This window comes from Panicum virgatum, chromosome 7N (genome assembly GCF_016808335.1).
Source record: "Panicum virgatum strain AP13 chromosome 7N, P.virgatum_v5, whole genome shotgun sequence".
In the NCBI taxonomy this organism is placed as follows: Eukaryota; Viridiplantae; Streptophyta; class Magnoliopsida; order Poales; family Poaceae; genus Panicum; species Panicum virgatum.
The window spans coordinates 35,187,195-35,306,143 of record NC_053151.1 but is presented as its reverse complement, the minus strand read 5'-3'; the positions used below and the strand labels follow the sequence as shown (position 1 = coordinate 35,306,143).

General features: G+C 48.2%; 11 protein-coding genes and 2 long non-coding RNA genes across 19 annotated transcripts; 7 read left to right on the top strand and 6 right to left on the bottom strand.

The window, feature by feature from the left end:
• The first annotated feature begins 5,696 nt into the window (after positions 1-5,696).
• Positions 5,697-6,846, top strand: LOC120683387 (endochitinase A-like). The gene is made up of 2 exons (XM_039965466.1): positions 5,697-6,089; positions 6,215-6,846. Exons 1-2 carry the CDS (start codon positions 5,795-5,797, stop codon positions 6,616-6,618), a joined length of 699 nt encoding a protein of 232 aa, XP_039821400.1. The 5' UTR covers positions 5,697-5,794; the 3' UTR covers positions 6,619-6,846.
• A 13,547-nt stretch (positions 6,847-20,393) lies between these two features.
• LOC120683390 (endochitinase B-like) lies at positions 20,394-21,573 on the top strand. Its single transcript, XM_039965468.1, has 2 exons — positions 20,394-20,755; positions 20,860-21,573. Exons 1-2 carry the CDS (start codon positions 20,449-20,451, stop codon positions 21,261-21,263), a joined length of 711 nt encoding a protein of 236 aa, XP_039821402.1. The 5' UTR covers positions 20,394-20,448; the 3' UTR covers positions 21,264-21,573.
• A 2,402-nt stretch (positions 21,574-23,975) lies between these two features.
• On the top strand, positions 23,976-25,075 carry LOC120683391 (endochitinase B-like). Its single transcript, XM_039965469.1, has 2 exons — positions 23,976-24,417; positions 24,533-25,075. Exons 1-2 carry the CDS (start codon positions 23,976-23,978, stop codon positions 24,937-24,939), a joined length of 849 nt encoding a protein of 282 aa, XP_039821403.1. The 3' UTR covers positions 24,940-25,075.
• A 6,816-nt stretch (positions 25,076-31,891) lies between these two features.
• Positions 31,892-35,350, top strand: LOC120682357. Of its 2 annotated transcripts, none has more exons than XM_039964210.1 (4): positions 31,892-32,057; positions 32,892-33,170; positions 33,770-34,012; positions 34,709-35,350. In XM_039964210.1, exons 2-4 carry the CDS (start codon positions 32,934-32,936, stop codon positions 34,988-34,990), a joined length of 762 nt encoding a protein of 253 aa, XP_039820144.1. In that variant the 5' UTR covers positions 31,892-32,057; positions 32,892-32,933; the 3' UTR covers positions 34,991-35,350. The 2 variants fall into 2 exon arrangements, with proteins under 2 accessions (XP_039820144.1, XP_039820145.1); XM_039964211.1 differs by having other exon boundaries at positions 31,905-32,057; positions 32,850-33,170; positions 34,709-35,165.
• A 9,672-nt stretch (positions 35,351-45,022) lies between these two features.
• Positions 45,023-50,857, top strand: LOC120683007 (transcription factor bHLH153-like). Its single transcript, XM_039965020.1, has 6 exons — positions 45,023-45,440; positions 49,452-49,663; positions 49,748-49,813; positions 49,903-49,968; positions 50,060-50,113; positions 50,269-50,857. The coding sequence occupies exons 2-6, from the start codon at positions 49,502-49,504 to the stop codon at positions 50,392-50,394; spliced, it is 474 nt and encodes a 157-aa protein (XP_039820954.1). The 5' UTR covers positions 45,023-45,440; positions 49,452-49,501; the 3' UTR covers positions 50,395-50,857.
• A 1,161-nt stretch (positions 50,858-52,018) lies between these two features.
• Positions 52,019-54,455, bottom strand: LOC120683947. Of its 2 annotated transcripts, XR_005679000.1 has the most exons (6): positions 54,316-54,453; positions 53,818-54,045; positions 53,262-53,703; positions 52,939-53,167; positions 52,317-52,791; positions 52,019-52,219 (listed from the first exon to the last, which is right to left on the bottom strand). It is a non-coding gene; the product is annotated as an uncharacterized LOC120683947 (long non-coding RNA). The 2 variants fall into 2 exon arrangements; XR_005678999.1 differs by lacking the exons at positions 52,019-52,219; positions 52,317-52,791 and having other exon boundaries at positions 53,150-53,703; positions 54,316-54,455.
• Positions 54,456-61,408: 6,953 nt separating this feature from the next.
• Positions 61,409-62,332, top strand: LOC120683174. Its single transcript, XM_039965202.1, has 2 exons — positions 61,409-61,889; positions 61,987-62,332. Exons 1-2 carry the CDS (start codon positions 61,461-61,463, stop codon positions 62,017-62,019), a joined length of 462 nt encoding a protein of 153 aa, XP_039821136.1. The 5' UTR covers positions 61,409-61,460; the 3' UTR covers positions 62,020-62,332.
• Positions 62,333-64,937: 2,605 nt separating this feature from the next.
• Positions 64,938-66,316, top strand: LOC120681811 (B-box zinc finger protein 24-like). The gene is made up of 2 exons (XM_039963428.1): positions 64,938-65,675; positions 65,839-66,316. The coding sequence occupies exons 1-2, from the start codon at positions 65,142-65,144 to the stop codon at positions 66,070-66,072; spliced, it is 768 nt and encodes a 255-aa protein (XP_039819362.1). The 5' UTR covers positions 64,938-65,141; the 3' UTR covers positions 66,073-66,316.
• A 186-nt stretch (positions 66,317-66,502) lies between these two features.
• Positions 66,503-69,912, bottom strand: LOC120681810 (uncharacterized CRM domain-containing protein At3g25440, chloroplastic-like). 2 transcript variants are annotated; one of them, XM_039963426.1, is made up of 4 exons: positions 69,510-69,912; positions 68,797-69,106; positions 67,992-68,399; positions 66,503-67,611 (listed from the first exon to the last, which is right to left on the bottom strand). In XM_039963426.1, exons 1-4 carry the CDS (start codon positions 69,662-69,664, stop codon positions 67,033-67,035), a joined length of 1,452 nt encoding a protein of 483 aa, XP_039819360.1. In that variant the 5' UTR covers positions 69,665-69,912; the 3' UTR covers positions 66,503-67,032. The 2 variants fall into 2 exon arrangements, with proteins under 2 accessions (XP_039819360.1, XP_039819361.1); XM_039963427.1 differs by having other exon boundaries at positions 68,797-69,090; positions 69,510-69,627.
• A 3,127-nt stretch (positions 69,913-73,039) lies between these two features.
• LOC120683830 (probable calcium-binding protein CML22) lies at positions 73,040-74,122 on the bottom strand. Its single transcript, XM_039965925.1, has one exon. It carries the CDS (start codon positions 74,085-74,087, stop codon positions 73,323-73,325), a length of 765 nt encoding a protein of 254 aa, XP_039821859.1. The 5' UTR covers positions 74,088-74,122; the 3' UTR covers positions 73,040-73,322.
• A 4,256-nt stretch (positions 74,123-78,378) lies between these two features.
• On the bottom strand, positions 78,379-80,510 carry LOC120683409. The gene is made up of 2 exons (XR_005678789.1): positions 80,099-80,510; positions 78,379-78,722 (listed from the first exon to the last, which is right to left on the bottom strand). It is a non-coding gene; the product is annotated as an uncharacterized LOC120683409 (long non-coding RNA).
• Positions 80,511-82,857: 2,347 nt separating this feature from the next.
• On the bottom strand, positions 82,858-87,391 carry LOC120682318 (GATA transcription factor 26-like). The gene is made up of 6 exons (XM_039964156.1): positions 86,938-87,391; positions 85,596-85,943; positions 84,513-84,939; positions 84,297-84,369; positions 83,983-84,100; positions 82,858-83,505 (listed from the first exon to the last, which is right to left on the bottom strand). The coding sequence occupies exons 1-6, from the start codon at positions 86,975-86,977 to the stop codon at positions 83,498-83,500; spliced, it is 1,014 nt and encodes a 337-aa protein (XP_039820090.1). The 5' UTR covers positions 86,978-87,391; the 3' UTR covers positions 82,858-83,497.
• A 5,245-nt stretch (positions 87,392-92,636) lies between these two features.
• LOC120680756 (eIF-2-alpha kinase GCN2-like) lies at positions 92,637-112,350 on the bottom strand. 4 transcript variants are annotated; one of them, XM_039962282.1, is made up of 30 exons: positions 111,992-112,350; positions 111,222-111,293; positions 111,082-111,136; positions 110,874-110,979; positions 110,043-110,147; positions 108,847-109,305; positions 107,810-107,941; positions 107,645-107,731; positions 107,472-107,558; positions 107,265-107,361; positions 106,931-107,048; positions 101,086-101,140; positions 100,825-100,991; positions 99,828-100,015; positions 99,055-99,203; positions 98,539-98,788; positions 97,796-98,054; positions 97,566-97,662; positions 96,548-96,628; positions 96,357-96,413; positions 96,109-96,240; positions 95,948-96,034; positions 95,442-95,550; positions 95,215-95,351; positions 94,790-94,894; positions 94,420-94,520; positions 94,202-94,304; positions 93,982-94,104; positions 93,315-93,458; positions 92,637-93,163 (listed from the first exon to the last, which is right to left on the bottom strand). In XM_039962282.1, the coding sequence occupies exons 3-29, from the start codon at positions 111,099-111,101 to the stop codon at positions 93,330-93,332; spliced, it is 3,540 nt and encodes a 1,179-aa protein (XP_039818216.1). In that variant the 5' UTR covers positions 111,102-111,136; positions 111,222-111,293; positions 111,992-112,350; the 3' UTR covers positions 92,637-93,163; positions 93,315-93,329. The 4 variants fall into 4 exon arrangements, with proteins under 4 accessions (XP_039818216.1, XP_039818215.1, XP_039818214.1 ...); XM_039962281.1 differs by having other exon boundaries at positions 99,882-100,015; positions 111,077-111,136; positions 111,992-112,292; XM_039962280.1 differs by having other exon boundaries at positions 111,077-111,136; positions 111,992-112,291.
• Positions 112,351-118,949: the final 6,599 nt, after the last annotated feature.

Sequence of the window (118,949 nt, the reverse complement as noted above, 5' to 3'; positions counted from 1 at the left end):
GGACAGAACAAGAATGATTGAAATTGTTCTCGATGCCTCCATTACTAGAACTTCTAATCACCATGCTTCCTTGCACTAAGATATTGCGATGTTTCCCTTACCTCAAACATTCAAGTACATATTAAAAAAAAAAGGAAAGGTCTAATACTAATGATTGATTTCCTACCCAGTACCTTCAGTTTGAATTTGGGTAGTATATCAAAGGTCCCAATACTAGCTGTAGATTGTCTAGAAAAACACACTTGTTTCAAACTCAACTACGCAATAAAACCTAGAACCGAAGGAGATGAAATTAATAGATGAAGGGAAAGGATTACAGCTTAAAAAACTAGAAGTTACGTAACTAGCATCTGCTAGGCTGCTAGCTCACATGCAGTCTCATATTTCCTGAAAATAGACAACAAGAACTAAGGATGGCAACGGGTCGGGTTCGGATCGGGTGGAGTCTCTGTGCACCCAAAACCGAAACCCGAAATTGAAACCCGAACCCGAACCTGAAACCGATTCGGGTGGAAATCCATCACCAAAACCAAACCCGCGGATGCCCAAAACCCGAATGGATACCCAAAACCCGCAGATAAATATACACATATTCACATGTATAAACAAGAGGCAACAAATAATAAATATTTTCATGAGTCAACTTTCAATAAATTTAATAGTCTAAGTAAACAAGTTATCATTAACATATTATAAAACATGAATTTTAATTCCAAATGATTTATTTCGGATATCCATTGGATATCCACGGGTGGAAACCAAAACCCGAAACCGAACCCGAAACCAAACCCAAACCTGAAAACCGTGGGCGAAAAACCAACACCAAACCTGAAACCCGAAAAACCGAAACCCGCGGATACCCACACTGAACCCGATCCGCTACCATCTCTAACAAGAACACCAAAGTGGCAGGCCACCGGATGGACTAGAGATGACGGGAATAAAAAAATGTTAACAGTCTTGTATTCTATTGTATTGTATTGGGCTGAAACTGACATTCCAGGTCCAGAAAATCGAAACAGCACACAAAGCCTGCAGTATAGTTGGCCATTCGGGACGCCCGGCCCGGCCCGGCCCGACTCGGCCCGACTACAGTATTGGGCCGGGCCGGGCCGTACCATGGGCCGAGCTCACAACCCAGGCACAACACGAGGGCCTGTTAACCGTGCCGGGCCGGCCCGATATCACATCCGGGCTTTGTGGGCCGTGCCAGCCCGAGGCCCGGCTAGCCATCCACCACTCCATCTCCTCAGAATTATGTCAAGATTTCAAATTTAACATTCATATTACAATTCCAAACATTCAATTACAATTCCACATATCACATATGCAATCACATTCATATTCACATACAATGATACACACACACAAAAACACATTCATGATAACAAATTTATTAACTTGAGCTGTTTTGTGTGCTGCCTCATTAAAAACCTTTGTAAGTAAAATCCCACATCTCGTGAGGACAAAACCCTACAAAGAAAAAGAGTACAACCAGCTCTAAATGTTCAAATACATTAGTTGATCACAAATTCAAGTCTTGGACCACATGTTCATAGTCCATACTACACAGTTATACAGATTCAGCATCTAGATATAAGTTTTCAAAAGATTCTTCAAGTTCTTCATCCTCTATGAGGTGTTGAAGTCTTGCATCGCCTTGCTCCTAATCTTTGATCAGAGCCAACATCTCCACCACCTCAGGGCCCAGACGCCGTCGTCGCTCCTCGATGATCCTGCCAGTCATACTAAATGCAAATTCTGATAATATTATAGAAACAGGCACAGTCATTACATCTCTAGCTAGAATTGAAATAACAGGATATGATAGCCTATGCTCATGCCACCAGTGCAAGATGTTGAAATCATCATCAAATTGGTTAACAGTATCACTGTTCAGGTAGGCAGACAGTTCAGAAATAGCTGCTAGAGAAGCACCAAAAGTTGCAGCATGCAACAAAGCACTAGCGGATGTTCTCCTATCCAAGGAGGAAGTAGAACCAGAACCAAGACTAGTAACAAAACCTAGTACCAGAACCAAAAGGCTGACCACCAAATATTTTACCCCAAGCAATCTTTTTCTTACTTGTAGGGACTAGTTGGGCAGCCCTTTGCAACCTTACACCACCAAAATTCTCATCATATTTAGCAAAAATAATAGACAAATCAGCCCTTACCTCAGTCAAGTAGCATGAGTAATCATTACCATTAAGCTGAGATATAAGTCTAAGAACATTGGTGAAACCTTTAAGGTTAGCCCTAGGATCCAATATAAATGTAAAGGAGTAGAGAATGGGTATGTCACACCAGTATTGTAAAAACTTACCTTTCATAGGAACCACAACCGATCTTAATTCTCTATCATTTTCATAATTATTTAGATGTCCAGCTATCTCAAGAATATGATGCAATATTAATGGAGATGTGGGGTAATAAACACCAGACAGAGCAACAATGGAATCATAGAACTGTTGAAGGAATTCAAATATTTTTTCAGCAACATACCAATATTGTTCTGTCAGGAGTAGCTGACCATGCTGAGTAGTGATGAAAACAGAGAATGTGGCCTTACGGGGCAGGAAATGTTTTAACATAAGATAAGTAGAATTCCATCTCACATCCATATCCAAGCCAAACTTGCGAGGTCTTTCACCAACAACAATGCAATATGACTTATATGCAGCAATGCGCTGGTTAAATGAGTTTAAAATGATAGCAGTTCTAAATGCACAAAGCATTGGCTTAAACACTTCAAGGCCAACCTTAACAATAAGATTGATGATATGACAAGAACATCTTTGATGCAGGAACAAGCTACCAACATAACCAAACAAAATATGATTAAGTTGATTAATAGCCCTAGTGTTAGCAGCAGCCGGCATTGTCCAGTGTAACAGAAAATATTTTATCAATTAAACCATAATTAGCAACAATAGAAGCAATACACTCAGAAATATTCTTAGCATTGTGAGACACATCAATCAGCCTGAGACCTAAGATCATTTTCTCTAGTTGCCAATCAGCATTCACAAAATGAGCAACCACACTAAGGTAATCCTCCTTAGCATTGCCAGACCAGATATCAGAAGTAAGAGCAACAGAGGATACAGACTTCAAACACTCAACAAGCTGAGCACGACATTCATTAAAGTACTTAGCAAAATCTCTAATGGTTGTTTGCCTAGACACCTTAGCAAATCTAGGATTATGAGCAGAAGTAATGTACTCTTCAAAAGCATTAGTTTCACCAAAGTACATAGGCAGGTCAAGACACACAATTAATCTACACAACTAAGTATGAGCAACTTCTGGTTTATACTCCCAAAGGTGCACAGAGCCATCAGGATTAAACTTAAGCTAAGATTGAGCCATGGCATTACGACTTTTCAAAACAGGGCATATAAGAATGTGCCTATTCAAGTGACCAGTACTATGGGTAGATTTACCAATGAGTTCTTTCTTGCAATGCTTGCATCTAGCACCAGTTCGACGTTCGTTACCATAAATTACCTCAAAGATCTCATCAAAGTCTTTCCAGACCTTGGAGGTGGACGACCTCCTCTTCCTAGACGCGCCATCAGCACTGGTAGTGGCGGTCCTCGCGCTCGCAGTGCCAGATCCTGGACTCCCAAGAGGAAGCCCTTGGTCTTCTGGATCCAGGTCGATGGCAGCATTGCTACCGAGCAGCTCCTCGCCGTCCGCAGCCAGGTCTTCCTCATCATCTCCGCGAAAGCCCATCGACCGCAACTCATTGTTGTAGGACCAAGGGTCCTCGTCGGCGGCCATCGTCGCCCTTCGGCCCCTCAACGGCCTGTGCAAGAAGGAGGATTCATGAGGAGGAAGGAGAAAAAGGGCGAGAAAAAGGGACACAGTGAACAGAGACCTACCTTTGGCCAGAGCACCGAAGTTGCCGTCGACCACCTCGCCGGAGTTGCAGCCCACACAGACTCGCAGAGAGGGAGAGGAGGATTCGTGAGGAGGAAGGAGAAAAAGGGTGAGAATGCAACAACCAAAAGAGGTACAGAACAAGCAAAAGAAGGGAGGGAGTCAGGGCGAGCAGGAGGCAACCAAACCTAGCACCAGCACCACTGCCTCACATCGTCGCCCCTCACCCTTCTCCTCCTTCCCCCTCAACAATCCTTGTCGCCGGTCATGACAGGTCGTCGGGGTCGGATCTGGGCACACCAGCAGAGACACAGAGAAGTGGGACACATAGGGAGTGGGACACCCGATCGGCGGATCTGGCCGAGGAGAGGCGGATGAGGTGAGGGGAGCGGCGGATCTGGCTGAGGAGAGGCGGAGGAGGTACACTGGAGTGGCGGCTCTAAGACGGCGAGGGTAGGGGCACCGGATCGACGGATCTGGATGAGGAGAGGCGGAGGAAGTGAGGGGAGCGGCGGATCTATGCCTACGAGGTCGGGTGGAGGCGGCCTGAGGAGCGGATCTCGGGAGGAGCGGGGGAGGCGGAGGACGGAAGGAGGCGGCCAAGCGGGCGGGGAATGGAGGCTAGGGTAGGGCGCCGGCCGCGCCTCACCCCCTCCCCTTATATACGTGGGGGCGGCTCGGGCTAGCAGGCCTAGCAGGCCGCTGTGCTCGCGGGCCAGCCCACGTGCCGAGTCGGGCCGGAGGCTAATCGTGCCGGGTCGGGTTGGCCCACGTGCCGAGGGCATGGCCCAAGCATGGCACGACGCCCGTGCCGAGCTGGCTAGGCCCGTTTAAATTCGTGCCGGTCGGGCCTTGTACCGGGCCAAAAAATCGGGCCTCAGGCCCAAATGAAAAACTATAGCCTGGAGAGAGAGAGAGAGAGAGAGAGAGAGAGAGAGAGAGAGAGAGAGAGAGAGAGAGAGCAGTTTTTTCATACTACCATCAGCCTGGACTGGACTGCTACGAGCCCGGGCATTTGTTTCATACTACCAGAAACAAGATTCAGGGGGTTAATTAACACCTGGTTTAGCCATTGTTGATACATGACTTACGAATGTTCTTACAATTGAGGGATAAAAGCGGACTTTAGCGATAAACTTTGCGGAAAGTTGGAGGAAGTAAAAAAACGTTTTCCTATTTGAGAGACGTTTTGCCACTGAAGCTGAATCCCACAATGTTCACTGGAATTGGCCCTCTCTCAATTGAACATCCTCCAAAACTCCAAATGAAGAGGTAGTCCAGAAAAAAAAACGCAGTCCAAATTAGACAGCCGCGCCATCACCGGCAGTCCGGCCGGCTTCGACGTTGGAAGTCTTGTCTTCTGCCTGGACCATTTCTGTTCGACGAATTGGTAGGGCCTTCACATGCACGGTATAGTACTGCGTTGGAATTGTATAACTAAGCAACAAAAATATACGGCTGTACGCGGTTGACGGATGACGGCCATTGTCTCTGTAGGCGCGAGAATTCACGGGGGAAAGGAAGGACCTCGTAGCCCGTAGCACGCGCGGATTTCCCACATTATTCAAGTACACGGCGGCGATGGGCGATCCAGAACTCCAGTTCTGACGATATCTTCGGTCACCTCTACACTGCAGCTTCTGAAAATATGCATGGTAGTAGCATGTTGAGAGATGTGCCACAAGTTCTTGATGCGTAACAGTAAGTACTAACTAGTGCCAGTACTAAATTGTGCAGCCCACCAAGTTTGAACGGTGCGTGCATGCCGGCCCTGATGATCTCCTATACAAACCCAGCCAACATACCACCACAACTCACCTCATCACATCGATCAAGCAGGTCCACTACTGCAGCAGCAAGGGAACCTAGCGGCCAGGCAGGAACTGATCCAGTCAAGCTGCGATCCGGCATGGCGAGCTCAGCGGCGACGACGACGTCGAGGGTCCTGCTGGCCCTCGGGCTGGCGCTCCTCTGCGCCGCCGGCCCGGCCGCCGCGCAGAACGTGGCCAGCGTCGTCACCGACGCCTTCTTCAACGGCATCAAGAACCAGGCCCCGGGCTCGTGCGAGGGCAAGAGCTTCTACACGCGGAGCGCGTTCCTGAGCGCCGTCAACTCGTACCCGGGCTTCGCGCACGGCGGCTCCGAGACCCAGGGCAAGCGCGAGATCGCCGCCTTCTTCGCGCACGTCACGCACGAGACCGGACGTGAGTCATCAACAGATCATCAGCTCGCATTGTTTGTTACTCCTTGTCAAATTGTTACTCCCAGTTTGCATGGCTTCTTGATGCACGGTTTATTTCTTTTGCCTGACGACGTGAAACACATGCAGACCTCTGCTACATCAGCGAGATCAACAAGAGCAACAGCTACTGCGACCCCAACAACAGGCAGTGGCCGTGCGCGGCGGGGAAGAAGTACTACGGGCGCGGCCCGCTGCAGATCTCGTGGAACTACAACTACGGGCCGGCGGGGAGGAGCATCGGCTTCGACGGGCTCGGGAACCCGGACAGGGTTGCTCAGGACCCCGTGATCGCGTTCAAGACGGCGCTCTGGTTCTGGATGAACAACGTGCACGGGGTGATGCCGCAGGGGTTCGGCGCCACCACCAGGGCCATCAATGGCGCCCTCGAGTGCAACGGGAGGAACCCCGACCAGATGAACGCGCGCGTGCGATACTACAGGCAGTACTGCCAGCAGCTCGGCGTCGACCCCGGGAGCAACCTAACCTGCTAGAGGTGTTGCTTGGGTTCATGGATGCCTGCTTGGCTCCTGAAGAATAAAGGGATGATGCTCGGCGTCGCATACTTGTAATGGCGCCGGGAGTGAAACCCAGAGCTTATGTACTAGTACTTTAGTAGTAGCAACAATAAAAATGCAGGGCTGGGACTGTGTAATTCGACCTAAGCTAATAATAATAATAAAAAGCACTGTGCGGCGAGCTGAGCACTTGGCAAGTTTCTACGTTTCCAGCGTGCATTGCTAGTGTTTGTATGTAAGCGTTTGGGAGCAGAAACAATTACTGAAAATATCTTATTATTAAGTAACAAAATGTGCCATGAGAAGACTCACTCCATCAACTGATTCAGATTATATGAACCCTTGCACCCCTCAGTGCTAGAAAATAGGCCCATGAAGAGGTTCATTTTAGAAATCCTAAAGCAAGAGTGTATGGCATCCTTTAGTCTCATATTATTAGGGTCTGTTTGGGAGAGCTCCACTCCATATTTTTTAGCTCTACTCCTCAATTTTTTGTCCAAACATGTCCACCAACTCCACTCCACTCCCAAAAAATCAGCTCCACTCCACCTTTTTCCTAGAGCTCCTCGAGAGGTGCTCCACCAACTCCACCAAAACATGGAGTTGATGAAAATTACCCACCACGCCACTGATTAGTGGAAAATAATGGTTCGCTGCTTCTTTTCAATCCCACACGCCTTTTCAGTCCCACATGCCTCCTTCCTTCTGTTGCTCGTTCATCCCCGCCGCCGCAGTGCGCAGGCCACGGAAACCCCGCCATGGAGGTCCGCCGTGGCCATGGAGGCCGAGCACACCGTCCCCACGCCTGCGGAGAGCCAGCGAGGACGCCGAGGCGAGCTGCTTGGTGCCTGACGCGCGCCGCAGCAACGGCCATGAAGGCCCAGCACCGCCGCCGTGGAGCTCCCACGCCGTCGCCGCCGTGAAGCCCCTGCATCGCCGTCGTGAGGCCCCTGCATCGCCGCCGCCATCATGGAGCCCCCTGACGCCGCCGCCGTGGAGCCCCCGCGCCAACGCTGTGCAGCCCCCGCCGTGGAGTGCCCCCGCCCCGCCGTCTTGGAGCGCCGCCGCCTTGCCACTATGGAGAGCCCCCGCGCCACCGTCGTTGTGGAGGGCCCGCGCCGCCGACGCTGATCCCCATGCCGACGCCGCCCTGGAGCCCGCCGCTGCCTTGGAGCCCCCGCGCCAGCGCCGCCATGGAGCCCCTGCGCCGGCGCCGCCGTGGAGTCTCCCTGCTTGCAGGGGGAAGGGAGGGGAAAATCCATCTGACAGTGGGCCCCATATGGAAGTTTGGAGTGGAGCTCTCCCAAACAGGGTTGGTGGAGTGGAGCACTTAGGTGGAGCTGCTCCATGGTGGATTTGGTGGAGTGGAGTTAGGTGGAGTGCTCCCAAACATGCCCTTAGTTCAAGTTGGTGCCAGCCAACTTAAATAGAAGAGCTCTCTCTTGTGTTTTAACACACAACAAAGGGGAAGAGTGGGGCTGGTTTACACAACACGCGCGCGTGTTTTCGCGTGAGGAACCGCGTGACTTGTGACGCAGCCAAGCCAAGTTGGTGTAAATCTTTTTCCATTTGCGTATTAATCTGTTGACAACAGTCATTAGACGTGATTAGTGTGCAATCAGTGCTATAATCTTGAGTTAAATGTGCAGTATTAATCCGAGTTAATTGGGTGATAACTACTGCCATTAAGTGGTGTTTTTATAGCGAAAACGGTCAGCTGTGAGCTGCCCTCTCGTCTATAAGAATTTCTGGAGACGTCCGGTGTATCTCCGAGCCGTTGCCGTCGTGAAGCTTGCACGAGGGACGACAATAAGGTTTCTGGGAAGCGCAATTGCGCGACCGCTCGAGGCCGATCGACTACGTTCTGCACTGCTATGATCTGCACTGCATCATCTCTTCACGAGGACGAAGCACTGGTCAGTAAGAGTAATTAAATTTAACATAAATATGTTTCATCTTGTTTTACTCTATCATTTTTAATTCAGTTTGAGATAGCAGTAGCGTGTTATTTTTATTTTGCCTCAAATTAAAATCCGATCTCTTTAAACACATATTTCCAAAACTCCGATCTCCTCCTGGCACAATCGCTACCACAGATCCGAGAGGATCTCACCACCATGCAACCTAGCTATGGTGGACCTCATTGTTGTAAATCAAATATGTATGTGGACAAATTGCGTCAAAAATATATATATGTGGACAAGACCGCTGCCATGATTCTTGATCGTGGATCTAGGGAACCAAATATATATGTGGAGAAGGCCGCCATCACGAACACTTTTCTGATTCCAATATATTTATATTTATTAAGGATCTAGAGAACCAAATAAACAAAACGGTTTTCAATCACAACTGCTATAGTTAATTAGGGATAATATGATTATTTTCCACGACTAATATTGTCTGAAATTTTCTAAACGAACATTTGTTTTGGGATGGAGTATCAACTGGTAGGACAAAGACAGCAGGAAGAATGGTATACTATGTGAGAGCTGTAGCACGCACTAATAATGCAAGCCTGTATGACAACTGTAATTAGACTCCAAAAGTTTAGATTAGCAGATTGTGATCTCTCACCTGGTTCAGAGGTAACCATCTTTCCGCGGAAATACTGTACTTGACTCTCTTGATTTCTCCCGCACGATCAGAATTTTTGTAACACCTGTCATTTTGAAACAAAGTTATGAAGCAAACAAACAGCTTACAGAAACATATACTGAAGAATGGCAAGCAAGCATATACTCTTCTCTGACTTACTATGTACCAATCTTGATATATACATTCCGGTCAGCACATGGCCGTAGATCAGACACTACTACAAAAACGTTGATTTATCCCGGTTGGGAAACCGCTGTTGTCCCGGTTTCCCAACCGGGAACGCCAGTCCGGGACAAAAGGGGGTGCCCTTTTGTCCCGGGTCTGGCAACCGGGACAAAAGGTGCAACCAGCGCCCACGTGACTGGCGCACCCTTTTGTCCCAGTTGGTGTTACCAACCGGGACAAAAGGTCTCTTTTTTTCATGTTTTTCTTTTCTCAATTCTTTTTCTATTTCAATTATACTTTTGCATTTCAATTAAACTTATGTATTGGAATTCAGTGTGTATGATCTCTACTAATATATACATATATATATATATAGTTACTTATATAATATTTGTCCTAGATAGTTTTCATATATAAATTAATTCACTTATATATATATGTATACACATATCTATACATGTGAATTCCTTTACATATGAAAATGTCTAGGACCAATATTATATAAATATATATATACACATATATATTATTGGAGTGCTTATATATATAATACATACATACTCCATCATATTTGCATAGATATATTCGTTCTTAATTACATAGTAGAATTCGCCTTTTGGAAATTTAATACATATATACATACTCATAAATAGAAATTTAATACATAGACACACATATATATTTACATAGTTATATTCGTTCTTAATTACATATATACGCGTATATTGTCATATTTGCTGTGATTGTCAATATTAGATATTCCATCATAGTAATTCGCCTTTTGGATCGAGGACTTGCTCAATAATAAATCCGGAGAATTGTTCTTGAATCGCCATAATCTTTTCCTCCGGTATGAGTTTATCGCGCATCTCCCCGACCTTTGGAAAAAGGGGATAATTAATTTCGACTAATTAAAATACGAGTTCAAATATTAACAAGTTTTTTACTTACTTCCTCCTCTCAATCTGTCCAGCCCTTTGGAGGACCTACCAGACCATGGATGTTCTCGCATACATAGTATGCGCACAATACAGTGCCTGGTTTCTGCCTCATACACTTTAAGAGAGAAGAAATTATCAGGTATTTACATGACTATACTCAATAGATCTAGTCACAAGGATTCCAAAAAGTCCTTATTTACCCCGATTGAAAAGGAGACTATGTTTGGATCGGACTTCGTTTAGCTGGACGTTTCTTTGGATCGTCGTACGTTTAGATAGACGAGTATTGGATGGGACGACAACGTTTACATGGACGAGGATTGGATCGGCCTACATTTAGATGGACGAGGATCAAATCGGCGTACGTTTAGCTGGACGAGGATTGGATCGGCGTACGTACACACATACACACATATACATACACATTCATATATTTACAAATCAAATATAATTTCACTATACATTAACTCATTAAACAAATTACCATCTAATTTACATCAAATTAAATACTATAATTTACAATTTAAGAAATTGACACAAAAAAATTAACACATTAAACAAATTAAATTTACTAAAATTCATTATCAACTAATTTCATACTACATCAAATTAAATACCCTAATTTACCATTTACAAATTAACACATTAAACAAATTTCATATCCTCAAATTTGTAAATTAACACATTAAACAAATTAACACCTAATTTACATCAAATTATGGTTTTAATTTGCACAAAATTCACTAAAATTTGGTCATAAATCACTAAAATTTGAGCCTAATTCATAAAAAATGTTGGGTTTGCGGGCGGGGTGGCGGCGGCCCACAGCCAGCGTGCTCACGTACAGCGGCGAGGTCGTGGCGGCGCACAGGCTCGGCGATGGCTGGGCTTGGCGGCGGCGCACGGTCGCGGGGCGGCGGCGCGGAGCTCTCGGGGCGGCGGTGCAGAGCTCTCGGTCCGGGCGGGGCGGAGCTCGGGACGACGGCGGCGAGGAGGATCGACGGCGCAGAAGGCTAAGTGTTGGAAAAGGGGGGCGAGGGGAAGAAATATATGGGGGGGCCTTTTGTCCCGGGTGGAGCCACGACCCGGGACAAAAGGCCCTTTGGTCCCGGGTGGTGGCTTCACCCGGGACAAAAGGGGTTTTTGGGCGGGCCGGGAAAATTCTCAGCCCGCGGCCCACCTTTAGTCCCGGGTGGATCTACCACCCGGGACAAAAGGGGCCCGTTTTCCCTTGTTCCCGCCTAATGTTATGTTTGTTTTTGTTTCTTTTTACTTCTCTTTTAAAATTGGCTTTCATTTGTTAATTCAGTTAATAAAATTATGATTCCAAAAATTATGGAACAAAATTTCTTATCTCTATATAAACTTGATACACGCAACAAAAATAATTAATTTTCATTCAAGTGATTGGGTCAATGAAATATCTAACTTTTTTGAAATCATATTTGTTATTTTGACCATGCAAAAATATATTAGGTGAAATTTTTTTTTCAAACTGTTGCTTTTCGACAGAAAGTGGATTCTATCACGATATTAACATTTAAAAAGTGAATTTTAGATAAAATTAAGCAATTTCATGATATTAATGAGTAGTGTGTGAGTTTGCGAGATAGTGTGTGTTAGTGAGATTGTGTGTGTTAGTGAGAGAGTTTAGTGTGTTAATGTGAATGTAATTTCATGAAATAAATAAAATTAGTTGAGTAATCCATTATTGAATGAAAATTATAATTGAGTCTAGTAATTAAGTGAAAAATATATAAAATAATATATATAACACATAAAGTATAATTGTACAGTACATATATAATAAAAGTATTCGAATTGCGATTATGTTTTTATACAATAATATAAAATGATTCAAGTACATGAAGGATTAGCGGTAACAGACTTTCTCTTCACAAATGTCCCTTGATTATGATCACGGTGCAAGTATGGAGCATCATCATTGGCTAGCAGGATGCATGGATCAGCATTTACTTCGAAAGGTGGAATGGTAACAAAATTATTATATTCTTCTAAAAAGTCTGTCTTGTCCTCCACTCCAACGATGTTTCTCTTTTCTGATAGAACTATGTGTCGCTTAGGCTCATCCTTTTGCTTGTTTATCCCCTTCTTTGGCTTGCTGGACATGTCCTTAATGTAGAAAACCTAAGCGACATCCTGGGCTAGGACAAATGGCTCGTCTCTATACCCAAGATTGTTGAGATCAACTATTGTCATCCCATACTCATCTTTTGTTACCCCTCCTCCAGATAGCTTAACCCATTGGCAACGAAATAGAGGCACCTTGAAATTGGGACCGTAATCCAGCTCCCATATCTCTTCAATGTAGTCGTAATATGTGTCTTTTTTTCCATTATTGTCCGTGGCATCCATATTGAAAGGCCCTTGTTTGGTTTTGGTAATTGAGTGACAACTTAGGTGGACTAATAAGTATTTATGTTGAGATACACAGGAGATTAGTCCACACAAAGACAATAGTATGAGCGACATATGCCATGGAGGAGAAATGGCTAAGGGTTGATGCTATGCTCATATAGTGTGATGGAGGAACTCATTGCATATGAGACATGACATGGAGTTATGTGACCAAAGTGGAGAAGATCAAGACAAGGCTTGGCTTGATGGACCGGTTGCAATGGAGAAGGGCAAGTCAAGGCTTCGAAGCGAGGGACCGCGAGGCGGTGAAGCTTGGGCAAGATTTGGCGCCGATGGACCAATGCAACGGTGAAGAGCGAGCAAGGTCAAGATCGATGGACCAAAGAGGTCATGTGATGATATGGAATGGATCATATCATTCAAGGAAGATCAAGCCAAGTGTTGACTCATGAAGATGATCAAAAGGCTTGATGGAGTTTGGTGCTTGTGTGGCATCAATATTTGGGAAGATGAAATGGAATGCGCAAGACAAAGGTATGACTTGTAGGGCATTTCATTTCACCGGTCAAAGGTTGTGTAGAGAAGTGCATGACCGGATTTAGGATAGATGGCCGTACTATCAAGAGGGGCAAACTTGTTTGCATATCGGTCATCTAGTGCCACTTGAGCGATCTAACATTGCGTTGTTGCTAGGATCGAGTGGCGTGGTGAGATCAAGTGAAAATCCTTTGAAAATGATTGTGAAATGCTAACACACATGCATATGGTGATGTTCACGTGGTGGTGTTGGCACATTTGCAAAGGAAAAAGAGTTGGAGTTGATGTTGATCAACTTTGGGAAGCAAGAAAGGTTTTTCGGTTTTCTCCGGAAATTAGGTGGTCTCTTGGAGTGGAATACTGCTTTGATCCATTGTGTTTTGGATCAAGTATTTAGTTGGGTTGTGTAGCCCTCTGAATTAGCTTTCCATAGAGTCCAAAATCACCTAATTTGGACATCGGAGCTAAGAGTTATGGCCGTTTTACCGAGGTACATTTCTGCTGGAAATAGACCTGCGGACGGTCCGCCCTTGGGGGGCGGACGGTCCGCCGTTATCTCGGATAAGCTCGAACAGAGCCGTTTTTGGCTCTGTGGGTGGTCCAAAATGACCTGCGGACCGTCCGGTCCATGGGGGCGGACGGTCCGCCTTTAAAAGCTGAAACGGGCGCAGGAACTTGGTTGTTTTGTCTTGGGTGTCCAAAATGAACTGCGGACCGTCCGGTCCTTAGGGGCGGACAGTCCGCCTCCTACTGAAAATTCTGGGACAGAAACACTGCAGTTTCTGTGTGTGCTCACGTTTTGAACTGCGGACAGTCCACCGGTCACTTCCAGATTTAGTCAGAGACGTTTGCAAATCGGTTGGTTCTAAGTTTTGAACCGCGGACAGTCCACCCCAGGGGCGCGGACAGTCCGCCCGGGGCTCTAACGGTCGACTCTGACACATAATCATTGCAGTTCTAGCCGTTGGTTTTAAATGGCGGACGGTCCGGTTTTTGTGAGGCGGACAGTCCGCGAAAACTCAGCTTTCACAGGATTTGAGTGTAACGGCTAGTTTGGGGCCTCCCTCTATAAATAGAGGGTGTGGCCGGCCATTTGAGAGGTGTAGAGCACCTTGGCGACTTGGTGTCCATGTGTGAGAGTGCTTGAGAGCCCTTTACTCACTCTAACTTGATAATAATCATCCGATCGAGTGAGAGAGCGATTCTAGTGCGATTGCTTTGAGAGATTGCATCGAGTGGCACTAGGTGATCGTGTTGCAAGCCGGTGTGCTTGTTACTCTTGGAGGTTGCCACCTCCTAGACGGCTTGGTGGCAAGAGACTCCGTTTAAGCCCGCAAGAAGTTTGTGCGGTGCTCCGGAGAAGAGTTTGTGAGGGGTATTGTGCTCACCCCGCGGGAGCTGCGAAGAGCAACTCTAGTTGAGCGAGACGTGAAGAGCAACAAGTGGTCCGGCCGGATCATGTGCTAGAGCTCGGTGTGAGCACTCCACGTGGGAGAGTGTGACTTGAGAGTCACCACTAGCAATAGGATCGGTGGCAACCTTGGAGCTTGTCTCAACGGGGATTAGCTTGGTGGCAACCAAGTGAACCTCGGGATAAAAATCACCGTGTCAACTTTGTCTACTCTTCTCGGTGGTTTGCATTCTCCAAATCACAAGCATTGTATTTACATTCTTCTATATCTTGTGCTTGTGTAGTTGCTCTCTAGTGATTAGTTAGATTGTGTAGCTTGCTAATCAACTTCTTGCTTGTGTAGTTAGAAGTAGAGATCCTAGTGTAACTAGTTAGCTTGTGTAGCTTAATTAGTTGCTCTTGCTTAGATTGTGTAGCTAAGCAAGTTGAGCACTTGGATTTGGATTGTGTTTCCTTGTCCTTGAGCATTTAGTGAGCTTAGGTTTGGCTTTGTGCTTTTGCTCATTAGAATTGTTTAGGAGCTCCCCCGGTTTGTGAAGTACTAGTGCTTAGGCTTGTGTGACTTGGCATTAGAATTATTAGGAGAGCTCTTACTAGCTTGGCACTCCATTTGCTTTGTGTAGGATCCTTTTTGGAGGTGCCTTAGAGTCATAGTTAGAGGGGTGAAGTCTTGGCTAAGCGAATAGTTTCAATTCCGCATAAGTTTCGGTTAGCCGGCGTAATTAGTTTTAGAAAGGACTATTCACCCCCCTCTAGTCCGCCATCTCGACCCTACACATATGAACACCGCTGTTTTGGTTGGTACTCTTTTTATCTTGGGCTATCGTATAAAATGTGTTTCCATTTATCTCGTACCCTTGGTATGTTAAGATATTCCAAGATGGTCCCCTAGCCAATAAGAACAGTTGTTCACTTATATCCATGTTATGCATTAGATGCTTCCGCAACCAGCTGCAGAAAGTGTTCATGTGCTCACGTGTAATCCATGCCTCAGACTTTTCCGGGAAATTGGAGAGCAGAATTTTCTTGTGTTCCTCGATATATGGGTCAACCAAGGATGATTGTTGAAGAACCGTATAATGCGCTTTCTTGAATGAGAAATCATCTGTGCAGACATAAGATTTCTTTCCTAATGTACCCTTTCCAGTTAGTCTCCCCTCATATCGTGATTCAGGGACTCCAATCGGTTTAAGGTCATCAATAAAGTCAACACAAAAGTCAATGACCTCCTCAGTTCCGTAGGCACTGGCGATGCTTCCTTCTGGACGAGCTCTATTACGAACACATTTCTTGAGTACCCCCATGAACCTTTCGAATGGGAACATGTTGTGTAGAAATACTGGTCCGAGAATATCAACCTCTTTGACAAGGTGCACTAGAAGATGTGTCATGATGTTGAAGAAAGATGGTGAAAATATCAGCTCAAAGCCAACAAGACATTGCACCACATCGTTTTGCAGCTTTATCAAATTCTCCGGGTCAATTATCTTCTGAGAAACTACGTTGAGGAAGGCACATATCTTCACGATGGTTAACCGGACGTTATCAGGCAGAATCCCCCGCAGCACAACCGGAAGAAGTTCGGTCATAAGCACATGGCTGTCATGGGACTTGAGATTTGTAAATTTCTTCTCTGCCAAATTTAAGATTCCTTTTATATTGGGTGAGTATCCATATGGAACCTTTATACTGCTCAAGCAGTCAAACATGGTTTCTTTCTCTTTCTTGCTAAGAGTATAGCTGGCAGGACTTAAGTATTGTCGTCCATTATCTCGTTGTTGTGGATGTAAGGCATCTCGTTCTTCCATACGTTGCAATTCTTGACGTGCTTTTACTGTATCTTTTGTCTTTCCGTACACTCCCAAGAATGCTATCAGGTTGACGCAAAAATTCTTCGTGAGGTGCATCACATCAATTGCATGACGAACATCTAAGACTTCCCAATATGGTAGCTCCCAAAATATAGATTTCTTCTTCCACATGGGCGTCATTCCGTTTTCGTTCGGAACAGGGCGGCTACCAGATCCCTTTCCAAAAATAACTTGTAGATCTTTTACCATATTGAAGACGTCTTTACCACTACGGTGCATCGGTTTTGTTCGGTGGTCCGCTTGGCCTTTGAAATGCTTGCCCTTCTTTCGTACCGCATGCCTGATGGGAAGAAACCGACGATGACCCATGTATACAACCTTCTTACAGTGAGTCAACCATATATTATCGGTATCATCTAAACAGTGTGTGCATGCTTTGTATCTCTTGTTCGAATGTCCTGACAAGTTACTAAAAGCAGGCCAGTCATTGATCGTTACGAACAGCAATGCTCGTAGGTTGAAGTTTTCCTGTTTGTATTCATCCCACATCCGTACACCTTCATCGCCCCAGAGCAATAAGAGTTCTTCGACCAATGGTCTTAGGTACACATCAATGTCATTTCCGGGCTGCTTTGGACCCGGGATAAGCACTGGCATCATGATGAACTTTCGTTTCATGCAGAGCCATGGTGGAAGATTGTACAGACAAAGAGTCACAGGCCAAGTGCTATGACCACTGCTCATCTCACCAAAAGGATTCATGCCATCCGTACTCAAACCGAACCTTATGTTTCTCGCATCCAAATCAAATTTAGGGTACGTTCTATCTATTTTTCTCCACTGGGACCCATCAGCGGGGTGTCTCAACATCGAGTCTTTCTTGCGTTCCTCTTTGTGCCATCGCATCAACTTAGCATTATCTTTATTTCTAAACATACGCTTCAAACGTGGTATTATAGACGAATACCACATGACCTTCGCAGGAACTCTCTTCCGGGGAGGCTCCACCTCGACATCTCCAGGATCATCTTTTCTAATCTTGTAACGCAATGCACTGCATACGGGACATGCATCCAAATTCTCGTACTCGCCTCGGTAGAGGATGCAGTCGTTGGGGCATGCATGTATCTTTTGCACTTCCAGTCCCAAAGGGCAAACAAGTTATTTGGCTTCATACGTTGTGGCAGGCAATTCATTGTCCTTAGGAAGCATTTTTTTAACAAGTTTGAGTAATTCACCAAATCCCTTGTCGGATACACCATTTGTCGCCTTCCATTGCAGCAACTCCAAGGTGGTGCCAAGTTTCTTAAATCCATTTTGACCATCTGGGTACAACAACTTATGGTGGTCCTCTAACAACTTCTGGAACTTCAACCTCTCCGTTTCACTCTCACAGTCTGCCTGCACATTGTGCAATGCCTGCCCCAGATCGTCACTGGGATCATTTTCTGCTACATCTACTTCGGGCTCTTCCATGGGAATATCGTCATCGAATGCACCGATTCCAGCATTCCCGGGAAAGTGGTCGTCAAAATCTTCTTCTTCATTGTCTTCCATGGTAACCCCCTGTTCTCCGTGCTTCGTCCAACAAACATACTTCTTCATGAAACCATTTGCGAAAATATGGCTGTGTAGGATTCTTGAAGATGAGTAATCCTTGTTATTGTTGCAATGAACACACGGGCAGCACATAAAACCATTCTGCTTGTTTGCCTCAGCCACAGACAAAAAATAATACAGGCCATAAATGAATTCTTTCGAACGTCGGTCAGCATTGTACATCTATTGCCGGTCCATCTGCATTTTAAATAAATCGATTTGAATTCTTTACACGTATCGAATAAATAAAATATATCAAACCTAAATTAAACTAAATGTAACATAACATGAATAATTAAAAGATATGCAATAGCGCATCGTGTATCCCTGAAAGGTAGTGCCATCACCGTTGGATGGAGATTAACGACGTATACTTGTTTCGAAATAAAGATTTTTTTAGCTTCTAGATGGTTTCAATGTGAGCCTGATTAAATACATCACTAGAGTGTCAAAATAATCCATTCATAATACAAAAAATTCTATAATATACTCATTTCATTAATTCATTCATGAATAAAAAAATCAACTATCCACAATATGGTCATATATACAAGTACATCACATGAAGTGTCTACACTCATTCAAAAAATTTCTACTATCCACATACTCATCTAAATCTAAAAGAAAATCACACCTAAATATGCAATCTAGCTAGCTAAATGTCCAAGAAATGAGCTAGTTACATATTTTCTCTATTTCTAAAGCATGAAATGAGCTATACAAGCCAAGGAAGAAGAGAAAAACAAACCCCAAACCTTTAGCGCAGATGGATGGACGGGGAATCAAAGATCTTCACAAATGTGGTGAAGAAATGAGAAAGAACTCCTCTATCCCGAGCCAAGAACAGCAAGAAAACAAGTGAGCTGAATGGCTCGGGCGGAGGGAGAGGGAAGGGGATAAGGGGCCCAAGGCCTTTTGTCCCGGTTGGAGACACCAACCGGGACAAAATGGGGGTCTTTTGTCCCGGTTGGTGGTTCCAACCGGGACAAAAGGCTATGCGGGCCTTTTGTCCCGGTTGGAATCACCAACCAGGACAAAAGGCCCTCATTTTGTCCCGGTTGGTGTCTCCAACCGGGATAAAAGGCACATGTCCCCCCTGCTGGCCCGGCTAGCCGTTGGACCCGGGACAAAAGCCACCTATTATCCCGGACCCAAAGGCTGCCGGGACAAATGGCCTGGAACAAAAGTCTGTTCTGTAGTAGTGAGAACATGCGTATAAGCAGAGACATAGCATTAGCACAACGTTCCTTTTGAGATGTTTCAGCGGAACTTATTTTTCAAGTGTTACCCTGGCATTCCCGTATCGGCCCATGCGACCAGCCCAAGCTGGATTCTGTTCAAGCCCATGAAAACAACTTGATTTTCAGGAGATTCTTGAACCAGCTTAGTTGATCCACCTTCTCTGCAAGTCATGGCTTGTAATGAAGCAGTTTCTTTGGCGCTTGATATGGATGTGCATAAATGTGTCATAGCTTCAGACTGCTTGGAAGTAATTGTCAACATTCATAAGCAGAATTTGTGTGCATACTCTGCGATCCTAAAGGAGATTAAGGCTAGGAGTGGGCTACTTCAGGAAGTAATTTTCAAGCATGAAGGTAGAAGCTCTAATTGTGAGGCTCATGTTCTTGCTAAAAATGTTTGTAATATGGCACCTGGGAGATATGTTTGGCTCCTAGAGTGTCCAGAAATGATACATGTACCTCAAAACATTATTGAGTAAGAGCCTACATTCCTCTCAAAAAAAAAGGAGATTCTTGAACCATAATTTATTTTTTTAAAAGAAAACTTGTTCGGATTAGATATGTAGCCGAGAAATGTACAAAGCAGAGACTCGCTGGTGAACCATACCCATATTACAATGACATGTGGGGTCAATATGAGTCATTGACACATGGGGTCAGGATGTCAAATCCAGAAAAAACTTACAAATTGAAACCTAATATCTGAAATTTCTCGAAGGACGGGTGTTGGAAGTCTTCATTTCCGGATTGACCATACCTTTTCTGTTAGATGGTGGAAAACGCACGCATGTTAGTCACCGATATACGGCTGTGAAGCGGCGGCCACCGTATGGCGACGGCGATTGTCTTTGCAGACGCGAAAATTGTGGCCAGATAGTCACACGTACGCGGCGGCGATCCAGATACGACACCTCAACTTCAGTTGCAGCTAGTCGCAGGTCAAGTGCATGCAGCAGTGTGGTCTTTTCCCCTTCAGATTCAGTACAAGTAATGCTAGATCGATCGAGCCAGTCCACCCTCCACGTCGCCCGTCACGCATCCAGAAGATGCACGCCGCCCTCTTTATAAACGCCATGGATCAGCATGCCATAGAGCAGCCGAGCTGAGGCCCCTCATCCAGTAGAATGGCGAGTTTACCACGGCAGACGACGACCCTGACGGGCTTGGCTCTCGGGCTAGTGGCGTTCCTCTGCGCCGCCGGCCCGTGCTCGGGGAGCGGCGGCGCGTCCGTGCCCAGCGTCGTCACCGAGGCGTTCTTCAACGGAATCAAGTCTCAGGCCGGGGACGAGTGCGAGGGCAAGAACTTCTACACGCGGGGCGCGTTCCTGAGCGCCGCCGGCTCGTTCCCGGGCTTCGCGCGCGGCGGCTCGGAGGGCGACGGCAAGCGCGAGGTCGCCGCCTTCTTCGCGCACGCCACGTACGAGACCGGACGTAAGCTCACCGATCAAACCGTATCCTGCTTCATTTTCATGATATGATGCCCTGACGGTTAGTTTCTTCGATTTCCATGCACACATGTCCTTAACTGGCAACAGACTTCTGCTACATCAGCGAGATCAACCGGGCGAACGTGTTCTGCGACGCGAGCAGCAGGCAGTGGCCGTGCGCCCCGGGGAAGAAGTACTACGGGCGCGGCCCGCTGCAGCTGTCGTGGAACTTCAACTACGGGCCGGCGGGGGAGAGCATCGGCGTCGACCTGCTGCGGGACCCGGACCGGGTGGCGAAGGACCCCGTGGTCTCCTTCAAGGCGGCGCTCTGGTCCTTGATGAGCAGCGCGCACCAGGCCGTGCCGCGGGGGTTCGGCGCCACCGTCGGGGCCATCGACGGCGGCCTCGCGTGCGGCGGGAGGAACCCCGCCCAGGTGAACGCGCTGGTGGGCTACTACAGGCGGTACTGCCAGCAGCTCGGCGTCGGCCCCGGCAATAACCTCACCTGCTAGGCGTGCCGCGTCCATGGATGGATGGATTGATGGATGCTTGGCTCGTGACCTCGTGTGAAGAATAAATCGCCTGACGGCTGAAGTAGGGAAGGTGAAGAAACCGGGAGGTTCCCGAGTGCGTACTAGTAATACTAGTAGAAATCAAAATAATGCACAGTTGGGACGATGTTATTCTACCTGAATAACGTAGCATTTGCAATGCGCAGCAGAGGGGCATGAACGCTTGGCATCAGGCCATCACAATAATAACGACCAAACGTGTCGAGAAGGCTAAGAGTCTCTAGCTGGCTTCATCGCCTGATTCAGGCAGCGTTTAGTTTCCAATTTTTTTTTGCATAGTACTTGTCACATTGAGTTTTCGAACACATGCATGGAGCATTAAATGTAGTTAAAAAATAACTAATTACACAGTCTAACTGATTCATACGAGATGAATCTAGTGACGTTAATTAATCCATCGTTGGACATTAATTGTCAAGTAACAACAAAATGTGCTACAGTACCCAAACACAAACTTTTTAGGATTGTTTTTCTCGTATTGGGCTTAGTGATTCAGAGCTTTTTTCGCGTGGAGAACTCGGTGATTCATATCGATAACAGTATTTAGACCACCGGACTAGGCTAAGGCCCAACAAGAAGAAACAACAAGCAACCAGCCTACATGTTTTTTCATGGACATGCTCCTCAACTAAGGCTTCCACTAGCCTTAAGGCCCGCGGGCAGAAATGGTCTGGTCCACCGTGGGAGTCCCCACCGCCAACCCTATATATGATGGCAATCACTCCTCCCCCTCCACCAATGGCGCCGCGACTCGCACATGCACCAACTAGAGGAGTGAGAGCTAGGGAGGGGAAGGGTTAGCTGCACCGGTGAGGTCATCAGCAGCCGGAGTAGTGGTCGAGGTTGGGTTTCTAGTTTCAGGGCTCCAATGGCCACCGGAGAAGGTCGGCGGCGGCAACAGGCCCGGCAGAGGTGGTGGTTCAGCCGGCGGCAGAGGCGAGGTGGTGCGGGAGCACCGGCGGCTGAGCGGGGGGGGGGGGGGGCGAACATCTAGAGGACAGTGGCGAGGGTAAGAAGAAGAGCTGGGTCGAAGGCTGCGGGGGGGGTGGTGGGTAGGCGGGCGGTGCGGCGCGGCGGCCAGGTAGCTTCCGTTCGAGGTGGAGAACGAGGGGGCGGAGAACCGGTCGGCTGATGGTGGACCGGATTGGACCTCAAAGCCATCACATTTGATAGGTGCTCCCGTTCCCCATGCACCGCAAAGGCCGACCCCTTTGGAAGCGCGCCACAATCATCTGCGGCTTGCGCTACAAATTTATGACCCATCACCCGCGCACGCGGCCCATTTCATTCTCCCTCTTGCGACCCATGATAGCCCAAGCGCGCACCATCTTCTTCCTCCACCTTCGCCTCTGCTCATCCCACCATGGATAGGGTTATAGGGGTTCAGGGTTCGGGTGGAGTCTCTAGCGAGATCATGACCTCCTAGCTATAGAGGAAGGTCTTGGGTGGAGGATAGCTAGTGGTGGTGACGGGTTATGGGCAGGGCGCCGAGGCGATGGGGCGCCGCGGACCGTGGGTAGTGGAAAATATCCGGTAGGCGGTGGAGGAGGTGGGGGCATGACAACACCGAGCTAAATTAGGTGGCGGAGGATAGTGATGGCGAGCCTCCGGCAGTGGATAGTGGTGGTGAGTCTCTAAAGGTGGGAGAAGCTGGAGACAAATGAGGAAGGATGGTGCAAGGAAGAGACAGAGTTGGGTTGGGCGGGTTGGCAGCAGCGGATCCGACGGCAGTTGGAGGGTGGCACGAGAGTAGGAGCGGATCCAGCGGTGGGTCTGGAGGAGCCCCTCCCACAGCCGCTGGATCTATGGAGCCTCTCCTAAGTTCTCCATATAACTTTTTGACATGAATATATTGCGAAAAGAGGTTAAAATTATTTAGAGGTAGAAGAAAACTCCTAATAATTATTCTGAATCCGTCACTGGTTCCTTGTGCCGTCGTACTCGTGGGCTGTATAACCGGTGGCCCGTCGAGCTCTTCAGACAATTGAGTCCGGATTTTGTCACCTGCAGTGACACGTAACTCCACTCCCGTTGGACGCGTCCCCGAGTGGCCGAGGATTCCAACACGCACCGCACGAGCGCGCAAGGACACCAGCAGCTCCCTCGGCGCATCCGCCGCCCAGCCACCGAGAAGATCGCCGGCCCTGGAGCCAAGCGGATCAGAGCCCACTCCAACAAAACCTCCTCGAACCCCGAACCTCATGCGTGAGGTCATGATACCTGGCATGCGACGTGCACGCATGCAGTGACTATATATATACGTATATACAATATTCCTTTCTTTGGATAATCGACCACCAAATATGATACCTGGGCGACGTGCGTAAGCGTGCACGCAGATAAAACACCAGCGCAAATTACCCAGCAGGTAATTCGTACACGGCGGCGATGCAATAATGGCCAGCAAATCCTCCTCTGCATGTTCAAAACTAGCACAAAAAAAAATACGACTTGTAATGGATTGGCCGAGCTGGCCCATCCTTCACGTGCACGTCGCATGCCATGCGCACTGGCCAAGGATGAAGATGCGCACCGTACCTGGTCGATCTCTATATAACCGCCACCACCAGATTGATGGTTGCCATTGCCATGTCGACAAGCTCATAGCATCATATAACCAACAAAGCGACCGGAGCTAGCTTCTTGTTCAGCATGGCGAGCTCACCGTCGCCTGCGGCGGTCCTGGCGGTGCTGGCCATCTGGCTGGCGCTCCTCTGCGCCGCCGGCATCGTCCCAGCGGCCGCGCAGAGCTGCGGCTGCCAGCCGGGCCTGTGCTGCAGCAAGTACGGCTACTGCGGCACCACCAGCGCCTACTGTGGCGAAGGGTGCCAGTCGGGCCCGTGCACGGGGGGCGGCGGCGGCGGCGGCCCCGGCCCCGGCCCCGGCGCGTCCGTGGCGAGCGTCGTCACCGCCGCGTTCTTCAGCGGCATCAAGTCCCAGGCCGGGCCCGGGTGCGAGGGCGCAGCCTTCTACACGCGGGCCGCGTTCCTGAGCGCCGCGAGCTCGTACCCCAACTTCGCGCGCGGCGGCTCCGCGGCCGACGGCAGGCGCGAGATCGCCGCCTTCTTCGCGCACGTCGCGCACGAGACCGGGCGTAAGTTGGCCGACCCGCGACACACTACGCATAGAATGCGTGGGCTTCAATATATTCATGACGAGGTCTCCTAATCTGCGTGCGTGCTTCTTGTGGCGAGACGGGGACACAACAGATCTCTGCGACGTCAACGAGGTCGGCGGCGCGAGCATGGACTACTGCGACGCGAGAGACGCGGCGTGGCCGTGCGCCGCGGGGCAGGGCTACTACGGCCGCGGCCCGCTGCAGCTGTCGTGGAACTTCAACTACGGGCCGGCGGGGAAGAACATCGGCTTCGACGGGCTGGCGGACCCCGGCATGGTGGCGCGGGACCCCGTGGTGTCGTTCAAGTCGGCGCTCTGGTTCTGGATGGACAACGTGCACCAGCTGATGCCTCAGGGGTTCGGCGCCACCATCCGGGCCATCAACGGCGCGATCGAGTGCAACGGGAGGAACGCCGCCGAGATGAACCAGCGTGTGGACTACTACAGGCAGTACTGCCAGCAGCTCGGCGTCGACCCGGGGAGCAACCTCACCTGCTAGGCCGCTAAGGTGCCGGCCGGCCGGCCGGCGAGGTGTTCGTCTACGCGGCTCGTGAAGAATAAACATGCTCTTCGTAATGTGTGTGAGTGTGTCTCGTCGTAAGGAATATTACTACTTTCGTATTTGCAAAACCACTGATTCCCAACCGGCAGTGAAAAAACTACAGCTCCAATATATGCTGTAGCGATAATATATAAATTTGCAGATATGTGACGGTATTTGTCATTGATCATCACGTGGTTTGCATTTTTTTTTTCATAATTGTCGTGGGCTTTTTTGGGGTATGCACAGCCGGGTGGCGGAACGCACCCGCCTAATCCCAGAGGGAAAGTACTCAGGAAAGTGCTGAGCGATTAGGCCAATCTAGTTTGGGAGCAAGAACACAAGAACACTCGGATTTCTGAGTGGTTCGGGCCGCCGGAGCGTAATACCCTACGTCCACTGTGAGGTGTATTGCTCTTGGTGTGAACGAGTCTATCCTCTGCCCCGGGGGGCCTTTTTTTTCTTTTTCTAGCGAGCGTCTCCCTTTTATAGACCAAGGGGACGCGTACACAGGCATTCAGACCCTGACAGCTGGGTCTGACGTGGATGTATATTATATTACGCAGAAAGCTTTAATGGAGCTACAGCGGTTGAGAATCTCTTCTTGGATACGCTTCATCGCCCTGTCGACTATCTTGACCGAAGGGAGTCTTTATTTGTCCCATCAGCTAGGCGCCCGTTGGGGGCAATGTAACATGCGACGTAGTCTGTCGAGGCTACAATGTAGGCGTCGTAATAGGCGAAGCCGAGCCGTCATGCCCAACTGGCATAGTAGACTGACATACGCGGCGTGGGCGGTGCCAGCGACTGCATTGTGCGCCTTGGTAACACGCGACCAATAGTGCAACCTGGCAAAAGCCGCCTCGGGCTCTGCTGTGGCAGTGCGCACTTCCGCATACCGCTTTGAATGCGGTAGGTAGGCATGGTTTCCAGTGGAAGCCACGCGGCTCCGCGCGCGTGCCCGCACCTGTGGACACATGGCGTCTCCGGACCAGCCCAGGCGGGGTGTCGGATAGTATATGGGGATCCGGGACCCGGCGGGGGTCCGGTACTCCCTAGGAGGTCCGGGGCCCCCAGCTGTTTTGGCTGAGGGCTACCTTCTCCGGGACACGCGGCGCCACCGGACCTTCCCCAAGCGGGGAGCGGGTCCAGGCCGTTTGTCGGGAGAGTAGGGCTCTGGACCACAGGGATCCGGCTGCTCGGCCTAGACACAGCAAGAGGGGGTATCCCAGTCCTCGGGTACCGACAATAATAATTGCCCATATAGTCATAGAGAAACGGTAATGGCCCTATTTGTTTCAGCTTATGGCTGCTTTTGAGGATTGATTTTGAGAAATCCAAATGAATATGGCCCTATTCTATTTTGGAAGCTTTTGGGAGTCATCTGACTTCCTCTTTTTAATTTTTTCAAAATTGAACCATTAAAATCAGCCAAGGACAACATACAGAGCTCACCATGACCAGAATCGGGGGTGTCTATTTATCGCTTTATGCGATTTCCCCGAATCCAATCGCAGAAGCATTGTTTATCTTCTCCACCCCGCCCCGCGTCCTCCGCCCCTGCCCCTTCGTCCTCCGCCCCGACCGGCGGCTCTCGCCGCCGCGCCATCCGCCCACCAACCACCGTCGGCGCATCCCCGCCCATCCCTGACCTCTTCGGCGCCACGCCCCCACCCGGGACCTGGCCTGGCCGCCGGCGCCCACCGCCGGTCGATTCCTCCCCCCACCTTCTCTTCTAGGTCCGGTAGCCATGGAGTCCTCCACCGCCGCCGCCACCCCCAGCAACCTCGGATCCTAAGGCCGCTGCCGCCCTCCACCACCCCTGTCGCCGCCGGCCGCTCCCCCCACCAACCACCCTCGCCGGTCACATCCTACCCCTTCCCCCTCCCCTATCTCGTCGGGGGGCGCTCCCCGCTCCCCTAGCTGGACGTAGAAGACGAACAGCTACGATAGCTCCGCAGGGAGTCGCGCGCGCGATAAATAGACACGACGCCAGAATCACGGGGCGTTAGGGGTAACGCACGTTACCCCGTGTCGATCGGTCGCTGAAGGCATAGTGGACCTGATTTCTCGTTAGTTGGGCCGAAAGTAAGAAACCAAGTTGGCCTAATATATCAGTTCGTAGTGAATATCAAAAATTTTATTAGGCCGAAAGTAGAAAAAAAATTTGCTGGAACGCTCGGAGGTGTGCCCGTTGTGGCCTTTTGCATGCAGACTACGACATCCCAGCAAGATTCTTCCATGTCATGGACAAGTTTGATTGTTAGTTCTTCATTCTTGATGCGGAGAAACTTGAAATGCATGGTGAGACCATCATTCTACCTGAAAAAGTTGTAAATAAGTTGGAGGAGAAGATGGAGAAGAAGTTGGAGTAGATGAAGCAAAGCAATAAACAGTAAGGTACATGCATTTAAACTAAGATACATAAGCATTCGGCACATCTTTTACTTTGCATAAACTAAATTGCATCTTCTAATTTGCAGGGAGACTACTAATGGCTTCAGCTAGCAATGAAGCTTCATTGCTTCATTCAAAACAGTTTGTAGTGTTACAAATATCATGTTTGCTTTCCATGGACTGTACTCCAAGAATGCTTATAAAACATGTGGTAAAAAATTAGCTGCTGAAATTATTGTATTGAAACAATCAAATGGATGATCATTTACCTCTTCCACTGCTGGAATTAGTTCTTGCATTGTCTTAGCATTTTTCTTGTATTGAATAGCTTGGATAGCTCGAAAGAAACCCAAATCTAGAATGTTAAAATCTGGAGAATTTGGGTGGCTGACATATAAGTTTTATGGGTACGGAGGGAGTACTCTTTTAGCGTAAATTCTGCCACACCGGGGTTCAGGAAAGCCGCCGCTAAACAAGCGAAGCCATTCCATCCCGATCCCGCTAAATCGTCAAGCGCGGGCCCAGATCCTCGGCCGCCGCAAGGCTCACCGTAGGGATGAAAACGGACGGGAACGGACGGGAAAACCCCTTAACCATTCCCGTTTCCATTTTTATTACGGGAAACGGGAGCGGAATGGCCAGGTACGGAAACGGAAATGGGATATAACGGTTACGGAAACGGGCGGGAACTGGAAAATCTACCGGAATGCATTATTATTTAATCACCATTCACTTTACAAGAATATTACACTAGACATTTCTTTACACAAGCTATTTTTGTAAGAAATATGGTCAATGTTTCTTGTTTCCTATGATTAAACCGTGAAGTACATGTATTGATGTTGAGGAACATGAGATGATATATGGTGTGCCTATTATTCTTTTCCGGATTTTATAAATATAAAACTAATACGGAATTATCCCGGCTAAAAACGGGATCCCGCAAATACGGGCGGGACCCCTTCCCGCTTCCCGTCCCATTTTCGAACGGGAATTTTTTCGTCCATTTTCATCCATAGCTCACCGCAGGGGAGCCAGAAGCGGCCACCAAGAGCGCCATCTCGGTGCGCTTGGCTCTAAGTGCTTCTCCATCCCACTGCCCGAGCGCTCCTCCGCACCGCCGCTAGTGCCGCCGCCGCTCGCGCCCCTCCGTGCCGGTGCTGGGCGCTGTCGCTGCGCGCGGCCCTGTGTCCTCACCGTCACCGCAAGGCCCTCCTCCCCTCCGCTCACGGCGGTCGCCGTGGAGCACCCTCCTCCGCTCTTAGCCCTGGCCCCCAGCCTCGTGGAGCGGCGGAGATTGAGAGAGGGGGGGTTGGGTGAAGCGCCCCGACCCGAAGATCAAGGCTAAACCATGTATTAATTACCGAATAAGGTCTCCGGCATAATACATGTTACATCAAGTGGAGTCCAGAGTCATACAGAGCTTTATTCAACACATACACGAGGGGTGAAGTGACAACACAACGATACACAGAACAACCATAGGATAACGACTAGCATGACGGCATGGAGGACTAGCTCTTCATCCATCACGGCTCCACTCGATCAGCTTGGGTGCGGACACGATCTACTCATAGTCTTCTGGCATAAAGTCAGGATCCTCTGGAGAAAAATCAACAGGGGTGAGTACAAAAGTACTCAGCAAGCTCCACCTCACCCTATGGGAGGGGAAATGACATGCACGACGCACATTGAGCACAATGCATTAGCAATGCAACTAATGGTATGCAACCCCTTCCCGACACAACCCACAATAGGTAGCTCACTAGTTGTCAGGACCACACCATAGCCTGTCCATACCGTGGACACGGACCATTCGAATGGATTATACACTCTGCAGAGGTCGTACACTGTACCCACACGCTCGACTGCCCGAACGGACAACCGACATAGCCGACACCCAGCCGTGGTCACGCCCCAGCCCGGCCGCACAAACCCTCGGGCCCTGACCCCAATGGTTTATACCCGTAAACCATCCCTGCGACCGTCAGGCTAACCAGTGGGATTAGGCTAAGTCCGGCCCATACCGAAACCTGTGGTCGTACTAAAGTAAGCTAGGTGAGATGTCAAAACAACTCGGTCCTTATGGTTCACCAGGGCAGCAACCATCCATCAACATATCAACTCGAGCCTACCACCACGGTAGCACTCACCTGCCAGTCTACCACCACGGTAGCGCCGACTCCAACATACCCAGCTGCCCTGGTCTCAGCTAGATCCCTTCGTGTCCTATTCTCAGCTCTGGATATGCATGACTACTCAGATGCATGCATGAGCACACTCAATCACTCAAGTACTGGTATATGTAATCGATCCTAGACCCAGGCTACAGCTAAACGTCCTCACATGGATGCAACCGCTCACGTACGGGTCGATGAAACTTGCCTTCGCTTTCGTACGCGTCGGCGGCAGCTTCCTGCTCGTGGTACGGGTCTTCTGGCTCCTTGGCAGGCTCCTCCTCGGTCACTCCGTGATCTACGGGCGAAAACAGCACAACCGGCAAACAAACACAAGCAAGCAATAAAATAAGCTCAAATGGAGATGAAAATAGAAGGAATAGATAGTATATGATTTGAGGAGAGTTAAGCAAAAAGAGTTACGTGAAAAGGAGTTGATATGAAGGAGATATTGAGTTTACAGTATTGATTGGTAGAATGATTTGGATTAAGTGCTCACGGCCTGGTGGGTGTTTTGGGCTTATATTAGTGTTGTGGAGTTAATGGTCGGGGGAGCTGCCTGTCATCTCACCTTGGCGCGGAACAGCTCGAGGAAGAGGGCCAACTGTTGGAGCTTCGTCTCGTGAGTGAGCTGGGCTCGGGAGGAGTGGTTCAGCTAGCGGAGCGAAGCGGCTCGGTGTGCATGGGCTGGTGATAGGGCTCGTCACGGTCTCGCTCCTTTTATAGGCGAGGAGAGCAGCAGCGGCGTCGCGCGGGGACGGGCGACGGCGTGGGCTGCGGTAGCTCGTCGTCAACGCAAATAGTGGCAACACTGAAGGTGCGAGTGCCGAGGCGGCAAAGCCGGCGAGGGCACTGCAGCGGCGTGGACGAGGTGGGGACGTGGGGGTGGGCGGCACGGCGTGGTGCCGGCGGCAGTGCGCGGTCCCGTCGTGGGGCCGGCGTGTCGCGCGTGCCCGAGCGAGAGCGAGCGGGTGAGGCGGTTCGGCGGAAAAATCTCGGCCGGCACTGTGCATGGTGACCCCGATTTATAGCGAGGTGGGTGCTGCCATGACGGGTCATTTCAAGGTCAATGGTGTGGGTACTCTGTGGTTTTCAGGGAATGATGAAGTTATGGCAAAGGGGTAGGCGCTGTCATGATTGTTTGGGAATTATGGCATGGTACGGTGACTCGAGAGACTTTTATGGAAAGAGACGAGATGATTTTTGTCGTAGGTGCAAGCATGCGTATGCTGGTTACTGGAGGGAACGAATGTACTAACGCAAGGCAAGAGTATAAAATAATTTGCCTAGTAATTATGTAATACCTCATATGACGTTAGTATTATTTTACGTTACTAGTTTAATTGCAACATAAGTTTTATTTTAGTGATTGTTGGAAATTGAGGTGGCCCTACTAAGTTGAGGATCTATACCAACTCACTTCAGAGTCGGTCAGTTTCTAATTACTTAGTGTACCGGGTCCTTTTTGACGGCAGAGCCGCCTTTTGCTTCCGGGAGGCAGAGGCTACCAACAGATGAAGCTGGCTTCTGGGTGGCAGAGCCAACCTTCGATGAAGCCCATACCCTTTTGTGATCCCGGGTGACAGAGCCAACCTTCGATGGATCACAATTTATACATTAAGTACTAAGTTTAACCGGGAGACTAACACTTATAAACACACTTACCTTATTGGAGCAACAAAGTTACAAAGGAACACACACATTGTGGTGGCTAACCTAGCACACTCTACCTATGCTTACTTCTACCATGCCCTTGGATGTGTGTGGGATAGAGTGGAGTAGTATGGCATGGCAAGGGGTGGCACCCTCCTTATATAGCCACCCATATCCCCTTAGATGAGTGATACATGTCACACTCTAGAAAGTTCCCTACAAATATCTAAGTTCCCTACAAATATCTATTTCTAGAAAATTCTAAATTTTACCATGACAAGAAAATATCCAAGCTTCATGTCTTCTTATGATTCTTGTGGAACATTCTAGAACCTTGTCATGGTGAACAAAATTATGCCATGGTTTATCCTTATTTTTATATAACCCTATAGAAGTTTGCATTATATATTTCAACACTCCCCCTTAATCGTGATGAAAACTAGGATGTTACATTGGGGTGGGAGTGTTGAGGGGCACAGAGAGACGCGAGGATCCTCTGCAGTTGAGTCCCTGACGTGTGGGCCCGGCTCCACACGTCAGTGAGGGGTAGTACTGCAGAGGAGTTGCTTCTGTAGAGAGAGGGAGGAGGGGAAAAGAAAGGGAAAGAGAAAGAGAAGAGAGAGAAAAGGAAAGAAGAAGAAATGAAAAAAAAAATATTTGGGCCTTTCAAGAGGCCTTTCGGGAGTCGAAGACCCCGAGCGGGCCCCAGCAGCCTCCAGCGCAACCCAATCCAGCAATCCCTTCCCCTCGCCTGTCGGCTTTCGCCGCCGCTTCGTCCGACCGCCTCATCCCTCTTTTCCCTCCGCCTCCGCGTCCCCAATCCTCCGCCGCCACCGTTGGCCTCTGCAGGTAACCACCCGTTGATTCTTCCGTCTTGTATTGTTTGCTTCCTGGTTGTATGCGCCTCTTTCGTTTGGCTATTTGGTTTGGGATTAGGGTGGGTGGGTGGAGTATTTTTCCATTTTCCAGTTCTTTCGGATTGCTCGGGCTAGGGAGGGTTGATGTGGGCTGCAGGGCCTTTCTTGCGGTCTGGTTGCTCATCGAACTTGCTAGGTAGATGGCATAGTAATTAGCTATTAGTTGGATAACTGGATGGTGATGTACTGCAGCTGTTGATTGATGTTTGCCCGCTGAAATTGAGAATTACCGGATGCTAAACGTCCCAAATTCGTGGCGCAGCTTGCAGCATGTCGAATATAACTTATTGTTAGGAGTACCCGTTGGTTCATACATTGGTTTTACCCAGCTTTCAAGATAAGCATCAACCTGGCGTTCTGACTGATTCGAATATCCTAAAGTTCATCTATGTTGGTGTTACCAGTTAAACATGACCTCCACCGTTTAATGTTTAATAGGGGAAAAAATATTCCAGCATTCTTTCAGAAGTTTATATCCACGACATCCATGCACAAACCAAATTCTGAAATGAAAACATATAGACCAGATCAAATTCTAGTATGATGACTATCGGATTTCCTTGTTCTGTTGTGGCAAATTTGTGTCTTCTGATGAATGATCATGATTACGGGTGACTGAAAATTTCAATGCCATGAGCCCATGAAACTGAAGTTATGTCCTTCTGCTCTATATCAGTAAAGTTTATACTGATTTTATTTTTGACAAGCTACATTCTTGTCTCAGATTGCCGTGTGCCTGATACTTATTCATATTTTAATCCCACAGTTTTGGCTTTAAGCTACTCTGGGATTCAAGAAGTCCGGAAACATGAGCTGTTTCCAAGCTACAATGCACAAACCTCATGGCATGCACACTGCATACAGGCCAGTAGCTGGTCTTGGAAGGACCCACGTGCTGCTTGGTCGACATTCTATGTGCCCACATTCAACCGGATCTTGCAAACTGCAACAACAACTATATCCAAGGCTTGTTCTTGTTTCTGCTTGCTATAAAAGGGTTGGTCCTGTATATGCCTCGAGTGGAAAAGAGAATCCTGTCAATGACGTAAGTGAATTTTGTTGCCTTTCCCTGAATTATACCTATGTGTTTCCCATTTTAAGCAATTATCATGCCATGACTGTATTTTACCTTATGCGGTCCATACTTGCCATAACAATGTTATCAAATGAATGGTCGTAGGTCATGATAAAAGGCACATATCTGATATCTTATCACTTCTGTTGGGTTCTCGTTGTTGAATCGAAATTCTGGGTGTTGTTAAACTTCAATGCTTGTAGGTCATGATAAAAGGCACATATCTTATCACTTCTGTTGGCTTCACGTTGTTGTATCGAAATTCTGGGAGAGTACTAAATTGGGAACTTGTATACTCCTGTATGCCTTAGCAATTAAACAAGTTTGACCTGGTTTTGGTACTCTGTTGTGTTGAGTATTTTGGTTGATATTGACTGTAGGTTTCATCTTTCATGTTATAATAATATATGACTAACAGGAATTTCGTTTAAGATAACTTCTTATAATTTCATTTGGTTAAACTTGTCCACCAAAATACCAGATAGTTTTGTGATATAAGAGAAGCCTATTAGCATGCGCAGAAGCTTCTCTACAAATCATGTGCTAAATTTATTACTACCTTCTTTCAGCCTTTCTCAATGGAATCTTTGAACAAAGCTATGGCTCAAGCAAAAAGACCAAAGTCCTTGCAAAACTTGTTGAGAGAGCAGATGGATAAGATTCGAGGACAGGGATCTGGTGGAAATGGAGGAAACAAAAACCGATTTGGAGGTAGTGGTGGTGGTTCTGATGGCCCAGAGGATGACTCTTTCAAGGATTCGTTATATGAGATGATCCAGATTTTGATAGCAACTATTGCCTTCATACTTGTGGTACCTTCATCACTTCTTTTTCCTTGCATTGCTCCCTTTTCTAAGAAAATGATATATTTTATAGGTGGACAACGTTGTTAGCCCACAAATTCCCAAGCTCTTATTAGTTCCAGATACACTATGTTTGAACAACTAGTTAGGTTATTCCCTGTTTGGTTTGAAATATGTTCTGTATTGATAGGTGGTACTGATCATTATAGTAGTGTAGCATTTCAACTATCTTTAGTAACATTTTTCTCCCACATCATCAGTTCATTCAGAAGCAATAATAAGGATTGTTGAAGCACAGAACTGCGAAATTTCCTCTTGATTAGCTTAATGATACATGCATACAGCATGCTTTAAACTACTTCAAGTCTCCAACTGTAACTGTGGTTTCACTTTTGTCAAGAAAACGCCGACCCATGTGGTTTATAAGGTAGATGCTAATATCTAATACCTCAGCTGTAGCTTGACAGCAATACAGATGAACATGAGTAACATGGAAACTATTCTCTTGGTATATTCATCGCTCGAACTGTTCAGTATTAATGGGAACTATTGTTCTGTCTGCTGAAACAAGAATTGTGCTTACAATCCATTTCCTCAATAGGAGTACATGAGTATGCAGATGCAATTGTCTTGGTTCAAACTGTTTAGGAATCCTGCATGCATAGGGCTTTTTTAAGTCTCTCTTCTGCTTCCTTTATGATGCAGTATGTCCACATAATAAGAGGGGAGGAGTTGTACCGCCTTGCTAGGGACTACACCAGATATCTAGTGACCGGTAAGAGGACAGCTCGACTGAAACGTGCCATGCTGAACTGGCGTGATTTCTCCGAGCGCATCACCAAGAAGGATAGTGCACAGGAAGAGGACTACTACGGAAGATCAATCTCTTCTGAATCCACATGGTGGCAGCAGCCCAAACAGCTTGCTCGTCGTTTGGAGGACCTCTGCAGAGGCTATTTGCGCCCTTACACCCAGGAGTCGTCGTAGATCTGGTGCTACACTGTTTTGTCGGCCTCTGAATTTTCTCATTGTGGTGATGCATAGGTGTGTACTAGCTGCTTGAAATTTGAGGGTAGCTTTGACGATCTGCTTCCGTTGGTCGTTCTGGGCTACTGTCGACTGTTGTGGAATACATTCGCTGTCCGAGGTCAGTGTTATAGCCTGTTAGGTTCAGAACGGAATGCGGGGGGTAGTTCCTGTTCAATTTTTGCAGTGCTAGTACTTTGCGAGACCCGGCTGCTATGGTGGTCTGCCGGTCAATTGTGTCAGTGATATGCTGGTGGCAAACTTGAATGCTCCATCTGACGAATCATAACTGCACAAGCGCCAAATGATGGTGTCTCGTAATCGCCGCGCTGCTCATTGCAAACTTCAGTCGTGATGTCATGTCCGACTGTCTTTTTTTTCTTTTCGTTTTTGAAACGGTCTGCTCCCTCCATCCCTAAAAAAATGCAACTCTCATTTCCAAATGAGTCAAATAATTTCAAATTTGATCAAATTCATAAAAATACTAACAATTATGTCTCAACATAGATTTAGTGTGAAAATATATTACATAATTATTAATCTAATGATACTTATTTTATAATATAATTATTAATATTGTCAAGAAGTGAGAATTGCATTTTTTTTTAGAGACGGAGGAAATAAGTAGGTGTCGTGGTGCTGCAAACCACGGCCGGGTGGCGGAAGGCACCCGCCCTAGCCCAGAGGGTGTGTACTCAGGGGGTAGCTAGTCTTAGATCGATCTCCCTTCAGAACACAAGAAACACAGCAGGATTTAGAGTGGTTCGGGCCGCCGGAGCGTAATACCCTACATCCACTGTGTGTTGTATTGCCTTCCCACAAGCGTGAGGAGGTGCGAGAGCTTGAGTCTGTATTGTGGAGATGATGTGTGAACCTCCTCTGCTGGCCTTGGCTCTTGCCCAGCCTGAGGTTTTCTAGCGGCGCTCCCTCCTTTTATAGATCAAGGGGGAGCGGATACATAGGACGTCGATGCCCCGACAGGTGGGCCCAACGTGAATGCGGCTACAGTGGTAGCGAATCTTTCCTTCGATATGCGTACTGCTGCTCTCCTGTCACAGGGGTCTTCTCTTGTTCCGTCAGCTAGGTGCCCGTTGGAGTAGCGTAGCTTGCGGCGTGGCCTGCTGAGGCTATTATGTAGCGTCATAATGGGTGAAGCCGAGCCGTCGTATCCGACTGTTACGGCAGACTGGCAGACGCGGCATGGGCGGCGCCATCGGCTCCACTGCCTTGGTAATACGCGATCAATAGTGCCGACTGACAAAAGCTGCCTCGTGCCCAGAGGCAGCAGATCCCGCCTCAACCACTCGCACTTAATGCGGGTGGGTGAGGGAGCTTCCAGCGGAAGGCTGGCGCCCGCGCCCGCGTCTGCGTGACACGTGGCGGCTCCGGACCCCACCCGAGCAGCTTGCTGAGCCGAGAGCTCACGGGGGTCCGGATAGGCACGTGGAGGTCCCGGACCCGCCTGCGGGAGTCCGGATGGCACGTGGAAGTCCCGGACCCGCCTGCGGGGGTCCGGGTCCGCAGCCACAGGTGCTGAGCATTTCCACCTCTGGGACACGTGGTGACACCGGACCCGTCCCCAAACGGGAAGCGGGTCCGGGACCGTTGGTCCGGTGAGATGGAGTCGGAACCCAGGAGTCCGGCTGCTCAGCTCCTTAGGGCGTAGTTACGGATAACTACGCGAGTCTTGGCACAGTAGGAGTGGGTACCCCAGTTGTAGGGTACCGACAGTGGCCCCCGGGCCCGCCTCGGGAGAGGCAACGAACCCGCAGGTGGGGCCACTACTGTGAGCAACTTGGCTGCTTCTGGCACCCAGCGGTGCGCGCCGCAAGGGTCTTGCCCTGCATCGTCCATCCTTTGGGTCACCTGCTGCATCATCACGTTTGGACCTGCACATGACTCAAGGTAGATGCTTAGTAGCGTGCCCACGGGTCCCAAATCCTGTTGGCTGTAATCCTTTGAGATGGATAGCTAGGTTCAGTGAACGAAGCTCAAGGGGCCGGCCTTTAGGTTAAGAGAAAGTCCGGACCTCCAGGTTCCCAGTCCTAGGTACTACGGCACTCATTCACAGGAGGTGGTGCGTGCAGGCTTAGGGTACGGAACCAGGCTAAGCGGCTACACGGCTCCGGACCTCCCCGGAGAATGAGTGCGCTTCCCTGAACCTGCAGGTTCCCAGGGGTCCGAACCCCTCTCTTCCATGAGGGGTCTCGAGCTAAGTCACTAACTAGCCAACTCAATTCGGACCACAATCACCGCACAAGAGTAAGAAGCCACGTGGGGGTTAGCGCAACAGAATGCGTAAATTAAAATTGGAATGTAACATCCTTAGAGGCGAACTGAGAATAAACTTTTCCTTTATAACTAGATGTACATGAGATGTGCGATGTAAGCCAGAACACGGGTTTATGAGGCCGGAGCTGTCCGGACCTCCGGGCCCCCAGTCTTAGGTACTACGGTACTCGCCCTAGGGAGGTAGAGCATGCAGGCTTAGGGTACGGAACCAGGCTAAGCGGCTACACGGCTCCGGACCTCCCCGGAGGGTGAGTACGCTTCCCTGAACCTGGTTCGCAGAGGTCCGGACCCCTCCACGGGGGAGGCTCACCGGACTGGACCACACGGAAGTACTACCTAGTTACAAAGGAAAATGTTTTATTCCCTGCTGGGCCTCTAAGGGTAGGACTTACAGAGATGTAGAGTCGGGGGTGCGACCGGAGTCGGCTTTCCGCCGGAGAGAGCCACCAGAGTCGGCTTAGTGCGACCGGAGTGGGCTTTCCGCCGGAGCGGGCTTGGTGCGACCGGAGTCGGCTTTCCGCCGGAGCGGGCTTGGTGCGACCGGAGTCGGCTTTCCGCCGGAGCGGGCTTGGTGCGACCGGAGTCGGCTTTCCGCCGGAGCGGGCTTCCTCTCATGAGTGAGGTATGCTGCGAGCTGGGATTTGTCGCTCCGCCGCTCGCAGCTTGTGAGGGGGCCCTTGACGGGCGCCCTGACTCTTGCCGACGTGCAGCGCGCGCCGCTGCCGACGGTGGCTGCTCCACGGGCACGGTTGCCCCTGGCGCAGGAAGGCGAGAGGCGTGTGGCGCGGATGACGCCACACCCTCCGTCATCTCCACGTCGTCGTGGTGGTGGGAGTGCTCAACCACCCGAGCCATGGAGATGGGCAAGAGATGAGCTAAAACTAGCTAAAGCCCCCCTACCTGGCGCGCCAAATGTCGTGGTGCTGCAAACCACGGCCGGGTGGCGGAAGGCACCCGCCCTAGCCCAGAGGGTGTGTACTCAGGGGGTAGCTAGTCTTAGATCGATCTCCCTTCAGAACACAAGAAACACAGCAGGATTTAGAGTGGTTCGGGCCGCCGGAGCGTAATACCCTACATCCACTGTGTGTTGTATTGCCTTCCCACAAGCGTGAGGAGGTGCGAGAGCTTGAGTCTGTATTGTGGAGATGATGTGTGAACCTCCTCTGCTGGCCTTGGCTCTTGCCCAGCCTGAGGTTTTCTAGCGGCGCTCCCTCCTTTTATAGATCAAGGGGGAGCGGATACATAGGACGTCGATGCCCCGACAGGTGGGCCCAACGTGAATGCGGCTACAGTGGTAGCGAATCTTTCCTTCGATATGCGTACTGCTGCTCTCCTGTCACAGGGGTCTTCTCTTGTTCCGTCAGCTAGGTGCCCGTTGGAGTAGCGTAGCTTGCGGCGTGGCCTGCTGAGGCTATTATGTAGCGTCATAATGGGTGAAGCCGAGCCGTCGTATCCGACTGTTACGGCAGACTGGCAGACGCGGCATGGGCGGCGCCATCGGCTCCACTGCCTTGGTAATACGCGATCAATAGTGCCGACTGACAAAAGCTGCCTCGTGCCCAGAGGCAGCAGATCCCGCCTCAACCACTCGCACTTAATGCGGGTGGGTGAGGGAGCTTCCAGCGGAAGGCTGGCGCCCGCGCCCGCGTCTGCGTGACACGTGGCGGCTCCGGACCCCACCCGAGCAGCTTGCTGAGCCGAGAGCTCACGGGGGTCCGGATAGGCACGTGGAGGTCCCGGACCCGCCTGCGGGAGTCCGGATGGCACGTGGAAGTCCCGGACCCGCCTGCGGGGGTCCGGGTCCGCAGCCACAGGTGCTGAGCATTTCCACCTCTGGGACACGTGGTGACACCGGACCCGTCCCCAAACGGGAAGCGGGTCCGGGACCGTTGGTCCGGTGAGATGGAGTCGGAACCCAGGAGTCCGGCTGCTCAGCTCCTTAGGGCGTAGTTACGGATAACTACGCGAGTCTTGGCACAGTAGGAGTGGGTACCCCAGTTGTAGGGTACCGACAGTAGGCTTCACTTTGCCGGAAACGGCACCTCAATTCACAGGGCATGTTTGCAAGTACAGAGTTTGTTACTTTGTTCTAAATTGCATATTGTTTTGACAAATCTGAATGTAACCATATATCTAGTGCGTAGAAAAACTATATACCTAAATTTGCGAAAACAATCTAAGAACCGGGGAGTGAACTTTTAGACCCCTCTCCCTCTGGAAGTATCCATCAATTCATTGTTACTGTGCGAAAGGCCGGGCGGCTAGTTGGCTAGCCCGGTCCGATAGCGTCGCGTCCCAACAGGTCTTTATTCGATTCTCATTAGAAGCAAATTTCCGGCTGTTAAGGTAAAAAAAACCCCTCGCTGTGCTCGCCGCGAGGTTTGGCCCTCTCGGGCATGGACCAAGGTTCAGGGGTTTTCTCTACCCAGATAAGCCGGTGTGGTTTACTCTTAATGAAAAAACAGTGGGGCCGTTTCCTCCCCGGGTAGAGTTTTTTTTTTTTCACTGTCTGCGCTGCGATTGCAGATTGCGTTACCAACTATCTGAAGGAGAAGCCTGTCCACCTGGATGTGCGTCTTGGCGGCACTCCAGGTTTCGCCGACGCCTCGCTTTGACCGGAGCCAGGAGCGCGCGTTTGATTGTGCGGTTGCGCATCCCGTGATATACGAAGGGGAATTGGCTGTTTCTGGTGATTTGATTACGGGAGGAACTCGTGATTAAGCCAGCATTTCACGCCATCCAATAAAAAAACGAAACGGGACGGAAGGGAAGGGAAAGAACTGTACTGGCCCTTCTTTGATCGAGCACGAACCACGAATCCAATCAAGCAGGTCGTAAACAACAGGGTCCGTCAGAGACTCTCTCGGAGTAGGTTGGTTCCTCCTCGCCGAAGCCGCGATTTCCGGAGTGGTGGATGCGGCCGTGAGCCAGGAGCCTCTGGAGGACGACGCGTCGGCCGGAGGGAAAGCACAAAGCAGGCTGGCAAGTGGGAAGCTAAGCACATGGGACCACCGAAACGAGCTGCCCCAGTCTGCATAGCCACCACGTAGGCTTTGCGACTTGAGCCGGACACGATCCGCCACGTGCACGAGCGGCGCCCCTGAACTGCCCAACCAGCTGGTTGCTTCCTTCCCGGCGCTAGCTAGCGCGAGGCCCCACCGCGACACGATTCGCGGCGCAGACGCGGATGAAAAGAAACCAGCAGGGTCGGTATGGTGGTAACGCCCCAGCCCCCAGAAGCCTTCGTTGATGCGCATGAGAGATGGATTGTTCCAGCAGAGAAAATGCGGCCGCTGCAGCGCTGCTTGCACCTCGATCTTTACCTGTTCTGCTCGGCCGCTCCTGGGAGCTCGCCGTTTACGACGATGTTCAGCTCACAGGAATACAGGATCCTTTCCTTTCCTGTAAGAGTAAGACCGCCGACTGGCCTAGTAAAGAAAAGGTTGTCAGACGCGCGAAGGACTCGGCTCGGCGACCATGCCCGCTCCCACACGCATGCACGAGCACGACCAGCGCGGGTAACGTACGTCGCCGAGAGTTTACCGCGATAATAAAGACGGCAAGTTGCGATTGCGAGCCCATGAAAAGAAGGGAAAAAACGGAGATCGCGAAAAGCAGGCGGCGTCGCAGCGGAGCGGATAAAAATCCCTCTCAGCTCGCGAGCGGCGGTGGAAGCGCGTGGACCCCGTCCGCCCGGGCCCCCCGACAGCCGTCGCGTCGTGAGGCTCGTGCATGGCTCCGAGCGGGACCCGGAGCGGAGGCGGCGGAAAAGAAAAAGAAAAAAACCACGATTCGCGGCGCGGTCGCCGTCGCCGGGGTGGCGCGCCAGCCAGCCGGCCAGGGCCGCGGACCGGGACAGGCGGACGGGGACCGGGGCGTACAAGCCCCCCCCTGCTGCGCTCGCCGCCCGCGCGAGCAGCAGCAAGCCGGCGGGGCGCGTGCGCGGTCGGAGGCCATGGCTGCCTTGCCTGCGGCGGGGTCGACGGGGAGATCGCAGGTAATCGTGGGACGTCACGGTTGCGGCCACTGTTGGGCCATGTGCCCATGTGAGGTGCACCGAGGGCGCCGCCGAAAGTGGTGACCGAGATGGCGAGACCGATGTCGACGGCGCGGCAGGGGATGGATGGATGGGTTGCTCGGACCTGGGCTGGGGGTGGTCGGGCGCGGTAGTCAAGGCTGACCCGGTGTCGTCGAATGCCCTATTCGCTGTGCTGGTGCTGGAGGCTACTATTAGAGTAGTGTGAAAGAAAAATATGAGAGAAAAATATTATTGATTGGTTGGTAGCTGGAGGCTGTTACTGGAGTGGTGTGAAAGAAAAACACTACTGGCTGGCTGGAGGCTGCTGGAGCATAACAGCATCAAAAGCGGTAGGAGATTGGTACGTGTAGCATGGCATGCATGCAAACGGATCACGTCAAGACAAGGGGGCTCGTGCGTAAGGCCCTGTTTAGTTCCCAAAAATTTTCACCCAAAAATTTTCACCTCCCATTTAAATATATGTATAAAACATTAAATATAATTAAATAATAAAACTAATTATACAGTTTGGATATACACGACGAGACGAATCTTTTGAGTATAATTAATGTATGATTAGCCATAAGTGCTACAGTAATCCACATGTGCTAATGATGCGGTCAAAGGTCTCAAAAGATTCGTCTCGCGGTTTCCAGGTGAGTTCTGAAATTAGTTTTTTAATTAGTGTCCGAAAAACCCTCCCGACATCCGGTCAAAGAGATGATTTGACATCCAAAAAATTTTACCTGGGGAACTAAACGCCCCCTAAGCCGATCGATTATTAACTCATCACTTCTAGACGTTCGTTGGGGCTCAAATGGGAAATGTCTGACGACCCACACTGGTGGCGTGTAGTACATCTGATAAGAGAAAGTAGCAGGAGAAAACGCAGGTGGCACGGCAAGCGGCACTAAGGATGGATTCGGATGTCTGAACATCTGAATTATCCGTATTCGTATCCGCTTAAAACGTAAATATGAATATCCGTATCCGTATTCGAATTTAATATAGATGTCATATGGATGCATCCGAATTCGATTTTAAGAACTTTTCTCTATCCGATTCCGTATTCGTATTCGAAGAATATCCGATCACATCCGTATCCATCCGTATCCGCAAAGAAAAAATGACTAGTGAGACAATCTTAAACTTATCTTTATACCTATTACTTAATGATGTACACTATTTAAATTATTTAGAAAGCTAGATAACTAATAATATATTTATTAAAATTAATAATGATATAAAAATTAACTTTAACTATTTAATATATTTATTTCATGATTAAAATTATTTAATACGAGTCAAATTAATTATTTATTTAATGATAAAATCTTTTTTATATATATCGTAATTATTAAGTATTTAAATATTTATTTATTTTACATTTATAATTAGTATTATATATTTAATATAAAAGCTATGCATAGATAATTATATTTTTTTTTTATTAGCTATCTCCTAATCCTTTACTCCCTACTTGTATAATGATTTTGATCTGCTATAAAATTATTGAAAAAATAAATATACTTATGATAGCTCTATGTTTCAAATCGAGAAGGTATCCGGATTCGTATCCGGATTCGAACTATCCGTTTTGTATTCGTATCCGATGAGATCCGCATTCGTATTCGTATCCGGATTAAAATGTGGTAAAAGGTGACATCCGGATCCGATTTCATCCGTATCCGATCCGAATCCATCCTTAAGCGGCACACTACTCCGGTTCTTGCTTGTACTCGTTACTAGTATTGCAGAACAAAGACCTACATGCTACTGCCTAAGGCCTCTATGACCGACTAGGCGGCTGAGGCTGGCGGCACCCCTGCGGCGCGGAGTCGAGTCCTAGAGACGCGAATTTCCGATGTCGTGGGGTAAAAAATTCCTCTTGCTGGTGGGTCAAGGTTCGGAAGTTTTTCGGTCGGGTTGAGAAACGAGGCAGTCGTTTTCTTTTAATGAATCACGGGTGGGGACTGTTTCAACCCCGATCGAGTTTTTTTCAGTCGCGAAAAAAACCTACATGCTACTGTTATGCTGGGTAAACTCCACGCTCTGTATGATCGTCGGCGTCTGCGATGTCGTCCTCCCGTTTCCATTTGTCACGAAAATAGAAGAGACGAAAGGAAGGAACACGACACCAGACCAGCCACGTACGCAGGCGACCGATCCTTCCCAAAGCCGGTCGGGTCCAGACCGCCAGACGGTGCGCCGCTGCTGCGCCTGCGCACGCCCGCGTACGCACGTGGCGGTGCTGCCGCCGCTCTGGCAGAAGCGACGCGCGGCCACCTACGACCCGGCTACCCGGGCGCCGCAGCCCAGCAGCGCAGGCAGTTAGCGAGCCAGGCCAGGCGCAAAGGATGGATTCGGATGTCTATTCGAATGTCAGATTTTTGATCATTTTTCTTCGGTTATGAACAAATAAGATGTAGAATTTACTATGTAAATTCATAGTCTTGTACTTAACATTGATCTTGTAAAGATTCAAAAAAACTAAACCTCAAATTTATCATATATATTCTCAAATAATAGATATAAAAATTCGAATACGGATCGGATACGGATACGAATCTTTTTTCACCTTTTTAATTGTAGGGAGCAAATAATACATAAAAAAATTTATACAAAATTTTATTCTTATGTGTAATAATATGCTTGATATTATAAAAAAAGATTAGCATAAAATTTTAAGCATATTTATTTTAAAATATCAAATTTATTCTAAGAATTCGGATGTTTAGATTCATCCTAGGCGCAAGCCTATCCGGCAATCCCTTCGTATGAGCCGTACCCTTTGTCCCAACCCGGTGCGGGCCCCACTGCACTGCACGCTCTGTACACGCGGTACGCCGCACGCAGCCCAGACCCCGCGCCGCCTCCGCCTCTGCCTCCGCCTCCGGCCCGGGCAAAAGTGAAAAGTCGCCTTCCCGTGGCGAGACCGCAGCAGAGAAATGCGCACGAGCGCGCCTTGCAGCTACCTTTTTCACGCAGCGACGCGACGGCCTCGGCTGGCCTCGCGCGCCCGTGGCGGCGTCGCGCGCGCGCGCCTGGGCGTGCAGCTGGGCGGCGCACGGGGCGTTCGTGCGGCGCTGGGACGGGGCCTTGGCTGGCTCCGGCTGCCTGGCGCGCGAGGCCGGACTCCGGAGCGCAAGGCTAGAATAAAGCCGGTTTGTCCCTGTCCCCCTCTCGTCCCCTCGCTCTCCGGCGCTGGGCATATGGCGTCACCCGCGCGGCTGTCCTCGTCCGGCCGATCCCCCTCCCCCTCGCCCGGTCGCATCGCGTCGCTGCCTCTTTCTCTCTCCACCCTCTGGATATGAGCTGTCACCGAGGCCGATGCGGGTGCGCGCGCGCGCAGCCGGACGGAGGCGCCGCGCCAGCGCCACCCATGCGAGGCGAGGCGGCGGCGCAGACATGCCATGCACGGATGCACCACCACTCGCCGTCCTCGCCACGCCAGGAGCAGTACCACCAGTTAGTGTCGTGTCTGTCCGCAGCGGCACCTCCTTTTCGCTTGTCTATCCGGGAGGTGCACCTACCGGTTTCGTGATAAGAAAAGAAACCCATTTGTTTTTTTTGTTTTCCGTCGCCAGTCAGTGATCAGATAGAGTGGGGAAATAGTTTACTTGCTTAGAAATAAAAGAGCATAATGATATAATATTCCGGGAAATCTATCCGTCCGCAGGCGGCTGCGCGCCCGCCGAGACCCAGGTAGCGCAGCGAGCAACTCCCTGACCCTGAGCTGTATATGAATGGCGTCGCCTCTCCCCTGATCCCCAAATGTCCCCGGCCCGGCCCCCCCTGCTTCCGTCTTAAACCCTGCATAAGCCTCGTCCTCCCCACCCCCACCGTCGAGCCTCCGTCTCCTCCTGCCCGCCCGCTTCTTGCTCCTTCCTAGTTCTCACGAGGGCACCGGGAGACCGCCGGCAGGACGGAGCGAGGCGGCGCGGGCGCGAGCAGGAAGAAGAAGCGCGCAGCTGCTGGCTCGGTCGGTCGCTTCCCGGTGAGAGGAAAGCTCGTCGCGCCACCTCGACGCCCATCGCCACGCCTCGCGCTCGCTCTCCTCCCGGAGCCGGGAGACGCCCGCAGGGATTGCCGTCGATCCTGGTAAGAGCCTTTTTCCCAATCTTTTCTGCTTCAGCATCGATGTGACTACTTGCAGCTCGATTCTTGCTTTGAAATATGTACGAGCATGTGGCTAATCGGTCGACTTAAAAAGAACACGAGCATGCACGCGCTTAATCACTTCCTGCATCATGCTTCCGGTACGGTGAGCTGAGCTCAACGCTCCTAGTCCTAGCTCGCGCGCTGCACCGGTTAACCATCCATGGCGCCCGCACGAGCCTGCGTCCACCGGCGGCCTGCCTGCCTGGTGCCTGCCACACATGTTCTTGACTTGACCCTCCAGTTCTTCCCTTGACGCCGACAAAGGCGAGAAGCCGAGGCGGAGGGAGGAGAGGCGCGGAGAGGGGACGGGGAGGGGTGCAGGGTAGGCAGGCAAGGCAGCCATGGCGCCCGCCCGCGGCGCAATGCGCGTCGTGTCGTACTCGTACGTGTCAGCAGGCGCAGGCGCAGGCGCAGGCGCAGGCGCAGGCGGGCAGACACGCAGGCGGCGTCTCTCGGCTGGCGCCTGGCGCGTCCTTTCCCCCACAGCTGGCGCCCGGGTGGCTACGGATATCCGCCTACGTCGGCGACCCGATTTTAATTTAGGCTCTGGATTTTTACCCGTAAATTTCGTAAACATAAAAAAATGTCAATATTTTGATATATATATAGAGTACTAAATGAAATCTATTTACAAAACTTTGGGCTGTAAATCACGAGACGAATCTAATGAGCTTATTTAATCCATAATTTGCAACAGTGATGCTACAGTAATTATCCACTAATTATAAATTAATCATAAATTAATTAGCATCGTTAGATTAGTCTCGCGATTTACAACTTATCGGTAAAAAAGTTTTGTAAATAGATTTTTTTTTAGTACTTCAAATTAGTAAGATTCGATGGCAATGGAACTAAACACGGCCATAGCCGTGCGAGGTTAGCTTTATCCTCTCCTCATGCTAACAGAAACTTAATTGAGTCAGTGGGCCCCGCCGCTGCTAATTGCGTCGCGACGAGGGCAGGAAGGTTGCTGGGACGGTGCGGCCAGTATTGAAAGGCCTCTCCGGCCTTTGGTTTAAAGGCGGCGGCTGCTGCTGCTGTGCTAGCCCTCCTGGTTTAGCCCTCCTGGTTTCGCAGAGGTTTGTGTGGCGCTGTTTAGTTTAAGCGCAAAAAAATTTTTTGTTGGAATTTTACTAATTTAAAGTATTAAATGAAGTCTATTTATAAAATTTTTTTCACAGATGGGTTGTAAATCGCGAGATGCTAATTAATCTATGATTAATAAATAATTAGCGAATGGTTACAGTAGCATCACTATTGCAAATTATGGATTAAGTAGGCTCATTAGATTTGTCTCGTGATTTACAGCCCATCTATGCAAAAAGTTTTGTAAATAGACTTCATTTAGTACTCTATGTATGTGTCAAAATATTGAATGTGACGGTTTTTTTTGCGTTTACGGGATTTATGGGGTGGGAACTAAACATGGCCTGTATCGTTCCAAGCAGAAGCAGATGCCTGCGACCTCGAGAAAGAAATCGAGGTTGTGTTCACTTCCCCCGAACTCCTCCAAACTTTCCATCACATTAAAATCACATCGAAACATTAAATATGGTAAATGACCTATGTATGAAGTACTAAATGTAGGTAAATAAAAAAACTAATTGCATAGTTTTGATATACGTTGCGGGACGAATCTTTTAAGCCTAGTTAGTCTATAATAAAATAATATTTACCACAAATAAACAAAAATGCTACAATGTGTTATAGTGTGTGATTTTTTCCACCCGCTTTTCGCGGATCTAATCACACCCCGAACAGCGGGGTTGTGTGGGAAAGGAAAGGAGGAGGAGAAAAGGGTGCCTCGATTCGGTTCGGTGCTCGGAACTGCAAACAACCCGGGTGCTCCCTGACAAGCTCGTCAATCAATCACGCATGGTTGCGGCTTGTCGTAGAAGGGGACAAGCGTCTTTGTCCCCTTCCAGCCTCTTTACTTGCCTGAATTTGCTGGCTCCGCAACAATATTTGTTTCTTTCCCTTAAATAAAGAGCAGCTTCTTTTTCATGGTAGGGTACAGGGAGAGGAACTGGTATGACCCCATGAACTCGTGCATTCACATACTATGGCCCCGTTTAGTTCCCAAAAAATTTTACACAGTATCTGTCACATCAAATTTTCGGACACATACATGAAGCATTAAATGTAGTCGAAAAATAACTAATTATACAGTTTAACTAATTACCACGAGCTGAATCTTTTAAACCTAATTAGTTCATAATTTGACATTATTTGTCAAGTAACAACAAAATATGCTACAGTACCCATAAAAAACTTTTTCATCATCTAAACACACCCTATGTAGTAGAACGAAAAGTTGAGAATATATCTTTATCGGAAACAGACAACAAAATATGGCACTGGAGTGGAGTTTTATTAGGAGGTTGACTGCCTGGCTTTGCCCTAATGCCCTTCCAAATGGATCAGCAGGGTGTGGCCTAGCTGCTCCCAACCTGAAAGCAGTAGTACTACAGCACGACAGTCCAAGGCTGTTTTTTCCCCCAATGGGGCTGTTTGTCTGAAACTCTCAATCAGAGGTCCGAATGGAAGACGCTAGGGGCGGTAGCACCAGCGTCGCTTGCTATGGCGTTTCAGTTCGCGGAAAGTTGGGTGAAAAGTCACTGTAGTATGTTTCGTTGTTATTTGACAAATAATGTCCAATTATAAACTAATTAGACTTAAAAGATTCATCTCGTGCTAATCAGTTAGACTGTGTAATTAGTTATTTTTTTCAACTACATTTAATGCTGTGTATGTGTCGAAAGATGGAAAAATTTTGGGAACTAAACGGGGCCTATGACTCTCTAGCTAGGTAACAGCTGGCGCCTGCCTGGTGTCTTGCGCACGCACCAGAAGGGCGGGGGGGCACCTCCTGACAGGAACGTGTCATGACGGGAATACGCGTCTGCTGATCCCCGATCATCATTACGAGCCATAATACGCCCGGGCGACGTGATACTGACCCGTATGATTCGGGCGGCGAACCGTAGCTTTCCTGCATGTTCAGACAGGATTATGATTTGTGAGAGCTACTATATAATTGGTTTGAGGTATGCTATGGTTATATATAGTTGTTACGTATTTAATCATGGAGCAGCTTATCTTCAGTTATCGACGGTGTGCTGTGCACAATATAGAAAGCACAGTGTTTGGAACTCTGAACGCAAACGTTTCTAATACTTGTAGATAAGGATTGCTACCTTAGTTTATTTGCTCTGAGCCTCTGACCAATCTCGTACGTCTGCAGTTGTTTTAAGCTCAACTGGGAAGACAAGGTCAACAAACTCGTACTAAGCTGCGAGCCTGCAACTTAAAACTCTTCAAACCCTCGCAGTTCCTATCTGAGACCTTGTCTTCTCCAATGTCATTACTCCCAACAAATTTTTTATAGTAGCAAATAGAACCTTCGGATAAGTTCCAAATGGCATCACTGGAAACAAACAAAACCGTCAATTAACTGACGATCAGTATGTTGTATAAACTGGAGAAAGGTAGCAGGCCTCCATAAGAGTGAAAATATAATGGGTGCAGCAGTAGTAGGACAGCACTGCTGCGAGGAATCTTGTTCTTGTAGTGCGTCTGCTTCCCTGTCCCTGAACTCACGTCCAATGGTGAATACAGAACAGGCTTCTGGGTGGAACTCAAAAGAATGCAGATCCTCTTCATTTTGGGCCCTTTTGGACCGATTTTCTAGATAGAAAAAAAAGTTCTGGAGGTTAATGGCACCTTTGACCTTGTCTTGTCACGTCTACCTTTAGTTGTGTTACTAGTAGTCTAGTACTTGTGTGAAGTAGCTGGGCACTATCTCAAGACCGGGCTTTTGGCCGGGTGATAGTGATCTTCCATGAAACTGACCTCTGAACCAACGGACACAGCTGTAAAAAAAGTCAGCTTTTACCCTAGCATAGGAGCAGGAAGTGCTCGTCTTACATACACTTTCTTCCTGAATTTCAGCAAGAAAACACGGCAAGGAAATACCAGTAGTGAGCCAGAGTGCGAAGAAGATGATGATGGCTGAAGTGGCCAATCACAGCAAGAGGAACCACACCGACAGCTACTTCAGCGGGAAGGCCGTCGTCACCACCACCAGCTCGGAGGAGTTTGGAAGCATGACCTCGAAGAAGCCGAGGAACACGAGCCCAAGGACGTCTCCAGTGTCACCGAAGGTACGTCTGCTGTCAGTGTCGCGCATCTCGTGCAATCTTCCACCAGGGTTGTTTGTCTGAAGCTTTCTTGCTGTGATCGAGCAGGAGAAGAAGGACAAGATCGGCGAGAGGGTCGCAGCGCTCCAACAGCTAGTGTCACCGTTTGGGAAGGTATTCAGTTCTGCAAATTTTCCTCTGCATTTCTGCTTCGATCCCTCATCTCTGCAACCTCAGAAACCATGTTTGCTTCTTTGCCGCAGACGGATACGGCGTCTGTTCTGCAGGAGGCGTCAGGGTACATCAAGTTCCTGCACCAGCAGCTCGAGGTCTTAATTTCAGTGACCGCACAAGGCACTATGATCTTCAGTTCGCTGTTCCTTCATTTCAGCTCATGGAAAATGCTCCAAACTTTTGCAGGTCCTTAGCTCCCCCTACATGCGTGCTCCTCCGGCCGCCGGCGCCGCGCCTGAGGTGAGATCTCGCCGTCCCTCATGTCCCCTGAAGTCTGAATGCAATCTTGCCGTCCTTCCATTTCCATACGATACATTGGGGTTATCGTATTGGTATTGAAGGCCAGTACAAATTACAGTTCTGAATTTTGACATCCCGTTCGGCACGTTGTTCAGGATCCCGAGCACTACAGCCTCCGGAACCGCGGGCTGTGCCTGGTGCCGGTGGACCTGACGCTGCAGCTGACCCAGAGCAACGGGGCCGACCTGTGGGCGCCGGCGAACACGACCAGGCGCCGGTGAGGAGCGAGCTCGCCCACCTCGCCGGGAGCACAGCAGCCGGTCCGGTCTCTGGTCTGCCACCGGAGGAAACCGAGGAAGTCCTACAGCATCTGCATGTGCAGGGTCTGACCCCATTCGATCTCCTAACAAGAAACTAAGCGAGCGTCAACCTCCGCTTGTATTATACTACTAGTGACCTGTCTGTATGCCTCTGTCTGATCCCCTCTGGGCACCGTATATGTACGATCAGATGTGGCTGGGAACCGCGTCTCCATGTGATATGTATGTATGTGTTCAGTGCCATGTCAATTAGCAGCCTGTTGCCGTCGTCAGCAACTGAAGCGGCAGTTTTTAAGGCCAGTCACTCTGATGGTGTGGTGCTCTAGGTTCTGCTGTTGTGCACTTGTGCTGAAGCTGAACTGCAGCTTCAGGCGGGGCAGAGCCTAAATGCCGCGCGTCGTCTGTGAATGTGGCAATTTCTGAACATGCAGATCTTTTCGCGCTGAAAAGTGGAATGACGCGTCATGAGCATGTTGTTGGGCACCCTCGACCCTCGAGGGCAAGTTCTGAAGAAAAAGTTTATGAATACAACTCCATTGCATTGCTCAGGACAGAGTAACAGTTTGCACTTGCAGTATTTGGCACATACAGCAGCGTTTGTCAATAAGGGAAGCAAAACTGGAGACAGAAGGATGCCGTCTGCCTTCTGCATTTTGGAGTGTTGGCTTTCTGCACTGTCTGCTCAAAAGGCCCAACGTTGCTGGTTTCTGAATTTTCGGGTGAAGAAGGCCTTCTGAAAGCCCAACGACCTGACGGGCCAAACTGGCCCAATGTTGAGTCGAGAGCCAAGAAGCCCCTCGGATGGCTGGTACAGTGGTACTAGCCACTAGGAGTCATGCTGTCACCACCATACTATCAGTGCTGGTGTTTTTTTTTTTGATAGGTATCAGTGCTGGTGTTGGATGAGAAGTTGAATCAAACCACAGCGGACAGCTCTGTTGGTCTAACCGCTGTACCGACGAAGCGCACTGTGCCGCATTCATTTTTGTTTTTGAAAACTAACTGTGCCGCATTCATAGACGGCGACCGAGCGAGCACACTGTTGGGGAATGGGGAGGGGTCCGGCGCGCGTAGATGGGCTTGCCCTACATCAGCGAGGGCGGGGCGGAGCAACCCTGGCCACAATTCTGACCGGCAGGGCCCCCAACAGCGACTGTTCCAGAGACCAGGTCACGGATCTACTCCCGTCCTCCCTCTCTCCAGTGTCAAGTCACGACTTTCAATTGCTCCGGACGAATCGTCCCACTCCCACTGACTTGCAATGGGTAGCTTTTTATTAGCTCAAAGATCATTACATAGAGTATACCAGAGAAACTCTGGTGGTACATAAAACCAAGACTTTTCAACTAATTGATCAGCAGATCGTGCCAACACATGTGCTACCTCATTACAATATCTACTAGTATGAACAAAAGAGAGAGCAACAGTAGGAATACATGCCATCTTCTTGATGTCCTCAACAATGATCCCTGTATTGGATCGATCCAAAGTTTTGGAATGAAGCTTCTGGACCAATGATAGGCAATCAGATGCAATTATGGCACGTTTATAATTGAGTCCCAAAGCAAAGTTTACAGCTTGCCTAAAAGCAAAAGCCTCTGCAAGTTCTGGCTCAATGATCCTGTCCAAACCCTGTCTGTAAGCAGCCAGGAACTCACTTTTGTGATTTCTGATTACAATACCCATCCCCATGCGATTAGCCCTTTGGAACACTGCTGCGTCAACATTTACCATCACCCATCCTTCCGGCGGTGGATCCCATTTTTTACGCCTAGGAGAATCACACCTGTTGGACGGAATAGGCTTAAACATATGCAACAGCACCATATCAACATATGCTAAAATCTTTTCAGCTATGCAATGAGGATGTACTTCATTCTTACCATTCCGCACCGCACTTCTAGACTCCCAAATATGCCAAATTGCTATGACAAGGATAGTGGCCTCCATTTCTGTACAGCCTGCCAACATTTGAGAAATCCAGTCCCTGGGTGACACAAAATATTTGACTAAACTTTTGAAACCCGATCTCTTCTTCAATTCCCTCCATATTTCAGCCACATATTGACAGGAGATAAAAGTGTGTTCAATGGTCTCATGTCTCCCACAGTGACAACAAAAGTCACAAGTAGATATGTTCCTCCTTCTGAGTTGTTGTCCTGTTGGAAGACAGTCATGTGCAAATCACCATAAAATAATTTTCATCTTTGGTGGAGCGTTTATACTCCATATCCGCTTCCATTCTTCTGCAATAGCAGCTTGATTTGATGAACCTCCTTTGCCGTTGACACTCTCCTTTAAGTAAGCAGCCACACATTTAACCATGATATAGGCTGATTTAACCGTGTAAGCACCCGTCTTGGTATATGGCCAAGAAACAAAATCAGAGACCCGGTTGTGGCTAAGAGGTATATTTAAAATATGTTCAACATCAGCAGGATTAAAGCATATGCGTATCAGCTCCACATTCCATTGTTTAGATGACTCGTCAATTAAAGAGCTCACCTTGAGATCATCAGACATTTGAACAATAGGATGGATAGGATGACAAGGTACACTAGGGACCCATCTATCTTTTATAATTCTAATTTCTTTTCCATCACCTACTCGCCAAAAAATACCACGCTCCAGAAGACTTTTCCCAAACATTAAGCTTCGCCATGTAAAAGAACATGATCTTGTGACACCTGAATCCATAAAGGAACACTTCGGATAATATCTCCCTTTAAGGACCCTTGCACACAAAGAATCAGGTGATGTCAAAAGTCTCCAACATTGGCGGCCAAGCATTGCCTGATTAAAGAGCTTCATATCTCTAAAACCCATACCTCCCAAGAATTTTGGAGTTGTCAACCAGTCCCAAGAACGCCAATGCATTTTCTTTTTGCCCCCCTCGAAGCCCCACCAATGGTTTGATATTGTAGCTCTCAAATTTTCGCAAATACTATCAGGGAGCCGAAAACAACTCATGACATATGTGGGAATGGCCTGTGCCACTGATTTAAGCATTATTTCCTTCCCTGCTCTAGACATTGGCCTATCATTCCAACCTTGTACACGTTTTCACATTCTTTCAGAAATAAAATTAAAAGTATTCACTTTTGATTGGCCCACATAGGTTGGCATGCCAAGATAAGTAGATTGGAGAGCCACATTATACACATTCAGAGAATTCATTACCTTCTGTTTAATTTCAGCAGGGCAGTGATGGCCAAAAAACAAGTATGATTTCTGTAGATTAATCCTTTGCCCCGATGCTTGGCTATATGTCTGCAAAACATATTTTAAAGAGTTAACTCCCTTTTCATCAGCACGTGTGAAGAAAATAGTGTCATCTGCAAATAGAAGATGAGAAATAGCTGGCCCCGAGATGCCGTTTCTCACCCCTTTTAGACGACCTGCTTGTTCCTCCTTCTTCAATAAGCAAGAGAGGCCTTCAGCACAAAGTAAAAACAGATAGGGACTAATAGGATCACCCTATCTCAGCCCTCTAGAAGGTGTAAAAGATTCTGTTAGCTCTCCATTTACTCTCACCGAGTAACGAACTGAGGAGACATAGCGCATAACGCTTTTAATCCACCCCTGTGTGAAACCCATCTGCTGAAGGACCCCCTGCAGATTATCATATGCTTTCATCATGTCAATTTTGAGTGCAAAAAAGGAATTTTTTGCATGCTGTCGTCTAATGGAGTGCAAGCATTCATATGCTATAAGAACATTATCAGTAATAAGCCTTCCTGGGACAAAAGCACTTTGCTCTTCTGCAATAATATTTGGCAATAGCCTTTTCAGCCTATTAGCTAGCACTTTAGACGCAATTTTATAGAGAACATTGCATAGGCTAATAGGTCGAAAATTTGTTAAATGTTCTGGTTTAGATACCTTTGGAATGAGGACAATTGTTGTGTCACATAGACCATCTGGTATATCATCTCCTTCTAAGAAATTCCTTACAGCTTGGCAAATGTCATCATGCAGCATGCTCCAGTGTTTTTGATAAAATAATGTAGGAAAGCCATCTGGGCCTGGAGCCTTCGTTGGTCCCATCTGGAAGAGTGCCTCTTTGATTTCTTCATTTGAGTAGGCCTTACATAAGTCTTCATTAATGGCCTCATCAACTCGAGAAGGAATAGCTGCTAGAACTTGGTTCATTTCAGCATTTGGTTCAGCTGTAAATAAGTTATTGTAGAAAGACTGAACCATTTCCTTTATCTCAGCTTGGTCCTCACATTTTGACCCATCGGAACGCCGGATATATTTTATTTTGTTTGTTCTTCTCCTAGCTGTGGCCCTTGCCTGAAAAAAAGATGTATTGCGATCCCCGGCCTTAAGCCAGTCCACTCTAGAGCGTTGGCGAGCCATTATTTCTTCTCTTTCAAATAGCTCACAGAGCCTTCGTTCGATCTCTTTCCTCTTGAGAATAAGGCCTTGTGGCACTGTCATTTCTTAGCCTTGCCAAACGTTTTTCAAGTTTTCTTATCTCCTTGCGGGGAGACCCAAACGATTTTCGATTCCACTCAGCAAGGTGCCTTGCCATCTTGTTCAGGTTGGCCCATGTATTTTGTAAGTTACTTGGCCTTGCTGAAGCATCTGCCCAACATTTCTCAACTGTTTCTAGATAATCTGGTGCCCTACTCCATGCAGCTTCATATCTGAAATTATAGCTGCTCACCTCCCTGTGCCTTATGTGATTATGCTTGGAGATAGATAACATTATAGCAAAGTGGTCAGATGAAGTTGTAATAATATTTTCAACATGAACATCATCAAAAAGTTGTGTAAATTGACCATTCCCCACTGCTCTGTCCAGTCGGACTTGAATATTATGACCTTGCTGTCGTCTATTATTCCAGGTATATTTTGGCCCGCTGAAGCCCAAATCAACAAGTTGGCAATCCTCAAGGCAATCACGAAATTGTCTCATCTGGGACTCACCCCTAGCAGTAGGCCCTGTATGCTCCTCATTACTTAAAATTTCATTGAAATCACCAATGCACACCCATGGCCCCTCCCATTGGGCCCTAAGGAACCGTAACCGATCCCAAAACAAGGCTCTATTTTCTGTTCTGGGCTCTCCGTACACAAAAGTTGCTCTCCAAAATGCTCCTGACTCGTGCTTGACATAGACATCAATAAAATTTGGACATAATGATTGCAAACTCACACAATAATCCATGGACCAGAAAAGAGCAAGGCCTCCACTCCTCCCTTCACAATTAACTGCAAGGCATGCATTATAACCCAACGACCACATAAAACCTTTCACTTTTTCTTCCCTCATTTTTGTTTCCGATAAAAACAGGAGGGAGGGACGGTATTGCCTCACTAACCAGCGAAGCTCTCCCACTGCCGAGTCCCGTCCCAAGCCTCGGCAGTTCCAACTTAAAAGATTCATGGCTCTCGGCGGGGCTGCCTAGCAGCCTCCGCCGATTCTGCATAAGAGATACATGAAAACCTCATCTTCTTTGATGTCTCATCCCCACTCTCCTCCAAATCAACTTCAGAACCCAAATTGCCTCTTTGTAAAGTGAGCCGAGAAACTGGATTCGCTATAATTAGTGCCATATCATTTGTGTTAGGATCCATATCTGAATCATGATCACTATTAGCATACTTAGAAACAGAGGTCCTTGCTTGTTTACGTTTGGTCCCCCGAGACCATGAAGAGCTTGGACAAAGTTCCTTGCCTACACTCTTTTCCTCATTCACTGTTTTTTCCTTGTCTTTTTTACCAATCTCCTTAATAGCTGCCAGACGTTCCTCTCTGGCAGAGGAATTAGCACAATCCTCCATTGTGACAGGTCTTCCAGCAAAACCCCCATAGTCCCTGTCCTGTTGCCTTTGACGGTCTTCACTAGAGCCATGTTGCCCCTGGAAAAGGAACTTTGTTCAGCTGAGACTGGCTGCCTTTCCTCTGACCCCTTCCTATATTTGTTCTCCTCCTGGGCTCGGAGATCCTTTCCGTATGGCAACGAGCAAGGATAGGTTAAGCTAGCGATCTGATCCTCAAAACTCATACCTGAAAAAGGGTTTCAACAGCAAGGCTGAGTATTCTAATACTCAGCAAGACTTAACCGACAACGGGTATAAGTAACCCACCTTAGCTAGACTATGCAAGGCTTTGTAAGGCTCTGGTTTTCCTTTGCTGAAAAGCAATAAAGAGTAGGTCCTTACTTTCAAGTTTTAGCTTCAAGATTCTAGTTGATTAACCATTCTATGTAAGCATCTACTAACCAAACATGGTGGAACTTCTAAGCAAACATCAAGATTAAAAGAATATTATTGCTCTTATTACTCTGTGTGGCAAAGAGATCAAGCAGTCTCATTTCATCGTGAGAGGCGGACGATTCTGAATCGAAATTCAACCTTGCAAGGGTAACCTAGCACACACGTCTGGAATACCGTCGGGTCATTCCCAAACAACCGTTGACCTTTCTTTCCGGCTTGTGGATAGGGTCACTCTCCCCGACTACAGGGCTCCAAGGCCGAACCTTGTCCCTTGAAGTCGTAGTGTTGCGCAACATAATAATAAAACCTATCCCTACTGAGAGAGTGAAAGGTATATCCACTCCCCGGTCCAATCGGCTACTAGGCTTCCCGCGTACCATATTTACGGCATGTGACTAGTACTTTCAAAAACTTAACCAGCACTACCACACACCGCGACCTTAGCAAGTTCATCAACACAGACGGGGTCTCACATAGGACATGATACCGAACACAACCCCGTCCGTCGTCCTTATATTGATAACAGAAAGTAAACAAGCAATTCCTATAAAGCTCGCGAGTGACAGGCAATCACTCGACTTTTACTGTTCCTATAAGCTTAGCAGATAGTCGAACTCAGGTCTAGTGTTCAGTACATAGGTTCCTAGGATCATGCATCTAGGGTTTCAATTCAAATCCTAAGAACTGTAAATGCACAAGTAAGTAAAAACAGTAAATGATAATAATTTGAAATATAGGTTATGTCCGGGGCTTGCCTTCTCGGTAATTGCTAACTATTTCAGCGCTAGGCTCTTCCGAACTTTGGTTCGGGGCTTCAGTTAGTTCCGCAGTGTTTACTTGAGCTTCTAGATCACCTCCGTCAGATTCCGGGATCAGCTCGTACGTCCCGTCCGATAAGGCAGTCGTGTCTATATGTAATGCAAGGACAATATTAAAAACACACATGGGCAATCGTTTATAGAGTAGTTAAATAACACACTTAACTACACAAGGCATCATGATCAACAGCACAAAAGAAGTTAACTAACTTCATAAAATGAGTGGTGGTGATTTCCTATACAATTAAGTCATGGTTTGTAAATAAATCAACAACTCAGAGTACAAATAGAAATAAATTATACCAAAATTACACTAAACAGAACATGAACATACTAAGCTACCCTGTAAAAATCATGCCAAGACATTTAACCATGTAATCACAATAAAACATTTATGCAGGCAACACCTAGTACAAGCTTGAATTATACAGATCAAACTAGAGCCAAACAGAGGCTAAAAATTTAACAGGAGATCTACACAGGGATGATTTATCTACTGTGAATTTCTCACGATTTTACCTACACAGAATTAATTCTGAGAAAATAAACAAAACAGACAACAGTTTAGAAAGATTCAATTTTAGCTCCTGTTCTAGCCATTAACTGATGCTCAAACTTCCTGGAAAAGTTAAGATATTCTAGATGAACACTCAGGAATATTTTCAGGATTTAACAAGAACAGAAACTATTTATCATAAATAAAGTATACTAAACAAGGATTAAATCAAATAAAAAGCTACAACAAAGAACTGATCATGAAATTTTTATAGCAAAGCTAGTGTAACAAGAGTAAACTACTACCAAAATTTCAGAGCAATATCAGTTTTCAAGTATCACATAAGAAAAAGATTATAGAACTAGTATTTATACACCTAGTAACACAAAACAAAATCTACAGCAAAAACTTGCAACTAAAGCCTAACATATTATGGTTCTACTGCATAGAGCTCTTCAAGAGGATTCTAAAACATCCAGATTTGCTATTTTACGAATTTTCTACGAATTTATACTGAATTTCAAAGTTTACAGCAAATCCTAGCAAACAAGTCCCTGAAGGCACTATTCATATGTGTCTTGGGTTTGCAGACAGCCCCCTGGGCTTTTCCAAATTCCAACACGGGGTCCTCAGCCCAGGTCACAGAGGGGCGCGGGGTTTGACCGGCCTTTACCGGCGAAGGGAGGCGTCGGCGGCGTGAAGGGAGAGGTCAGGGAGCTAGAGGGGACCACGGCGCACCGGTAGATGCCCGAAATCGAGGTCAGGGTGGCCTGGGGTGGCGGCGCGACGCGAGCAGGCGGTCGGCGGCGGAGGAGAACAGCGGAGGCGGCGCTCCGGTGAGGGATTGGCGGGAAGAAAGGGTGGGCGAGCTGCGCGGGGGCGAGGCGGTGCTAGCTAGGGGGTCAGAGAGGGCGGAGGAGCGGCGGTGAGGCGGCTCCGCGGCGGCGTCAAGCTTGCCGGAGTACGGGATGGAGCGGCGGCGGCGTTCTATAGCGTGGTAGCGAGGAGAGAGCAAAAGAAGGAGAGGAATAGGTCGCTGGGGTCTTTGAGGTGCTCGTGCGCGCGCTGGAAAGGGTCCTGGGGCTTTGCGGTGAGCTCGCCACGGCGGCGTCGCGGTGGCGGCTGCGAGGAGGTTCTGGGCGCGTGGCACGGGCTGGAGAGGGCCAGCGCGAAGCCAAAGAGCGGTGGAGAAGGTCCGCGCGACGCGTGGGCGACAGAGCACGACGAATTAATGGCCGGGAAGGCCGGGAAGCCTCTCCACGGCGCCGGCGTCGGTGCCATCGGTGGGCGGCGGCGCAAAACAGAGCAGGGGGTGGAGGTGGAAGACAAGGGTAGTTTTGCAATTTCCAAAAAATTCAGGGACCCCACTGTAAAACAGCGATAACTTTTAAACCAAAGCTCAAATGGAAAAGTGCCCAACATGAAAGTTGTTCAACTTTTCAAGATCTACAACTTTGATGTTGTGCAAAAATTTATTTGACCAAAGATTCAAGAGCTAAAATTAAAATCATTGAAGGGATTTTGAATTCCAGGAAATTTGTCTTGGATGCCATGCAATAAATGCACTGAAATTTTGCAAAAACACCCTCTACAAAAACTATATTCAGAATTAACTAAAGAAAGGACCTTGCATAAAATCATAATTACACATATAACCTTGCATAATTACAAAAAGATCATTTTTAAGCATTTCAAGCACATGATGCATAGTAAACATACATAAGTACTGTGCAGACACCTAATTAAATTACTGTGCAAACACCCGGGGTGTTACAGTAGCGCCGACATGATAGTCTGAATATGCCGAACACTAGATGATAAGACCTTACCAACAATGGCTAGGTCCGAGGTTGCCAAACCTTCTAAGGCTGTGTCGTCCACCTCCAAAGCCTCGCTTTCCTCCGCTGTCAGTTTAAGCCTTCCCATCATTTCCACCACCTGGGAACCTGATACAGCAGTACCTCCCATCTCCTTCCAGCAGCAAGAGCCCCTGGCCTTGAGCACCCACTGAATACAGGAGAATGTCCTTCCTCCACCTGCTCAGATGGGCAAACCCCTCCCCTTCCTCTCCCCACACACACAGGCCAAGGACGGGCAGCGAAGCTAGGTTCGCCCCTTAGTCGTCCCGAGCCGCGCTAAGCAGGAAAAGGAAAGGTTAGAGATTTTTGGGAAACTAACGGATGGTCCCTTTGCCTGAGAAAAGTGCAATCCCTTTACATAAAAGAGCACACGAGAGGCCCCAAAAGCTAGATTCTTCAGTCGCCTTGCACTTTGTGGATTTGGCCCAAATGGGAACCAATAGGTCTGACTTGGAGCCATTGAAGTAGACAAGCCAAGAAAAGGCTGTGAGCAAGAAGATAGCAGATGGAATCGAGCGGAGAAGAGTGGATTTAGACGGAGAAGAGTACAATCCGCTTTCCAACGGGTGCACAGATAGATCCCAGGACCTAGATCCGCTGTTCGCTGGAAAAGCGTCGCGGGTCTAGTGAGCAGGAAGAAGAGTCCCGAAGCGGACAGAGTTGTGTGGTTGCACAAAAAAGACTACCGTCCCACTCCCACTGAATCGACAACTCTCTCTCTCCTCTATAGATATCTATAGATAGGCAAGAATTTTTCAGAGCAGATTTCTTCACAAACCGCAGCTTGTAACGTGTCAATTTTAAGGCCCGTTCACTTTCCAAAAAGTTTGCTACAGTAAGAGCATCTCCAGCGGTTTGGCAAATCGAGTTGTCATCTTTGATTTTTGGCAAAAACGTTAAAAACACTTCTCCAACAGTTTGGCAAAAGACTTGGCAATTTTTGACAATTTGGGAAAAACCAGCCTCCAGCGTGTAAATATACGCGTGCGGCGAACGGTTGTCATCGTGGTTTCTAGTCAGGTGGGAGGGTGAAAAAAGAAATAAATAACAGAGAAGGGTTCCTGATTTAAATTTTCAAGAGGTGGAAGAGCATAAATATAATTTTATTTCTCTCTCAGGATTCTTGATGTAAGTTAGATCTAGATTTGGCAAGTAAATTATGCCAAACTGTTGGAGATAATCTCTTTTTTTACTTGGCATATCTTTTTAGAAGTTGGCAAAACACAAGATATGCCAAGAAAAATATGGCAAACTGCTGGAGATGCTCTAACTGTCACATCGAATTTTCGAACACATGCATGGAATATTAAATGTAGTTTAAAAACTAAGGGATTATTGTGTTCTTACCCCTATTTTAACTCAATTGCGATTTTACCCTCACTTTTTCTCACTTTGCATTTTTACCCCTACTGAAGCCTCTGTTTACCCCTGAAATTAACTCCGTTAGCTGCAGCCAAGATTTAGCGAATTAAAAAATAAAAAAAATCTTTCATAATAGGGCAAAAAGACAAAACTACCCTTGTTCCCTTATCCCCTTATCTCTTCAGAATGCGAGGCTTCCTGATTCCGCAACACCCTAGATCGCTCCCGCGGCCAGGTGGCGGTGGTGACGCATGGAGGGGTGGCATGGAGGGGCGGCAGGTCAGGCGCTCGTGGAGAAGCGGCTGGTCCGGCGCGTGGAGGGGCAGCAGGTTAGGCGCTAGTGGAGGAGCGGCGGGTTCAGCGCAGGAGCCTGCCGGGCGGCGCTCGGCGGGTCAGACGTGGGAGTGGCCGCTGCGGTCTCGCGTAGAAGGGAGGAAGATGGCGGAGGCGTGCGTGGAGGGGCGGCTACATGCGCTCGTGGAGGGGCGGCGAGTCAGGCGCAGGAGGCTGCTGGGCGGCGCTCGGCGGGTCAGGCGCGGGAGGGGCCGCTGCGGGCTCGCGTGCAAGGGAGGAAGACGCGGCTGCAGGCGCTCGTGGAGGGGTGGGCGGCGGGCTGTGCAGGTCGCGTGGACACGCTGCGCAGGGGAGGCGTGCCATGGAGCTGGAGTCCAGATCCATGGATTTGGTGACCCGGTATGAAATTTTGATATCTGTAGACCAACCGTGAGATGAATTAACCTTGAGATTTAGACAACTGCGCTAATTTAATCTCAATTGCTCTAATTTGTAGGCCAAATCAGATGAGTCTGAACCTTGTTGTTAGGGTTCGATCCTTCTTCAGTTTGCCTGATGGGGGACCAAAAATACGGATGCAGGGTAGAACTTTGCCAACTCAAACGACTGTTCCCTTATCTGTGTCCAATCGGAAGTAGTATGTAGAACACCCAACAAAACCGACAGCTCAGCATCTCAAATTCTAGCTTCATGTCATTATCAACATATATGCATGTGGTTTCAACTTAATTTTGTATGTCATGTTGCTGTCCAAATTTCTGTCAAATACTTGTTCATATTTTTATTGAAATTCTGCTGAAATATAATGAAAATAGAGGTATATTCACAAAGTTCTAAAAAAAGTAGGGGTATATTTGCAAGGGTAAAATTGTCTTCTTTAACACCGTTAACTGCTGTTCACGGAGTAGGGGTAGAATGAGTGTTCATTTGCGAACAGTAAGGGTAAAAATGTAAAGTTAAAAAAAGTAGGGGTAAAATCGCAATTGGAGTTCAAAACAGGGGTAAAAACGCAATTGCCCCCAAAACTAATTATACAGTCTAACTAATTAGCACGAGATAAATCTTTTAAGCCTAATTAGTTTATGATTTAATATTATTTATCAAATAACAATAAATTATGCTACATTAACTTTTCATCACAAAATCGCGAACCGGAGCCTAAGCCGCTTATACAAAGGAGAGGACCAAGAGATGGGAGCATCTTGGGAGCACCACGGTTTCTAACCGTGGAGTCCTAGTCGGGCCTCTCCGGACGCGGCCGGATACTCGTCGGCGCGGCGACAGATGGACCCTCCTCAAACAACCAGCCGCGCCACCACAGGATCCCCGCAAAAAATCAGAGAGACCTGCGACGGGGGCGCTGGGCCCCGGGGACAAGACACCTGCTAAGGATAGAAACAGATAGCAGATATTCAAATTATTCGATATTTGTATCTGTTTAAATATTAATATGGATATTAGTAACCGTATTCGAATTTAGTGTAGTAGTAAAGTGGATACATCCGAATTCGATTTTTATTGATTTTCTCTATTCGATTCCAAATTCGTATTCGACAATATCCGACACCATCCGTATCCGTTTTCATTCAAAAACTATTTAAAAAATTATATTTATTTCTTACCACCCATATTATTAATTTTATAATAAAAATATAATATAAAAGATTAAATTTACTTTCAAATATCCTTATTTTATCTTAATATTATCTTTATATTTTTATTTAAATATACTAAAATTATTTATATGTTTATTGCAATATATTTTTAGTTCTAATTTTATTTTATGTATTTACTTATGAATGATAAATAAATTATTTTTAACTAGACATCTTTATTATATTATTATATTTTAGTTTGTACATGTATAATAATTTTATAATCTAAAACTTCTAATAAACAAATAGCTAAAGGTTAGCTCATATATCAAGTCAATATCTGAATTCGAATCCGAATCCGAGACATCCGTTTTGCATTTATATCCGAGAATATCTGAATCTGTATCTGTATTCGATTTAAAATGTGGTAAAATGTGCTATCCGAATATGATTACATGCGAATTCTATCCGTTTTCATCGTTAAAATGATGGGATGGCGGGGGCTCGCCGGGGTTTGCATTGCACGAAAGAAGCGAACCGTCCGGCCCCGGCTGTCCCGTCTCGGTGCTGGTATTTTCCGACGATCCCTGTCGCGTGCAGTGACCCGTGCCCTCATCACCGTGTGCTCATGCCTGAGACCGCGAGGCGTCACCGTGCGGCCATGCCTTCTTTTCTCTACTTTTTCGTGCAACGCCCCTCTTTTGCTAACGCCCAACGGACCTCAAGGGCTCTGAGCTCTCTGCTTCGAGGGCGCCAAAATATCGTGCCGCCAAGCCCAGGAATGGCTGGCATCGTCGCAGGTCTCCGGTTGGAGCGCAGCCTCGCCGCCAGCGCCGCGTACACGCGTGCGGCGTGCCCTGGCCCGCGACGTGCGCTGCCAAATGGGGCGGCTCCCCATCAGAAAATATCGGCGATTCCACGGCCACAAAACAACACATCCTGATTCCCGCCTGATTCGCGACGCCCAGATCTTTTGCTTTCCCCGCCTCGGCCGGCTCTCCGGCGACTGTTAAGTGTTAACTGCCCCGGTCAAGAAGTTTCGGAGCGGCGCGCATGATGTCATGATGATGATCATCATCATCAAGATCGCATCTGAGCGGGGCCTGTTTAGTTCCAAAAAAATTTCTTATAGTATTAGTCACATCGAATCTTTGGATATATACATAAAGTATTAAATACAATTAAAAAAATTAATTACATAATCCAACTGTAAATGACGAGATGAAATTTTTAAACCTAATTAGTTTATAATTAAACATTAATTGTTAAATAATAACGAAAATGCTACAATATCCAAACTCAAAATTTTTTACGAACTAAACACAGAAGCTCGTTCGACAGCAACCAACCAGCACTCGAGTGACCGTCCCTCCCAGCATCTAATCGCAGCCTGAGGGTGGTTGGCTGGTTCCCCCCGCATCGGACGAGTGTCCAGAAGCGTGTCTAATCGCAGCTCAGCCGGTGCGTTCTCGTGTCGACACAATGGCACATCTCCTCCAAAGCGTGTGGCGCGGACGGACTTCCCTGCCGCCGGCCGGCGGACCAGAATCCCCGTCCGAAACGGAGAACCAGCTAGCTCTCCTCCCATGCCCCCTCGCGTGCAAGAATTCTCGGCCTCGCCCCTCCGTCCCTGCGCGGGCCCCACTACCCGGCGTCACCCCACACCGGATCAAAATCTTGGCTTCCCGCGGCCGTGCCGCGATCCCGAGGAGAGAGAGCTTGCAGCAGCGGAAGCCGCCAAACAACTGGCCAAGTGGGGCAAGCCCGAGCGCCTCTCGTCCACACAGCCCAGGCCGGCCCCGCCCGTCCGGCGGGCGGCGGCCTGGTCCCCCCCTCCCCCTCCCCCCGCCCACACCCACCGCGTGCGCCGGAACGGGGGCGTGGCGTGACGCGCGCTGCGCGATTTATACCCCGCCATCCCCCGCCCGTCGCTCGCTGCTCTTCGCTCTAGCTTGGTTCCGTGCTGATCTTTACTAGTAGTGGTTGCCTGGTGTCGAGAGGAAGCCCCCGGAGCACGGGAGGCCGGGGAGCTTCTCGAGGAGCGAGGGGCGCGGCCATGAGGATCCAGTGCGACGCTTGCGAGGGCGCGGCGGCCACAGTGGTGTGCTGCGCGGACGAGGCGGCGCTGTGCGCGCGCTGCGACGTCGAGATCCACGCCGCCAACAAGCTCGCCGGCAAGCACCAGCGCCTCCCGCTCGGCGGCGGCGCCGGCGCCGGCGGGGACGTCCCGCGCTGCGACGTCTGCCAGGAGAAGCCGGCCTTCATCTTCTGCGTCGAGGACAGGGCGCTCTTCTGCCGCGACTGCGACGAACCCATCCACGTCCCCGGCACGCTCTCGGGGAACCACCAGCGCTACCTCGCCACCGGCATCCGCGTCGGCTTCAGCTCCGTCTGCGGCGCCGGCGCCGGCGCCGACGTCCTTCCGCCGCCTAAGGGCAGCTCAAAGCCCGCGGCTGCCGCCGGGTCCGCTAAGGCGCCGGCCAGTAAGCCCGCGCAGCCGCAGGAGGTGCCGTCGTCGCCGTTCCTGCCGCCGTCCGGGTGGGCCGTCGAGGACCTCCTGCAGCTCTCCGACTACGAATCCAGCGACAAGGCAAGCTAGCAAACCATCCATCAAAACCTTTCCTTTTTTTTCTTTCTCTTCATCAAAACGTGGTCCACAAATTTGTCGCAAAAAAAAATCAATCGCCGATGCTTCTTCGAGCCAGTCCATCATCGTCTCATGGTTTCATTCTCTTCATGTTCGCCTGTTGCAGAAGGACTCGCCTCTCGAGTTCAAGGAGCTGGAGTGGTTCGCGGACATCGACCTGTTCCACGGCCACGCGCCGGCCAAGGCCACGACGGCCGAGGTCCCCGAGCTCCTCGCCACGCCGCAGCCGGCGAGCAACGCGGGGTTCTACAAGACGAGCGGTGCGCGCCAGAGCAAGAAGCCGCGGGTGGAGCTGCCCGACGACGAGGACGACTTCTTCGTCGTTCCTGATCTTGGCTGAGACGTAAAGTCTTCTCATGGTTCCCCTCATCCCCTGTCATGTGATGTGTATGTATGCAAAGTATGTGTGTATGCACTGATCGCTTACGCTGGGCTTATGTAATTATAAGGCAGTTTGGGGCCGGTACTTTCAGCCTGAAAATTGAGATGGGTTTGATGTCTGAGATGAACTCACTTGGAGCAGATGTTCTTATGTTCGAGTACGACTCTATCAGATCCTTACCAGTTATATATCAAGCTTACAGCAAACATTTGTGTTGCCTGAACACCGTCAGATGGACAAAGACATTGACCTGGCTTAATTAACATAAACAGAGAATCACCAATTCAACGAAAATGCGATCTAAAGAGATCATTCAGAAAGCGCCCAAAATCTGAACATTGTCAAATTCATTCTTTTGCACCTCGTGCGCAGTTTACTCACAAGCTACTTTTATAAATCAGCTCATTTCTGGTTAAAAACCTGAATATTAGGTTAACAATTACAGTTGGGAGATCAACTAGCACGTGCACAGAACCTAGCTCAACTAAAGGCAACATTAATTATCTCCAACAAGCGAACCATATGAAGCAATACACCAGTTCGGCATGAAGGGATACTCATGTATCTTCTAGAATCAAGACTTCAAATCTACAAAAATTAGCACTTACATAGGATGGCTACAGCTAACAGCAGTTGGCAGTTGCCGAGGGTTCCCCCCATTTTGATAAATGCCATTGCATTTCAACAAAAGCGTGTACCTATACGAACCTGATTGCTGGTATCAAATTCAAATGACCTCACTAAATTCCAATTATGTCATGGTCACCGTAAAATGATTGTGAGCATAAACAAACTCCCAATAATGGCCAGTCTTGCTGGATGATCATAAATCCTTTCTGAAGATGCCATTAAAACTGCACAAAATACCTTTCACGGTGCATATAAATATGAGGACCATTGTATACAAATCCCAATTTTTCACCTTTTCTTCAACAATGAACTAGCTCTCAGAAATATTTTATCAATCTCGTCAAGCTCTGAAACTTTTAGTTCTTTCGAAGGTGAATCAGACTTATCAGAAAGCGAAGCGATCTTCCGTAGATGCTCCTCAAAATCATCTTGTTCATTATCATTGTTTTCTGAGGGAAACTTATCCAGCCTATCCAGATATAAGGGGCGTTCCTTGCTGTCTTCTTCCTGCTCCTCTGATTCTGTCTCAAAAATGTCAGAGAGATCCTCAGACTCTGAAAATGACATAGACTCTGAAGCTGAGACGTCTTCAACCTCAGAACTTTCATCCTCTAACCCCTTGGATCCCTCTGCGCTTTCTGACAGCAGATCAGATACAGTTTTATTGCGAACTGAGATAGAAGATTCTTCTCTTGCTGTCATACTGTTTGCATTTGGTGAAACTGAAGTAACATATTTCCCTACACCACCTTTATGCCCTCCAGCTAACTTCATCTGCGCATGAAGATCTTCAAGCTCCTGCTCAAGCCTGGGAATGTACCGCCTAACAGCTCTGAGCTTTTCTTTGTATTTGGATTTATCCAGTGCCTAATTGAAAATGTCAAAAACATTAACATTGATGGGAAAAAAAACAACAAAGGTTTTAAAGGGAAAAAGGACAGATATTTCTCTTCTCAACTACATATTTTTCTATGTTGTAGTATATTTTCTAATTCACACCTCGAACACTTTTGCCTCCACCTAGAAAAAATCGACAGGATACGTTTCTTGTTCTTTAATAAAATTATGCTGACTGCTATCTTGTTGAAATAAATAACCCAAATTTGGAAAGCCTTATCATGGCATTGCTTGAACATCTTCGAACTGTCCTTTTACAGATGTCTTTTTAATGTTTTTACCAACTTTGACATACATCCTGTGCTAAAGATATTGATATCTTTTGCCTTGCAAATGATGAAGAGAGATACCTTTTTTCTAGGCAGTGTAACTTTTGGAGACATGATTTCTGGTGGTGGCTGCACATAGTTTTTCCCTCTGTACATAATAATTGTGTTCCCATCTTGAATGTCAAGCACAATCCCACCACTTAATCTGGCTAGCTCTGTGGCAATTTCCTTGACTTCATCTGGTGTGAATGTCTTCACAATTACCTGGAGAGTTTGGTGCTTTTTCCAATGCAAGTGCATGTTCAAGATCACTCCCTGGTAAATTCCACGTCTTCCAACAGGCACATAGTTTTTACATTTTTGGCCCATCTTGAGGAAATAGAAGTGTTCTTCAGGTGTAAGCACTTCCGGATCATGTGTAGGTTCTGACGGATCTTCTGGTTCAATTTTTTTCAGTGCTGCGACAAGCCGCTCTTCCTTCTTTCGAGCCTGTATGGAAATTAAATAAAAAGGAGAATAAATTTAGGATTGAATATCCACAACAGCATGCATGAATGTAAGAAGAAAAATATTTGATCACAATTTAACTTCAGAAAAGTGAGCCGTGAGTTATAATGCATGCAGGATACAAACTAGAGTCAATATCTAATAAGAATTTCCACCGCTGTCATTTTTCCTTGTGAGAGTGATTAGGAATGCTAGAAGTATAACATGTAGTTCATGGCAAAATTGAAGGTTCACAAATTCTTAAATGACACAGCACGAATAGGATCACCGGAAATCAAGCTACTCACATCAACAAAGCAAACTTGGCTATCTTTTTCTTAAGGAGTCACTGTCATAAAATCAAACAGATAGGTATGGAAGTAATGGCAACGCAACTTACAAGCTTCAGTTTGTACAGAATCTTCTCCTCTGCTGTCATTCTCTGAATCTCCTTTTTCTTTTTCCATCTCAAGGATTTCAAAAATCTTGTTACTGCCCTCTTCCCTTTCAGCTTTTTCCTCTTCGGTTTTGGTTCAGCAGAATCGCCAACTGATACAGCCGCTCCTGGATTTTGTTGAGGCTCCTCCATAGCCTGATATTCATTACTAACTGATCGACTTGTATGGATACAATGGCAGGCTTGGAGATTATGACTTTGAAGCCAACTGAAGAACCCAACATTTCTGTTGAAAACCTTGCGGAAAGTATAACTACACCAGAATCAGAAGATGCAAAACAAGGAAGCTGCTGAATATTGAATGCATCGTGAATAAACGTAAACCACCACCAAGGATCAAAATGTGCTAATTGACATGAGCCCACAGGAATAGGTAAAACCACAAATAGCGTAGTAGACATCTCACAAATGTAAAAAAAAGGTGGCTGAAACCAGCGCATTAGGCCGGAAATGACAAGGTCGGCATTTCAACGAACACCTGGCACCCGCTATGCCCGGGTGGAGCCTCTACGAGGGTTTTGGTGCATACCTACAGTACATGGGCAGCTGAAACCACTGCCCAGACGCCCCCACATCTCAAAATCGGCTCCAGGCACTGCATCGACCGCTAAAGGTAATAATCAGGGCAAGGATCGGTGGGTTTGTCCGACACTTACGATGGTGAGCAGGGCGGAGGCGCGAGAAGTTCCAGCATCCCGCGGGAAGACGCCAAGTTCCCACCGTCAGACGACGGGCGAAAAGAGCGAGATCGTGGTGTCTGCCGCCGCAACGCACTTGTGGTCCGCCGGAGCAGGAAGAGGCGGCCGGCCATGACCGCACCGTACGGTGCACGCAGTAGGGGGAGCGAGCGAGTGTGTGAGAGATAGAGACCGCGTAGGCGCTTCGGGCGAAGCGTGCGGAAGCTCTAGGCGCTAGCTAAGCCGCCGGCGGTGAGACGGGAGTACCGCCGTCCGCCGACGCCGACCGCGTGGGGGCTCCTGCGCTGGGCCGGGGCGGCGCGGGCGTGCGGGGCATGGCGGCGTGAGAAATCTGCGGAGTGCGGGCGCGGGATGGGGGACGGGGAGTCGGGGACGGCGTCTCCTCCGAGTGGGCCGTTTAAACACATAGGCGTGGCCCCTGGCCCGGGTTGAAGTGAGCCGGCCTGTGCCCGAGCGGGTGCGGCGGCGGGTTTGCCTCTTCGGCCAGGGCCCTTTTTTCATTTTTATATTTTTTTTAAAAAACAAAATTTCAAAAATATATACCGAATAGGGAAATTTTCAAAAATTGGTGGCTGTCGCCCCGAGCCCCCGACAGGGTGTCTGTCGTCCATCCAGTTGGCGACAGGACCTAAATATAAAAAAAATTACATTTAGGTCCTGGCGCCCAGGGCGCATTAAACAGTGAATTTATAAAATCAATATAAAATTGTGGAAAAATCATAAAAATACAAAATCAACTGTTATTGATTCTAAGGAACAATATATACAACTTTTGTTACATAAAGTTTTTCATTTGATCAATGTATCTTGCTCTATTTTAAATACCAGTTTAATGCACTTTTATTTAAATATCAAGATCCATCCTTTGGATGCATGTCATCTTTGGCCAGAGTATTGCATATGGTGAGCATAGGCTTGTACAAAATTGGTAGGCCCAGAAAACATTTCTAGAATAATTTTTTAAATTAGATCTTGCAATATGTCTAGTTTAAATGAGTTATTTATCCATGCTGCTATACTGAGTATTAGAAGCCATAACTTTTACAGTACCATTATTTTATTTCCTAAGAGATATAAAAAAAGTTTGGTAAATTTTAGATAAGCACAACTAGACCAAATGAATTATTTCAGATTTTTCTAGGTACAAGAACTATTTTTCTTGATTTAGATACATTGATCAAATGAAAAACTTTATGTAAAAAAAATTGTAGATCTTATTTTATAGAATCCAGGACAGTTGAGTTTGTATTTTTCTTATTTTTCTACGATTTTATATCGATTTTACAAGTTCACTGTTTAATGCGCCCTGAGCGCCAGTACCTAAATATAATTTTTTTTTACATTTAGGTCCTGTCACCAACTGGATGGGCGACAGTCACCTGTCACCGACAGGCAACCATTTTCCTGTCACCGACAGGAAACCATTTTTGAAAATTTTCCTATTCGGCATATGTTTTTGAAATTTTGTTTTTTTAAAAAAATATAAAAATGGAAAAAAAGGCTCGGCCAGGAGCATCGTGGGCTTCCGGCGGAGGTGGGCTTCCTGGGCCGAGCTCTACTTCCGTCTCTGCTTTGTTTGGCGCCAAGACGACACTGGCGAATTTTTCCATTTGGTTGTGCCAGACAGTCACACTGACAAGTGAACAAAAAAGGTGACTAGTTCAAGGGCATCATCTCTGAGAATTGGATAAGACAATCCGCATGTTGTGCTAGTCTTATCCATCCCTTTGGCTGTGCCAGTACGCCGCCGACAGTTCATGAATCATGAAGCAGGGGATGAAGCCTGGAGAGACGGACAAGGCGTGACAGAACACTTCGAAAAAGATTGGGTCAGCCAGCCTCTGTCATGAAAGGTACACAACGTCGGAGCAAACTACTCCCCCCGTTTCAAATTGTAAAATTTTCTGTTTCTTCAGATACAGCAAAAGTTACAGATCTAGAAAAAAAATAAAACGACCTGTATTTTGGAATGGACGGAACGGATGGGGGGACGGAAAGGGAAATGCTCCTGCACTGGTTTTATTTAATCCGACGCCGGCTGCACGACTCGGCAGCAAAGCTGACGGATAACCTGCCGCTTTTCTGTCCATGTTGACCATCAGAGAGGCAAAGACGCCTAATTGCGATGCACCCAAGACTCTGGAGGGGAAAGGGCGCCGGTTGAAGCTTGACCTTTGAACCGGTAAACCGGGGAGCTGAAACCTTATCGAGGTCGTACACCTGAAACGTTCGCGTGGAGGTCGAGTTCGAGTCAACGTAAACGTCCCTGTCAAAGTCAAACCCTGCTTGACTCCGAGGAAACTCAGCACCGCTGCTGACCAGTCGAGCAGCGCCGGAGCGGGCTGGGAAGATGATCCGTTCGCGGGAGGAGACTCGCGCATCAGGCGTCGCATCACGGACCGATCGAACGGTGACGGAAAAGAGAGGCGAGGCGTTGCCTGGCCAACCCGGCCGGGGACAAGCTCCGCGCCGGCGGCGTGAAGGCGTCGCGCGACGGCGACTACGTCCGGCGCCGGCGGCACTCTCAGTCTCCAACCAACCCGTCCGGACCTTGACGCGCGGCGGCACCACACCCCCGGTTCCAGACGGTCCAGCTCGCCTGGGCACCCGGGACCGAGTCGGATAGCCACGTCACGTCTCCGTGATCCGGCGAGCGCCGGACGGCAGAGACGTTAGTTACGGGAGAGGCGCTGGTGCGTTTGTCTCTGATCAGCGCGGCCGGCCTCCCGCGCCGCACGGCCCCGGCCCGCTGCCGGGTGGCGAGGACGGCCGGCATCGCTGTGGGCATGTGGCCTGGGGCTAACCGATCACATGGCGCCCGGTCCCTTTCGCACGGCCGGCTCGCGGTCCCCGCCGGACCTACGGGCGTGGTCGCGTGGGGTGATGAACTGGAGATTGGCGCCGGCCGGCCGGCCGCGCGTCGCGGGCGGTCGCCCCGTTGCCGTGGGTGGCGCGCCGCGTTCCGTGCTCGTCGTTCCGTTCGCGGGGGTTGCACGGACAGACGCCTACTCCCACGTCCCACCCCACCCCACCCGGCCACCCGGGAGGCTGGGACGGGGTAGCCGGGTAGGGGATTAGGGAGGATCCCGTCGCTTCCTGGTCCAGATCCCGGAGATCCCGCCGTCACGGCGTCATCCCAGGATGCAGGGCTCTGCTGCTCTACTACGCCGTTGAAACTTGGGGACGCCAGACCCGTTGCTCGTCGTGCCATCGCGCGGATCGGATCACAACAGCTCAGCTAAGCAGCGCGCATGTCGATGAGACGATGACGAAGAAAAAAAAAAGAATGGCTGGACAAGTCAACTGCTCTTGGATGCAATGGAACAGTGACGCTTAACAAGTTCCATGTCCCTCGTTCGAGTTGGATGCCATATGCCAACGACGAGATTCTGACGACATGTTCGGATTTCAGAAATGCATAGTTCTCACCCACGCTGCCATGCATGCAGAGCTGCAGACCGCAGATGCTTGCCGGTTGCCATGATGACTGGAGAAAACCCCGAGCAGAACAAGGGAAACCTTTCCCCCTCGAGCAATTGGTATGATCGAGCAACAACCAATACAATAGTGTCAATTAGCAAGCCCATCGATCTCTAACGGACAAAGCAACAAACACAAGATATACTTGTAGAACCAGAAGAAAGATCAAGAGTGGTTACGTGAGATCCCCACAAGCCAAGCAATATCTACAAGTTCTAGTACGGATCAAGCATGGAGAAGCACGGCGTGCGCTCCTTGCACGGCCAGATGCAGGCGGCACCGCCCGGCGGCTCACCCGAGCGTGGCGAGCCCGCCGGCGCGCATCATCTGGCGGAACTCGTGGAAGTCGACCCTGCCGTCACCGTCGCGGTCGACGCGGCCGATCATGCGCCGGCACTCCTCCGCGGTGCGGCCCTGCTTCAGCCCCAGCGACGACAGCACCGCACCGAGCTCGTCCACCGTGATGTACCCGTCGCCGTTGGCGTCGAACACCCGGAACGCCTCCCGCATGTCCTCGTCCGCCTCCTCGCCGGCGGCTCCCCCCTCCCCCTCCCCGGCGCCGGCGCCCTCGCCGCCGGCCCTGCCATCGTTGCCGTCCATGATGGCGCGGTAGAGCTCCCCGAACTCCTCCACGTCCACGCACCCGTCGCCGTTGGCGTCGATGCGCGCGATCATGGACGCGAGCTCGTCGCCCGGCACGGACATCCCCAGCTTCCCCAGCGAGTCCTCCAGCTCCTCCCGCGTGATGCGCCCGTCGCCGTTCTTGTCGAACAGCTCGAACACGCGCGCCAGCTCCGCCTGGTCGGCCTTGCCGCTCCCGCTCCCCGCCTGCTGCTGCTGCTGCACCGACGACGACGACATCTTCTTGGGAGAAGGCGGCGCTGGCGCGGGCTGCGGCTTCGAGGGCGAGCTGGTGGTGGGCGTGGCGGCGCTCTCGCGGCCGCTCGGGAGGATGGAGGCGGGGATATAGGAGAGGAGGCCGCGCGGCAGGAGGGGAAGCTTGACGAGAGGGGAGGACGGTGGCATGGCGGGCACCGTGTGGGCTCGGCAATGCATTAGATGGCTTGCTGGCCGCTGGTGGTGGTGTGATACAAGCAAAGCTTTCCCATGGCCCATGGTTGTTTTTATAGCACGCTTTCGGCTTCTTCAACTTTCTTTCTTACAGAAAAAACAGTAAACTGTTACTGTAGGTCAGAAGAGCCCATTGATGACAGGAATTTTTTTTGTTTCCACATCTCATCGAGTTGACTTTGTGGTGAAGTAGAATCTTTATAGTAATGTGTAGATGCTGTATTTGTTCCCACAAAAATTGGTGTATATGCGACATGTTTGACTAGAATTCGGCCGGGATGTAAAAGGTGTTGTGTTGCAGTCTTCAAACCTCTTCTTTGGAGGAGGAAGAGCAAATGGTTTCATGTGAAAATCTGTATGAATGAAACAGGCGGAAAGGTATCTTGATCTCGTACGATTTGCGCTCGTTTGGTTGACTTATGATGGTACTTTGGCTGAATTATGTTTTTGGAGAGAAGGCATGTGGCATGCCTGTTGCGCCCTCAACTTTAAGACTTCCTAATAATTTCCTATAGAAGCATATGAAGCATCAGGAAACAACCATATGCTTACTGTCTGATGGAAATTCTACCATTTCCCGTTGATTTGGCCCTCGATAAATATCAGTTTTTTAGAGGCGCAGGAGAAGTATTTTCTGACTTGTTGCCACGTTAATCAAGATAAAAAAATCATTGAAGAGGATGAAAACTAATCACAGCTTTATAGTCGCCTCCATCTGACTTTATTTTATTTTTTTGAAAGCAAAACCTGATCGCACAGCCGACAGTTTCATTCTCTACAAAAAGACTCGCTGCCACGTCCATGTTTGCCAAGCCCTCTGGCTCATTCCCTGATTTCAGCTCCCAACATTTTTGCGGCAAACAAATTTCAGCTCGAAATGCGCTATCATATAGCTATCAGCCCACCTGTAACCCTTATATATTCATACTGTTCATCTTCTCACGTCTCCGGGCGAAAAATGAAAGAAATTTTGAGCTCCTACCTTCAGGGTTTCTTTCTTCTTTTTTATTTTTTTCCAGTGGTGTTCCTGCAGGTTGGTACACCCGGACCCCTGGCATTTCTTTTCTCTGGAACAGGTGAGAAGGACTGGCCGGACGGACCCCCACCATCATGCTGCGTGCGGACGCGTTTATGCAGGTAGTTGGTCTGCACTCTTTAAATCCAAGTTAAGGCGGAGCAAAAAAAAGTTAAAGAATTGCCGAGAGAACTACGGGTCAACCGAAACCGCGTCGAGCGTCGACTATCGAACTGCCTGCCGGCCGGCCTCACGGGACCGTCGGGTGCGGATCTCGGTCGCCGGTCGCTCGCTGCCGCCGCCGCCCGATCCGGCACGGACGGCGGCCGGCGCGACAGCTGGGCAGGCGCGGCCGCACGCGGCGGCCGGCGCGACAGCTGGGCAGGCGCGGCCGCACGCGGGGCCCCGTGCGGGCCGCACGTGCCGACAGGCCGATCGGTGCGTGGGAATGGTTCCGGAATCCAGATGTGCAGTCTGTGTGTGGGGGTTCGGCTTCACTGGATCGCAGCTCATTTCCGGCGTATCCTCATGGGGGAGGGGGCGCTTTGAAACCGGAGACGGCGGCGGCGCTCCGGCTGGACGTGAGCTGGGGCGGGCGTGCGCGGAGCTGACGGCCTCGTAGATTAGTGCCCCCGTGCTAAGAACCTCTCCGACATCTAGGATTAGCATAAAGCGGGAGCAGATGCGGCCACGCGATTCGCCCGTCGGAGTCGGAGTCGGAGCCGTCGGCCGGAGCATCATTGCATGTGCCGCGCCCGCGCGCGCGGTAGCAGCTGTGTAAAATTTTCCAAGATACGATGGATCATGGATGCGAGTAAAGAAGGGGGTCGGCAGCCTTCTACCTAGAGATCATCTGGCGTCTAGAAGTTTGACAAAGGGAGTGGATAGGAACGGACTGAGGAGCAGGACGAGTGGACGACCAGCTAGCCCTTTTACGCCGGGGTCGCCATTGCTACAATCACCAGACCACCGCGAAGCCCGGTGTCCCGGAGATGCAGGGGCTGTCACACGAGTCCGAGCAGTGATCGGCCACTGGTCGTGATGCTCACTGGGGGGAATGCATGGGCAGTTGGCCACAGCCGGCATTGCGCGCTCTACTACGTAGGATGGCGTATTAGATACTGGCTCAACTCATTAAAAAAATATAAATGAGCAGAACAGAACCACTAACGCTTAGCCGGGCGAGCTAACGAGCCTAATGTTTTATCAAGCCACAAAATTTTATCCAGCTCTACGCTATGCCTTATTTTCTCTTAATTCACTTCGTTGTAGAATTGGGCATTTCCCATCAGCAACCCCAGGTGTAAAGATTTTCACCTGTACCAAATTAAATAAATTATGTACAAGATAGTTCCAAGGACAAGGCCAGACAAAGAAACCATCTTGATCGGTTTCATTAAATGCCAGGGTTAGTTATGTGGATGAATAATATTTTTTATTAAATTTGGTAAAATTGGTCGAGGTTGAGAGACCCTGGTGCCATAAGACAGCTTCACCCATAGTTCTATAAAAAAAATATAATCACAACCGCTCGAACACCGAAGCAAGTTAGTAGAGGTGTTGACTCTCAGGTGCCTCTTCAACTCTCTTTAGTTCAAAATTTTGTACTGCGAAGGTACCCCTCCAACCCTCTTTAGTTCAAAATTAGCACAAAATTTTGAACTAAAAAAAATTGGAGGGGCATCTAAGAGTCACCAATTTGCACCTCTATAAATCAGGAACAACTAATTTCGGCTCATGAAAATCATAGCCGTCCTCATTGCATCTAGTAATTAGGGTAATCACTAATTATTTAGGCTAATCGGATTTAGGCTTCCTTTTCTAGTAATAATTAGGTCATCTAACCACTAAGATCAAGCCTTGTTCCGTTTTTTTTTAAAAAAAAGATCAAGCCCTGTTTAAGTTTTACCCCCCGGGGGAGCGAACAGGGTTCCGCAGCTGGTTCATTTACCGATTCCTCGGCACTGCCGCACATATGTATGATCTCGACATGCATGTCGACCGTGACGGATAAATGGGTGCTGCAGCGATACGACGAAGACGGCGAACAGGGCACAGCAAGAGCAGTTGGCACCTGTACTGGGCTGCCGACGCCCACCGTGAAAGCAGAAAAGGCCGCGAAGGGCCGGTTGGGTTGGGCCAAGTCCACTAGATATTAATGGGTTTTCACGGAGCTATAAGAAGGGCCGGGCTGTCGGGCTGATCTGCTAGCTTGGTGGGCTGGCTGTATTTGCTAAACGAAAAGGGTCCATCAAGGTTTGAATTTGAGTACAGTTCAAAGTCAATTCATCCTTCACATGTGGTCAAATGTGTTTTAGCTAGCTAGGGGTACAGAATTGTTTGATCAGGTGCCTAGGGAAAAATATCTTTAGCAAGATTGGTTGTTGTCAATGAGTTTCAATTCACTGGCTCGATGATCCAAGTATTTTTGTGAATATTTCTTGCTCCTTTTTCTTTAGTGCATAGTACTGAACATGAAAGCATGCACTTGCTTTGATCGCGTTGTATTTCTTGGTGCAGGAGCAGGAGTTCAATCGCCTTACCGATCCGATTGAGACCAATCCCACGCAATGTGAGTTTTCTGGGGGTCCAATACCTGCATCATCAACAAGGATCAGCAACACGGTGCCTCCAATATGATTACTATGCACTTGGGAGCAATCTCCGTACGACCGTACCCGTCACTGGATGCCTCTTGCTGGGACTGACGATCAATTTTATTCAGTGTTAGCTGCCACAATAAGAATTCAGAACTTGATGGACTTAGCACATAGTTCTGCTGGAAGTAAATGTTGGCAGCATGGCAATAACATCAAGCAAGAGTAGCATGGGCAAGTTTGCATCTTCAGAGCACATCCTGCTTTCCATTTCTGCATCCACACATCATATTATCGGTGTAAGAGTACCTGAAAATTTGTACAATGCCGAGGAAATTAATTCCCTATCTCCATGAATCATGATTTCCTTTTGGGCTTTTTTACGCATTCGTACACCGGCAAATTAATGGTGAATCAGATTTCTTCCCCAATAAAAAATTTGTCTTTTGAAAACCTGTCAAATGCGGGACCTTTAGAAACTTCAACAGGTGGCAAATGGATAGATGGAGCTACTCCTGTTGATATTGCATTAAACATGGCCTGGCGACTGGTGAAGTAACAGAAATTTCTAAATTTCACAAGTTGAAGGAGGACAAATCGGTGAACAAACTTTACAACTAGACCAATTATTCAGTGTTAGCTGACACCACCAGAACTTGTAGACTGTAGTACAGAATTGTGTAAGAAATACAATTATCGGTGACAGTGGCAACAGCATCAAGCAAGCAGTACACATTTTTTTTAGAAAAAGGATTACGAATCCGGCCTATACATCCGTAGATGTACACAGCCAATTATTACAAACTTTACAAAGAAAGAAGAGCACAACTAGTCTCCAATTCAGACAAAGAACTACTGCAAACGATAGTTTTGCTTCCACCCTCCTTTTACTAGCTCCATAGCAATAATCTCTATGTTTCTACTCATCTCGGAGAGTGCGTTCTTAGTGTGCTCGTCACGCTGCAGCTGCACCCAGAACCGTAGCCAGTACGCTCCCCTGAAGATAACCTGCAAAATCGAGTTAACTTTGATTTTGTTAAAAATAATATCGTTTCGGCATCTCCAAATGGCCCAGCAAACAGCAGCAACCCCAACCCAAATCAAGTTTCTAATCTTTTTAGATTGATTAGAAAGCCATAAAATCTAGGTGGCGTCAAACCTGTAGCATAAAAGATAATCCTCCAAACCATTCTCGCATAGGGGCAGTCCAGAAAGAGGTATTTGATAGTCTCATTACTATTACACCCACAACATCGTTGGCTTCATGTCCAGTTTTTCTTAACGAGATTGTCTTTAGATAAAAGCACTCCCTTTTGTAAGAACCAAAGGAAAATTTTAATTTTTAGAGGAATCTTCAACTTCCAGATCGACTTATGTCTAAACGGCGGATGTGTATCAATAAGGTACAATTATAAAGATCGAACTGTAAAAAACCCAGGTTTGGTCAAGTTCCATCTAAAATTATCTAAACCATCCACCAAATCAGCATGAGTTATCTGTGCTACCAGGTTACGCCATTCCACAAATTTGTTATCCACCAACGCCCTCCAAAAGATAAATTGAAGGGTCTCGTAGCCAATACTTTGGCCACCGTTGCATGAGGATCACGCACAATATTAAAGAGTGATGGATATTTTACTTTGAATGGCACCTCACCTACCCAAGTATCCAGCAAGCAGTACACATGAATCAGCCTCCACCTACTAAGCACAACCTGCTCATGCCAACATATGATTTTCACTTCTGCATCCACACATCATATTAGGACCAGATTTTTTTTTTACAATGCCGAGGGAATCAATTCCCTGACTACAAGAATCGTGATTTCCTTTTGGGGATTCTTATGCGTTCATACACAGGCAAATCGGTGGTGGAATAATGGAATCTCACAAATTTGTCTCTTTAAATTCTCTCACATATTGGATTATTGGACACTGTTGAACAAAGGGAAAAGGTTCTCTCTATATTGGATTGATGATGGGTCAGATGAAGCAACTCCTGGTGATTTTGCTCCGGCTCTTTTTCAGCTCGCTGGCATCAGAAATGGTGGGATGTGTTGTAACACGGACAATGTGTTGTAAACCGCTACGGTCAGGTTGTTGGTGCAATTCTTGAAGGAATCAAACCGGTGTAGTGTCAGTGTTAGTTCCAGCAGATTTCACAGAATCTGACAGTGCAGTAGACATGTGGTGGTTTGGGCTCTAGAAATGAACAAGATGGAGCCTTTTCGTTTCATATCCTCAGCCATCTTCAATTACAAGACATTATGCTCATGTGCAGCATCAAACCTCAGACATAAACTGCCTGCGTATCAGAATAACACACGCAGATCTCAAGTTGGGATGCCACAAAAGCGGCTCAAACGCATCAAGGGCATGAAGTACCTGGCGCCGTCGCCGCCGTCCGACGCCGAACGCAAGGTGCAGCGCTTGTGCTGCTGAACATGCTTGCATCGCCTGGATGGCGTTCAACAGCAAAGAGCGAAACGGGCGCGCCATCGATGAGGATGCGCCGGACCCGGTGCCGCTGCAGCCTGGCCGGCTGGGCTGCCGGGGACGCGCAAGCGACAGACGAAGCTGCTCGCGTTCCAGGCACGCGCCGCCGACATCGACCCAGGCGACGGCACGGCCAAGACGCAGGATGAACCTGCCAAGATGGCCAGACGGCACGGGAAGGGACGGGACTAGATCGCCACGGCGAGCTCTGAGGCGGGCGGGCGGCCCGGCCGACAAGCGCGCGGCGCGGCGCGGCGACCGGGGCCTGGTCACCCACCGCGGACTCCTATGAGCGAGGAAGGTCTTCGTAGGGACCCCTTTTTCATTTTCGATCGTAAATATGAGCCGGTCAAGGCCAATCGAACGGCTAATATATCACCTAGGGTGGACGGTATTTGACTTGCCGTCCACCCTTTGGTTTGGTCAGTCCGCCTCTTGCCGTCGCCCGCCTGGCCGCCACTCTCGACGCCGGTATGCCATCCTGAGCTCAACCGCGTGTACGTAGCACGCAGTGGCAGGAGGTCCTCGATCCCGCCGAGCTGCCTCTGGAGTCTGGTGGACCCATCTTGTGCCCCTCCATACAGAGTCCCATTCCGCCTGGTTCTGGAAGGCCATGCCCGCCAGGGCGGTCGTCTGGCACCGCACCTCGGCGCCATTCGTTCGCGAGAACTGCGTAGAGCTCGAGAAGATGGGTTCAGGATGGCGCATGGGGTGTTCTGCGTTCCGGCTCTCCTGGGAGTGGGAGTAATCTTCATCGGCGCGGTGGGCGCCGTCGCGATGGGACGCCGACCACGAGCTGCAGAGCGTGCCGGTGGACCACCAACCAGCTCTGCTGTCGCTGGAGCCGGCGCCGCTTCAGCCAAGGTGGATGGATCTCAAGTGCAAGGTTGCGTTCTCGGCTTCCCGGCGACGAGGCGCGGCGGAAGCGTCTCGTACTCTCGTGTTCCAGGCGTGCGCGGCGGGTAGGCATGAGGTGCACATTCCGCGACGTGGACCTGGAGTACCTGGCGTCGCGGCAAGACGGGACGAGAGCCGCCGAGATCCCCAGTGTGTGCCTCGAGGCCGGCTCTATCGGTGACAAGCTTCCGCGGGGGCATGGCGCTGTCGCCCGGAGGCCCGAGCGCCCTGTGACGTGGGGAACTACGCCGTCTCACCTCTGCCGTGTGTGCTGCGTGGGCGTCGTCCGCCTCGGCGCGGCACTGCGCAGCCGCTCGCCATCGGCGTCGTGCTGGTTCTTTCTGTCTGCCACCACGGGCGGGCGGATGCGCTTCACCCGGCGCCACCGCTGCAGCCAAGGTAGCCGGTAGGTTGGCCTGCAGGGGACGCGTGTGGATCGCGTTCCACAGGCATGCGCCGACCCAGGCGGCACGGCTCGCCGAGGTCGCCACGGCGTGCTCTGAGGCGGCCGGCATGCGCGCGGCGACCGGGGGGCCTAGTGACCCACCGCGGACTTGGACAAGCAAAGGAAGGTGGAATCGGGGTCCTTCACCGATTGTGATCGTAAATCCCGGCCGGTCAAGTTCAATCGAACGGCTAATATAGCACCCAGGAGTGGACGGTATTTCATTTACCGTCCACCCTTTGGGTCGGTCCACCGTCACCGCCGCCACTATCGACGCCGGCAACCACGCCGGCACGCCGTCGGCCGTCTTGAGCTCTGCCACGTGATAAAACGCAACGGCAGGGGGGTCCTCGATCCCGGCGAGCTGCCTCTTGGAGTCTCGACCTGTCTCGTGCCCCTCTGTACAGTCCCTTCCGCCCGAGTCTGGAAGGCCATGCCTGCCAGGGGCCAGGGCGGTCGCGCACCACACCTCGGCGCCATTCATTCGCGAGAACTGGGCAGAGCTCGAGAACATGGGTTCAGGATGGCGCATGGCGGCGGCGGTAAGCGCTCTCGTCTTTGCGCGACGTCTCTGCTCTTCCTCGCCCCCTCCCAGCTCCCCGTCGGGTTTCCATGGCCGCTGGACGCCGGCGTGAGGGGTATACCGACGTCTCGGTTGCGATTTGAAGCAGGCCAGGCGCAGCCATACGGAGGAGACGAACCGTACCGCCGCGCCATGACCTTGCGCCGCCGCTGACATCGCCGGAAGCCGCCGCCGCCGCCGCCGTGAATCGAGCTCCCACGACCGGGACCACGAACTCCAGAGAATCAAGATCACGAGACGCAGATTCTTTGTTCCCCCTCTTGCGCGGCGTGCCGGCCATTGGGAAGCTTGGATCACGGCGACCAGGCGTCCGCCACTCGGCTGCAGATGATTCACGGCCGCGCACGCGCGTGCATGAGTGCATAGTGGGCCAGGATCCAAGGATGCAAGGAGCAGTCGGTAACTGCTATTGCAGTTGCAGTTGCTCTGCTGCAGCGTGCAGGGCGTTCGATTGAATTTGGGGACTGAATTCACGGCAATTTATCCATAAAATATATGCCATTCTCTTCTTACTTGATTTTCATGGGTTGAACCACAGTGTTCATGCGCTATATCACTCACATTTAGGCAGCAAGCTGTATAGCTCTCTGTTCCTTGAAGAGTTCTCACTGCTACAGCATCCTACTCGACTCAGGATTTCGGGAACCAATTTTACTTATCATGGCTCAAGCAGAAGCCACCTGCATTACGACATCGACACTGATTTGACAGTGGACAAAATTCTGTTAGCACACTCCTCCAAAGTTGGTATTCACAGGATAGTGTTAACTCTCAGGTCACACCAGGACGACAGTGGATTATACATACCAAGTTACCAAATACCAACCTTGCAACGGGAAGCAAGATAGTACTATTCTTGCAAAAATGCCTGGTCTCAAAATCAGCTAAGTACATGCTATCCCATGTGGTATACAAGTAGCCCAGTTGGCAATAACACAGCGATCATCTGGCTAAACACTCGCTCCATTTCATCAGCATCTTCCTTAACAGCGCAGCTCTTTATCCAAATATTTTAAGTGCAGACATCAAAAGGGACTTTTTTTTCCCTTCATCTCATCAGAAATCGCTGACACTTCATTAGGCTCTCCTACATCTACATAGAAATTCATCAGCACATTACATGGTAATGTGTCAGATGCAAATCCTTTTAGCCCCCTAATTTGCTCAAATGTTCTCTTTCATCATAGCTTGGGTGTCAACATTTAGAAGGGAACCACACGTTCTCCTGTCCTTCAGGGCATGCGTCAGGGAGCTCCTAGTATTTTTCAGCATGTGAAAGACCATGTACTTTAGCAATCGGATCCAGCTGCATTGTCATGCCACTTGGTGAGAGCGAAATCTATCTCTGAGCTCTGTCGTCCAATCATAAACCTATGCATGAGAAAACATTTTATAAGACCCAATATCAAGGCAACTACTGTTATGCTTCGGTGCCAGAAGGCACATCAAGAATGTAGTAAATTCTAATGCATAGTCATCAATAAGCATTATTGCAGGGTGAGCAGCAAAAAGGTTTTTTGAGAACGTTATGGGAATCAGGGGTCCCACCCCTAAAATAGTGCTCTTAGGTTGCTTCAACAGTGACTACTTTTCAATTCAGTTCCAAGTTCATGAATAAACAGGTTCATTGACTGAAATCGAAGGGGAATATGTTGTCGAGAGATGCCACGGAGGCAGATCCCAACAGCATAGCTACCTTCTTGTCAATGACATAAGAAAATTGTGAAATAGAAATGTGTCATTGACATAAGAAAATTGTGAAATAGGAATATACTCCGTAAGTCGTTTTTTGATGCCACATCTAGAAATTTGATGCAAGTCAGGAAAATAGGAACTAATATTGCTAACCTGAGTCACCCTGAATATGGGTGTCATGAGATCTTTTGAGCAGTTTCATGGTGGACCCAGCGAAGCCTATTGATTCACTGATATTCTCCACTACCCCAATTTCCTTAATCTCCTTCTCCTGAATAAGAGGAAACAATCAACTTAAAGTATGCACCGTTATATGTATCTTAGTTCTTGACTAACCATTGAAACTAAACCCAAATATTATCTTCTAATGCTTGAGCAGGATGTTATCAAATATGTTAGCGTATTTGAGTAATATGCTAACCATATCCAAAGGCACTAATGCAATAGGGGAAAAAAGCGATGGATACCTCTAAATCTACTGAGACTAAAGGTGAGTCAATGCTCTCCAGGATATGCTGTTTGTCACAATGAAGTTTATCCCTGCAAAACAGAGATGCAGAATAAAAACTTAGATTGATTCTTATACAAAAGTAATTTGGTTAACCAATAATGAATGAGAATAGAGGATAAAACCAATGCTCAAAAATACTCATAAGCTAATGAGAACATAAAAAGTATAATACCTGCTAGCATTATCTTCAATATGCAGTGGCAACCTCTTTGGCCCCGCAATGCCAGCCTTTAAGTTGACTGTTCCCTTGTTTACATCGTGAACAACAAACAAGGGAGACCCTGAATATGATTCACTTGTAATATATGATTTACCATCTGAAGGAATGGAGCTTGCTTCTGATTCTTCCTCCGGTGATTTCGAGTTCGGATGCCTTAGAAGGACACTTCCAGAGCCTATTTCAAAGGAACCCACAGGAGTTTCACTATGGTACAGTAGGTCTTCCTCTGAGGATCCTGAAAGGTAATATAACTGATCTTCATGCATGATGGATTTAAGATCTTTTACAAGCTTTTCTACAGGCGAAGCCTTTGGACGGGTGACACAGCTCCTCTTTCTTGATGGCACTAGGGACTCCCAAGCATGTGATTGTGCTGAACCTGAATTGGAATATATCAGAGTCAACATTGACATATATATATAAAAAGGTAATTTCTATAGTAAGTATGGCAAATCTTGAGAATCATTATTATTCTATTAGATCTTTATCTTGGTAAAGACATGATGTTGCATATTTGCATCATGATATTTCATGAAACGTTATCTTCGCTAGACGTTAGGGTCCATGCCATCTGAAAATATGTAGATTGCAATCCTCCACGATTACCTCTATTATAATAATGATTACTTCTCATGAAACCTAATAGGTATCTAATGGTTTATCAAGTCACCATAAGTTCTGAACACCTCATGAATCCATAATTCTGGACTACATGTAGAACAGGAGATTATTAAAAACATATTTAGGTGTCATCAATAAGTTCATGAAAAACAGAAAAGAAAAATAAGATCTATATAACTTATTAATAATATGATCTCTAAAAGGGCAGCAGTAGAATAACAATTCAAAGATGTCTAAAGAAAAAATTATTGTTTTAGACATAACTTCGTAGACAAAGCACCCAACAATGTGCTTCCAACATTATGTCCTATCACCAGACTGAATTGAATCCAGTCACATTCCAATACTCAGATTATGAGAGGCACATAATTCATTTTATTAAACAACAACAAAGTAGGCATTGAGATGACTGACCACTCATTTCACTTGCATCAACATCGCCATATGGGGCGCAACTCTCAGAGTATGATATTGCAGACCCCAAACTAGATCGATTGCTTGTGTCAGCATCCCCCATCTTTCGAAAATTCTGACCAGAAAATAGAACATTCTCCATTATGATGTGACTTGCTTTTTTCTTCTGTGACTTGAACTTTGATGTTGGCGGCTTCAGCTTGCTAACTCTAGGTTCATCATCATCAATGTCATCCTTGCGATGCATCGGAGTGTAGTTTGCCAACGAACCCTTCGTTCTCCATCTCGAGCCACATGCATTGCAGAGCACTGGCTTATCTGGTGGCCCATTTCGCCAAAGGGGAGTACCTGTTCCAGCATTTCCCATGAGAAATCCATCAAAATCAATTTCACAAAATATGAGCGGTGTATAAGTTAAGATAGGGACAGTGGCCCACTGTCCACAGGAATTGATACCACATTTAGATGTATCAAGAAATGGTGCCATCAGGGTTGGAAACATAGGAAAAGGGTAAGCAACTATACACTATCAAGAATGTATCCAGAAGACATAATGTAGTTAACGAGATACATTCAGACCAAATATTTCAGGATATTGTTTTCAGTGTCTCAATGGTTTGTTCAACTGTACAGGCATGCAATTCTTAATATGTTGTTATATGCAATGGCAATACTGAATGGAGATAGCCGCATCAAAAGAGCATTTTGCTGCAGTAAGAGCTAAATGAAGTCCAGACCATATAATGCTGCATGCACAAGATGTGATAAACCCATGTAATTACACAGCAAACCAAAAGTTTTCACTTCAGTGGCATTCTGAAACTAAGCATTCCTGCAGCAGCAGCAGCAGCAGCAGCAATTGACCTCTAAATGTCAGATTGGCACAAGCAAATGTTATTTTTTTTTCTTGTAGAATAGGTGTCTGAGCTGCATTATCTGCATCAGTTATCTAAGAAGCGCATTGAACCGTATTCAAACACAAGTCTATCTAGATGTGTTCCTTGAGCATGGTACAATATGTTCCTCACGTTCAGAAGAATTTTACAGGCACAGGCCTCTGAAACCACAACCATGCCCACAGGTTTCTCATGAACATTCTTGGCAGTTCAGTGAATTCAGAGTACCAATAACCTTCAGCGAACACATAAGGAACACGGAAAGATGAATCCGAGTCCCACGGAGTCCAAAGATTTCGTCTAAGTCCCGATTCCCATATGCATAATTGGGGGAAATCATCACCCGAAAAGTACTACTTGCTGAGGAACAAAAGGGAAAAGGGGAAAAACAAGAAAAAAAAATAAAAATATGAAAATTCTAGCTTTATTGAAGAACAAGAGCTCACTTGTAACTCCGCAATGACGGCAGGGTCCTTGCTTCCCCATGATTCCCTCTGCCCTTCACCTCCCCACAGGTGAAGAAGAAAGGAGCAAAGGAAATCCCAACGAAACAAATACGGGGAAAAAAACAAAGTAGAAATAAGCAGTTCCCTGAATTCCTGAGCAAAAGGAAGGGGGGAAAATCAAGAACTATTTCTCTGTATGAATCTCGTCAAAGTAGGAGAGGATTCCTGGGGGACAATTCAACAGCCCATGGAGTGCTCAAGAACCAAGTCTTGCTCGGTAGGTGTTGTTCGTTCTTCCTTCCTCCCCTTTCTATTTGTTTTCCTATTGTTCTGTATAGTATCCAGTCTTTTAGAGAGGGTAGAGGAGAGAGAGAAAGAGAGGGGAAAGGGGTGGAGAAAATAATGGAGGAAGCCGGGAAGGAATGCAGCTAGGATGGCAACGGGCGCGCGCACACGGGCACGGATAGGGCCTATTCCAGACCCGTGCCCGCGAACTTAACCTGTGTGACTGTGTCTGCGCCCGCCACCCGTCGCAGGCAAAGCATCCACATCCATGCCGCCCGCCTGCAGGCAGGTACATTGTGCCTGCGGCCATGCCCGTCCAACCGTCAGATGAGAGAGCAAAAATCAGAGGCGAGATCAAACCTTAGGCCGGCGAAGCTGAGGGCATCTTCTTCGGGTGAGAGGCGCCATGCCTCCCGTAGTCCCGTTGGCAGAGTTTGGCATCTGCACCAATGGCTGCCCTCAGATCTCGTCCGGTGGTGGTGCCGCTGCAGGCTGCAGCAGCGCGAGGGGCGCCTCCCAAAGACGGGTGTCGGGCCCGAGAGTCGAGATGGCGAGCGGCGGCGGACGCACGGAGGAGCGACGCGTCTGGCGGCGGGAGGCCAAGCGGGCGTTGGGGACGGAGGTATTTGACGGCGTTCCCTTTTTTTTAACGAGAAGAAAAGGTGGTGTATGGATTTGGTGTGGTGGGCCTACGTGTCAGGGGTTAGACGGGTAAACGGGTGGAGCAGCCTGTCCCAGACCCATGCCCGTTAGGCGTTAGCGAACAATAAAACCCGCTGGGTAAGAAAGGCATTTGGTTGAGGAATCTAAAAGAATTATAGATTAAAAGATGTATGCTTTTGTTAAAAAAATAGATAGAAGCAATTAGGGATTGGGCAAAGTAAGAAAGAGAAGACGAGGGAGAGGGACGGAAAGGCTTCTTTCCTCTCTTGTACCTTTCGGTCTTTTTGGGGCTGGTTTTGCTGCGATTTTGTTTGAGTTCATTCCATTCCGTCATTATTCATGTGGATGCGACTACTGACTAGGTTGAGGTTCAGGATGTTTCCTTGCACCAATTAGTCATTTTGCTTACCTTTAAAGCTCTCCACTATGTGCGTGCCATTAAAAGAATCTTTTTGCCTTGCCATTTGCATCTTACCCCCCGAGAGATAGCACATGTTCAATCCAAAAATGTCCTATGCATAAAGTAGTAGTACAGCGTCTGGATATGCCCCACAAGATCAACCGAGGATGATGAGTTATTTACATCAATTCGATGTGACATTTTTTCTTTCTTATAGTTAGGCCATGTTTTGTTGGTGAATTTTTTTGGATTTGAGTACTGTAGCACTTTCGTTGTTATTTGGTAATTAATATCCAATCATGGACTAATTAGGCTTAAAAGATTTGTCTCGTCATTTACAGTCGAACTATATAATTAGTTATTTTTTCAACTATATTTAATATTTCATGCATGTGTTTGAAGATTCGATGTGACGGGTACTGTAGAATTTTTTTTGAGAACTAAACATGACCTTATTTAAAGCAAGGAAATGACTAAAGAAAAGGAAGTTAGGTGTTATTAATACCAATTTTTTCCTAGTTATCCAAAAGGCTTAGCGTATAAACATAGATTTGGTGAAGATGGCTATATTTAGAAACAGAGTGCCAGACACACTCAAGTTCCCATAATGGAGGCCTGCACATGCCAATCCGAAAAGTTATTTTGACGTGTTTGCCACAAATAATAACTAGGTGATTCCCGTACAATTCTGTGGGTGATCTTGCAAGTTAATTGTTGAATTGGGAAAGGCGAAGGTGATATCTTGCCATTTTTCCTGTAACACGTTTGGAATTCCTTGTGCAATCTAATAGCATTTACATCCTAACATCCAGGACAAGCGACTCTGCTCTGTATCAAATCCAACTAACAACAGCCATACGAATTCCAAATCTGACCGCATCAATCATCTCTCGTCTAACTACTTACCACCCGTTTCAACAAAGCATTTAATTCTGTAGATTCTGGAGTTTTGGTTTACACAAGAATTTAAATTTGGTTCACACACGAGATTGATTGTTGTTTTAAAAAAAACAAAGGAATATTGTATGCATGCATTTCTCCTTGAAACTGAAGTTGAATAAGAATCGAGAAAAAAAAGTATTAGGCCCTGTCAACCATCCAATGGTAGCCACATCCTTACCACTAGAGAGGATTCGTGACTACTCCGACTGATCTCTTTTTACACCGAGAGAGGTTGCCAATACTCAAATCAGCGACGTGATCGAGACAAACGCTTTGTTTGAAATTAGGTGATATATGTGTCAAGGAAATTAGGAATCGTCAAGGCAGGGCCACTAATGCGAGCCATATTTTACTCCGAGGACACCAAAGCGCCGTTCTCTTCTGGGTTAACATTCTTTTTGCAAAAGTCTTCTTTGTTAACATGGTGGCCACACTAGTTGGTACTTGGTAGAAGCCACCCAGACCGCCCAAACTTGCTAGCAAACAAAGGCTATTCATAAAACTGAAGGCACCTAAGATAATGTTAAAAAAAAATCCTGGACTAAATATTATATATATGTATAATATTAAATCCAATGGATTACCCGCAAAAAGGATATCCAATGGATTTTCCCAAAAGAGAAAGAAATCCAATGCATCATTATTTACAAGGCTCTTATGTGAAACGGTCCAACTTCATCATGAATCTTGTGTGAAATGTTCAACCCCAACATGAGTAATCCGTCAAATATTCTTGGAGCAATTAGACTATTGTAGATATGAACGCGCTTCAAGAATTTTGTGAAACAAAATACTGGCCCCGCAGTTCAGGGTTAACCCATATATTTTCTTGGTGTGAGTTTAGCTCAATAAAGGTACAAGAAGGGGATGGTGACAGACCATGAAAGCGCCCAGGGGGGATGAGATAGATAGAGAATATTTGGTGTACATATTCCTGTGTGTTGACCTAAGCATGTAACCCTGCTGGTTCCTTTCTTTCTTTCTTTCTTTCTTTCTTTCTTTCCCTTGGGATAGGCTTGGCTTAGATGTGGTAGCTCTATTTGTTTTCTCTCTTGGAGGGGATAAGAAACGGAGGGAGGCATCAAACAGGAAGCCGGCCAGCGATAGTGGTGCCAACCAACTCACCCCTTCACTTATCATCCAAAAAGGAAAAAAAAGCATGCCAAATGCTAGGGAAAAACTCCACCGAATTCTCGCTTTGCTTTTCTCGCCCTGTCACAGCACTTTGCATAGTATAATACCGTCACCGGTTGATTAGCCTGGCACGATCAAGCCCCGTCCAAAGGCGTTCAAAGTGCCTTCTCCTTTCCTTTTTTTTGTTTTACTTCATTCATCCCGTTTCATCCCTAGTCAGTTCAAGAATCACAACAGCTGTGAACTGAGGGAGCTGAATCCTAAAAGCTCTGTGCAGCCATGTCGTCATCCAGAACCGAAGGCTCCCAAAGACGCAGGGTTTCAATGGGTTCTTTCCGGTCAGTTACTCGCATTTCCCCTCCGGTTCTATCCAGCAGCCCGTTGCCGCGTGTGCTCCCGCGAGAGAATTCAAGCGCTAAGCAAAGGAGAAGCCGGGTAAGCTGCGCGTTGATGGTGATTAGCCAGTCAAACCGGGGCTGCGGTCAAATCAAACGGGCTGTTGGCATCTACCTGTTCAGCTTTGCGGGCTCTACAGCCAAACATTTCTTGGCCAGATCAGTAGACAGTTGGCAGAGCCCCCCTCAGCAGGATAGTTGCAGGGGGAAAAAAGAAAAAAAACAATATCTGACCTTGGAAAAGAAAAATGATTTTTATATTTAAAAAAAAAGAAAAGGAAGAGAAGAATTTTTGCTCCCTGGAAGCCTGTGGCTCAGGTGATGCTGGTGATTAGATGGATATGATATGCATCCATCCACATGTAAGCAGGAGTGTTCGACTAGGCATCTCGATCTGCTGCTGCGGGGGGGACGTGTTGGGTTGGGTTGGGTTGGGTCGGCTTGGCTGTCCAATTGCATCTCGTCGTCGCCCTCCACTCCAACGTCATGACTCATGCGTGCGCAGTAACAACCGTTTATGTATGTAGCCAGGCCAGATCCTACACAAATCACCGTGTAAAGCAAAGCAGCAGCAGGTCGCTTTGTCCTCCTCCTCCTCCTCCTCTCTCTCTCTCTCTCTCTCTCTCTCTCTCTCTCTCTGCAGTCGCGTGTCACTGGAGTGCATTGTGGGTGATGTCAAAAGTCACCGGTCACTCCAAAAGCACACGGAAATTGGACGCAAAGAAACTGTACATGCGGGCCAGGATTAAAACAAGCACACGGAAATTGGACTGAAATGAATTGTACACGCAGGCCACTAGGCCAGGATTAGAACAGGGACCCTTCCCCCCCAAGTGGCGCCTGCCAATCAAAGCGGCATCAAACGGCTGCCGGAGCCAGTAGCCACCGATCAAACAGCAAAGAACTAGTCGAAAATTTAGAGGCTGGGGTTCTCTGCTTTAATAAGCGGGGCACCTTTCGTGTCCGCGTCGCGTCGACTTTGGCGGAGGGTGGCACGCGCTGGGCACGGGACGAGAAGCCGAGGCTCCGGCGTGCACCGGCAGCGGCAGATTTCTGTGGGCACGCAGCCGTCAGCGCCGGCTTCACAGAACACAAGTTCATAGCTGACTCTGGGCTGGTGGCGACACGCGCTCTCGCGTTTAATTTGCCGAGGAGACTATGCAGCACGAATCAGGTAGTGGAAAACATGTCAGATGTATAGTACTGTACATCTTTCTCAACGGAGAGGAGAGAGAGAAAAAAAGAAAATGAGCAAGTTGTCAGAGAGATTGTTGAGATTGCCCCTATTCATTTTGAGACCACAAGATAAATCACATGTCTCGAAAAAAGGAGAGAGGTGTGGCATGGATCATAGACAGACTGAACACATCTTCACTGTTGGTAGTTAGCCCTTGTTTAGTTGTAAAATTCAAAATTCCAAATCTATCCAGATGCATGAAGTATTAAATCTAGATGAAATAAAAAATAAATTGCATAATTTGCTTGTAAATTGCGAGACGAATCTAATGAGTCTAATTAGACTATGATTAGACACTAAATTACTACAGTACACATGCTCTAATGATGGATTAATTAGACTCATTAGATTCGTCTCGTAGTTTACAGACAAGTTCTGTAATTAATTTTATAATTAGTCTATGTTTAATACTTTAAATATATAAAGATTCCATTTCAAAAAATTTACGGGCGCAATTAAACAAGGCCTTAGTGGTACTGTGACAGAAATCTGAGTGCTCCTTTTGTCATGTGACGGAAGAGGAATAATATGGTGGCGCTGCAGTTACTGCAACATCCTAATAAAGAGAGAGCGAGCCGGGTGGGGGGTGGGGGTGTACAGGCGTACAGCTTATGTCCAAACCCAGCATTGCGACTACCATATATATAATTATGAAGAACCCAATAATTGAGCATTTCCAATTAGCAAGCCCAATAATGTACATTTTTTTGTGAAAACCAAAATTGTACATGGATGGACTACACCAAAACGAACTAAGTACAAGGCAATCCTGTTGAAAATTAATCACACGCGCACACACAAAGGAAAGAGAAGTCTGCTGCATAGCAGTTGTGCTAGTACCAGGGATACCGTGCCTTTGCAGGAGCAAACTCTCCATCTATCCAATAACCCCAAAACTGGAGAATTGCATCAACTACCCACCACCTTGTATTTTGAAGCAACCTTGCATGACATTGGTCCTCAAAAAGTTCAACCAGGATCACACCAATTGGCCAATCACTGCACATATTTTCGGATGAGGCCACCGGGTGTAACGTTGGCCCTCGGTCCATGGAACAGCAGACAAGACTGCAGAGAGCCATCCCTTACCGTTTTGCATGGAAGCCAGAATGCATGATTGTGGATTGTGGTGTGCCTGGACAATGCTTGAACAGATGACACTGGTTTCACCTAGAAGTTTAAGAGACCAGAAACCACAAATTTGGCTCATTCTGACTATAATGGAATTTAAACATATTGGAAATTGATATAAGACACACAAAAATTCTACACAAACAAGGTAGTCAGAAAGTTACGCATTTCTTGATGCTATGGAACAAACCTGAACACAAAATGACTAAGGAGGGCCACTGGTAACGCTCCAGATAGTAGGATTTTTGAATTGCGAACATATTGCATCAGACAAGAACTTTATAAGTTCCTCTCTTTTAACATCCTTCTCCCTTTTAAAATCAAGATGCCGAACCTGTGCCATAGACGCCAAAAAAAGTAGAGTTGATCAGTGATTCCTCTGCACTTAGAATAGATACTGAAGGTTTCTAGAGCAATAACCAAACAGCTGGTTTCTTGATTTTAATTTCTTAATAATCATATTTTTATGCATCTCGAATTGTTCACTGTTTCATAAGGTAGTCTCTGCCTCCAATTTCCACATAAGAATAACAGCAATAAACGTGAATTGTGTTAATATTTGATACAACTGGCAATTTGATCATCAATCTTAGTTTTAAAAGCAAATGAATTCAGTGATCTAGAAACTGGTCATATAAGCTGAACATACTAGAGAAGTTTTGCTAACTAGAAACTACAATTGACATATAGGTTGCTAACTGAAAACTACACTTGAATGTAGGCATATTTGAAATGCTTTTAAAAGTTCATACTCAACAGTCACAACACAAACACACAACATAGAAGCAAATTAAATGCAAAGCAGTTGGATAAAAGCAAGGTACCGTCCCTAGCAGTCCGACTTTTAATTTATTTACCTTCACGAGATCTGTTTGTGAGAGACCTGATTCCGTGATAAATACAAGGCATTTGATGTCATGATCACTGGCATATTCATACTGTTCTTGCAGACTTGGGTCTTCCTGAGGAACAAACTGAGCCTGAAAATAGTAAATCTATGAGCAGTGGTCATAATCATAATAACTTCACTCTCCTCTCTGATCCTTGCCGGTGATACTTTTCGAAGTTAGAACCCACCTTTATGTTAGCTTTCCAAAGATCTGCAACAAGTTCCATGCGCTCATTTAACAGACCACCACCACCCTTTGAACACACAAGTACACTGATGCTAGGTTCAATCCTGAACACCACAAAACTTATTTAGTTTTTAGAGCATAGATCACAGATATTATTGGGGAGTAAAAGAATCACTGACACCGGAAAGGGATGTGTAATTCAGAAGTATTAATGATCACCTGGACAATAACCTTGGCAGCCCCAGATCAGATGAAGTATTGTTAGGAAGAAATTTCTCAAGTGCGATGCTCACACCAACAGCACCTGGGGGTTTGGATTTCTGTACAGGTCACATGAAATACAATTAGAAGACTGAAATCAGTGGACATTATTTCTCTATTTCCTTTTCATTAAATGAAAGGCATTTGAAGGAACAACAACAATAATTTATCTCCCATGGACAGATATGTGACAATATATAGCATCTGAAAGAGGTCGCTGTACAGCAAGCAAGCTAGGATTTTGTGCCATCTGCATGTAGTTATTTGTTAAAATAGATGCATTCAAGGTATCTCCTGTAGCATACAGGAGGCATCATGTACAACTTACATGTGCTTTATCCCAAGCTTGTTCCATCAACCAATCATATCGTCCACCAACTGCCAGCAACTTTTCATGGAAACTTGGTCCATGATTGCCTTCTTTTGAGTATACCTGTGTCCAGATGGGGTTAATTGCATGTGCCATATCAAGAAGAAATATGTAAAATTCTGAAGGAGCAAAGCATGAACTCTAATAAAATGCATAGCACAATTGACATATGACCTATTATTTGATGACTCAACTAGCATTCCAAGTGCAATATCTTGTTTTCTGTTCTTTTCAACTGTTTTGTCATCAATTAACAAGGAATAAATATTAAATTAGAATGTATGGTTAACTTTCATGATAAGAGATAAAGTGTACACTATAAAATGAACAGAAAAAATTTGGACTGGAAAAAAAACTGAAGATGCAAGATTGTAGTACTTCACCTGGAAAAACAAATCTGTATAGTAACATTCTGAGGGAGGCATGAGTACATCAATAGTAACTGGTTGTTCTACCAACCATACTCTCAAACATTTCAGAAGTGCAGATAGATCATCAAGAGCCTTGCAAGCAGATTTATCTACAGCAAGAAATTCACAGTAACTACAATTATAATATTCCAGCCCCTAGATTTAAGCAGCTAATGAAATAAAGATTGAAGAATCACTACCATAGAACAGGGTCCCTCTTAATCTAGCAAGTACTTGATCTGCAGAGCCACAAAACCGCTGATCTGCTTTATGTAGCTTCTCAACAACTTCTTCAGAAAGTCGGAGATCCTAGAGCATTAGATAAACCAGCCCACGTCATCAAAACTATTTGCTGAAATGCTAAGTTTTCTTCAAACGATGTTCATATCCATAATAATATAGCCCAATCACTTAGATAGAAACAAAAGCATTCCCAGTAAAAAGCATTTATAACCACATCAGCACAGTTCTACAAGTCCAAAGCGAATCTTTTGGTTGGGCTTTTCTGAATAAGATTGGTTGCGTGTGGAGAAGCAAGCTCATTTATCCATGGAGACACAATGTAGCACAGATAAATTTTTCCACGAATCCAAGTGTGAATTGCAGTTCCCACATTGTTCAAAGATGCTCTTATAAAGAAGAACGGAAGTTATGAAGCTACTCTTCTGATAGTGCATTGTACTGTATCACTAAATGCTTCTTATACCTGCAATAGTTGCCCCCTAATCAAACTCCACTGTGACTTGCGGTCAGCCTTATTTGGCCAATATTGAACAAGAGTTGAAGACAGAAACTGAAAACAGAAAAGGAAGTATCAGCTAATATAATCGCAGAAGTTTCAGAAAGAGGTAAGGCAGAATATCATACCTCAGCAACATTTTGTCTTCGTTCCTGTGAAACTCCTGCCCAGGAGCAAATTGCTTCAGCAAGTTTGCCATGATTCAGACGTATGACTAGTGCCTTGGGATCATAAAAACGGGTCCCAAGGTCCAAAGCCACCTATCATCACAAAGAAACAGTTATGAAAACACAAAACTCCATTTTTACTATTAAAATGCACCTTCCAAGATTTTTCTTAAAAACACAGGACAGCTTGCCACGTGGAGATATGCTACCTTAATGATTTCAGCCTCTGGTATTGGTGAAGCACCGCCAATAATATCAAAATCCCCCTAACAGGATGTCAGCATTATCTTTGAGAAGGATTTCTTCAATTATTTTGTGAGCAAAAGAGTAGAAAATGAAGGGTGCTAACTTTAAAAAGCGTTGTGTCTAAATGGCAATCCCGTCTATTTAAAGCACGTACCTGAAGAAAACGATAAGGAGTTGAATGGCCAACAGCTCTTCTATGAACCCATGATATTTCATAACGCTTGAATGATGATGTCTGCGGATGAATTTGTGAGTAAACAGGGAAAGAAAAAAGAAAGAAAAGAGGTGTCATATGCTTCCAGAAAATCCCAAAGCATGACTTGACAGATGGCTGCTTGACCTAAATGCGGTGACACAATATGCACATTCAAATTTATTACACTTCTTGGTCAAAAACAAAAATTACGCCACCTTCTAGAACAAGTGTTTCAGGCCACGGACACAAAAAGCAGTCAGTGCACAATCTACAAGTAGGGTAGTACTATATTATTATTCACCATCGACTGATATATGCACATGTAGTTGAGCACTTTTGTTCTCATTTACTTGTACTGTGAAGCCATGTCTCAACTTTTACCGCAAATATACAATGAATTTCCAAGAAGTTTTCACTTAATTTTTTCCTAGTACATTTTTTATAGTTAAGTTCTTAATTAAATTAGCTAGTATTTCCTAATATGCACATATAATTAAAGAACAATGCTCGAAAATATACACTCCCTCCATCCCAAAACGGTTTTAATTTTTTTTCTAAGTCAAACTTTTCAAGCTTTGACCGAGTTTGAAGAAAAGCTCATACATATTTACATCATCAAATTTGTTAAATACATCATGAAATGTCTTTAGTGCATTTATTTGTATTTTAGATGTTAATATATGTTTATATAAACTTGGTCAAAATAAAAGAAGTTTGACTTATCAAAATTTAAACGTCCTACATCTTGTAAAGGAGGGAGTACTGCAGACTGCATCAGTGTCTAAAATGACAAGTAAAAGGAAAATAGAGGCAGTTTGTAATTGAAACATGCCCCCATCTAACAACTAAACAATTGTAAGGGAAAAAAGGTTGATTAATCTAAAACCCAGAAATGCATGAGATATAAAAAAACAAAATAGAAGCATACACATTCACACAAGTGAAAACACAAAAAGGACACTAACTTCTCACAGACCTGATTATCAGCAATTGACATAACAAATGGTGTTCGCAGTTCATAGCAAAGTTCTAGCATCTCTCCTCCTTGAGTTAAGATTTTCACTGTCTTTTCCCTAGAAAATTGTAGGCAATAGCATCAGTGCAGAGTGTTAGTAAAAAAATAGGCATCAATTGTCGGTTTCACTCTTAGAACAAATACACTCCAAACAAAACACGAGACATTCAAGTGGTCTGGAAATAACATACCTTTTTTCAGTAAAATTTCCTTCCAAAGTATGCAAGGGAGATATTTGGAACCTTTTAGCACAATGTCGCTTGAACACCTCCTTGGTAACCTCAATGATAGTATCCAAAAGTTCACTGTTATCAATGTTACCAGTGGATTTTTTGCTGCTTTCATGTTGGCATTGCATTTTGGCAATCAGCCTGTCCTCATTAAATATTGTAGATATAACACGGTCATAAACATATGTGTCCTCTGGTGTCTGTATCATTCTAAGCACATCTGTACCAATGGCCAAAAAGTAGTGAGCATAAATCCGTCAAAAAGATGCAATTGGCACTTCAACTATAGGGCCAGGGCTCAGAGATGTACACGACAGGGAAGGCTAGCACGGCTCCAGCACTTCAATATATGAATTTAATGGTACTTGCATGTCTATTTATAGAAAAAACTTTAAAGATTAGGCTTAAGTTCTAGACTAGATAAAATGGAGTCAAAGTGTCAAACATACCAATTCATTTAATAAATAGAGTGGACACACTGTCTGCATATGAGCACAAACAACCAGGATAGAGCACATCACAGGTGCCTAGTATAGGAGACAAGTAGGCCTCTTAGGCAGCAGGCCATGTGAAAAGAGCAGAAACCTAAAATTCATCAATCCAATTTTTTTTTGGCAGTCATCAATTTCAATCAAGAATCAAGTCATAACCTGTTCTTTCGGTGATAATTTAGTAGTATTAATGCAGAAAAGTTAATGGCTTACCATTTAGCCATTCGTCTTCCATCCGAGGAGGCAGTTCACTTTGCAAGACCTCAACAGCAGATGGACGGTCAGATGGGCTTGGAGACAGTAAGCGTCTTAACAGGTTTAACTGGGCAGGAAATTCTGCTGCCCATGATTTTGGAAGATCTCCCTTCTGCTTAAGATCAGAAAGAACAAGATGCCTTTCCATCGCTGTGGCAAATGGATGCCAAAGCTCAAAGAATATAACTCCCAAACTGTACATGTCAACCTGACAATTGACATAAAGAAGAACCACATTAAAAGGAAATATCGTCATATTACCAAATGTTTTAAAATCATGGGTAGGAGATTAGGAGCTCTGAATTCATTTCAAGAATAAGCAAATACTCTGTCCACAAAGGGGAAACATCACAAAAGGAGAAAAAAAACAAATACTAAAACCTATCACGTAGGGCAGACCAACCACATTTCACAACTAGAAGATGCTTTTTGTTCATTTTTTAAGCAAATAAATACCAAGTAATTTGTTCTAACCTTTTCATTTATCTGTGGCCATTTCTGCTCTACTTCAGGTGCAGTATAAAAATAGGTACCAACTTGACCAGTTCCATCCATTGAAACACCCACTGCCTCGGTAGGAAGATATTGGTCATGATCCAGCTGCTCCAGCTTCAGAAATTTGGCTGACAACAATGACAAATATTTTCAGCTGATATCATTTTTTCCATTCGCTTTTAGAGAAGTGCAAGCAATCATGATACAAAGTAAAGCACTGGCAGCTGAAACATCACAAGCTAGAACAGTGTATTCTTTCGACAATTTAATTGCCAATATACTAGAAAAGAAACATCTGAAGCTGGAAACTTCATATGACCTTACTGTCTCCACTCAACAGGCATGTGCATTGAGGGTTATATAATTGTGTTTGCCAATACCAATGAAACAGGAAATAATGACAACATTTCATTCTATATGGCTCGTACCATAGAAACTTACACGTTTCATCTTAAAGCTTGATATTTAAAGAACACCTTCCAAGCTATCAAGTAAAATAAAACAATAAAAAAAGAATACTACACGATATCAGCAACACTATGACAAAAAAATATTAACATACCAATATGATTTTACATATACGATATTAAAAGATATCATTCAAAAGAAGAAATAAATGGTCAGCAACAATTGCATCTTGTACAACACTATGATTTTTTGTTTGTTGGTACATAATACTGAAAATTAGAATAAAAATAAAACCAGAGAGAAAAGATATGCCAGTCCTGGATCTCATCACATACTGTACATACCTAGACCAAAATCCCCAATTTTAATATCATTGCGAACATCAAAAAATATGTTACTTGGAGTCAGGTCGCGGTGTATGATTCCTTGACTATGGACATGAGCTAGGCCTTCCACAATTTGTCGAAATAGGTGCCATGCATGGTCAATATCAAAAGATGAACTGTATGTCTCAAAATCCTGTCGCAGGGTCCTTTAAAAAAACAGTAGTTCAAAAAAGGTTAGATACAGAATAATTATAATCTATATCTTACTGTAGAATGGCATTCAATGACTGAAAATGCAGAAAGAAATATCACACTGCCTAAAGTTCCAACAATTCAAATTACCAGCCCCATGAGAACCCTTCAAAATTATATGCCAGCAAATTTAACTAACATACACCCTCCAATTCTTTTTAGAACACATTTCTGATCCAGCAAAATGAAGAAAATGATTGAAGATGATGTGGTGCTAGTGGACGAGAGTAGAGCAGGGGTAAATAGGAAGTTAGAGTCCGGAGGTGCCGGTGCGTAGTGGGGTGCTAAAGTGTGTTGATAAGGTAAAGAGGGGTAGAGGTAGACCTAAACTGATTTGGGACGAGTCGGTTAAGAGAGACCTTAAAAATTGGGATATCTCTGAGGAGTTAACTTTGGATAGGAGCGCTTGGAGACTAGCTATCAACGTGCCTGAACCTTGACCTTTGTGTCTTTTGGGTTTAATCTCTAGCCTACCCCAACTCGCTTGGGACAAAAGGCTATGTTGTTGTTGTTGTTGTTGATTGAAGGAAATGACAATAAATCCCATATTTCAGGCTCAGGAATATGAGAATTATTAATATTATTAAGAGAGATCTTTTCAATGGTATCAGTGTAGTGTGCCTTGATAAATTATAACAAAATTTTAATATACGGCTCAAGCATCAGAAGTTTCTCGACAAAGATAACACAAAATTAGAAAAAAAAATGGTGAAGAGACCGCAGCACAACTTTACTTAGTGCATAGCTGCATAATGAAACACACCTAGGACAATACTCCATTTGGATGTACAAGTACGTGGATTCCTGCTTATTTCCACCACCTGCATCCGATAGGCTGATGTCGTCATAACTAAAGATAGAGCTCTCAGCAGTGCGGGAACCACCAGCATTCAAAATATTATGATGACCGTATTCAGTTTCGACCCATGCCTGCATCTCAATGACAGGTGTGTCAGAATCGGCCAACACATGTTGAGTAAAAGGATTACTTTTTGAAGCAATAAACATCTGCGGAGATGATCACCTGGTAATAACGGACAATATGTTGATGCTGCAATCGTGAGAGTGTGGCTACCTCTCTGAGTACCTTGCAAAAATATTAATGAGAAACATCAAAAAGGCCATAACAGATGTGCTGGAGCAAACTCCTTAAAACTAAAAGTTAAAAAAAGAGGACCACATCCACATGAGTTACTGATGAGTAAATACTATATTTGTAAACCTCGTTGTTCTTACAATCTATTGGGAGGCACGAATGGCTATAATAATATCAAACATACCTATTGGTCAGTGATGGAGAGAATAATGGTTTGTATTCCTCCAAACTCTACAAGGGTGGGATATATAGATCCTATACATGGGCTCACATATACACCAACACCCCCCCCGCAGTCTGAACTACCGGCGCAGCAGTGTTCAAGAGTGGACAACAAGAAAGCCAACACCCCCCGCAGTCTGAACTACCGGCGCAGCGGTGTTCAAGACTGGACAAGAAGAGAGTACAAATAGAGTGCAAAGGGCAAATACCCCCCCCCCCCCCCGCAGCCACAACTAGCCACCGGCTACGTTGAGGCTGGAGCGAAACTCCGAGAAGGTCGAGGAGGGCAATCCCTTGGTGAAGATGTCAGCAAACTGGGAGGTAGTCGGGACATGGAGTACCCGAACATCGCCGATGGCGACTCTGTCGCGCACGAAGTGTAGGTCGATCTCCACATGCTTCGTCCGCTGATGCTGGACGGGGTTGGTGGAGAGATACACGGCGCTGACATTGTCGCAGTAGACGAGCGTGATCTTGGCAAGCGGGCTGTGGAGCTCCGCCAAGAGCTGTCGGAGCCAGGACGCCTCCGCCACGCCGTTAGCAACAACCCGATACTCCACCTCAGTACTGGAATGGGAGACAACCGGCTGCCGTTTGGATGACCAGGAGACCAGGTTGCCGCCCAGGAAGACGGCGTAGCCGGAAATGGAACGACGAGTGTCCGGGCAGCCAGCCCAGTCAGCGTCGGTGTAGACCACCAGCTCAGCAGAGGACGAGCGGTGAAGCACCAGGCTGAGGTCCACAGTGCCACGGACGTAGCGGAGGAGACGCTTCAGCGCAGCAAGGTGTGACTCCCGGGGATCATGCATATGGAGACAGACCTGCTGAACAGCGTAGGTGAGGTCCGGCCTGGTGAAGGTGAGGTACTGCAAAGCACCAGCCAGACTCTAGTAGGCAGTAGGATCAGCCACCGGATCACCCAGATCAGCAGACAGCTTCGCCTGAGTGTCGACAGGAGTGGAGCAGGGCTTGCAATCAGTCATCCCAGCCCGCTCCAGAATATCAAGTGCGTACTGCCGTTGGTGAAGGAGAAGACCAGACGGACGAGGCTCAACAATGACGCCCAAGAAGTGGTGGAGCTGACCCAGATACTTCATAGCAAACTCCTGCTGCAGAGAGGAGATGACACTCTGAAGCAACTGCTGACTGGAGGCTGTGAGCACAATGTCATCGACATAGATCAGCAGATATGCAGTCTCATCCCCACGGCGGTAGATGAAGAGAACGTGTCAGACTTGGCCTCGGTGAACCCCAATGTCAGCAAGAACGTGGCGAACTTAGAGTACCAAGCCCGAGGAGCCTGCTTCAAACCATAAAGAGACTTGTTGAGTCGGCAGACCATATCCGGACGACTTGAGTCCACAAATCCCGCTGGCTGAGAGCAGTAGACAGTCTCTGACAGAATGCCGTGAAGAAACGCATTCTTCACGTCCAGCTGGTGCACAGGCCAAGAGCGCGAGAGCGCAAGAGAGAGGACCGTGCGCATAGTAGCAGGCTTCACCACTGGGCTGAAGGTCTCATCATAGTCCACACCAGGTCGTTGAGTGAACCCCCGGAGAACCCAGCGAGCCTTATAGCGCTCCAGTGTGCCATCAGCCCGACGCTTATGCGTCCAGATCCACTTGTCAGTCACCACATTGCAACCAGACGGACGCGACACGAGGTCCCACGTCTGGTTGGCAAGAAGAGCCGCATACTCCTCTTCCATCGCGCGACGCCAGTGAGGATCCGCCAAGGCGTCGCGGACAGAGGAGGATACCGAAGAGACCCGCGGCTCTCCCTCGGTGGCGGAAAGAGTCGCGGAATGACACGCCATCCGCCGAGTCACCATGGGATGGATATGCCGATGATCCCGATGGATGACTGGTGGGTGGTACACCTCTGGCTCAGCTCGAGAGGGAGCCGGAGGAGTCGGCGGCGGCGACGGCTCCGGTGTAGGCGTCGCAGGAGCCTCCGGAGCAGGAGGCGGAGCCGGTGTCGGCACCGAACGACGCCGGTACACCTGCACCGGCTGAGCGTACCGCTGCGGCGCCGGTGTCAGCGCTGGTACACCTGCACCGGCTGAGCATACCGCGCAGGTGCAGGGGAGAGCACCGGGGCCGCGCGTGGCGCAGCGGGAGACACCGGATCCGAACACGGCATGACCGGAGGTCCGGGGGCCGTGCGTGGCGCGACCGCGGGTACCGGGGCCGCGCTAGGCGCAGCAGGGATCACCGGAAGCGGTGCCGGGGCGCCGGGAAAACCTGCAGGGAAAGGACAAACAGGTAACGGTGGCTGAACCACCGGGTCAGTCGGAAACAAAGACTCCAGCTTGGGGTCAGGAGAAGGAGTGGAGGAGGTGGAGTAGGGGAAATCCGACTCGTCAAAGACGACGTGTCGGGAGATCAGGACGCGGCGAGAGGTGAGGTCAAAGCGTCGGTACCCCTTGTGGTCAGGGGAGTAACCGAGGAACACACAACGAGTCGAGCGGGGCGCCAGCTTGTGAGAAGCGGTGGTGGAGGTGTTAGTGTAACACGCACACCCAAAGACCCGAAGGTGGTTGTAGCGAAGAGGAGTACCGAAGAGAGCGTGGTGTGGAGTGGGAGCAGGAGAAGCAGTGGACGGGAGACGGTTGAGCAGGTAGGTGGCGGTGTGGAGGCTCTCAGCCCAGAAGCGCGGGGGCAGAGAGGCCTGGATCAGAAGGGTGCGCACGACGTCGTTCGTCGTGCGAATCATCCGCTCAGCCTTGCCGTTCTGATGAGAGGTATACGGACAAGACATACGCAGCTGAACACCCCGAGAGAGGAAGAAGGAACGGGAGGTGGAGTTATCGAACTCCCCGCCCGTTGTCACACTGGACGGCCTTAACGGTGAGGCCGAACTGAGTGGACACCCAGGCAAAGAAGTGGAGGAGAGTGGGGAAGGTCTCAGACTTGGCGCGCAAAGGGAAAGTCCAAGCGTAATGAGAAAAATCATCAACAATGACCAGATAATATTTATAGCCAGACATGCTGAGTACAGGAGATGCCCACAAGTCAAAGTGAATAAGATCAAAAGCATGCGAAGAAGAAGAAAACGGAAGTCTAACATGACGACCTAACTGGCACGCATGACAGAGGTGCTCAGCAGGAGCCATAGTACATGGAACATCGGTACTACGACTGAGTTGAGCCAAAACGTCGCGGTCGGGGTGCCAGGTGGTGGAAGAAGGCGTCACGGCAAAAGCAGTAGACGAAGAAGTCGAAGACGGAGCAGCGGAAACAGGAAGCCGAAGAATGTAAAGGGGCCCTGGGCTGTCACATCTGAGGAGCGGACGCCGGGAAGCCGAATCCTTCACAGTAAGACCAGAAGAGTCAAATTCGATAGAACAGGAGTTGTCCGCAGTAAACTGGCGAATGGAAAGAAGGTTGTGAAACATTTGAAGAGCAACAAGAACATTAGAAAGACGAGAAGCAGAACCCACTACGGTGACAGAAAGGCAAGACCCATCACCAACCATAATAGAAGAAGGATAAGAGGGTTGTGGGGGTCGGACAGAAGAGAGGATACCGGCATCAGGAGTGGTGTGGAACGAGGCACCCGAGTCGGCGATCCACTCGGTGCTGACCGGCGGCGTCAGTCCCATGGTGCTGAAGGACTGCGCCAGAGCGGCCTGGTCCCACCCCCCAGGCCAGGTCGGCTGCTGGCTGGGCTGAGCGGGCGGGGTCCAGTACGGTGCGGAGAGGGGAGCAGCACCGGTGAACATGGCCGCCGGCTGGAGCTGAGGACGAGGCCCCCCTCTCGGACTCTGGAACGGCCACATCGAGAGGCGCCCTGACCATGGGTTGCTGAAGGATGGCCAGGGCGTACCTCCAGGGGCAGGAGCGAGAGTCGGCGCGCCCCGACGGCCCCCACCGGTACCGGTACCCCCAGAAGCAGGGCCGCCAGTGCCACCACCACCACCACGTCCCCCCGCCGACGACGTCCACGCCCCCCACCTCCGGTCTGCCCGGCGGGAGTAGCACCAAGGAGAGAGGTGGCAGGGGTGGCGGAGGAAGCCGGTGGAGCTGCGACGAGCGCGGTGGAGGTGGACGAGGGCGATCCGGGCGCGAGACCCTTGGTGATCTACTCGAGGGCGAGGTCGTCCCGGACCTGCAGGAATGAGGGGAAGGGCCTCTGGCGGGCGATCCAGCTCTTCAGGTGGTCATAGGTGATGCTCAGGCCCCACAGGACATTGAACACCAAGACCCAATCGGACACCGGATCCCCGAGGTCGTGAAGAGCATCGGCCATGACTTCATCCGCCGGCAGTACTCGCCAACGGAGAGGTCCCCCCTGCACGAAGGTGCGGAAGGTGGCGTCGAGCTGGAGGGCGCGGTACTCGGCGTTGCCGAGGAACTGCCCCTCGAGCGTCACCCAGGCCTGGCGCGCGGTGCCGCCGTGGGTCCTGACGAGGTCCTGAAGATCTAGGGAGATGGTCCCGAAGATCCAGGACATGGCGACGCTGTCGAGGCGCAGCCACGCCACGTCCTGCGCCTCGATTGGCGTGTCGAGGAGGACGTGGTCGTCGAGGGCGTAGCGGCGGAGGGTGAGCAGGACCTGGTTCCGCCAGCGTCCGCAGGAGGACGGTGACCACAGGGCCCTGATGTTCTGGACACCGGCGGCCTGGAGGTGGAGCTGGGCGACCATGAGGTCGGTCGGGTCGTACCGGGCTCCAGATCCAGCGGGCGGGGCTGGCGGGAGGAAGAGGCGCCGGCTCGGGGTCGACGGGTAGCTAGCCGGAGGAGACGCGGAGGAAGTGCTCCGCCTCGGCGACCCGGAGAGCGGAGGCGTCGGCCGCGGCGCGCTCGCGCTCCCAGGCGAGGGCAGCCACGCGGACTCGCTCCTGGGCCGCCGAAGCCTCCGATTTGGCGGCGAGGAGGGCCGCGGCGAGAGCGGCGTCGGCCTGCTGCTCGCGGAGAGCGGCGCATCCTCGGGCGCCATCCCGAGACCGGTCCACGCGGAATCGGCGGCGGTAGCGGGCCGCTTGCCCGCCGCGACAGTAGCGCGGAGGGCCGCAGCGGCGGCGGCGGCCGCGGGGAAGGAGGAGAGGGGCAGCGGCGGCACCGGTGGCCGGCCGGCGGCGACGCCGGCGGCGGCTGGTGGTGCTGGATGCTAGAGGTGGGAGGGGAGAGAGGAAACCTAACCCTAGGCTAATGATACCATGATGGAGAGAATAATGGCTTGTATTCCTCCAAACCCTAGAAGGGTGGGATATATAGATCCTATACATGGGCCTTTATACATGGGCTCACATATACACCAACAGTCAGCTAATGCCTAACTGGCTCATTACGAGAATTGCAGAAGTGGTATGAATTTACATGTTCTAGCCAATGGTGTAGTTGAATTGACTGGTCAAAGCCAAATAAAATACATGTAAAAGATGCATAATATACCCAAAAAATAAAGTTTACTGATAGAACTTAGAAGTGAACTTTTACATTGCTTGCACCATCAAGATCCCCAAACATGGACATAGAAAGGATGCAATAACTGCATAAAGCAAAAACTGTTTCTGAACAGTAGAATGGGATTGAATATATATACAAACCTTAAAATCTTCTCATTCACTTGAGGACTTCTATCCTTCAGGCGTATTTTTTTTACAGCATATTGCCGTCCATCTAGCTTGTTTTTGCATAATGCAACACGACCAAAACCCCCCTGACCTGTACAGATGATATCTTAAAGAATCATGCTAATTGATGAAAATACACACAGACGATTAAAATGCAAGATTTCGCCATTGTCAAAACTGGGCTTCACCGGAATGCCATCCCGCAATTGGGTTTCGCAGCTTTGCCATTATGAAATGGTGCCAACACGCTAGAATGCCTTTTCAACATTTACCAATAAAACATTAGTGATGGGAATAAGATACTCACCAAGGGAACGGAGCTCCTCAAAATCATTCAAATAACGGGAATTCGGCCTAGATGATGAATTATCAGCTCTCCAAAACAGAGAACACTCTGAAGAGATCTGTTTGTGAATGCCATCAGAAAGCCAGGTAACAATTAGAGGTGATCAAACTAGATTTATATTGTAGGTGCAAATCATGAATTAGTAGAAGATAAACAGGTCTGACTTACTATTTGTTCCCCGAAAACATGACTGAATGTTTCCCCAAAAACAGCAGGAGAGTCAGATATTAAATTCTTAGCCCACTCAGAAAGAATCTGGTTAATACAAAAAAGAGATAGATCCATTCAGTTAGAGTGGTGACAAAAAGAAAGAGCAACATAAAGACAAAAACTATACGCACCCCTATGTTGCATAGCTCTGATGATATTGCTGGCAAAGCAGCTGAAAGAGAATCCTTAGACGAACAGGCTATCCGAAGCAGGTGTACCTAATTAAGGTACTAAACATGGTTCAATAGTTAAGGAGAAAATGTCACTCAAAGAGTGTTGTGAAAACAAAATATTACCACAATTAAATCCCTCTTCTTATTCCTTGAAGCATCATCTAACATGTCTGAAACATAAGATGAACCATTTGAGGAGCTAAAGTCTGAATCACAATCTTCTTCATTCCAAGCTTCGTCTGCAAGGTCAGCGTCCTACCAGTATTGATCAATATGCAGCAAGATTAGGATGAATCATAACTTTATCTACTTAAATCGATTGTAGACAGGCTACTAAAAATAAAAAGGTAAATATTCAAAAAAGTAAAGTAGAAGCAATAGTACAAATTACATGGTGTGACCTCGAAAGACATGATCACAAATTGATTAGCATGGCAACATACCAAGTTGCGAAGCAGATGCACAAGAATTTTATAGTCAGAATGATACATATGTTGAGACTTAAGACCACTCCACATGTTCCACAAAATAGGCATGCCAGTGCAAATCAGTCAAATGTGTCAAGACAAACATATCAACAAGTAAATTGATAGTAGAACATAACTATTTAAAAAGCTCCATCACAAATAAAAGCAATAACAAAGAATTCAAACTCAAGTGGAGCATAATTAACAACTCTTGGCAAAAATAAATCTAGAATTGACATACAAGTCAGTATATAGATGGTTTCCTCCTATCTAAAAAATCAGCATTCTCATAATTGGCTAATCCTTGTGCGACCCTAGGCTAAATTTTCCCTTCCTTTTTCTTTGTAAATATATAGGAAGAGTTAAGAGCAAAATACACCTGGGGTCCTTAAACTTTTCCCAGATTCTCCTAGGTCCATAAACTTAAACTATCAGAATGACCATCTGAGTCCTTAAACTTTTCAGGTGATTCACTCTAGGTCCAATTGTGGACCAGAACTCTCACTTGGGATGAACTATTTAAAAAGTTGAAGGGACCAGATGCTCATTTTGAGGGGTCATGTACCTATATGAGAATCCAGGAAAAGTTTTAAGGACACTGGGTGCACATTACTCTTATAGAAGTGTGATGCTATAGTTTATCTACGAGATATATTAAAACAAAATGAACCTGCAAAAGTTCTTCATTATTACCTCAGGCTCACGTAGACTGCTCAAACTCCGTTCTGGAGTATCTGATGTATTTCCCGCATTGCTAGTAGACAAGGTTTTGCTATCATTTTCAGTTTCCTCTGCCACAACATGTAAATTCGGAGCTGCCTCCTGTATGACACCATGCTTTGCGGCACGTTGCTGTTCAGCTTTATCACCAGATGAGCTCTTTGCACGATAAGCCTTATCAGCTGAGACATGGGATTTTTCGATGGTTGTTTTCCTCTTGCTTCTAACATTAGATTTAACATGAGAACCAGAATTTTTCCTGCCACTATCCATTGTCAGATCTGGACCTTGTCGACTCCAACTAGTATCATCATATAACTGACTGTACAGATCAAAGGAGGTATGTATGTAAGAGATTCCAGGGTGAGGATCAGCGTCAAGGCTAACTTTCACATCTACATCAGTAGTTGAGCTCGAACCCAGGTAAGAAGCCTACAACATTAGATAGCAACAAACCTCAGGCATGATCCAAGAGCAACAACAACAACAACAACAACAATATAGCCTTTTTTCCCAAGCAAGTTGGGGTAGGCTAGAGATGAAACCTGAAAGAAATAAGTTCAAGGTTCAGGCACATTGATAGCTAGTCTCCAAGCGCTCCTATCCAAAGCTATCTCTTTAGAGATATTCCAATCCTTAAGGTCTCTCTTAACCGACTCATCCCACGTCAGTTTAGGTCCACCTCTACCCCTCTTTACATTATCGACCCGCTCAAGAACCCCATTACGCACCGGCGCCTCAGGAGGCCTTCGTTGGACATGTCCAAACCATCTCAGCCGATGCTGGGTAAGATTCTCCTCAATTGGTGCCACCCCGACCCTATCCCGAATAACTTCGTTCCGGACTCTATCCCTCCTTGTGTGCCCGCAAAACCACCGCAACATCCGCATCTCTGCTACACTCAGTTGCTGGACATGTCGCCTTTTTGTAGGCCAACATTCAGCACTGTATAACATCGCCGGACGAATTGCTGTCCTATAGAATTTGCCTTTTAGCTTTTGTGGCACCCTCTTGTGACAAAGGCATGATCCAAGAGCAACATATGAAAAAAATATGAAAATGAAAAAGGTTCAGTACAAATAATTCAAAACAGCTAAAAGCCTAGAATTTTCATCGCTAGTTTCACTATGCATACAAGAAAAAAAAAGGCCATGAGAAAACTGACTTACAGTGCTAGCTGAAACATGAGAGGGAGTAATCTCTGACAGAAACTCTTGGGCAGCCTCAAACAAATCAAAAATCATAACACGCCCTTCTCGGGAATAAATGTTTGCCTAAACAACAGATGGTGATAAATGAGTCAAGGGTGTACAAGGAAAAAAGCAATAATCACATTTGGTCGTGCTAAGGTAAAGCAAAAGTTCAATTTAGTAAGATATTGTGCAATTCATAATTTTGAAGTACAATGCCAGACGAAAAAAAACCCTTAATATTTCTGATTCTCTTGACAGACATACTAGAACATTGTACTTGCATCTTGATAATTCTTGTCACTTGGGAAATGAGGAAGAACCGCAATGGGTGTCTTTTCAACGGGGAGTCTCCTTGTGTCAGTACTGTTCTTAGGGCTTGTTTTAACAGTGCTAGGTTTCTGTTGGTCATGTTTTTAATTATTACGTGGTGCGTCGTAGTAAGTTTGTAATGGTTTGAACTGGTTCTGTATGACATTTTTCTTATTTATTGACATGATACACAACTCCTGCATCTTCAAGAAAAAAATGTATTTGCGTCTTCATTAAATGTAAAATGATAATCGGACAATTATTTCACACACCAACAAAGCGAGCATAAAAAAATTCAGCACTTCCCATATATGGAGTAGAAGCTGCCTTGATAGGATCTACGGTCTTGACACCAAACACTAAGCAAAAGGATGCATACACATAGCCTGAACTGTTCTTATAATTTCGCAGCATAACAGTTTCAAAACAAACAGAGTTCAGTGAAATTATTCCTTCTAACCACAAATAAGTAATACGGTCAGGTGAAGTCAAATATACCTGATCAAAAAGAAGAGAAAGTAGCCGATCTGCATCTTCTTTAGACAAGTTTTTTTCAGGTACAATACGCAATTTCGGACACTTGTGGGGGTAACCAGGAAAGCATCTATATTTCAAATTTTTAATCAAGAGGTAAATGTCTGTCACTGAAAATAACAAACAAGTATAGGTAATGTCGTTATAGCTTAGATGAAGACACTTACATTACATCAAGAATAGCTGAAACATTTAGATCTTCAAAGCCCATGCCATCAGAGTAAGGCCTGTTTAAGTTATTCAGTGGTAACAAGACATCAGTTGTTAAATATCAATATTAAAAAATCCATAAGTATGTACCTTAGAAAATACCTGATACATATGTTAAATCGGGTCTGAGGTGATTCTGATTTTACTTTGAAGTCCTCCCCTAAAATTGAAGTCCTAATTGATGTAGTACCAGAAGGTGCAGAGAACATACAAACAAAGAAGGGTTAACAAAGGGGCACTGACATTATGCAAAGTGAACCGATCAAAGCTTGTTTTACTAGTAAACCAGTTATTCAGTCCCATTTCAAGCTCTAAAATACAAATCCGACACAGCATGTGTTTCTGCTGTTAATGACCATGTAGACAGTAGACAATATCCAACTGAAACAAGAATACTCAATTATACCCAAAAGACCATAGCTAAAATTTACCAATCACTAGGAAAGAGTATTAGACCAGGAGCGATCGTCAAAACTATTCAGTAGCACAAAGGTTGGAAAGCGATAGTAAATTGAGGTTGGGCACCGAGCCTACAGGTATAACTCCTCACCAACTGAACAAACGACATGGAATTTACATTCTATTCAGCGTCAATGGCAACAGTTTTGGAACAGGCGAAACAGCAAAACTCTACATAAGCACAGCTGTATTATCAATGAAACGAAGAACAGTAACTCTGAAATATGAGACAATGTGGGGAGGCCACTGGCAGCGATCGATACACTGCACTGAAACAATCAGCAACGGATGTGAATCATGCAAACTCCCCCATAGGAAGGAGCGGCAAGCTATCGCGCGCTTGAAATGCGGAACGCCACGCGGCGACAGGGCGAGAGAGAGCCGGCGAGCGCCCAAGCGGCGGCGTGACTTACAGGGCGGTGAGCTCCTCGTCGAGGGCGGTCTGGTCGCCCTCGTGCTGCGCGGCGTGGTCCTTGGCGGCCTTGCGCCCTGCCGCGCCCCGCTTCTTCTTCTTCCTCGAGCTGTGCCCCATCGGTCAAGCCGGCCGGAGCGCGAGCGGGCGCGTCGCGGCTGGCGTCGTCCTCCCCCGCCGGAAGCAAACGGCAGCGGAGGCGGAAGGCGATGTCGCGATCGACGCGAATGATGGGTGTGAAGCCCGGAGATCTGCGCTGGCGCGTGGCGTCGGGCGGAAGAAGGCGCGGTTTTGCAGGGGTGGGTTTGGGATGGCCGGATGGGCGGGGTGGGGGCGCGTCGACTCGAGTCCAACACGACTGTCCAGTGGGGCCCGGGGCGGCTGCTGGTGATGGCGGCGAGCAGGCGAGATTTTTCGGTGGGGTTTTGTGGCGACTGCGGATGAGCACGTGACGTCAGTGATCGCAAACCGGCCCCCGGCGGCTAATCTTCTACAGCTACATAAAAAAAATATAATACTCAGAAATTAAATTTTCCTCAAATTCGATTTAGTATAAAATATATAATATTATTAATTCAATTATACTTATTATATAATATAAATAGTAATACTATTTTATAAACTTTTAGTTAAATTTAAAATTATTTGAGTCCTCAGAAAGCAATAGTTGCATTTTTAAACACGGAATAAGTACTACAGTGAAAGCTGTACATTGGTGGTTACTGCTGCTTACTAGCCTACTAGCCTGGGTCATCATGGGCACTCCCGTGCGCGCGACGAAATGGTTGGTGATATTTCAAGCCCTCAGCTGAAACGGAAGTTTTTTTTGACTATGTAATTATTTGGAATAATTTTATTTTTTTGACCCCTTAACTATTACTACTACCGGGCCAAGATTTTGCGTGCTCCTGTGCGTTCTGGCCCACGTGGGTCATGTGACTGTTTACAGTGAAACCCACATAACAATGTTCATGTGGACCCAATACTGTTCACGGTGGGCCAACAGTTCTGGAGCCGACGTCCCCTCGATGGGACCCACGATGCACTGTTCATAGTGGCCCCAAATACTGTTTATAGTGGGACTGTGGCCGAGGGCACTCTCCCCGGTTGTTAGTCTAAATTTGGTTTCTAAATTTTATATACAACAACATTCCAATTTTTTTAAACCTCTCTAAATAAACATAAACTCAAACATATATTACAAACAAAAATTATCAAAATCATAAATCACTTTTCTATAACGTTAATAAATTATAGAACACACTCTATTGTCTACAGCAGACCAGCGCTAAACAATGATAAACTCAAACATATGCTCCAACAAATTATCGAATCCATAAACCAGTTCAATGTAATTGTCGGGTACCACAATTAGGGACACCCTAATTGGGGTACTAAGATCACTCTGAAAAACGCAAACACATGTTAGGCGACTGAGCCCACGAAGGCCCACGGCCTCCTTCCCATCCGGAAGAAAGGAAAGGACTCAAAGAAGCCCAGCATGCGGCCCATTCGCACCCCCTCGGACCCGCGGGGCTATCTCCGCCTCGCTCGAGGGCTCCCATCAAGACCCTCGACTGCGCCCCGCATCTCCGCCTCGCTCGAGGGTAGCGAATCTCCCCTCGAGCGGGCAAAACATCTCCGTCTCGCTTGAGGTTAGCGATCCTACCCTCGAGCAAGCGACTCACCTCCGCCTCGCTCGAGGCCACCCCTCGGCGTATAGGACAAACGGCCCTGCCGCTCACCCGCCCGTCGTACGGAGGCATTGAAGGCCAACCACTCCTCCACAGCGCCCAGGACAGACAGCGTCAGGCCGCCATTCCTCACAGTGGCTGTGACCGGAGTCCCGTCCGCCAACTCCGGTCACTGCTCCGCCATCCCGGACGCTGTGGCAGCACTGTGGGACCTGCGACGCGGGACGGGACGGGCTCGGCACTGCTCCCGTTACTGTTCTGCCAACTCCGGCTGACCGGATTCCACCTCACCACACGTATGGCCCCGGACCCGCCCCCTGCTTGGGAAGGGTTCCGGCGTCGCCACGTGCCCCTCTAGGGGGGACGCTCAGCACACGCAGCCAGAGCCCCGGACCTCCCCCCTTGAGGGGTCCGGGACGTCCACGTGTCTCCCGGACCTCCTAGTGTGCACGCCAGCACTCCGTCCAGGGGGTCCGGGACCGCCGCATGCCCCGCTAGTGCACACAAGACCCTGACCTGCAGGGCCCATGGAACGCCACCACGCCACGTCTGGAGGACTGTACACCCTACAACGACGACCACGCCGCCTGCTGGGGCTAGTAGGACGCCGGCGCGATCTCCGCAAGACAAAGGATGATACCCCGGACGACTGTCACGCCCGACGCCATGCCCCACAGTGTACTTCCTATAGTGTTCGACCACTGCACCCCCGCGATTCGGGGGAAAATGATGACTTCCACGTTCCCCTGCTCATGTATCCCGCCCCTCCTTGTAACTATAAAAGGAGGAGGCGGACTTCCTTTAAGGGGGGATGATCACCTACATTCGCGATCATCGTCACACTCTCAGCACCACTAAGCACTCACCTCAACCGACTCCTCTTCTAGCAGAGACCTGGGAGCTTCCCCCCTCTCTCGCCTCGCTTGTACCCTACTACAAGCACTCCGGGTGCAAGATAATACAGTGCCCTCGCACACCCTCTTGCTGGACGTACGGCCCCGCGGCCGGAACTAGGATAAACCTGTGCGTTACTATGTTGCCTCTTGCATCAACATCTGGGACAAGGAAACACGCAGCATTTACTAGTTGGGATCCGGACCCCCGGGTCAGGACACCGACAGTTGGCGCGCCAGGTAGGGGCTCGGTGTGTGACATTTTCTCTTTTGTTCCCATTTGATCTCCAGGGATGGCGAGCAGATCCAACCCGTACCCCATGTGCGTTTCGGATCCGCTCCCAGCTGGATATGTGATCTGGTTCGGGAGTCTCGAGTTCAGAGCAACCAGCAACGGTTACCTCATGGAGCTCCTCTCGCCCAGACGCAACCCAGACATTCCGACTTCACCAGCCCGGCGCAACAGGCGCTCGAGCCAGCACTCGCGACAAGCGTGCGCGCAGAGCGGCACCGGGCGGCACGCCTCGCCTCCCCTACGTGGGTTGAGGTTGCCATGTCACGGCTCAGCGTCGCGACCGATGGGGCCACCGCTTCGTCATCACGTGCTTCGGCGTCAACTGCGCCAGCACCGTCATCGACTGCAGCCCTGGTGCCTCCCAGGGGGGGCGCGACTTCGGCGTCGCCCTTCCCCATCGGGATGCGCAACGCTGCGTCCTACACTTCTTCGTCCAGCACCAACTTCGCCGAGTACGAGGACCTGCCGGGTCATCACCTCCTGTCGATCCGCAGCCTCATCGCGTCATCTCTTAACGACTCCTACCCCGAGACGGTGAGTTCGATCGCCGACGACGTCAACTTTTTCATGGACAACTTCACGCCCGAGGAGGCCGAGGACTACTCTGGGGTCCGCGACCCCGGCGCTTTCCGCTCGTTCCAGCTGGCGATGGCTTACTGCCTCACCTGCTCCGAAGACTCCAGCGAGGGGGATTATGATCCCGCCCGGGAGTGCTTCATGGTCCAGCTCGCGGACGGGCAAGACGACAACATTCCGGGTGATGACGGGAACAGCGGGGCAGACGCGCGGGCGAACCAACCGGTTCTGCCGCCTGCGGCCCCTTCTTCTTCATCAAGCTCGGCGGCGTGGCAAGCGCAGCTGGCGCAGCTCAAGGAGCTTATAGCCAAGCTCGACGAGCAGCGTCGGCAGACCCAGGAGCTGCGCACCGCACTCGAGCAGCAGTGTACCGCGCGTGGTGCCCATGCCCAGGCGGCGGGACGTATTGCCCGGGAGCGGATCCTAGCCGACGACAACGTCGACAAAACTCCGTAATTGAAAATAGCCGACGAAAAACTCGTCGCTGCGGCCTACCTACTCCAAGCGATGCCCGAGCCATCGACGACTTCGGGTCGCAACCTGCGCCGCGAGGCACAGGTGCTCATCGAGCAAGCTGCCGTGCAGCAGGCCGAGAGCTCTGCGTCTCGTATGCGCTCGAAAGCCCCGGAGCAGCCCGGTGGGACTGCACGACAGGACCACGAGGCTTCGGTGCACACTCCGCCAGGAGGGAAAGGAAAGACAGCCGTAGCGCCCGGTGCAAAGGCACCCTCGGTGCACGACCGCATCGGAAAGACTCCCGCAAAGGAGCGACTCCACGACACGCGCGGGCACGCCGGCGACGGCGACGCTCGCTATGTCATCGACGACAGGAAGTACACTCCTCGACGGGGTGGACGCTTCGACCCCGAGCACGACAGGGGTGAGTCACCGGAGTCTCCGGGCACCCGGCTGTTTAGCCGGGAGATTCGGTCTGCTTTTTTCCCCCGCGCTTTCGACAACCCACCACCCTCGTCAAGTACTCAGGCGAGACTGATCCTGCAGTCTGGCTCAACGACTACCGCCTAGCATGCCAGCTGGGCAGTGCGACGGAAGACGCGGTTATCATCCGCAACCTCCCTCTTCACCTTGCTGACGCCACATGAACGTGGCTCGAGCATTTGCCCGCGGACCAGATCCACAACTGGGCCGACTTGGTCCAGATCTTCGTGGGCAACTTCCAGGGCACATACGTGCGCCCCGGGAACTCCTGGGACCACAAAGGGTGTCGCCAGAAGCCCATTGAGTCCCTGCGCGACTACGTGCGGCGCTTCTCCAAGCAATGCACCGAGCTCCCCGGTGTCACCTATGTCGAGGTCATCAACGCTTTCCTCGAAGGCACAACGTGCAGGAACCTGGTGCACGAGCTTGCGCGAAGCCGCCCCGCAAACACCAACGAGTTGTTCGACGCTGCCACCAACTATGCCACCGGCGAGGAGGCGGTTGGTGCGATTTTCGACAACAAGCCGAACAAGCGCAAGGAGGACGCGCCCGCGGAGGGCAGCAACCTTAAGACCCACGCCCCCGCCAAGAAGCAAAAACGGGGGGAGAAAAAGGAAGAAGCAGGCCCCACCAATCCAGCTTGGACCAGGGCAGGCAGAAGACTCCGACGAGGCCTTCATCGCCGCCCCTGACCGCAAAGGACCTCGAGGCCCCCCTCGAGGTGGAGGCGGCCTATTCAATGACATGCTGAAGAAACCGTGCCCTTACCACAAGGGCTCGGTCAACCACACCCTTGAGCAGTGTGAAATGCTCAAGAAGTACTACAACCGCATCACGCATCGCGACGAGGACAAGAAGAAGGATGCTGGCGACAAAGGTGGAGATGACGAGTCCCCCCCGGTGGAGAATGCCTTCTTCATCTTTGGAGGACCAACGACGAACATGACCTCTCGGCAGCGCAAGCGTGAGCGCCGGGAAGTCTTCTCTGTCACCAAGGCCACGCCATCCTACCTCGACTGGTCGAAGGACACCATTTCCTTTGGCCGCGAGGACCACCCCGACTACGTCCCGCATCCGGGACGGTACCCGCTTGTTGTCGACCCCATCATCGGCAACACCCGCTTCTCCAAGGTGCTCATGGACGGAGGCAGCAGCCTCAACATCATGTATGCCCACACTTTGGAGCTTATGGGGATTGGATTGAACAAGCTTCACCCCTGCAAGTCGCCATTCCATGGAGTTGCGCCGGGGAAGCGAGTCCAGCCCCTCGGCCAGATTGATCTACCTGTCTGCTTCGGCACGATAGCCAACTTCCGCAAGGAAGTACTCACCTTTCAGGTGGTGGGGTTTCGGGGATCCTATCATGCCATCCTTGGTCGTCCCTGCTACGCCAAGTTCATGGCCATCCCCAACTACACCTACCTCAAGCTGAAAATGTTAGGTCCGAAGGGTGTCATCACTGTCGGCTCTTCGTTCGAGCATGCCTACGAGTGCGTTGAGCACACAGAGGCTCAAGCAGAAGACGAGGCCCTCGCAGCCACCCTCGACAAAATGGCAAGCGAGGCCTTAGACTCCACGCACCAACACGCGGGAAGCTTCGAACCCGCCGAGGGTATCAAGAAGGTGCCCCTCGACCCGAATCGCTTCGACGACAAGGCGTTGTAGATCAGCGCCACCCTCGACAGCAAATAGGAAGTGGTGCTTGTCGACTTTCTCCGCGCCAATGCAGACATCTTTGCGTGGAGCCCCTCGGACATGCCTGGCATACCGAGGGAGGTCGCCGAGCACTCCCTTGACATCCGAGCCAACTCCAAGCCGGTGAAGCAGCGCCTGTGACGCTTCAACGAGCTCAAGCGTCGGGCGATCGGCGAGGAGCTGCAGAAACTTCTGGCGGCCGGATTCATCATGGAAGTATTCCATCCCGAGTGGCTAGCTAATCCTGTATTAGTGAAGAAAAAGAATGGGAGTTGGCGGATGTGCGTAGACTATACTAGTTTAAATAAAGTATGTCCGATGGTTCCCTTTCCTTTGCCACGTATTGATCAAATCGTAGATTCAACTGCGGGATGTGAACTTTTATCCTTTCTTGATGCTTACTCCGGTTACCACCAAATCAAGATGAAAGAGTCCGACCAGCTCGCGACTTCTTTTATCACACCTTTCGGCATGTACTGCTACGTCACGATGCTCTTTGGCCTCAGAAACGCCGGAGCTACATATCAGCGGTGTATGCTCCACGTCTTCGGGGACCATCTCGGGCGGAATGTAGAGGCATATGTCGATGACATCGTTGTAAAATCCAGGAAGGTGGATGACCTGGTTGCCGATCTCAGGATCGCATTTGATTGCCTAAGGGCCAAAGGGGTAAAACTCAACCCCGAGAAGTGCGTGTTCGGAGTCCCTCGAGGCATGCTCTTGGGCTTCATTTTCTCCCAGCGGGGCATTGAACCCAACCCTGACAAAGTCTCGGTCATCACTCAGATGGGACCGATCCAAGACCTAAAGGGGGTACAGAGGGTCATGGGATGCCTAGCATCCCTCAGCGATTCATATCGCGTCTCG

What these genes read in the sequence shown, in the direction of transcription:
- LOC120683387 (XM_039965466.1), top strand. Translation starts at nt 5,795, where the DNA reads ATGGCGAGCTCAGCGGCGACGACGACGTCGAGGGTCCTGCTGGCCCTC. An exon ending in CGTCACGCACGAGACCGGAC is followed by an intron (nt 6,090 to 6,214) that starts GTGAGTCATCAA and finishes AAACACATGCAG; the next exon opens with ACCTCTGCTACATCAGCGAG.
- LOC120683390 (XM_039965468.1), top strand. Translation starts at nt 20,449, where the DNA reads ATGGCGAGTTTACCACGGCAGACGACGACCCTGACGGGCTTGGCTCTC. An exon ending in CGCCACGTACGAGACCGGAC is followed by an intron (nt 20,756 to 20,859) that starts GTAAGCTCACCG and finishes AACTGGCAACAG; the next exon opens with ACTTCTGCTACATCAGCGAG.
- LOC120683391 (XM_039965469.1), top strand. Translation starts at nt 23,976, where the DNA reads ATGGCGAGCTCACCGTCGCCTGCGGCGGTCCTGGCGGTGCTGGCCATC. An exon ending in CGTCGCGCACGAGACCGGGC is followed by an intron (nt 24,418 to 24,532) that starts GTAAGTTGGCCG and finishes GGGACACAACAG; the next exon opens with ATCTCTGCGACGTCAACGAG.
- LOC120682357 (XM_039964210.1), top strand. Translation starts at nt 32,934, where the DNA reads ATGAGCTGTTTCCAAGCTACAATGCACAAACCTCATGGCATGCACACT. An exon ending in AAGAGAATCCTGTCAATGAC is followed by an intron (nt 33,171 to 33,769) that starts GTAAGTGAATTT and finishes ACCTTCTTTCAG; the next exon opens with CCTTTCTCAATGGAATCTTT. An exon ending in CTATTGCCTTCATACTTGTG is followed by an intron (nt 34,013 to 34,708) that starts GTACCTTCATCA and finishes TTTATGATGCAG; the next exon opens with TATGTCCACATAATAAGAGG.
- LOC120683007 (XM_039965020.1), top strand. Translation starts at nt 49,502, where the DNA reads ATGATGATGGCTGAAGTGGCCAATCACAGCAAGAGGAACCACACCGAC. An exon ending in CGTCTCCAGTGTCACCGAAG is followed by an intron (nt 49,664 to 49,747) that starts GTACGTCTGCTG and finishes GTGATCGAGCAG; the next exon opens with GAGAAGAAGGACAAGATCGG. An exon ending in TAGTGTCACCGTTTGGGAAG is followed by an intron (nt 49,814 to 49,902) that starts GTATTCAGTTCT and finishes TCTTTGCCGCAG; the next exon opens with ACGGATACGGCGTCTGTTCT.
- LOC120683174 (XM_039965202.1), top strand. Translation starts at nt 61,461, where the DNA reads ATGGAGGGGCGGCAGGTCAGGCGCTCGTGGAGAAGCGGCTGGTCCGGC. An exon ending in TCCATGGATTTGGTGACCCG is followed by an intron (nt 61,890 to 61,986) that starts GTATGAAATTTT and finishes TCTAATTTGTAG; the next exon opens with GCCAAATCAGATGAGTCTGA.
- LOC120681811 (XM_039963428.1), top strand. Translation starts at nt 65,142, where the DNA reads ATGAGGATCCAGTGCGACGCTTGCGAGGGCGCGGCGGCCACAGTGGTG. An exon ending in ACTACGAATCCAGCGACAAG is followed by an intron (nt 65,676 to 65,838) that starts GCAAGCTAGCAA and finishes CGCCTGTTGCAG; the next exon opens with AAGGACTCGCCTCTCGAGTT.
- LOC120681810 (XM_039963426.1), bottom strand. Translation starts at nt 69,664, where the DNA reads ATGGCCGGCCGCCTCTTCCTGCTCCGGCGGACCACAAGTGCGTTGCGG. An exon ending in CCTCCGCCCTGCTCACCATC is followed by an intron (nt 69,107 to 69,509) that starts GTAAGTGTCGGA and finishes ATTCTGGTGTAG; the next exon opens with TTATACTTTCCGCAAGGTTT. An exon ending in TTCTGTACAAACTGAAGCTT is followed by an intron (nt 68,400 to 68,796) that starts GTAAGTTGCGTT and finishes ATTTCCATACAG; the next exon opens with GCTCGAAAGAAGGAAGAGCG.
- LOC120683830 (XM_039965925.1), bottom strand. Translation starts at nt 74,087, where the DNA reads ATGCATTGCCGAGCCCACACGGTGCCCGCCATGCCACCGTCCTCCCCT.
- LOC120682318 (XM_039964156.1), bottom strand. Translation starts at nt 86,977, where the DNA reads ATGGGGAAGCAAGGACCCTGCCGTCATTGCGGAGTTACAA. An exon ending in CCGTCATTGCGGAGTTACAA is followed by an intron (nt 85,944 to 86,937) that starts GTGAGCTCTTGT and finishes ATGCTGGAACAG; the next exon opens with GTACTCCCCTTTGGCGAAAT. An exon ending in TAGTCTCAGTAGATTTAGAG is followed by an intron (nt 84,101 to 84,296) that starts GTATCCATCGCT and finishes CCTCTTATTCAG; the next exon opens with GAGAAGGAGATTAAGGAAAT.
- LOC120680756 (XM_039962280.1), bottom strand. Translation starts at nt 112,110, where the DNA reads ATGGGGCACAGCTCGAGGAAGAAGAAGAAGCGGGGCGCGGCAGGGCGC. An exon ending in GACGAGGAGCTCACCGCCCT is followed by an intron (nt 111,294 to 111,991) that starts GTAAGTCACGCC and finishes TACATCAATTAG; the next exon opens with GACTTCAATTTTAGGGGAGG. An exon ending in GAAGACAAAATGTTGCTGAG is followed by an intron (nt 96,035 to 96,108) that starts GTATGATATTCT and finishes TTCTGTTTTCAG; the next exon opens with TTTCTGTCTTCAACTCTTGT.